The following is a 134793-nucleotide window of genomic DNA, read 5'->3' as shown; positions in this document are numbered from 1 at the left end:
GCTTGGTCCTGCTTTGAGCAGGGTGTTGGACTAGATGACCTCCTGAGGTCTCTTCCAACCCTAATCTTCTATGATTCTATATAAGAGGGTGAATTTCTGCAAGATAGATGGAACAGAAATGAAACAGCAGAACTTCCCTCTGGATTCGTGGTATATTAACCTTTACCTTTCTATGTTGTGCTGTTTTGTCTTTGACTAATAAAAATGAACTGAACCTGGGGTATCTGATGTCTCATAAATAACCTAAATCTAACCCTAACAACAGTCAGGAACTGAACACAGTGTGACAGACTATGGAGCCCCTATATCCATCCCCTTTACAAGACCATGGTAAATTTTGTACAAAGTATGCCTGGTGAGATATCATTTGAAAACTCATAATCTGCTGACCATTAGTGTCCTCATAACCGCAAACAGGGGACTTTGAGAAGGGGTTTGTAAGAGGGAGTTGTAATATAATTGCTATGGTTTGGAAAGGCCACATCGCCAGTGCCACCATTGCTCCTGTCTCCTCCACCAGCACCTTCACCAGACAGACAACCTGACCATGGATGCCTCTATGCAGAGCCTGGTGTGGATTTGCAGAGATTGTGGCCTGCATTTCCCACTCTCAGAAAGCAAGGCTGGGGGGTCCATGCTGGAGAAAGGTGCCTGTTGGTGTAATCTCTCAGGAAGCAGGTGGGAGAGCTAGAGGTGGAGATGGCTAGGCTGAGGAGCGTCCGTGCCCATGAGGAATTCATTGAGACGATTCATATGGATATGTCCAAGGCTGAGGAAGCTATGCCACTAGACAAAAGTTCTGTAACTCCACCGGGGGATGTAGGATTCATACAAGGTTTATGTGCTTGGCAACATTCAGGGCACACCCGGAGTGTTGTGCTGGACCTGTGCACACACAGCTCCTCTCAAGGGCATCAACCTTGGAATCTCGCCCAAATGACATGCACCGTGGGAAGCCTCCCAGGACAGGGCTCAAGGCCCGAGAGCAAGGAATGTGGTAGATAGAAATTGGTAAATAAGAATGTTAAACAAAGCCAGTGTATTCCTTTTATCCGTTGGAGAATGTAATGCACGGGGGGAGAGAAAGAATAAAAGGGGAAGGTGGTAAGCTGACAGGCAGAAGCCTGTTAGCAGACCAGCCGCTTGCTTGCTAAAAGCTGTGTTCTGTCTTGTCATTGAACCACCACAGGGGGAGGAGGATATGGCTCTGTCACAGGGAGGACACTGGCTGCTGGTTACTTCTGGCAGAAGGCAGTAGTCCACCCCTTCTCCCAACCCACCCATCTTAGTGATGAGGAACCGTTATGCTGCCCTGGCAATGAACGATGAAGAATCACACCCAAAGGTGGAGGAGAAGACATTTATTCCCTGTGCTGGGAGGATTGCAGCCACTACTTCCAGGAGAAACGTAGGGTAGTAGTGGTTTGTGACTCTCTTCTGAGGGCTCAGTCACCCTGACATGACATCCCAGAAGGTATACTCCCCGCCAGGGGCCTGTATCCAAGATGTTGTCAAGGATCATCTGGCCCTCTGACAACTACCCCATGCTTCTCATCCATGTGGGCACTAATGACACTACAAGGTCTGACCATGAACAGGTCTGAAGAGACTACAGGGCTCTGAGAGTAAGGGTGAAGGAGTTGGGCTCACAGGTTGTGTTCTCGTCAATCCTTCCAGGCAAGCGACCAGGCAGAGACAGATGCATCCTAAAGGTCAATGCCTGGCTGCAAGGATGATGTCACCAGGAGGGCTTTGGCTGGCAGCCCATCAGGTGGGCAGTTAGGGAGGGAATAGCCTAGGAAGCTTACCAAACTGGGGAGTGGGGCAGCTGCGAGATCTGGACAGACTGGGGATGGGCAGCCCAAGGTGCTAGCCACCCAACAGCTGGCAACTTGGGGATTTCAGGGAACTTGAGGAACTGGGGAGCTCATAGAGCCAGAGATTCAGGGAGCTGGGGAGTTGGGGATCTTGCACAGCACAGGGACTGGCTAATAGGAGATCCCAGGGACACAAACGGCTCAGCAGCCCACCAGACAGGGAGCTGGGAGCTGGATGAGCTGAGCAGCCTACTTGCCCATCCATCAACCAACCAACTGTCGAAGACAGCTGGATGAGCTGAGCAGCCTACTTGCCCATCCATCAACCAACCAGATGGTTGGCTCGTTTCCATCAAAGGTTTTGACAAGTTTGACACATTCCCACAAAACATTTAGATGCCAATGAATTAACTTTTTCCAGTGGAAAACTGCCTAAGGCTATAGAGGCAGAAAGAGAAAGAGGCTGGTGGCTCCTACGGAAGGGGAATTAGATCTAATCTCTATGCATGGGTTGTGTCTGTGCAGAAAGACAGTGAGTAGGACATGGTTGAGGCCTCAAGTTGTACAACTAGCAGCACAACTGCTATACAAGAATTCACAGATTTTTAAGGACAGAAGGAGCCATTATGACCATGTAGTCTGACATTCTGTATTGCATAGGCCAGAGAATTTTCTAAAGACTAAGGATGCCTATTTTGAGTTCAGTGGAGTTACTCCTCGTTTACACTGGAGTGAGTAAAAAGATTACTAGCCACATTGACTTACTCCTGTTTATGTGGACTTAAAGGAGAGGAGAATCAGGTGCTCTGACTTGAGTGGAGTTACTACTGATTTGCAGTGAGGTGAGTGGGAAGGACCCATCCCCAGCGGTTCAGTGAGCAGGGGTCTGTTGGATTATTTTCCATCCCGTCAGTTACTTTTTAGGGGGTCTTGAAGGAAACTCCCTCTCTTTAAAGTTACACTCACCAAATCCTACTCCCTATGTGAGGGCCCTATGGTGTGAGTCCAGGAGATGGGTATCAGACAAAGAGTCAAAGGAAGGTACTAGAAAAAATTATTAACACTAGTTTACGTGAAAGGAGAATCCATTGTCCTCAGTGCAGCTTTTCCTGATTAACACAGCAGTGAGCGTATGTATGTAGAATGAGCCCCGTTGACCTAAAAAACACTTACTCCTAATTTACATGGAGATGAGTATTCACTGAGATGCCTGATTTACAGAAAGGTGGGCGAGAGGAGAGTTAAAACCTTTAAATTTATTTTAACATGGTAAGCGAAAGCTAGTGCTGGAATGGAGCATCTGAAGAACAACACTGAAGACTGGTGCTTTTTCAGACAATACTTTGTAACCAAAATGTTCAGCTTCCAACTCCACCAAAGAGCTAAAGCCTGTGGGAAGACCCACTACAAGAGTTCTTGTATCTATAAGATAGATTGGGTCTTCTCAGTAATTCAGGGAGGGAATTGCAATGTGTTGCCCCCCCTCACTTCAGGGTGCCACCTGATGTACTGTGGGTACCACTGAGCCCGCCCGTTCCACCAGCCTGGTGGTGGATCAGGTGGGCTCCAAGGAGCTGGTGGCTGGTGGAATCAGCCTGGTTCCACCAGTCACCAGCTCCTTGGAGCTCAGACCAAGCATAGTATCTGTTTTTTATCAGTTTCATGACTGAATCACAGACATACACACTTTTTCCCTAAAAATTAGGTTCTGCACCATGGACCCCAGAACCCAGGAGGAAGGCCACTCTGCTCCAGGACAGACAGAGAAGACGATCACTCCTCTGCTGGCTTTGCAGAAATCCTCTGCCGCTACTGCTACTCCTGCATCTTCCACCTCTCTGAAAACTCAGTGGAAACCCATCTCGAAGACCACCCTCAACGCCTCTAGGAAGAGGTAACCATTTTCATGTTCTCTCCACAGGTACTAATGCGGAGAGTGGACCAGATGTTACGTCTGAGGGAAGGGAGCAGAAGGAGACTCCGCCGATTGGAAGGCATGGGATGCAGTGTCCTAGGGTTGGGTGTTCCACAACCACCGCTCCCAAGAGAAGGAGGCGGGTGGTGGTGGTCGGAGACTCTCTCCTCAGAGGGACTGAGTCATCTATCTGCCACCCCGACCGGGAAAACCAAGAAGTCTGCTGCTTGCCAGGAGCTAGGATTCGCGATGTGATGGAGAGACTGCCGAGACTCATCAAGCCCTCAGATCGCTACCACTTCCTGCTTCTTCACGTAGGCACCAATGATACTGCCAAGAATGACCTTGAGTGGATCACTGCAGACTACGTGGTTCTGGGAAGAAGGATAAAGGAGTTTGAGGCGCAAGTGGTGTTCTCGTCCATCCTCCCCGTGGAAGGAAAAGGCCTGGGTAGAGACCGTCGAATCGTGGAAGTCAACGAATGGCTACGCAGGTGGTGTCAGAGAGAAGGCTTTGGATTCTTTGACCATGGGATGGTGTTCCAAGAAGGAGGAGAGCTAGGCAGAGACGGGCTCCACCTAACGAAGAGAGGGAAGGGCATCTTCGCAAGCAGGCTGGCTAACCTAGTGAGGAGGGCTTTAAACTAGGTTCACCGGGGGAAGCAGACCAAAGCCCTGAGGTAAGTGGGGAAGTGGGATACCGGGAGGAGGAGGCACGAGCAGGAGCGCGTGAGAGGGGAGGGCTCCTGCCTCATACTGAGAAAGAGGGGTGATCAGCAAGTTACCTCAAGTGCCTATATACAAATGCACGAAGCCTGGGAAACAAGCAGGGAGAACTGGAGGTCCTGGCACAGTCAAGGAATTATGATGTGATTGGAATAACAGAGACTTGGTGGGATAACTCACATGACTGGAGTACTGTCATGGATGGATATAAGCTGTTCAGGAAGGACAGGAAGGGCAGAAAAGGTGGGGGAGTTGCACTGTATGTAAGGGAGCAGTATGACTGCTTAGAGCTCAAGTATGAAACTGCAGAAAAACCTGAGAGTCTCTGGATTAAGTTTAGAAGTCTGAGCAACAAGGGTGATGTCATGGTGGGAGTCTACTATAGACCACCAGTGCAGGGGGATGAGGTGGAAGAGGCTTTCTTCCGCCAACTCGCAGAAGTTACTAGATCGCAGGCCCTGGTTCTCATGGGCGACTTCAATCATCCTGATATCTGCTGGGAGAGCAATACAGCGGTGCACAGGCAATCCAGGAAGTTTTTGGAAAAATGTAGGGGACAATTTCCTGGTGCAAGTGCTGGAGGAACCAACTAGGAGCGGAGCTCTTCTTGACCTGCTGCTCACAAACCGGGAAGAATTAGTAGGGGAAGCAAAAGTGGATGGGAACCTGGGAGGCAGTGACCATGAAATGGTCAAGTTCAGGATCCTAACAAAAGGAAGAAAGGAGAGCAGTAGAATACAGACCCTGGACTTCAAAAAAGCAGACTTTGACTCCCTCAGGGAACTGATGGGCAGGATCCCCTGGGAGAATAACATGAGGAGGAAAGGAGTCCAGGAGAGCTGGCTGTATTTTAAAGAATCCTTATTGAGGTTACAGGGACAAACCATCCCAATGTGTAGAAAGAATAGTAAATATGGCAGGCGACCAGCTTGGCTTGCTGCTCTTATATACAAAAAAGAAGCTTACAAGAAGTGGAAGATTGGACAAATGACCAGGGATGAGTATAAAAATATTGCTCGGGCTTGCAGGAGTGAAATCAGGAAGGCAAAATCACACCTGGAGTTGCAGCTAGCGAGAGATGTTAAGAGTAACAAGAAGGGTTTCTTCAGGTATGTTAGCAACAAGAAGAAAGTCAAGGAAAATGTGGGCCCCTTACTGACTGAGGAAGGCAACCTAATGACAGAGGATGTGGAAAAAGCTAATGTACTCAATGCTTTTTTTGCCTCTGTCTTCATGAACAAAGTCAGCTCCCAGACTGCTGCACTGGGCAGCACAGCATGGGGAGGAGGTGACCAGCCCCCTGTGAAGAAAGAAGTGGTTTGGGACTATTTAGAAAAGCAAAAGCAAAAGTCCATGGGGCTGGATGCGTTACATCCGAGAGTGCAAAAGGAGCTGGCGGATGTGATTGCAGAACCATTATCCATTATCTTTGAAAACTCATGGCGATCGGGGGAGGTCCCAGATGACTGGAAAAAGGCTAATGTAGTGCCCATCTTTAAAAAAGGGAAGAAGGAGGATCCTGGGAACTACAGGCCAGTCAGCCTCACCTCAGTCCGTGGAAAAATCATGGAGCAGGTCCTCAAGGAATCAATTCTGAAGCACTTAGAGGAGAGGAAAGTGATCAGGAACAGTCAGCATGGTTTCACCAAGGGCAAGTCATGCCTGATTAATCTAATTGCCTTCTATGACGAGATAACTAGCTCTGTGGATGAAGGGAAAGCAGTGGACGTGTTGTTCCTTGACTTTAGCAAAGCTTTTCACACGGTCTCCCACAGTATTTTTGCCAGGAAGTTAAAGAAATATGGGCTGGATGGACTATAAGGTGGATAGAAAGCTGGCTAGATTGTCAGGCTCAACGGGTAGTGATCAATGGCTGCATGTCTAGTTGGCAGCCGGTATCAAGTGGCGTGTCCCAGAGGTCGGTCCTGGGGCCGGTTTTGTTCAATATCTTCATAAATGATCTGGAGGATGATGTGGATTGCACCCTCAGCAAGTTTGCAGATGACACTAAACTGGGAGGAGTGGTAGATACGCTGGAGGGTAGGGATAGGATACAGAGGGACCTAGACAAATTGGAGGATTGGGCCAAAGAAATCTGATGAGGTTCAACAAGGACAAGTTCAGAGTCCTGCACTTAGTATGGAAGAATCCCAAGCACCACACAGCCTAGGGACCGAATGTCTTGGCAGCAGTTCTGCCGAAAAGGACCTATGGGTTACAGTGGATGAGAAGCTGGATATGAGTCAACAGTGTGCCCTTATTGCCAACAAGGCCAATGGCATTTTGGGATGTATAAGTAGGGGCATTGCCAGCAAATCGAGGGACGAGATCGTTCCCCTCTATTCGACATTGGTGAGGCCTCCTCTGGAGTACTGTGTCCAGTTTTGGGCCCCACCCTACAAGAAGGATTTGGAAAAATTGGAAAGAGTCCAGCGGAGTGCAACAAAAATGATTAGGGGACTGGAACACATGACTTATGAGGCGAGGCTGAGGGAACTGGGGATGTTTAGTCTTCAGAAGAGAAGAATGAGGGGGATTTGACAGCTGCTTTCAACTACCTGAAAGGGGGTTCCAAAGAGGATGGCTCTAGACTGTTCTCAGTGGTAGCAGATTATAGAAAAAGGAGTAATGGTCTCCTGTTGCAGTGGGGGAGATTTAGGTTATATATTAGGAAAAACTTTTTCACTAGGAGGGTGGTGAAACACTGGAATGCTTTCACTAGGGAGGTGGTGGAATCTCCTTCCCTAGAAGTTTTTAAGGTCAGGCTTGACAAAGCCCTGGCTGGGATGATTTAGTCGGGGATCGGTCCTGCTTTGAACAGGGGGTTGGACAAGATGACCTCCTGAGGTCCCTTCCAACCCTGATAGTCTATGATTCTATGGTTCTATGACATGGACCAGCAGCAAGGATGAAAGAATCAGCACCTGACTGAAGAAAAGCCCTTGGGATACCTCTGCAGGGAGACCTGGCGCAACAAAGATGGCTCTTTGGGACCTCACAGCCTGGAGCAACATCTCACCAACTCTTCAGGAGGAGGACCCCAAGAGAACCTCTCCCACTACCCAAGACCAGGATGCTGATCGCTGCCCTGCTGTTCCAGAGAAGGCTGCTATCAGAGGAGCCCCCCCGATGACCCAGGACCAGGATTCGTATATCATTCATATATCCGACTTACGCCAGTTGCAAATCTAGCCCAACTGACTCTAGTGGTGCTATGGCTGATTTTGCACCAGATGGGGACTTGGCTTATTGATTCCAATTAACACTGACTGAGGAGATGGCCCTCTCTTCCTTTTATGTCTTTTAAAGCTCCAGGAACAATTTAAGCTTTGAGTATATCATAGTTATTAATATTATCTTATAATTAAATTATCACCAATTGTAATACTAATAATCATAATAATAATCCAAAAATCCAAATATCAGGGGCCAAAGGCCTGATCCCTTAAACATGTAGGAAAGGGGATCACTTTAGTCATGTGACTTCAGTGGAATGACTCATGTGAATAAAGGAAAGGACTGGATCCAAATGATGCACAAGCAATATGAACCGGGGTCTCCTGTGCTGTGCTCCCTGAATCCACTCAGTTATATGACCCCCACAGTATCGGAGCATCTCACAGGCTTCAATGCATTTATCCTCACAGCACTGATTCGGTGCAAGGAACAGCTATTGTTCTCATTTCACAAAGGACACTGAGGCACAGAGAGACTAAGGGACAGGTTTTCAAGATAAGTTAAGGCATGAGGTCCATATATGGTTGGGACCTTTAACTTAGGGTTTGTCTACACTTACTGGGGGATCGACGCGCGACAATCGATGCATAAGTGGTCGATTTAGCGGGTCTAGTGAAGACCTGCCAAATCGACCACAGATGGCTCTCCCATTGACTCCTGTACTCTACTAGAATGAGAAGAGTAAGGGGAGTCGATGGGAGAATGTATCCCACTGAACCCTGGTCTACACTAGGAGTTTAGGTCGAATTTAGCAGAGTTAAATTGATGTAACGCTGCACCCGTCCACACAATGAAGCCCTTCTTTTCGACTTAAAGGGCTCTTAAAATTGATTTCCTCAATCCACCTCTGACAAGTGGATTAGTGCTTAAATCGGCCTTGCCGGGTCGAATTTGGGGTACTGTGGACGCAATTAGAATCATAGAATCATAGAATATCAGGGTTGGAAGGGACCCCTGAAGGTCATCTAGTCCAACCCCCTGCTCGAAGCAGGACCAATTCCCAGTTAAATCATCCCAGCCAGGGCTTTGTCAAGCCTGACCTTAAAAACTTCCAAAGAAGGAGATTCCACCACCTCCCTAGGCAACGCATTCCAGTGTTTCACCACTGAATTAGATGGTATTGGCCTCCTGGAGCTATTCCAGAGTGCTTTATTGTGACCGCTCTAGACAGCACTCTCAACTGAGATGCACTGGCCAGGTAGACAAGAAAAGGCCCGTGAACTTTTGAATTTCAATTTCCTGTTTGCATGGTCACCTGCAGCTTGCCACACTGACCAGAGCTCATCAGCAGAGGTGACCACGATGGAGTCCCAGAATCGCAAAAGAGCTCCAGCATGGACCAAACGGGAGGTACGGGATCTGATCGCTGTATGGGGAGAGGAATCCATGCTATCAGAACTCAGTTCCCGTTTTCGAAATGCCAAAACATTTGTCAAAATCTCCCAGGGCATGAAGGACAGAGGCCATAACAGGGACCCGAAGCAATGCCACGTGAAACTTAAGGCCTACCAGAAAACCAGAGAGGCAAACAGCCGCTCCGGTTCAGAGCCCCAAACATGCCGCTTCTATGATGAGCTGCATGCCATTTTAGGGGGTTCAGCCACCACTACCCCAGCCGTGTTGTTTGACTCCTTCAATGGAGATGGAGGCAACACAGAAGCAGGTTTTGGGGATGAGGAAGATGATGATGATGAAGTTGTAGATAGCTCACAGCAAGCAAGCAGAGAAACCACTTTTCCCAACAGCCAGGAACTGTTTCTCACCCTGGACCTGGAGGCAGTCCCCCCCGGACCCACCCAAGGCTGCCTCCCGGACCTGCCAGGTAGAGAAGGGACCTCCGGTGAGTGTACCTTTTAAAATACTATACATGGTTTAAAAGCAAGCATGTTTAATGATTAATTTGCCCTGGCATTTGTGGCTCTCCTGGATGTACTCCCAAAGCCTTTGCAAAAGGTTTCTGGGAAGGGCAGCCTTATTCCACCCACCATGGTAGGACACTTTACCACACCAGGCCAGTAGCACGTACTCGGGAATCATTGTAGAACAAAGCATTTCAGTGTATGCTTGCTGGCATTCAAACAAGATCCATTCTTTATCTCTCTGTGTTATCCTCAGGAGAGTGATATCATTCATGGTCACCTGGTTGAAATAGGGTGCTTTTCTTAAGGGGACATTAAGAGGTGTCCGTTCCTGCTGGGCTGTTTGCCTATGGCTGAACAGAAATGTTCCCTGCTGTTAGCCATGGGGTGGGGGGTGGGGAGGCAAAATGTGACCTTGGAACGAAAGCACATGTGCTGTGTATGTAATGTTAACAGCAAGGTTTACCATGAAAGAGTGTAGCCATTGTTCTAGAAAATGTGTCTTTTTAAATACCACTGCCTCTTTTTTTTTCTCCACCAGCTGCATGTGTTTCAAGGATCACAGGATCTCCTCCTTCCCAGAGGCTAGTGAAGATTAGAAGGCGAAAAAAAATGCACTTGTGATGAAATGTTCTCTGAGCTCATGCTGTCCTCCCACACTGACATAGCACAGACGAATGCATGGAGGCAGACAATGTCAGAGTGCAGGAAAGCACAATATAACCGGGAGGAGAGGTGGTGGGCTGAAGAGAGGGCTGAAGCTCAAATGTGGCAGCAGCGTGATGAGAGGAGGCAGCATTCAATGCTGAGGCTGCGGGAGGATCAAACCAATATGCTCTGGTGTATGGTTGAGCTGCAGGAAAGGCAGGAGCACAGCCTGCCACTACAGCCCCTGTATAACCAACCACCCTCCTCCCCAAGTTCCATAGCCTCCTCACCCAGACGCCCAAGAACTCGGTGGGGGGGGCCTCCGGCCACCCGGCCACTCCACCCCAGAGGATTGCCCAAGCAACAGAAGGCTGGCATTCAATAAGTTTTAAAGTTTTAAACTTTTAAAGTGCTGTGTGGCCTTGCCCTTCCCTCCTCCACCACCTCTCCTGGTGCTTCTCTCCTCCACCACCCCTCCTGGGCTACCTTGGTAGTTATCCCCCTATTTGTATGATGAATGAATAAAGAATGCATGAATGTGAAGCAACAATGACTTTATTGCCTCTGCAAGCGGTGATCAAAGGCAGGAGGGGAGGGTGGTTAGCTTACAGGAAAGTAGAGTGAACCACAGGGTGGTGGGTTTCATCATGGAGAAACAAACAGAACTTTCACACCGTAGCCTGGCCAGTCATGAAACTGGTTTTCAAAGCTTCTCTGATGCGTACCGCACCCTCCTGTGCTCTTCTAACCACCCTGGTGTCTGGCTGTGTGAAACCAGCAGCCAGGCGATTTGCCTCAACCTCCCACCCCACCATAAATGTCTCCCCCTTACTCTCACAGATATTGTGGAGCACACAGCAAGCAGTAATAACAGTGGGACTATTGGTTTTGCTGAGGTCTAACCGAGTCAGTAAACTGCGCCAGTGCACTTTTAAACATCCAAATGCACATTCTACCACCATTCTGCACTTGCTCAGCCTGTAGTTGAACAGCTCCTGACTAGTGTCCAGGCTGCCTGTGTATGGCTTCATAAGCCATGGCATTAAGGGGTAGGCTGGGTCCCCAAGGATACATATAGGCATTTCAACGTCCCTCAACGGTTATTTTCTGGTCTGGGAATAAAGTCCCTTCTTGCAGCTTTTGAAACAGACCAGAGTTCCTGAAGATGCGAGCGTCATGTACCTTTCCCGGCCATCCCACGTTGATGTTGGTGAAACGTCCCTTGTGATCCACCAGAGCTTGCAGCACTATTGAAAAGTACCCCTTGCAGTTTATGTACTCGGCGGCTTGGTGCTCCGGTGCCAAGATAGGGATATGGATTCCATCTGTGGCCCCACCACAGTTAGGGAATCCCATTGCAGCAAAGCCCTCCACTATGACTTGTACATTTCCCAGGGTCACTACCCTCGATATCAGCAGATCTTTGATTGAGTTGGCTACTTGCATCACAGCAGCCCCCACAGTAGATTTGCACACTCCAAATTGATTCCCGACTGACCGGTAGCTGTCTGGCATTGCAAGCTTCCACAGGGCTATCGCCACTTGCTTCTCAACTGTGCAGACTGCTCTCATCTTTGTATTCTTGCACCTCAGGGCAGGGGAAAGCAAGTCACAAAGTTCCATGAAGGTGCCCTTACGCATGCGAAAGTTTCGCAACCACTGGGAATCATCCCTGACCTGCAACACTATGCGGTCCCACCAGGCTGTGCTTGTTTCCCGAGCCCAGAATCAGCGTTCCACAGCATGAACCTGCCCCATTAGCACCATGATGCCCACATTGCCAGGGTCCGTGCTTTGAGAGAAGTCTGTGTCCATGTCCTCATCACTCACGTCACCGCGCTGACGTCGCCTACTCACCCGGCATCGCTTTGCCAGGTTCCGGTGCTGCATATACTGCTGGATAATGTGCGTGGTGTTTAATGAGCTCCTAATTGCCAAAGTGATTTGAGCGGGCTCCATGCTTGCCGTGGTATGGCTTCTGCACAGAAAAAAGGCGCGGAACGATTGTCTGCTGTTGCCCTGATGGAGGGAGGGGCAACTGACGATATGGCTTACAGGGTTGGCTTACAGGGAATTAAAATCAACAAAGGAGGTGGCTTTGCGAGAAACTGAATGGCCCCCTCAAGGATAGAACTCAAAACCTCAAGGATAGAATTCAAAACTGGGTTTGGCAGGCCGTTGATTTCACAGAGGGAAGGAGGAGAAAATGAATACAAAACAAATCTGGTCTATTTCTTGTTTTGAGCCACTTCATCTACCTTTATACATCTTGCTGGCAGCAGACTGTGCAGTACGACCGCTAGCCGTCATCATCTCCTGGGTGCTCTGCAGAAGATGGTGCAGTATGACGACTAGCCATTATCTTCTGCTGGCTGGAGGTTAAAAGACAGTGCACTGCCGGTAGGACTCAATCGCCACGAGACGAAACTTAAAAGGGAAATGACCTGGCTGAGTCACCCCCATGTTTGCCCAGGAGCCCTATTAAAAGAGCATCCAGGACTACGTTGATGACAGCTACTAGTCATACTGCACTGTCTGCTGCCAAAAGGCAATTAACTGCTGCTGTGTAGCAATGCAATACCACGTCTGCCAGCACCCAGGAGACATACGGTGATGGTTAGCTGAGCGGGCTCCATGCTTGCCGTGGTATGGCATCTGCACAGGTAACTCAAGAAAAAAGGCGCAAAACAATTGTCTGCCCCTGCTTTCACGGAGGGAGGCAGGGAACAGGGGCCTGACGATATGTACCCAGAACCACCCGCGACAATGTTTTAGCCCCATCAGGCACTGGGATTTCTACAAAGAATTCAAATGGGCGGTGGAGACTGCGGGAACTGTGGGATAGCCACCCACAGTGCAATGCTCCAGAAGTCGACGGTTGCCTCGGTACTGTGGACACACTCTGCCGACTACATGCACTTAGAGCACTTGTGTGGGGACACACACAATCAACTGTATAAAACCGCTTTCTACAAAACCGACTTCTATAAATTCGACCTAATTTCGTAGTGTAGACATACCCTAAGTTCATACTCTCTGTAAGTTTAACAGGTATACCACAAGGAAAGAACCGAAATAACTGGGAGGACTAAAATAACAAACATGAGAACGATCTAATGACATTAATATGTATGTATATGTCATCAATATATACAAACATACCACCTTATGGAGTAAGTGTACCCCAACATTTCGGTGAGTGAGGAAACCAAGTTTGGACATAGAAAGAGGCCCTGAGTGATTAAGCTTTCTAAGAGGGGTGACCCACCATGCCAAAGAAGCTTCTAAGCTACTTAGAAACTGCTTGCCCTGTGTTATCAACGCTTCCTCCCTTCACTACAGCGCTGTCTACATGGGGAATTATGTCAGTATAACTACATCATTCAGGTGTGTTGATTACCGCTGAGCAACATAATTATACCGATATAGTTCTGTAGTGTAGACCTGTCCTGGTAAATTTACCAGACCTGAAGAAGAGCACTGTGAAGCTCTAAAGCTTGTCTCTCTCACCAACACAAGCTGGTTCAAGAAAAGATATTACCTCCCTCAACTTGTCTCTCTAACTTCCGCCGGGGCTGGAACTATGCACACCCCACCACACACATACCCGGTGGCTGTGGCTAGGGCTGTGTGCCCATGGCTGGGGTTGGAGTTGGGACTTGCGTGCCTCTGCCCTGCAGCTGCGGCCAGCTCCAAAGGTGCTCTGCATGCCTCCCCTCCCGTCCCCCCTGGAGCTGCTGGAGCCAGGGCTGTACCCCCACCATGGCAGTGGGGCTTGGCCTGTCAGTTCCCCACATGGGACTCTAGCTGTCATTTCTCTCCCCCACCCCCAGGTTATTTTTAGTAAAAGTCATGGACAGGTCTTGGGCTCCTGTGAATTTTTTATTGCCCGTGACCTGTCCGTGACTTTTACTAAAAATAATTGTGACAAAATCTTAACTTTAGTTGTCATTTTTTTGATGAAATGCCACATTCTCCAATGAAAATTTCTACAAAAATGATTATTTCCCCTGCTTTCATCCACATCTGTGACAGAGAAAAGCCCCATTTTCTGAGCACCTCTAGAGAAGACCTCTACGCCATTCCAGCTAAGTCCTGCAGTTACTGCTGTAGTTAACATTTAATGCTGCAGGGGAAATTCGAACATAATCCATCCTACTGAGAGCCTGACTGCCTCAGCTTCATTTTAAAAAACTTTTTGGGAATTCCCTGGGTGGTTTGTAAGTAATAATGGAAATCGGTACAAACGTTCCACTGATTTCCTTTCTAAGGACCCAGAATAAACCCATTACCATGTGTTTATTTTCAAAAGGTTTCTTCAGCCCCAGAGCGAAGATCTCTTAGAGATACATAGCAGCTGACTGTGAGCTCCCACCCCTCTGTGAGCCATGGGAGCTAATACCATAGGGATCAGGAGTCATGTGACACTGAAGGAAGATATCATGTCCCTGCCCAATCCGCACACAGATCCTCTGGTGTCTGCACAGAAAGGGGATGTGCTATAGATGTAAGGCCCTGCTTTGTTTTACTGTAACTTGGGGGGGGGGGCGGGCAAAAAGGACAGGTAGGTGCTCAAACACCATTGAAAGGCCAATGAGTCGGGTGCCTAATTTTCACCTGTGACCTCAAGATCTCACTAATAATGAGGAAGGGAGCTCGGGCAGGGCAAGAAGGCAATTGAGCTGGGGGGATGACTGATTTTTAAGTTCACCGGCAGTTCAAAAATTTTCCCCCAAAATTTCAGTTCGGGTCCAACCGAATCCAAAAATTGCAACAACAAAAAATTGGAGAATCAAAAAACACAAACATTTGGGGGTTGAATAAACCCTGCTTTCCTCAATCCAAAGTAGAATTTGGGTCATTTGTACAGAGATAGATGCACAAAATCAAAGGGGTGGGAAAGGTCTCTTGATAACTTTTAGCCCACTGGTTCAGTGATCAGCTGGGATAAGAAACACCAGATTCAATTGCCCTTTGTGCTTGATAGGAAACAGGATTTGAACGGGGGTTCTCCCATATTATAGCAAACTGCCCTTAACCACTGAGCTATGGGGTAACCCAAAGGAAAGCTCTTTTAATATTTCCTGTTGAAGCTGTTTCCTGGTGTATCACTAATTGAAGTGCCTGTCACAGGCTTCAGCTTGCATCTTGCACCCATCAGGTCAGTTATTTATTGGCAAGACAGCGGAGTCATTCTCATGCTTCTCCAATGATTGCTCATTGTCATAATGACAATTGATTGCCAGCTGTGAGAGATGGGGCAATTTCCTGCACTATCTTTGGAAAATCGTACTACGTTCAGTTCATGTATCATTGTGGGCTGGGGTCTGTCTGTAATTCGATGCAGTAGGAGGACCACAGCTCTCCAGGAACTAAGAACGGTGTGGGGTGATTAGGCAAATTTTCTCCAGACGCCAACAGACAAAGAAAAGACTTTTGGATAAAAAGCCTGAGTTTAAACTGACTAGGGACCTTCCTCCTGATCCAGCAACCTGACATCATCTTCTGTCCAACGGGGGACCCCAAGCCCTCCTGGGGGTGGGGGCGGGATAGGAAGGACTTTATCAGCTCTCTAAGACTGTAAGTTTTTAGTGTGTAGAAAGGAATGTGAACAATTTTTAATATATTTTCTCTGCAAAGCTTTCCTCTTAGGAATAAATGTGCTCCTTCAAACAGAATGCAAAGCACAGACGCTGGCCAGCTGAGGCAGTCTGACTGGCTGGAGAGATCACAGTGTAGGCAGGGAACTGTGCAGCCTGGAAAAACCCCACTCGGGCAGGAGTGAGATGTGACTCATTGCCCCAGAGAAGGGATGGCTCCAGAGCCTGGAGTGGGTGCCCTCAAGGGATTGTGGATGTAGAATAAATGCAGTTGCTCTGATTTGTGACACCAGCTAATGCATCATAAAGCTTCATCTCGCCCTTGATCACTAGGGTTTTAAAATGTTGCAGCTGTCACATTTTCAAGAGTCACCTTTTGTTCCCGGTGCAGAGGTACCTGGAGAGAGAGAACATGGGTGTGTCTGAGCGACAGAGAAAGTGGCTTTGTCCAGCTTGGATTGAAGGGCGGATGTCAGTAGCAAATCTACTCTAGATAGAGCACACTGCCTTTAACATGTGTTACCTGGTGGAGGTGAACTCCCAGCACCCCTCATAGAGATGCACATTTGGGACAGAGTAGGTGAGTGAGTTTTTATGTTTGTACAGGTGCAGCATTAGGGAGAGCGAGAGGACAGCTGCGTGTGAGAGAGAAGTCATGAGTGACCTGCAGATGTTTTTTGGGATGTGTCCAGAGAAAGGGGATAGTGCAGGGCTTCTCAAACTTTTGTATTGGTGACCCCTATCACATAGCAAGCCTCTGAGTGTGACCCTCTTATAAATTAAAAACACATTTTTATATATTTAACACCTTATAAATGCTGGAGGTAAAGCAGGGTTTGGGCTGGAGGCTGACATTTCGCAAACCCCCCCGTAATGACCTCATGACCCCCTGAGGGGTCCCGATCCCCAGTTTGAGAACCGCTGGGGTAGTGTATAGGTATTGAGTGCTAACCCTTTAAATAGCTGTGACATATCAAGTAGTACTCACACGGGATGTTACCTATTTCCATACATGTAAGCATGGAAGGATTTGATTATATTGGTAAATGTCGATTTCATCAAGCACACACTAAGAAAATATTTCCATCGTCGATAATCAGCATTTATAGCTTGGCAAAATAAAAACAATGGGGCTTGGGAACTCATTAGCATTTTATTTGAATAGCGTTGAATAGAATTTGGGCACCTAACTCCCTTGGGCTCCTTTGCAAATTGAAGCCTCTTTTTGCTTTCTCTGTTTCTCCATGAAATAAATGTTGTAGATTTCTATGAAGCAGAAAGCAGAAATACAAACTTTTGAAATATTTTGACAAATAAATTCTAAGCACCTTACAGGTTTGATTCATTCTTCCAGATAGAGGGGCTGTTCCACCCTTCTTCATGTCATTGTAGCACCTAGTCCCTCCATTCATGGACCAGCACCCCATTGCGTGAGGCACTATACAAAACAAAGAGACTCTCCAAAGAATTACAGTCCTGGACAGTGGTACTCAAGAAGGGGGAGCAGCCCGGAGGAACAGCCCGGAGATTCAGTGGAGGGCACTCTCCCCCCACAATCAGTACCAAATAACCCTTTATTTTAGGGTTGGGGTTTTTTTTTAAAAAAAGAGCAAACCAAAAAAGAACACAAATAAAGTCTCTAGGAAAGAGGTTCAGTTTCAAAGAGCTGGTTTCAGAAAGAAAGGTGATGTCCCTACAGCAAAATTAGGAAGGGATATTTTCGATCACATGTGAAAAACAATTAAAAGTGACCAACTCATGGACGACTCTTGGGCAAAAGAAGTTGCCCATTCAGATTGTTTGTCAAAGGATCCAGAAAAATCAGGGATGAGTTCAGAAATAACTCAAGGGCACAAAGCAAGGCCAACATTTACAGCACATGTTGACTGACTCTAATGAGCACTAGTGACATGTGTCATGTCCTTTTCAAGAGATCAGGAACTACTCCCTACATTTCTGAACCGTGTCCTTTGTGAATAGTATAATTTTTTTATTGATTGTACAACGTTATATTACAATACACTAGCAGCAGCATTTGTGTTATTTAGCCTTTCATCAGCACTATCATCAATCTATCTATCTATCTACATCACCATCTTGAATGCCATTGATTTCTCAGTCTACCGACCCATTCACCTACCAACCTATCTTGAGTTTTATACCCTATCTTTGCTGTGGGCTCTGTTGTGATGAAGGGTTCGCCTTATTCCCATGGGTGGGGTCCCTCTGTGGTTGGTCGCCGTGGGGCCGAGCCTCCGTATCTTGCGGACAGAACGGAGGACAACCTGCCTCAGGAGGACATTGTTTTCCCGAGGAAAGGGAGCATGGGGATAGGCATCAGGAACCAGGTGGGGATTCTCAGGGCCTGTTGAATGGGATTTTCTCCTTACATGGGGAAGATGATAACATCACAGTCTTGCAATACAGTGTCTGAACCCTTTACTACACTGTCTGAATGGAAATCTTATTCACCCTCTGCCATCTATGTGAGTTTGGCTCTGTGATTCCCTTTTTGCCATTCCAAGCTGTCTTGAAGCAGTTTCTCAGAAACTAGTACAGGAACTTTCCAGCCCTTCTCTTCCGTTCCACTTCTAACTTTAACACCCTGTTTCCTATATATTCTTCCGATCTTCTTTCCTCATTCCCAAAACATCTCGGCCTGGATCCCCTCAGTTTTTTCTATAGCTGGTGCCACCTTCACCCTTCCCTTACTTCTTTCGTTCCGAACATGGTCCCTCCTTGTAACTCCAAGCATCCATCTTCACATGATCATTTCCACGGCATTCAATATTTTCTCCTATCTCTTCCTCAGGGCCTAGCTTTTGGAGCCCTGTGAAAATGTAGGCCCAATTGCCACCTGATAGAGCTACCTTTTTAATGCAATAAGCTTACTGAACTCCAATGCTCATATAAATATGCTGATAGTGTCCATCCCTGCAAATGGTTGGGTCCAGTGAATAGGTCGAACACATGAATAATCCCAGTGCAATTAAATGTGAGTCCAGCACCCGCATGACAGTGAATCTGTCTGCAGGATCGGGACCATACCCCAAGTCTGCAGGTGGTCTAAAAGTGGAAGTGGCCTGTTAGCTGCCGTTGGAGTTCTGCATATAGACCAGCTATATGTCCATTTAGTCTAACCATTCCAGTGCATGCAGTAGCATGGCTATAGAGAAGAGAAGCACAAAAACATAATAGAGCAATGAAAAAAGTGCTTTAAGCCGAGACCTCTTCTCGTTGTCCTAGGATCTGCATAAGATGAGGGTGGTGGTTTTGTGCATCGCTGTTGGAAGGGTGTTCTACGCTTGTGCAGATGTCATGGAGAAGACACATAATTAGATTGCGGAACTCATTGCCACAGGGAGACACTGAGACCAAAAATGTAGCAAGAGACAGATAAGGATTGGATAAGAAGCGTATCCAGGGTTATAGTTAATTATGATAACATTTTTGGAAGGGATATTAAACATCGTTCAGGGCTTAAGCCAATCTCTAATTATTGGAGACTACTGTGGGGCAGCTTATCCCACATCTCTCTGCTGTGAACCTTCCTCTGAACATTCAGGTCTGATCACTGTCAGAGACTGGATGCTGGACTTGATATGGCACTCAGGTTGGATTGAGTGTGGCATATCTGATGTTCCCTTGACACAGACAAGGGCAGTACAAGAACTGAGCAGTTTTCTTCAGCAGCATCGTGACCCCAAAGATTTCAAAGTACTTTGTAAAAAGAACAAGGAGTACTTGTGGCACCTTAGAGACTAAAATGTGTATTTGAGTATACGCTTTCGTGGGCCAGTTCATCAGATGCTCAAATAAATGTTAGTCTCTAAGGTGCCACAAGTACTTCTCGATCTTTTTAGTGATACAGACTAACACGGCTACCACTCTGAAAGTACTTTGTGTGAATCATGCTGTATTCATTTAGATGGCATACCACGGAGCCCTGTTTATCCAATCTAACTGGGACCAGGGCCAGCTCGGATAATCAAAAAGTCAGATAAACCGAAAACGGGGAAGTGCGAGGCTGCAGTGCCATCTAGTGCCTGCAGCTGGATGTGTGGGGCTTTAGCACCATCTAGCGGCCACAGGAGAGATTGCCCACTTCTGGCCCTGGAGTCCTGGTTGTTCAGTTAATGCAGGGAGCCAGATAACGGAGGAGCCGATAAACAGGGTTCTACTTTGCATGGGCCCAAAGAGTCAACGTAACCCAGTCACCAGCTGATATAAAACGGTGTCAAACAAGGCTCAGAGTTTGGTATGCAGAGACCGCTGCCTGCCCAGTCCCAAGGCAAACATGCCATTAAAACTACTTCATTAACCTTCCATTAAAGATACAGAAAAGAAGGCTGAAGAGTGGAAGTGTTTGAAATGTGAAGTATTAAATCAAGCTTTCAGTTGAACAACACCCCTTGCTCCCTGGCCCTGTAGGTGGAGAGAGTTTTTAGAAAGAAAAGCCCCCTGTCTCTTGGATGCTATCAAAGATGGTGATAACCGTCCTTTGCAGGGAAAGAGAAGATGTTTGTGGAGACGGGCTGGAGTTGTGGTTGCTCTTGTTAAAGTCGGATCTTATTCCTAGAAGACAAATCAAGACACAAGCACAAAAAGGGGAGAAGAAAGAACAGCAAAGAGTGAAAATGCAGTTTCTGACTCTCTCTTCCAAGCCAACTGGATCTGGATGGAACTGTCACAAAGACACTCCGGTGCTGAGATCTCTTGTCTGATGCCCACTCTAGGGCCATCAGACCCTGCCGTCTAGCTTCCCTAGACCTGGATGCTGCCTTTTGAGCACTATAGTCACTCATCCGCCCTTCCTCAGAGCTTTGCCTTTTCTCTGGATCTCTACTTTAATTCCTGTGAAGTCAGCAAGGAACTTAGTGATGCTGAGCAGCATTCCTCCCAGCCAGTCTCCCGTGCAACCTTGTGTGGAGATGCCCCCTGCCCATTCCCCCCACACAGTAGGACCCAGCTCTTAACTAGGGCCCTATCTCTGTGCAAAGGGCTCATGCTCAGGGTGTCCCTAAACTTCTGACTGGCAGAAGCTGGGACTGGCTGATCACTCAATAAATTGCCCTGTTCGCTTCATTCCCATTACAGCACCTGGTCTAGAACAACATAAGAACAGACATACTGGGTCAGACCAAAGCTCCATCTAGCCCAGTATCCTGTCTTCCAACAGTGGCCAATGCCAGCTGCTTCAGAGGAAATGAACAGAACAGGTAATCATCAAGTGATCCATCCCCTGTTGCCCATTCCCAGCTTCTGGCAAAGAAGAGACCCTGCGCTAGAGGGACCATTGGTCTGATCCAGTATAGCCATTGGTATGACACTCAGTACAAAGGGTGAAGTTCATCCCAATTTGTCATGCTGGTCTTCCCCTCCTTTTAGAGGCCATGGTCATAGAATCATAGAATATCAGGGTTGGAAGGGACCTCAGGAGGTCATCTAGTCCAACCCCCTGCTCAAAGCAGGACCAATCCCCAACTAAATCATCCCAGCCAGGGCTTTGTCAAGCCTGACCTTAAAAACTTCTAAGGAAGGAGATTCTACCACCTCCCTAGGTAACGCATTCCAGCGTTTCACCACCCTCCTAGTGAAAAAGTTTTTCCTAATATCCAACCTAAACCTCCCCCACTGCAACTTGAGACCATTACTCCTTGTCCTGTCCTCTTCTACCACTGAGAATAGTCTAGAACCATCCTCTCTGGAACCCCCTTTCAGGTAGTTGAAAGCAGCTATCAAATCCCCCCTCATTCTTCTCTTCTGCAGACTAAACAATCCCAGTTCCCTCAGCCTCTCCTCATAAGTCATGTGTTCCAGATCCCTAATCATTTTTGTTGCCCTGCGCTGGACTCTCTCCAATTTATCCACATCCTTCTTGTAGTGTGAGGCCCAAAACTGGACACAGTACTCCAGATGAGGCCTCACCAATGTCAAATAGAGGGGGATGATCACGTCCCTCGATCTGCTCGCTATGCCCCTACTTATACATGGTCCATGATTATCTGGAGGGGGGCTGCAGGAGGAGACACTGAATGCTGATGGCCCCGGCTGGAGTCTGGATGGCTTTCAGCGACGGTCAGTCAGCACGGTGTCCTGGCAGGGCAGCTGGCCGGAAAGTAGCACAAAAGACAGTGCAGTCCGGAATAGGCTGCCCTCTGTGCCCACCCTTCATCACAGGCACCGCGCATAGGCCCTAGAGTCACCAGCCCTCCAGGTTCACCCTGGAGATGCCAGGTATGAAAGATTCATCTTTAATGAACACTCATATCATGGGCTGAAACCTCCCGGAATCTGTCCCACCCAACCTGGCAGCCCTTATAGGCCCCAATCTGCACCTGTGCTTAGGCTCCTGCACCCCAGACTTGGGCTACAGGAGCGGGTCCCATCTAAACTCTGGCTGGAGGAGCAGGTGGTGTGTCATAACCATAAGGGTAGCCTAAAATGCCTCCTTATCTGTAAGGGGTTAAGAAGCTCAAGTAACCTGGTTGGTGCCTGACCAAACTAACTAATACTTTCAAATCTGGGGTTGGGAGAGGCTTTGTTTTTGGTTCTTTGTTTCTGTGGCCGTTTGCTCTTGGGACATCAATCCATGTTCTCCAAATCTTTCTAAACAAGTGTCTTTTATTTCAAACTTGTAAGTAACAGCCAGGCAAGGCGTATTAGTTTATCTTTGTTTTCTCAACTTGTGAATTTTCCCTTTGCTAGAGGGAGGTTTATCCCTGTTTTGTTGTAACTTTGAAATGAAGGCTAGAGGGGGTTCCTCTGTGCTCTTTGAATTTACTGTTACTCTGTAAGGTTAACTACTAGCCTAAGTTTACAGAGATGATTCTTTTACCTTTTTCTCTTTAAATAAAATCCTTCTTTTTAAGAACCTGACTGATTTTTCCACTGTTCTAAGACCCAGGGTTTGGGTCTGTAGTCCCTTCATAACCTATTGGTGAGGATATATGCTGAAGCCTTCCCCAGGAAAGGGGGTGTAGGCTTGGGGGAATATTCTGGGGGAATAGGACTCCAAGTGGTCCTTTCCCTGATTGTCTGTTAAATCACTTGGTGGTGGCAGCGATCCCAAGGCAAGAAAGGAATCTGTGCCTTGGGAAAGTTTTAACCTAAGCTGGTAAGAATAAGCTTAGGGGGTCTTTCATGCGGGTCCGCATATCTGTACCCCAGAGTTCAGTGGGGAAGGAACCCTGACATGGTGTCACTTAACTCAGTGGTCAGGGCTCTCTAAGTCTCTTCTGCTGAAGCTGTTCCAGTGGGGATGAATAATGACCCACTGGAGCAGGAGAATTAGACCCGGGGTCTCCCCTAGCCCGTGTGAGGGCCAGGCTCACCAGGATACAGAGTCACGCTCACTCCAGGCCCAAGACCCTTTCATTATTTATCCACACCGGAGCAACTTGGACAGGAGAGACTGAAGGGACCCATGCATCAGGGCAGGCACATAAAAGGGTCACCGGGCTGGGTGGATCATTGATTTGGCCTCGTCTGTAGAAAGGATCTGGGGCTAGAGCAGTGGTCCCCAAAAATTTTCAATCATGTCCCCCCTTATCTAGTCCTCAATCCCCCCAGGAGCCAGGGTGGGAGGGCAGGGGGTGGCTGGGAAAAGGTCGGAGAGGGAGAGTCGCGCTTGGGGCAGGACAGGGGAGCTGCCAGTACCTCTTTTGCCGGAGCCATCCCAGAATGCTCCTCCAGGCTTCCTGCCCCTGAGTGGCAAAGGCTGTTTACTGCAGGTAACCACACTTTTAGTGTCCGGTCAGCAATGCTGTCTGGACACAAGCAGGTCCCCTTTCCGACTGGACTTTCCAGTCGAAAACCGGACACCTGGCAACCCTTAGCCAGGGCCAGGGGCTGGGAGGGGAGCAGCAGCTGGGGCTGGGGATGGGGATGGAGTGGAGCTGGGCGCAGAGCAGGGCTCTGTAGCGCTCGCTCCCCGCCCCACAGCAGGCTGGCCCAGGCTTGCTGTGCCCCACCCCAAATGTTCCTCCACACCCCCATAGAGGGGCACACCCCACAGTTTGGAGATCACTGGACTAGAGGGACAATATAAGTCCCCTCACCTGCATGTCCAGTAGGGAAAATGTTTAAAAAGAAGAAGACGAAGGGGGGATGGGGACCAAAATAATCCAAAAAAAATTTTTTTTTTTTAGATATTTGACAACAGAATCAAGACATGAATTGAGATTGGAAAACAATGAAAATGTTCATTGCAGTGTGCTTTTTCCTATCCAGAAAACTCCTTCAGAGCGCCCTGCTTTTTGTGAAATATTTTGATTTACATGAAATTATAACCATCTTCTCCTACCAGCATGCCTCCTTCCTCATAGTTGCAGCTGGATCAACAAGATGCTGTGCCCTTCCCTGAGCCAGGCCCACAGGACTGAAACGGCCAGGAGATTGTAACAGGAAATTATACAGCCTCCCAGAAACAAGCTGGACATTCCCTCAGCTGTTGGCAAATGGAGAATCCCCACTAGTGGGCAGCTGTACTGGGCTGATGACACACAACTGAGTGATGGGGGGCAGCAGGATGTGTCTCAGCTCATCTTTCTTTCGCATCCCCTGGCCCAGTCAGTCCTCTCTGCTGGAGCTGTGAATGCCAGGAATGCTCTGGAGAATCTCCATTAACTGTAAGCAGTATAGGGCCGGGGACATGCAGCCGAGCGGTTCCGAATCTAACCAATGCGCGAGCACACATGTGCACATGTTCCATGCCCGATGCTGCCCGGCCCCACAGCTGTTCTTTGGCTGCCAGGCAAGCAGTACCCAGGTCCTGTGGCCTGTCCCAGGGCAGCACAGTTCTCAGTTCAGGGGCAGCCTGGTGCCCCGGAAGGTGATAAGGTACTCAGGGTAGGTGAGGTCGTCGAAGAAGGTGACAAAAATGCTGGGGCGGGAGACCATGTTTACCACGCTGTCGTAACGGCCACCCCCGTCCGGCTTCTCCGGGGGCAGCACCATGTCCTCCTTGCCCTGGGTGAACTGCCCTGTCAGCACCCGCACCTGGAACATAAAGCGGTGCCCATGGGCGTCGGGCTTAGCGTAGTCCGCCAACCGTGCAGCCTCCGCCGCGAAGTACAGGCCCTGGCCATAGATGCCCACTGTGAGAAATGAGAGAACAGAACAGACACCCCCAGACACTGAGAGATGGGACACGGTGCCGTTGTCCTTCGAGGGAGTGCCAGCCTTGACCCGCTGCAGGCTGAAACTGGCTGGCTTAAGGGGGCAGGGAATGGGACATAGGGGGTCTTTCATGCAGGTCCCCACATCTGTACCCCAGAATTCAGAGTGGGGAAGGGATCTTGACAGACCCTAAGCTTATTTCTACCAGCTTAGGTTAAAAACTTTCCCAAGGCACAAACTTTGCCTTGTCCTTGAACCGTATGCTGCCACCACCAAGCGCTTTAACAAAGAACCAGGGAAAAGGACCACTTGGAGTTCCTCTTCCCCCAGCAATCTCCCCAAGCCCTTACATCCCCTTTCCTGGGGAGGCTTGAGAATAAACAAGTTGAGCAAAGACCAGCTTGGGTTTCTTAGGACCCTCAAAACCCAATCATATTCTTAAAAAACCAGAACTTTACTAGAAGAACAAAACAAAGATAAAAGAAACACTCTGTATGATTAGAATGGAAGATAATCTCACAGGCAGTCAAATTCAAAACATAGAGAATCCCTCTAACCTTAAGTTACAAAAAGATACAAAAACAGGAATACACATTCCCTCCAGCACAGTGAATTTACAAGCCAAAACAAAGAAAACCTAACGCATTTCTAGCTAGATTACTTACTAACTTTACAGGAGTTGAAGGGCTTGTATCCTTGATCTGTTCCCAGCAAAAGTATCACACAGACAGACGAAAGCCTTTCCCCCGCCCCCTCCAGATTTGAAAGTATCTTGTCCCCTCATTGGTCATTTTGGTGCCAGCGAGGTTACCTGAGCTTCTTAACCCTTTACAGATGAAAGGATTTTGCCTCTGGCCAGGAGGGATTTTATAGCACTGTATACAGAAAGGTGGTTACCCTTCCCTTTATATTTATGACAGGGCCCTTCTCCTAGGGCGGGCACCGGCCCCGAACCGGCCCCAGGGCAGGGGACTGGCTGGTGCTGGGGGGTGAGGAATGGGACACAGAGCCTTTCCCCTCAAGTGGGGAGGAAACATGGGGCCTTTCCCCTCTAGGGGGCCCCAGTTCCCATCTGGGCCCAGGGCAGGTCTGGGTGGCCCTGGGGGCGGGGACAGCATACAGTCCTGGTGCCCCCAGCCCAGAGGTCCCCCGGGGGCCCAGACCCACCTTTGTGACAGGTGATCCTGAGGCCGATCTCCTGGATGGAGTGCCTGTTCTCTGGCTGCGTGCCGTGGTACCGGAGACGCTTGTTGAGCTCGCCCGGCTGGTTCTTCTCCTCCATCCAATGGTGCTGCCAGCAATAGGAGACCCACAGGACCCGGTTCTGCACCCTCTGGATCTTCGGAGGCAGGGCAGGGACCGTGGGCATGGCCAGGAGCTGCCAAGGGCACCGCCATGTGGGATGGGGGGGGCACCCAGCCTTTCGAGGTCTTCCCATCCTGCCTTGGCCTGAGCTTCAGTCCCAGGTCCCCAATCTCCTGCAGCTCCGTTAGAGGACACCCCCCAATGGCCGTGGCCATCTGGCCTTTCTGCCCCCACAGACAGCCCTCCAAAGACCTCTGTCCCATCCCCCACAACCAGGCAGGGCCAGGGCAGCCCCCCCTCACTGAACTCCCCCTGACTGGGCTCTGGGACCCACATGGGGTGTCTCTCAGCCCCAGCCCCAGAGCCCCCCAGCCCCTCACACTCACGTGGAGGATGCAGTAGCCCGGGGCCATCCGCTTAAACCCCTCAGCCATCTCCCGGTACTCCTCCGAGCCCTCTGCTAGCTCCACCAGCCTCACCAGGCTCTTGCCCATGGGCTCCCAGTGCGGGGCAAGGCATCTGTCTGCAATGAGAGATGGGGTCTGTCAGTGGGGAGCCGCCCCAGGCCCAGTCCCTGCCCTGGGGCTGGATGGGAGCTGGCACCCCCAGGAGGGGAAAGGCCCCGTGCCCCATTCCCTGCCCCATTCCCAGTCCCCTGAGGTTGGATGGGAGCTGGCACCCACTGGAGGGGAAAGGCGCCATGGCCTATTCCCTGCCCCCAAGGCAGCCAGTCCCACACCGGTGCCCCTCCAGCAGTGTCCAGCAGTGGGGCAGTGGGGGAGGTGTCTTTGGAAGGGGGATGGTTCCTCACCCAACAGGCAGATCTCCCGGCGGAGGTGGATGGGGGCCCCAGTGCCCAGCTCAACGCCCATTGCCTTGAGCAGGTCAATCTCCACCCGCTGCCCGTCCCACTCGATCTCTGCCCGTCCCACTCGATCTCTGCATACGCCGTCTCCAGCTGTTGGTTGGTGGCCACATTGAAGGGACGCCAGCCGGCCGGGGCCAGGTGCTGCCACTTCACCAGCCTGTACAGCACCTCAGCCTCCACCCGCTGGCGCTGGGCAGTCTGGATCCTGGCGTGGACAGTGGCCACGGCCTTGGCCACATCCTCCCAGGTGCCCCGCACCCGCAGCACATTGCCCGGCAGGCGCTGGAGGCTGACGGGTAAGTGGTACAGTGAGGCCTGGCTGAGCTCCCGCAGGGCCTGGGTGCCTACGGCTACCAGCTCCACATTGCAGATGCTTTCGTCGTGGAACTGGGCCATGAAGCCGGCCATGGCTGCCTTCACCTGGCCCACATCAGGCCCTCGGCCCACCACGCGGAGCTCCAGCCCCTCGGGGGCCCCTGGGAACGCAGAGAGGGGTCCTGAATAAGTGGGTCAGCACCAGTGGGGCTCGGTTAGCAGGGGCAGCGGGTCAGGAGTGAGGGGTACTGGCAGAGCTGGAGGGGGCCCAGGGCTAGGTTAGCAGGGGGCTATGGACTGGGAGTGCGGCCCAGCGCTCCAAGTCCCTGTGTTGCTCTTACCTGCCTGCACCTTCTGGGGCTTCCTTGGGGCATTGGGAGCCTGCAGAGCTCTGCCCTGCGGAGAAGGACAGAGCCAGGTGAAGCAGGCACAGTGGGCACTGGCTCCTCCATGCAGCCCATGGCCGTGCTGCTCCCCCAAACCCCTGCCCCAAGCCTCAGGTGCCCTGCCTTGCCATGGGAACACAGACACCTGGCCGGGCAGGATGGCCACTCGCCAGGTTCGCAGACCCAGAAACTGAGGCACAAAGAAGGGGAGGGAGGCAGGAAGTCAGGGGCAAAGCAGAGAATAGAACCCACACACCGCCCCAGCTCCCACTCTAAACACTAAACCCCCCTCCCCTCCCAAAGCCAGCAGAGAACCCAGGAGTCCTAGCTCCCAGCCCCCCTGCTCCATGCACTAGACCCCACTGCCCTCTCAGACCTGAAATGGGCCCCAGGCGTCCAGTCCTCTCAGCCCAGACAGCCCCCTTCCCAGTTCTTGTAGCACCAGCTCCCATGTCTCTGACGCTGACAAACCCAGCGACCCTGGGCGGCCTGTCCGCCCCCAGGCTGCCCCCTACCGCTCTCACCTGCCCACAGGTGCTGGATGGGCCATTTGTAGGGGGGTCTCCTCGCAGGCTCACCACGCAGCAGAGCTGCTGGGCCAGGTCCTGCAGGAGGGTCACCTCCTCCCCACAGAGGTACTTGCCCAAGGCCTGGCCCTGATGGGCAGTGTGCCCAGCACCAGGGACTCCAGGTCAGCCTTGATGGCCCTGCTGGCCAACTGCAGGTGGTGCAGGAGGCCTCGCAGCCCCAGGGACAGCACCTGAGGGTTGGGGTGCAGCTGGACGGTGACCTGGAGGTGCTCCCAGTCCATAAGGCGCAGCAGCTGCACCCCGGTTTCTGCCAGCTCCGGCCGGGGGACGTCCAGTTGCTCCTCGGCCAGTGAGTTACTCTGCAAATACTCCCGGACGGCTGCCTCCGCCTGGGCCACATAGGGCTGGAAGCCCACCACCACCAGCTGCTCCTGGCTTGCGGCACAGTGCAGGGACACGTCCTGCCAGGCGCCCAGCCCGGCCAGCAGCTCGGCCCACTCCTGACCCTGCGTGACCCAGTGCACGCCCTCCTCAATCAGCACTGTCCGGCAGCCCACCAGGCCCTGCAGCAGCTCCGCTGCATGCTGCAGCTTCTCCTGCTCCAGCCCAGCCACTGAGATGCCCTCAGAGGGTGCCGGCCCAGCGGGGAGGTCCCAGGCCGGCTCAGTCCCTGAGTCACCGGCGGGGATCTCTAGGATGGTGGCAATGTCCCAGTCCAGGAAGAAGCTGGGGGTGAAGACATCCTCCCGGTGCTCCTGGATGAAGCGCGCCTGGAGAGGCAAGATGGGCACCGACAGGACCTGGAACGCCCTGAGCAGCTGCTGGCATCGGCTCTCTGCCTCGGCCACCTGCCGGCGGGGTCCCTGGAAGGTGATGATAGCTGGCGTGCCCTGTCGAAGCTCCATTCTGACATGGGGGTCAGGAAGCTCCTTCTCCACCATGTCCTTGATGATGACCCACCTAGGCAGTGGCTCGGCCAGGTACTCCTGGCTCACCAGCTGCCTCTGGAAGGCCCTAACAGTCAGGCGCTGGAGGAATGGTGCCATCTCCCCAACCAAGCCGACAAAGTCCTCCCCGTCATAGACCCGGATGGACCCGAACGCCTTTACCAGGGACGGCTCGGTGGCCAGGGCCTCCAGCAGGTCCTCCCAGCCCTCACGATGCACCACGTAATGCTGGCTCACCGAGCAAAACACCGCTTCCCAGCCATGCAGCTCCGCAGGGCTGGCCACTGCTGGGAAGGTCAGGATTCCCCACTGGGGACAGGCCCGGAATCCATAGCCGGCCTCCTCCAGTCGTCCCTTGAACTCCCGCCGCACAGCTGCGCTCTTGTCCACATAGCGGAGGAAGGGGGGGTGCTCTGGCCAGCAGAACCCCAAGGCCTCTGCGGGGAGAGAGAAGAACGGCTGGGACCCATCAGGGAGCCGGGAGGGGCCTGGACCTGGGAGGTCAGGCATCCGACTGCCCTGGATTGTACAATGGGAGGAGGAATCAAGCTACATGGGGGGGTTAGATACCCTTGAGTCCTTCTGAGATACCTCAAATGGCACTGGAGGGCTCAGCTCTCCCCCCAGCTTGCAGGGCTGGCTCCAGGGCGGCGCTAGGGGTGCTGTGCTACAGGGAGCGGGGTGGAGGCTCAGCAGGGGGCACTCTCCCCCAGCAGTCAGTGCTGGTCCCATTGTTTCGCTAGGGGGCGCTGTGTTGCCGGGAGCAGCGTGGAACTCAGCACTTTCCCCTGGCAGGCAGGGTTGGCCCCATGGCAACACTAGGGGGCGCTGTGCTGCAGGGAGCAGGACTTCAGCAGGGGGCGCTCTACCCCCAGCAGTCAGGGCTGTGGTGGCAATGCAGCATTTCAATATGGCTGGTCTGGTGATTTGGGGAACTGGGGACATGCCTCCCTTCGGCAACTGCAGCAAGAGGCTGGCAGCTGCTGCCTTTGACGACTCCCAGCTGCCTGAGTCATGCTGCTGGTGCATGGCACCCACCCACCTGCCTTCTACCTAAGGTGGTGGGAGGCCAAGAGGGCTGCGAGTGTGGGGGTACACAGCAGCAGGGATTGCTGCTGGTCCTGACAGGGGAGAGGCACAAGGAGCCATTGGATTGGAGCTCCAGGACCAGCCCAGGAGGGCGGGCTCTGACCTCCAGCCCAGAGAATGCTTCCGGGCGGTGGGGAAACTGAGGCAGGGCTGTGCATATTACTGTGGGTATGGCTCTAAGTCGTACTGGAGTTGGGGGCCCATCAACTATCACGGGCCCCTGACCGTAACCCTCAGTGCCCCATGGCTGGAGAGACTTGGGGGTTGGCCCTGCTCCTGGGGGCCCCATTTCTGAGAAGCACCAGGGAGCGGGGCCTGCGCCGGAGAAGCCAAGCGAAGAGACAGCCTGGGGTGCAAGCCTCAAACCTAGCCACCGCGGCAGCTCTACCAGGGGGTGCTCTGCCACAGGCCCTGGAACGCAGGAAACGGCAAGGGGTCACCGGTATCACGCTCAGCTTACCAGCCCGGGTGCTGGGATCTTCAGCCACCTGCCAAGGAACGCAAGAAAGGGGTCAGTTTATTTATGAGACATGCCCCTCCCAGAGCTGGGGATAGAACCCGGGAGTCCTGACTCCCAGCCTGCCCCCCCAGAGCTCTAACCCTTAGATCCCACTCTCCCCCTCCAAAGCCAGGGATGGAACCCAGGAGTCATGCCCTGCACCTCCCGCCCCCACGCCCGGCTGGTGACCTGCCCCATTTACCAGGCGAGGAGCTGGCAGCCCCAGCGGGTGGACAATTTGCACCAGTTTCATCCAGATGTTGGGCTGGTGCTCCAGGAAGCAGCTGATTTCCTCCAGCATGGCCGGCAGGGTCTGACTAGCCCCCAGCAGTGGGAAGGACATGGACTCCAGGAACGTGCCGTACATGGAACAGAGGCAGCATCGCACCATCTGGTGCATGACCTGCGGGGACCGAGAACAACGGGGGGATATATTATGGGAATAAGTAAGAAGATTCTCCTATCTATCTATCTATCTATCTATCTATCTATCAGAGAGGTAAGCCGATATTCCTTCAGCAAGGCCTCCAGTTCTGGAAGTGGGAACTCGAGGAGAGAGGAGACAGACGGGCGATGTCTGTCCATTATCGGCACCTAGCCGGCGACAGAGGCTGAGAAACACAAGGTATTTAGGATTCTCAGCTATCTTAGTTTTGAGGATGACCTAACACCATTTTTCCCCCGGCTTGGTTAACCCGTAAGAACTCCCGGGCTTTTCTCCCCTGGAAGTCTCTATGGATGCCAGGGAAACCAGGAGTCCACTGGCAAGTTCTTTTGGTTTTCAAGACATATTTTTGCTTTTCGGAAACTGCCCATGGCAACAGCTTCAGTAAAAAGTTTCATTTTTGGCAGGGAAAAATTAGTTTTCAGAAACTGCTTCCAGCAAACCAGCTGCTTTTCAGTGACATCTCTGGGGGCTTAGCACAAACGTTCAGTTTACAAAACCTGCTGATGCTAAAACAAAATGGTAAAACAATGGCTATTAGCCAGGATGGGCAGAGACAGGGTCCCTAGCCTCTGTTTGCCAGAAGCTGGGAATCGGCGACAGGGGATGGATCACCTGATGATGGCCTGTTCTGTTCATTCCCTCTGGGGCACCTGGCATTGGCCACTGTTGGAAGACAGGATACTGGGCTGGATGGACCTTTGATCTGACCCAGTATGGCCGTTCTTATGTTCTTGTGTTCAGGTTTTGGCCAAAATTTTCAGTTTGGGGGGAAAAATCCATTTTGGGGGAAGAAAGACTTTCTGATTTTCTTAGGACTTAGAGAAAAGATTCTGAATTTCCCTAACAAACCAGATACGGTGGATGGAAAATGTTTGCCACAACTTTACAGTTTATGGGCTTTTCTATGAAAACTGAAATTCATCAATTTCTCCAGGACGCTGTTTGGTTACTCCATGTTCCATTCTATGCATCTGATGAAGTGAGCTGTAGCCCACAAAAGCTTATGCTCTAATAAATTGTTTAGTCTCTAAGGTGCCACAAGTCCTCCTTTTCTTTTTGCTCTAGTGAGTGATATTCGTAAAGGTCCGGTGTACCAAGGGGTTTAGGAGCCTAAAGATAAAGTGGCGCCTCATCGGCTCTTTAGATGTGCTAAGGCCTGTCTAGGCACCTAAACTCCTTGGTACGTCCTGTCCCAGGCATCTAGTGGGGCTGCGTAGCAGAGGGAGAGGGGAGATCTAGGGGCTGCAGCAGGGATCTGTGGGGTATGGGGTGCCCCCCCCTTTTACCTCAGGTGCCCCCTGCTGCTGCAGTGCCTCGCCATCCAGCTGCACAAGGTACAACACTTTGCAGTGGAGATCCGGGAGGGCCGTGCCCAGCACTGTCCGCACCTTCCCTGGCTGGAACTTCCCGCTGTGGCCTGCAGCTCCCAGCGCCCTCTCGGCCAGGGCCTGGACCTCCTGAGGGCACCATTCCAGCCCATCCGTCTCCAGCACCACCGGCAGCACCACCGCATCTGTCTGTCTCCAACACAGAGCCAAGGAGCATGAACAGACGCTCGGACCACCTCCTTGGGGGCTCACCGCTCCCACCTCTGGGCCTGGGGACAACAGCCCCGGGAGGCTCCAAACAAGATGAGCCCTAGAGAGACTGTCTTCCTACAGAGCAGCTGGGAGAGAAGGTGCTAGGGATAGAACCCAGGAGTCCTGGCTCCCAGCCCCCGCTCTAACCAAGGTACTGACCTTCTGGCTGGCGAGGGACCTGCTGACCACCTGGGTGCTGACTTTCTCCTGGGCCCGGAGGACATTCCCCAGCAGCTCCTGCCGGCTCTCGCCAGGCAGCCACCGCTTGGCACACGCCCCATGGAAGGTGGCCACCAGGGCCCCGTCGGCAGCCACCATGAAGACACTGCTCAGGGGGGCGGCGGGACAGCCTCGGGCAAAGGTGTCGATGGCCTCAGCCACAGCCTCCACCAGGCACACGCCTTCCAAGTCCATGCAGATGGCCACAGAGGCGACCTGCGCCCGGGCCACGGCCTCCAGGGTCAGCAGCACCGCCCCGGCTGCCAGTCCCATGGCCCCTGGCGGGGAGCAGACCTCCAGGCAGGTGTGAGGAGCCCCTCGCCGGCTCAGCACCCTCCGGGTCACCACACTGGCCCCACTGTCCGGGCCGGACTTGCCACCAAGCCTCTCCACAGCGCCGGCCCAGAGCCCGGTGCCGTCTCCCTCCCCGAGGAACAGGCTGAGCCCTGGGCATGGCCAGAAGAACCAGCCCATCGAGGGCACTGCCCTGCCCATCAGGATCAGCAGCTCACTGATGGCCACCTTGGCGGCCAGCACTGCCTCCTGGGGACCAGAGAGGGCCAGGTTGCCGGCATCCACCTGGCAGTGCCCTCTGGCCATCACATCCCCGAAAGCTGCTCCCACAGGTCCATCTCTGGCAGTGTGATGAACAAGGTCTCTGTGCATCGGTCTCCCAGGGGAGCTCCCCGTGGGTCCCGGTGGGGGGTTGGCTCCGTCCTCGCCACAGGCCCCTCAGGGCACAGCTTGGCCCCCTCCCGGGCCTTGGTGTCGCTGGTGGGGGGCTGGAGGCACCTCCCAACTCTGCCCCCGAGGACCACCGGTGCACCAAGCTTGCTTGAGAATCGTCCCCAGACGGCCAAGACAGGTCCCATTGTGGCTCGGAGTGCCCAACAGGTTGACAGAGCGGCCCGCAGCAGCGGAGAGGGGCCAGGAACAGCTCAGGGCCCACGCCTGGTCTTGGAGCTCAGCTAGAGACAGTGCCGGGTGGTGGATAGAGCGGGCACCAGCAGCCTGGACACCTGGGTTCTATTTTGGGCTCGGGAAGAGGAGTGGGGATCTAGTGGTTCAAGCAGGGGAGCTGCAATCCAGGACTCCTGGGTTCTATCCCTGATTCTGGGAGTGTAGTGGGTCTAGTGGTTAGAACAGGGGGAGTTGGGAGCCAGGACTCCTGGGTTCTGTCCCCGAGTGTGGGAGGGGAGTGGGGTCTAGTGGTTAGAGCCGGGGTGGGGGGGCTGGGAGCACGAGGAGAGATGTCCCCTCCACAGGGTGCTGGCAGCCAGTGCCGCCTCTGCCCTGGGCCTGAAATGGGTGGCCAGTGCCAACCCCAGCGCTGTGCCTGGCCCCTGGCTGTGCCAGCAGCCCCTAATGGATGCTCCTCTGCTCCATGGGTACCAATCCCCCTCCACCCCGGGCGCTCCCACGTACCTGCTGCACCAGCCTCTGCCCGCACGGCCCTCTCTGGGCTCGCACACCTCCCCGGCTGGGCAGAGGAGCTGCCAGGGCAGATTGAAACCTCCCTGGGTGCCCCGCTGGGGAGTGAAGGTTCCCCCACCTGGGTTTCACTTTCCATTCCTCCCCAGTGCTGGTGAGTTTCATTCTCATGGGTGGGGCGGGGAGGCCTTGGCCCCGGCTCTGGGAGAAGCCACACATCTGAGGTGGAGCTGGAGAGGCCAGGGGCTCCGGGAAGCCAAGTGGAGGGATCACCCGCCGGGCTGGGCACATCCAGAGCAAATCTGGACAATGGGCCAAAGGGTGTAGCTGAAATCTGTCTGCAGAGCGACTCACAAACACCAGCCAGATCTCCTTGTGCCCAGGACTGAATGCTGATCTCAGGCCTCCGGGGTCAAGCCAGAGTTACTCCCGACAGCAGTGGGACAGGGCTGGATTCTGCTCCCAGCCCTGTGGCCTCAATCCGGAGTCACGCCCTGCCTGCAATGGGGTCACTCCATTGGAGGCAATGGAGCCAGGTGCCCAGGTGGTGGATTGTGGCCAGTGCAGCATTTCAGCCAATAGGGTGATGCTGGTTTGTACCAACAGCTGGCCAGCCACGCATGCCGGGGGTGTTTGGGGGGGCATGCACGCTGGAGCAGGGGATGGAGAAGGAAGCTGGGGAAGTCAGCTGGGCAGTTGCAGGTGGATGGATGTGCCAGAGTTGGGCCGGATTTATTGCCCACAACCTGGGGGGGTGGGGGGAGGGAGGTGGGAGTCATCCTATCCCTGTGCAGTGTTATATGTGGCTGTTCCCCAAGTGCCCCATCCCAGAGCTGGCTGCATCTCAGGGGCAGGTGTTCCATCTTCTCTCCTGGGCTACATTTGCCATACCCACCACCCTCCACACCCAGCAGGCAGGGCCCAAGGGGGGAGCTATCAGCCAGGCTCAGAGGGGGAATTTTGGGCCATTGGTGTCACTCGGATCAGGGGCAGTCCTCTGGCACTGCCCCCTCCTGGTATTATGTGTGGACCCCAGCAGCTGGACCCCAATACCCCATAGGCCGTCAGCCAGTGCCAGGGATCCATGTGGTATTACTCTAATGCAGGAGAGGAGAGCCCGTAGGTGTTAGGGGGAAATCAGTCTGTGTGACTGTGGAACTCACTGCTACTCATGTCTGGGATGGTGGAGGGGCAGGGTGCAGACCGTGTGTGGAAAAGGGCTTCGCTGAGCAGGAATCACAGCCCACCAAGCCACCCTGAGTCCCCTGCGCTGTCCCTTTGCTTGGGATTCCTGCGTGAGGGTGGTTCACCCCATGCTGAAATGCAGCTAGCTCTGGGGTGGGGCAGCTGGGGAACAGCTGCACATAACACCACAGAGAGATTCCCGAGGTTGGGAATTGAAAGAGATGGTCTGGCTGGGCTCTGCCCACTAATTCACCTCCCCCTCCCGGCCAGCGGTCACATGGGGCATTTCAATTGCTTCCCAAAAGCTCTTTGAGCCCTGTCTGAACTGCCCGCTGGGTGCAGCTTACATCTCCCCGGAATAAATATTCACCAAGAGCCCTGGGCAGATCTCCACCCAGGGGCAGGTTTCAACTTGCAACCTCCGTGCCATGGCCCCCACCATGCCAGGAGCAATGCCCAAGTTTCCTCCTCAACTCCCAGCCCAGCAATGCTGGGAAAAGCTTGGGAATGTAAGAGAAGCTGGTTTTGGGGGGTGGGGCTGCAGTTCAGGCACCACCTGGGCAAATGGCCCCAATTGGGCTCATGCACCAGACCCAGTGCCCCCAAGATATGCGCCAAGGTTCCAGGCAATGGGGATTCGAAAGCTGCTCTGAAGCAGATCTGGCACCTGCCCCAGCCCCACAGGCAGAGATCTGGCTGGGTAGCCAACAACCCCTCCCTCCAGGGACCCCTACAGCTCAGCCCACAGGGAGGCAGATTGGGTCTTTCAGTCCGGCTGCCCTGGTCCCCAGGCTCAGCACCCCTCAGGCCCAGCACCGCCTTGGGTCCTGGATTCGGCCCGGGACACAGCTCTGGTTTCAGCGAAGCTGGTTTAGCAGGAGGCGCCAGTCTCCTGCGCCCATGGCTTGCCCAGCGCCAGTCCCTATGGGGGGAGGGAATTAGGTGGCTCAGTGACCCAGGGATGCCCTGAGTGGCTAGTACTCTCCCTGCCCCCAGGGATGGGCAACCCCCCGGCCCCGCTGCTACATAACCTGTGTCCCAGGCTCCTCTGCACTTCGTCCCCAAAATCCACTCTAGGCTTTGGGATCCAATGGAAGTTGAGGCTGGGCACCAAGACTCCTGGGTTCTATGCCAACTCTGGGAGGGGAGTGGGGTCTAGTGGTTAGAGCGGGGGGGAGGGCAGGGAGCCAGGACTCCTGGGTTCTATCCTGGCTCAGGGAGGAGAGTGAGGTGCGCTGGCTAGAGTGGGGGGCTGGGTGAGTTGGCATCTCCCTTCCAGCCCCTGTGCCGTGACTGAATCCCACCCCGAACCTGCAATGTGAAGAGGGGTGTCCTGGAAAGACACACCCTAACCCTAATAGGAAAGTGGCCAAGAACTATCACTCCCAGCATCCCTGCTGCTGGTGGACTACTCCTCCCAGCATGCCGTGGATGGGCTAGGCTGGCCATTAACCCTTTGTTCATCGCAGCCCAGAGGGGAATGGGTTGGACTATGGGAAGAACTGTGAGTAGCGACTTTCCTGCACTGCTGTCATCTCCGTGCACACACACCAGGCTCTCTGTAATCTGCATCTACACGTAGTTCAGGCTGCTTGGCAGCACATTGTCCCTTTGCAGAATGCTGAAGCATGCCAAACGAAACCTAGCCAAAGCAGGAAATGCACCGTTAAGGGTGCCTGCGTCACCTTAACTCTGCCCTCATTCTGTGACTCCCCATGAACACAGGTAGTGTAGTGCTCCGCCATGAGCCCCGTGGTGGCTGAGATGCACAAAGCTTTTCCCCTCCTTTCCCAGCCCCCTTGTGCCCTCAGGCGTCCTGGAACATGGTGAAGAGACCAAAAGCTTGCCCACCCCACCCTCCTTCCAGCCCCCTGGAGCAGGCTGTAGCAACGGGGGTTATGTGGCCGCAGTCCAGGCGGTGGGCAGCCTCACGCTAGCAGGTGGCAGCAGTTGTTGGTGAGATGAGGATGGTAAATTGCTGGAAAACCCAGCCTAGCATGGGGACTTCAGGGCCCTTCAACGGGCAGGCTGGGAGGAAAGGGCACTGGGGGAGGGGCCAGAAAGGGGTGAAGGGGGCCCCAAATCCCCACACACACAGGTCGGAGGGCAGGGAGAGGTGCTCCGTCCCACCTAGGGGCTGGACCCCTCAGATCTGGGAGCACACACAGGAGCGGAGAGCAAGTGGGACTGACAGTTGCCCCTGCTCTTGTTCTCCCCAGTGTCCCCCCACACACCTCCAACCCCAACCTCTCTCCCCTTCCCTGCCACCCAACCCCATTTATCTCCCTCCCCATAGCCCCCCTCTCCTCACTGCAGCCACAAATCCCTCTCCTCCTGTTCCCCACCCCCTGCTCCCAATGCCCCTCCCCTCCCAGGATCCACTCACAGGGAGATTTTTCCCCAAATACTTTGGGGAGTGCGGGAAGGGGGATGTTGGGGTACAGTGGCAGAGCTGGGGATACAGGGGTGGGGGGTCCATGAGAAGAGCTGGGGTGCACTTGCAGGGCTGGGATACAGAGTGGCTGGGGGTGCAGGGGCTGAGCTGTGAAGTAGGCTGGGGTGTAGCCAGGGGCAGGTCTGGGGGTGCATGGGGAGCGATGGGGGTACAGCGTCTGGGGGTGCACAGAGGGAGCTGGGGTGAAGAGGGACTGGATGCGCTGGTAGGATTGGGATACAGAGGGGCTGGGATGCAGGGGCAGAGCTGTGGGTGCAGGGTCTGGGGTTACCTGGGGATAGCTGGGGTGTACTGGCAGGGCTGCGATACTGAGGGGCTGGAGTGCACAGCAGAGCTGGGGGTATGGGATGGGGGGTGCACAGTTGGGGTGCACGGGGAGCTGGGGATACAGGGTTTGAGGGTGCACAGGGAGAGCTGGGGTGCACTCGCAGGTCTGGGGGTACAGGGCCATACACCCTCCCAGCACAGGGGCGGGGAGGCCCCGCGGTGCATGCCGGGAGCTGCAGGCCCGCGCGGGGCATGCCGGGAGTAGTAGTCCAGCCCGGGGACACTGGCTCTGAGCGGTGTCCGGGCGGAGCGCGGCGCCCCCTGCGGTAAGAGCTGAGCCGGGCCAGCGCTGTGGGGGCGGGGGCCGCTTCGGCTGCTGGGCTCGGAACCCAAGAGTCCGGCCCCCTCCCCCGCCAGCCACCAGACCCCGGGCTGGGCTCGGAACCCAAGAGTCCGGCCCCCTCCCCCGCCAGCCACCAGACCCCGGGCTGGGCTCGGAACCCAAGAGTCCGGCCCCCTCCCCCGCCAGCCACCAGACCCCGGGCTGGGCTCGGAACCCAAGAGTCCGGCCCCCTCCCCCGCCAGCCACCAGACCCCGGGCTGGGCTCGGAACCCAAGAGTCCGGCCCCCTCCCCCGCCAGCCACCAGACCCCGGGCTGGGCTCGGAACCCAAGAGTCCGGCCCCCTCCCCCGCCAGCCACCAGACCCCGGGCTGGGCTCGGAACCCAAGAGTCCGGCCCCCTCCCCCGCCAGCCACCAGTCCCCGGGCTGGGCTTGGAACCCAAGAGTCCGGCGCCCTCCCCCGCCAGCCACCAGACCCCAGGCTGGGCTCGGAACCCAAGAGTCCGGCCTCCTCCCCCGCCAGTCACCAGTCCCTGGGCTGGGCTCGGAACCCAAGAGTCCGGCCCCCTCCCCCGCCAGCCACCAGACCCCGGGCTGGGCTCGGAACCCAGGAGTCCGGCCCCCTCCCCCGCCAGCCACTAGACCCCCCTCCCCGGGCTGGGCGCAAAACACAGGAGGCTGAGCTCCCAGCCCCACAACGCCCCAAGCTACTAGTCCCCACTCCTCCCCCTTCCAGAGCTGGGATAGAACCCAGGAGTCCGGACTGCCAACTGGCCCACTCTACACCTAACTCCCCACCCCCGAGTGGTGACAGGCCGGCCTGGGGTGCTGTCCATCTCCCTGATGTTTCTCCTCCCGCAGGTGCTGGGACGTGGAGCAGGATGGCCCAGGGGACCCCTCCTGTGATGTTGACCCCAGCTGGGCTCGCGTCCCTGCGGCGGGGTGGAGCCAGTGCTCCCCAGCAGGAGGGGGACAGCGGGCACCAGGCTAGTGGAGACGTAGGGCCGGATGTGTGGCGGGAAGAGGCGCATGGAGACACGGGGACGCTCTCAGATCTGGGCAGCCGAAGGAAGGGGGACCACGGGAGCCAGGCCGTGGGGGAGGGGGAGCAGACGAGGGCCAGGGGACAGGCTGTCCCGGCGCGCCCCCGGCGTTACGGGTGCAGCGTGTGCGGCAAGGCCTTCTCGCAAAGCTCCACGCTGATCGTGCATCGGCGCTCGCACTCGGGTGAGCGCCCCTACGCCTGCGAGGAGTGTGGCCGGGCCTTCGCCCAGAGCTCGGGCCTGGCCAAGCACCGGCGGGTGCACACGGGCGAGCGCCCCCATCCCTGCCCCGAGTGTGGCCGGCGCTTTGGCAAACGCTCCAACCTGGCAGTGCACCGGCGGGCCCACACCGGTGAGCGCCCCTTCCCCTGCCCCTCCTGCCCCAAGGCCTTCGCCCGGCGCGCCGACCTGGCTGTGCATGGCCGCACCCACACCGGGGAGCGGCCCTACCGCTGCGCCGACTGCGGCAAGGGCTTCAGCACCGGCTCCAACCTGGCGCAGCACCGGCGCACGCACCAGCCCGATCGGCCTTACCGCTGTGCCCAGTGTGGGAAGGGCTTCCCTGGCAGCTCGGAGCTGCTGCGCCATTGGCGCTCCCACACCGGGGAGCGGCCTTACCGCTGCGGCGTCTGCGGCCTGGCCTTCGCCCACAGCACAGTGCACCGGCGCCACCAGCGGGCCCACCTGGAGGAGTCACCCTATCGCTGCGGAGACTGCGGGCGCAGCTTCGCCCAGCGCTCTGACCTGGTGGTGCACAGCCGCACACACACCGGCGAGCGGCCCTACCGCTGCCCCGACTGCCCCAAGGCCTTTGCCCAGAGCTCCCACCTGGCCACCCACCGGCGCAGCCACACCGGCGAGCGCCCCTACCGCTGCCCCGACTGCCCCAAGGCCTTTGCCCAGAGCTCGGCCCTCACTGTGCACCGGCGCACCCACACCGGCGAACAGCCCTATGCCTGCGCCGAATGCGGCCGACGTTTCCACCGCAGCTCCAATCTTATCCGTCACCAGCGCACCCATACGGCCGAGCGCCCCTTCGCCTGCCCGCAGTGCAGCCGACGCTTCCACCGCCGCTCCAACATGGTGGTGCACCAGCGCACCCACGCCCGGGCCAAGGGGCGCTGCCCGCCGGCCACCGGGGATGCTGCCCGCTGGGGGTCCTTGGAGACAGAGAGCCCTAGCCCTGTGCCCTCTGCCACAGGGACTACATAGCCCTGTCCTGGCCCTAGAGCTATGCTTGGACGCTGTGCTCTCCTCAGCCCGTGCCGGGCACAGCGCCCCCAAAAGGCCCTCAGTGAGGCAGGGCAGGCAGAAGGCTGGCACCAGCCTGGCAGGGAGAGTGCTTGGCACGGCCCCTTTGCCCAGCCACAAGGCCCAGCTGCAGTAGCAGCAGTGAGACGAAGTCGGCCGGGAGCTCAGGGGCCATGTTTGCACCTCGAGAGCAGTTAGCCGGGGAACTGCCCCCTCCATTGCTGGGTGCCGTTACAGCCAGACTGTGCTGGGAGCCAGGCGCTAGCTCCACCACCAGATAGGTGGTGGCCGCTGGGATCTTTGCCAGCTCCCGGCTCTGGAGTTCAGGGCCCAGCTACCGCCGGGACGAGGATGAGGATGGGCTGTGGGCTGCAGGCTGCATGTGGGGAGGAGGAGAAGCTGGGGCTGGGTTCAGATGGGCAGATGCTTCTGTTTTGAAATAAAGCATTTGTACCCTTTTGTGAGACAATCCCTGTTTCCTCAGGGGCCGGGAGCTTGGCCCCAGGGGCCTTCGTCCCACTGGGAAGCCACCCTCCCCAATGGTATGTGGAATCCTACCCACACCTGGGTCATGCCCAGCCTTAGAGCTCATGGGTGGGGAGGAGGGGCAGGACACATGGTCCCAGCATGCACTGTGAGCGTAATGCTCTCCCCTGGTCTGGAGCACCCAGGTGAGAGGAGGCAAGCTGAAAATCTGGGGGGAGAGGAAGAAAATAATCTGCATGGGGGGAGGAGCAGAAGGGCCCATAGTTGGGACACTGGGGGGCTGGTCTGTAGTGGCTTTATGGGCCAGCCTGAAATAGGCTGGATTAGCGAAACTGCCCGAGTCCTGGTCTGGATGAGTTATAATAACCAGACTGGGGCCATCTATACAGGATCTTGGGGAGGGTTCCAGTGATCTGAACTGGGCTACGAGTCCCTGTGGTCCATATGGGACTATATTGGCCCAGGCAGGGGGCTTCATAGATTCCAAGGCCATAAGGGACCATTGTGATCTTGACTGACCTAGTATCTCACAGGCCAGAGAACAGTCCCAAACAATTCCTGGAGCGGGTGTTTTGGGGAAACATCTGAGCAAGATTTAGAAATTGTCAGCGATGGCGAATCCACCCGGTTCCTGGGACATTGTTCCCGTGGTTAATTACTCTCCTCATGAAAAAGCTATGCCTGATCGCATGGACCAGATTGGATTGGGATATATGGCCTGGCATGTGTCTGTAGTGGGTGAGATGGCTTTATTCTGTAAGAGCCCACAAAGGGGTGCTGGTCAATATGGGATTATAAGGCCTGGGTGGAGGGAGGTCAGATGTAAAAGGGTTTGGAGGAGAATGCTCTGAATTGGGTTGTGAAACCATATAAGGGGTTGACGGAAGGGTCCGTATACAATTACCTCCTGGTCTGTACTGGAATATATGGCCTGGGGTAGAGCAATCCCAACTGACAAAGCTGTATTGCCCTGATGTAATTATCTGTTGCATCCAAAGGGGGAATAAGTGAAGGTCGCAAGGTCAATTGCTGAAAACATAGCCAGTGGCTCGATGCGGGCTGTATCACCCTACAGCCCTAAGAACAGGGTTGTGTGGTGTCCAGCACCCGGGCCCTGCCTTTTTTGGTTGCATGGAATAAGCAGCAGGTCAATATCTTGGGTCAATATCAGTCGGTGGGCAGCTCTGGGCTGTATTCACAGATCCGGATCTCACAGTAGTATCTGAGCCCATCACAACTGTCAGTGACTTTATCTTCCCCATGGCTCTGGGGGAATGGCAGGGGGGTTTATCCCATCTGACAGCTGGTTTGCATGAGTTTGTGGGGAGACTGCAGGGCCCATACAGGTCTATATGACCTATGGCAGGCAGCAAGGAGGGTGCAAGGCACATACAGGGTGGCTGTACAGAGGGTTCAGGATGTCCACCCGAGGGGAAGCAGGCTGAGTGGGGTTGGGGACCCCCTCAGGCCCATCGCACTGAACCACTGGCTGTTGGGAGGTTGCAGGGCCCATATAGCTCTGTATGGCCTTGGAGACGGGAGTATGAATTGGTCACCTTCTGAGCGGCAGCCCCTGCAGAGTTAGGGGCTATATAACGCTCCCTGATATTCTGAGTTTACAGGTGACGGTGAACGAGTGGAGCAACTTTCGGCATGAGCCATGGCGTATGCAAATCGCACCCCTTCCACGTCTGCACAGAAGAAGGGTCTAAAGAGGGTCTAAAGGGGAGCGCGAACTCCCAGCATGCACCACCCCCGCTATGCAAATGCCCGGGCTCCGCCCGCCGTTGAGTGTCGGCGATCGGGTGAGCTAGGTGTGTCTCCCATAATGCATTGCGCGCCAACCCGCTTGACTGCTTAGGGGGCGGGGCTCGGGCCCCTCCACGCCAGCGACCGCAGGGGCAGGGGACGGGGCTAATGCAAATGAGCGATATGCAAATGAGGGTGGGCTGCGCGAGAGTTCGGTTACCGGAACGTTTCCTGGAGCGCGCGCGGGTGGGAGCCGCCGCCGCGCCGCCAGGTGGGGGGAGGGGAACCCTAAGGGGGTGCAATGGGGCGGGTGAGCATTGGGGGAAGGGTGCAGGGAGAGGTTGCGGTGCAAGGGGGTGGGTTTGCAGTGAGGGAGGGGTGCTGAGGGACCTTACGGGGTGCCATGGAGCTGGGGTTGCAGTGGGGGAGGGTTGAGGGGGAATGCAGGGCGACCCTAGGGGGTGCAACAGGGCTGGGGTTGCAGTGGCGGCCTGGGGGCATGCCGTGGGGGAGGGGGTGCTCTGGGAGTCGGGGGGTGGGGTGTTCTGGGCGCAGGGAGTAAGGGTCCTGGGCAGATTGCACGGAGGGTTAGGATATTGCATTGGGGGTGGGGGACGCAGTGGGGTCCGGAGCTATTGCAGAGTTGCAGCAGGGGAGGGAACTGGTTCATGGATCGCTCCGTAGATTATGATGGTCCATATAGGGCTGTGTGATTGGCCAGGGGACGGGAGGGGACATGCTCATTCATACAGGGCTGGGTTTTGCTGGTATATACAGGGCTGTGTGGATCTCCATAGGCTGGTCTGTATAGGGTTAAATGGTGGGGGGGGCGCTGATCCACACAAAGCTGTATGGATTGCCGTAGCCTGGTCAATATAGGGTTATATTGCCAGAGGGGTGGGTAAGAGACTCTGTGGATTGCAATACAATGGCCCATCTGGGGCTCTAGGACCTGGGGGCGGGGGTTGTGCTGGTACATACAGGGCTATATGGATTTCGATAGGATGGTCTGTACAGGGCTATATGGCCTGGAAGGGGGGGTGGTCCACACATGGCTGTATGGATGGCAGTAGAATGGTCTGTATGGGGCTATATGACCTGGGATGTGTGTGTGCTGGTCCATACAGGCTGTATGGATTTCGGTAGGATAGTCTGTATAGGGCTATATGGCCTGGAGCGGTGCTGGTCCATACAGGGCTGTATGGATTGCAGTAGAATGGTCCATATGGGGCTATATGGCTTGGGGATCACAGTCTGTGGATCCCTGCCTCCCTTCTCTCTGCTCACCAGCCCTCCCTTGTCACTCCCAGGATGAGCCGGAAGCGGAGGGCAGCCGAGGCAGGAGACGTGGGCCTGGCACTGGAGCTGCGCTGGGAGTGGCAGGACCCTGGTGGCACCTGGCATTGCTTCGTGCCTGAGCAGAGCGAGGTACTGACACAGGCGGCCAGGTGAGTGCCCTGGCGGGGGCATGTCATGACCTGGGCTGTGGTGGGGGAGTCACAGGCCCTGAGCTGCTTCCATCTCCCCCAGGGCAGGGAAGCCCAGCGTGACTGTGGGCTCCTGTGTGGACCTGCGGCGGATGGTGCAGCAGAACGGACAGACGGGGCAGGACAGATGCGTGGCAGCAGCCATCCAGGACCAGGACTCCTGTGAGTGCCCAGGGACCCCTGGTGGGGGGAGCGGTGTTGTCCCGGACGCCTGGGTCCCATGCCCTGTCCTGATCACTCCCCCGAGTTATGGGGCCCCCTAGGGGTGAACACCCTGCTCTGCTATCCGGACACCTGGGTCCCATGCCCAGTCACGGTCACTGCCCCAGATGCTGGGAGCTGGGGGGCCCCCCGGGGTGAACACCCTGCACAGCCACCTAGACACCTGGGTTCAATGCCCCGTCACAGTCACTGCCCCAGAGGTTGGGAGCTGCAGGGCCCCCGAGGGGTTAGTGCCAGCAGGGAGCTAACAGGATGCCTGCGGCCCAGATTTCGTGTGGTGCTGGCAGGGGGACAAAGAGGGGCAGTGGCTGCCCTACCCTGCCGACACCTGCCTGGCACTGGAGGGTGCGCGGCGCGGCAACGGGGGGCCCAGCCTAGAGGTGACGTTCAGCCAGACCCGCTACACATTGGACACGGCCCAGATGACCCAGACCAACGTCAGAACCGGATACCAGCGCCGGATGGAACGGAGGGAGTCAGGTACGAAGGGAGCCAGGACTCCTGGGTTCTCTCCCTGGTTCTGGGAGGTGAGTGGGGCCTAGTGGGTAGAGCGGGCTCTGTGGGAAGCTGGGGGAAGGGGTTCAGGCTCCCAGGGCCCAGTTCCGGTTGGTGAGCAGGTCTCAGGTACCCGGAGTGGGGCAGGCCTCGCTATCAGAGCGTAAGCTCGTTAGTCGTTAATCATCCCCCAGGGAGCTGGCCGGAGAATCTGATGCTAGGCATAGCTGGGTCATAGCGACGACGCCCAGGGTGGCTCGCCTGGCACTGAGATGCGGCCAGCTCTGGGGTGTGGCACCCTCCCCTCCCCCTCTGACCTGTGGCCTCTCTCCACAGATGCTGTGGATGACGATGGGGCATCTGAGCCCAGCTCCATCCCTGGCTTCTCGTCCCCACAACGGCCCTCAGCACCAAAGAGACCCCGGGATGGTGGGGCCAGCCCCAACCCCGGAGCCGGGGGAGAGAGCACAGGTGAGGGGTGGCAAACTACAGCGCCCATGCTCTGTCAGCCTCTCTCTGCCAGCTGTTTGCTCCAGCCCTGGTTTTATGGCTCTTCCCCCTTCCAATAGTTTAGCATCTAAAATGTGTGCCCAGGAATCCCAGCTGTCCCCCACCACCTCACTGCTCCTGGAGGAGTCACTTCGCATTGGTCCATGCTCAGCCTCGTTCTGTGGTTCTGTGTAGCCGTCTTGGCGTCACTTCCCCCTCCACCAGCCGGCATCACCGACAAAAGTGTCCTGGCTACAACGGCGATGATGTGTGGGGATCTGTCAGTTAGCCAGTTTTTAATCCGTGTTTCGGGCACTTTGTCACTAGCCCGCAGCGCTTGGTTTTCAGTCAGGTCACACAGTGCCAAGTCGCACACCATATAAAGTTCCCTGTATCGACAAAACCCATAATGCCACTAATAGATGAGATCAGCTTTGTTTGTTTTTTGTGAAACCTGCCTGCCTTGTTGAGGTTCCTGTGCTTTTACCTGGATCGTGTGAATCCCGTGTCAGCTTTTGTGTTATTCTGCCCAGGCTTTTCGTCAGGCTAACCAGCCTAAAGTTACTCACTTGCGCTGCACCCGTCTGCTCTTTGGGAATGTCCCCGCTATCCCAGGATTGATTTCAAATGAATGCCAGCAGGTCAGAGATTATCTCGGCCAGCTCTTTTGCAACTCTTGGGTGCGAGTTAGGCAGCCAAGCTAATTTGGAAACGGGTGTGATTTATAAGCGCCTCCCTTATCCTGCGCTAGGAGTGCATGGTCTGGCCTTGTTCCAAATGTCGCGCAGACATCGGCCTTGTGGCTGCCTGGGAAGGGGCCGGTGGCATGGCTGGAGCTCCGTTGTTCCTCGTGCGCCAGGCCCTACCTTGGCTCAGGTCCCCAGGATCCCTGCACTGATATCTCTTAACCCCTCCCCCTTTCTGTTTGTCAACCCCAGAGGTCATCAAGACCCTGATTGTGAAGGGGAAGGCACCGGTGGATCCCGAGTGCTTGGCTAAACTGGGGAAGGTAACGCAAGACCTCCTGCCCTGGGGCTGTCCAGTCCCCACCCCCCTGAACCAGCCAATCCCTGACCTGGAGCGGGATCAGAGCCAACGCCCCCTAGAGAGGAAAAGCCCCACACCCCTGAGCCAGTCAATCCCCACTGGGGTGGGATAGGGGCCAGCGCCCCTTAGAAGGGACTGCCCCTCATCCCATCCCTTCTGAGGGTCAGTTGCAGCTCAGAAAGTGCCCATCTCTCCCCCAGGCCCATGTTTACTGCGAAGGGGACAATGTCTACGACGTGATGCTGAACCAGGTGAGTGCGGCACTGTGGCCCTGCTGGCCAGGGGCACCACCTGCCCAGGATCTGTGACAAGGAGGGCTGCTGCGGGCAGAGACGCCCCCAGCCCTGTCCCTGACGCTCAGCCCCCATGTCTGTCCGTCCGTCCCCCAGACCAACCTCCAGTTCAACAACAACAAGTTCTACATCCTACAGCTGCTGGAGGACGATGGGTCGCGGAGCTACAGTGTCTGGATGCGCTGGGGGCGCGGTGAGCGGGGCGGGGGCCATGGGGGGCTGGGTGAGTGTCGTGGGCACCAGGCATGTGGCACGGGGCTGGGGGTGTGTGGCCAGGGGCTGGGATGTGGCAGGGGTTGGGGTGGCGGGGCAGTGCCCCCCCATCACCACATCTGTCCTGTCCCTGCAGTGGGGCAGCCAGGCCAGCACATGCTGGTGTCCTGCGCTGGGGACCTCGCCCAGGCCAAGGAGATCTTCACTAAGAAGTAAGTCCCTATCTTCTCCCCCAAACCCCTTGGAGCTTGCCCCCTCCTCGCCCTCCTCTCTGGTCTCTCCCCAGGTTCCTCGACAAGACCAAAAACCACTGGGCCGAGCGGGGCAACTTCCAGAAAGTGCTGGGCAAGTACGACCTGCTGCACATGGACAGCCGACCCCCCGTGAGTGTGACCCCCCCACGGCCCCCCATAGCCCCGTTATGACCTGCACATGGACAGCCGACCCCCCGTGTGACCCTCCCTACGGCCCCAAGTTCCCCTACAGCCCCCCCCTGAGATCTGCACATGGACAGCCGACCCCCAGTGTGACCCCCTCCCACAGCCCCCCATCCCCCTTCATCTCCCAGTCCCCCTACAGGCCCCCCATGCAAGCTGCACATAGACAGCCGGCCCCCTGTGAGTGTGACCCCCCCCCCCCACAACCCCCTGCCCCATACGACCTGCACGTGGACCTGTGACCCCCATGCAGACCCCCCATCTGGCGTGGGGAAGTAGTAAGCCGTGTCCCACCTCCGTGGGAGTGTTGGGGGGTGACGGGAGGGGGGTGCTCCGGGCACTGCTGGGAGATGCAGTAACCACTCCCCTGCAGGCCACAGAGCTGAGCTGCGCGGGGGCCCCCCAGCCCCAGCTGGCCTCACAGCTAGACCCCCGAGTGCAGGCGCTGCTGGGGCTGGTCTGTGACCTGCAGGCCATGGAGGAGATGGTGCTGGAGATGAAGTATGACACCAAGAAGGCCCCTCTTGGTGAGCCCCCCATGGGCGTGGGGGAAGGGATGGGGGCGTAGGGGCTGGCAGTTCTGACCCACTTCCCCCCAGGGAAGCTGACAGCAGATCCAGGCTGGGGTTGGGGAGGTTCTGGGGGTCAGGGGATCTGCAGGGAGTTGGAGGACCCCCCCCATGGGCGCTGGTGGTTCTGACCTACTTCTGTCAGGGAAGCTGACAGCAGATCCGGGCTTGGTTGGGGAGGGCTCTGGGGGAAGTTCAGGGGCCCCTGGGGGGTGCCAGGTGCTGGTCGTTCTGACCCGCTCCCCCCAGGGAAGCTGACGGCAGAGCAGATCCGTGCTGGGTTCCAGTCACTGCAGAAGGTGGAGGCAGTTCTGCGAGCCGGGGACACCGGGCGGGCCCTGCTGGAGGCCTGCAACGAGTTCTACACCCGCGTGCCCCATGACTTTGGGTCAGTGCCCCCCCTCTACCCTCCCACAAGTGCTCCTGCCTTGCTCATGCCCCCTGGCACCCTTCCCAGCATGCCCCACCCTGCTGAGTGCCCCCTGCCTAGGGTTGGCAACTTTCTACTCCCAAAAAAACAAACACCCTTGCCCCGCATCCCCAGGCTCCGGACGCCCCCATTGATCCGGACACGGCAGGAGCTTCAGGAGAAGGTGCAGCTGCTGGAGGTGAGTTGGGAAGGGGGTGAGGATCTGTCCCTCCATCTCTCTGTCCATCCCCCTCTGACCCGCCAACTCGCCCCACCACCTAGGCCCTGGGTGAGATCCAGATTGCCATCAGGCTGGCACACTTGGAGCTGCACGGCCAGGAGCATCCCCTGGACCAGAGCTACCGCAAGCTGGGCTGCGAGCTCCGCCCCCTGGACCGGGACTCCGCCCACTTCCAGGTCAGGGGGCTGCGTGGGCTGGGAGGGCCCAGAAGTGGGGAAGCTGGGGGGCAGCTGCGGGGTTTCAGCAAAGGGGGCAGTGTGGGGCTGGTGAGGGGGCAGTGATCAGGGGCACCTGTTGAGGGGAGGTTGAAGATGTGGGGCTGAAGGGGGAAAGGCAGATAGGGAGGGGGGCAGGGCTGGGGTTGGCTCAGACCCCATGGCTCCCCCCAGGTGCTGGAGCGGTACCTGCTCTCCACCCATGCGCCCACCCACCGTGACTACTCTATGGAGCTGCTGGAGGCCTTCGCCCTGCGCCGGGCTGGCGAGCCCCCCTTCTGCACCAGCCTGCCCAACCGGTGAGGGGCTGGGGGGAGCGATCCAGGGGGCTGGGCTGGGGGGTGTCCTGGGGCCAGTAATCCAGGGGGCAGGAGCAGCTGGGGGGAGCACGGGGTGGGAAGAGGTAATTTGTCCTGGGCCTGGGGGGTTACGTCTGTCTGCCCTCCGAGCTGAGCGCTAGAGACAATTCATGCTTGGGTGCAGGAGGTGGGGCAGGGGTTGGATTCTAGCCAGCAAAGGGGCTGGGTGCGGGGAGGGGAGGGGAGGGGAGGGGCAGGAGGCTAGGCATGGGAGGGAAGGTTTTGGGGGCTGGGAATGGGGCTCACCCCCCCCATTGTTTCCCCCCAGGATGTTGCTGTGGCACGGCTCCAGGCTGGGCAACTGGGTGGGGATCCTGAGCCAGGGGCTGAGAGTGGCGCCCCCTGAGGCCCCTGTCACCGGATACATGGTGAGATTCTCCCTTGCCCCCAGCTATCTCCCCACCCCCCATTCAGTCCCCTCCCAGCTGCCTACCCTGCCACCTGCCTATCCCCCCCTCGGCCCTTTCCGAGCCCCCTCCCACTCAGATCCTGACTGCCCCCTGCCCCCCGCCCCAGTTCGGGAAGGGCATCTACTTTGCAGACATGTCGTCCAAGAGCGCCAACTACTGCTTCGCCTCACGCCAGCGCGACGTGGGCCTGCTGCTGCTGTGCGAGGTGAGCACCACCCCAGAGCCAGCTACATTGCGGGGAGCCTGCCTGGCTCTGGGAGGGGAGTGGGGTCCTGTGGTTAGAACAGGATGGGGCTGGGAGCCCGGCCTCCTGGGTTCTCTCCCCGCTCTGGACAGGGTGGACGGGCAGCTGTGGACTTGGTGCCCCTCTCCTGTTGCAGGTGGCCCTGGGCGAGTGCCAGGAGCTGCTGGAGGCAAATGCTGAAGCTAGGAAGCTGCCACCTGGGAAGCACAGTACCAAGGGGCTGGGGAAGCTAGCGCCCGCCCCCGCCAACAGCGTCATGCTGTGAGTACCGGGGCAGGGCTGGTACCCCATCGCGCTTGCCCTGAGTGATGGGGGCCCGGTAGGGACGGTATGAGGGGGGAAACTCTGCCCTGTGGCACGATGCTCCAGCCTGGATCACCTCCCTCTGCCTTGGCACAGTGCTAGAGGGGGGCACCGTCACCCCTGCTCGAGACTCGCTTGGCCCCAGGAGAGGCTGCTTTGGGGAGCTTTCCTGGGGCTCCTTGTTGCAGGGCCCCCCCAGTTTATTTTGTGCCCCCAGGCAAGCTGATGGGGACACTTAGAGCCAGCCTGGACCCCCCCCGGTTTGGTTCCAGGCCCAGAGGAGAAATTGCTGTGTCACATTTGAACAGCTCAGCCCCAGCCGGGGGCTGACCCAGCTGCCAGCTCAGGGCAGTGGGTGAAGGCTGGCGAGGGGAGAACCCAGCCTGCTGCAGTGGGTCAAGCGGAGCCAGGTGCCCTTCACAGCTGCTGCTTGGTGCCAGCCAGCAGAGGGCTCAGGGGAAAGAGCAGCAAACCCATACAGCCCAGGAGCCGTAGGGGAGAGAACTGGGCAGCTGGCGGGGTTGAGCTTCCCTTGCTGTAACCCCTGGCTCATCTGCCCCTAGGGATGGGGCTGCAGTGCCCCTGGGCCCAGCAGTGGAGACGGGCGTGACAAACCCCCATGGCTACACCCTCAACTACAACGAGTTTGTCGTCTACGACCCGGGCCAGGTGCGGATGCGCTACCTGCTCCAAGTGCGCTTCAGCTTCGTGGAGCTGTGGTAAGGGGCCCTGGGTGCCTCCTGGGGAAACGGCCCTCTGCCTTCCTACTGCAATAAATTTGGTACCCGTCCCTGATTGCGCCCTGCTGCATTTCTAGCTGCAGCCACTAGGGGGCAGTGTGCTGGAAAGGGGGGACAGGGCTAAGCCCAGCAGGAGGTGTTTCTCCCCCCAGTCAGGCATGGGGGCTTGAGATACAATGTTGCGATCCTCTTGCCCCCATTCAGCCCTATGGAAAGGCCAGAAGCAGTAACACAAGGGTGGGGGCCCGGGCCTGATAGTTACCAAGTTTCTCAAGGGACCCGGTGGGGGGGCGGGGAGAGACGGGTCTCTGGCCTCTTAGCCCCCCTTCGCTCTGGGGCCGGCGCTCGGACGGGACAGCTGAACAAAGGCCGCATTCTTTGGAGCTCAGTTGGTGGCTTTATTGTCATTGGTGCTCACACGGGTTGGGGTTCAGCCTTGTCACCCAGGGGGGCCAGGCCCTGGCCAACTTCCTCGTCCCCCCGCAGACAGGCCCACTCCAGGAAATAGACGTTGCCCAGGATGTCGCCCACAGCCAAGAGCAGCTGGGAGGCTGGACCAGGCCGGGGTTGTAGGCAGGACACAGGAGCAGCGCAACGGAACTGCCCCAGCTGCAGAGAGAGAACTGTGGTCAGACAGAGTCTGGGGCTGTGGGTTGGGAGTGAGGGGCACCAGCAGAGCTGGGGGGATCCCAGGGCTGGGCTATCAGGGGCTGCAGGATGGGACTGAGGGGCACTGGCAGGGCTGGGCTGCGGGGTGGGAGTGAGGGGGCACCTGCATTGTTGGGGGGACGGGGGCAGGGCTGTGCCAGCAGGGGGCTGCGGATCAGGAGTGAGGAACATCATCATTTCATGCCACCTACCAGTCTCCCCGTGGCGCGCTCCCAGATCTTGACGTCTCCATCCAGCGCTGCCGTCACTAGCATGTCCCCACAGCTGTGCAGCGCCGTGACCTTGGCCCTGTGAATCTGAGGGGCACAGGCCATGAAAGGGTTAACGTGTAGAAGGCCCCTGCCCCAGCCCAAAGGGGTCGTGCCATCAGCTGCCCTGAGGGTTTATCCCAGACTTGCCGCTTCCAGGGAAGAGAACGAACCCTCCAGCCCCCACAAGCTGACCTGAGGCTGCAGCTGGCCTGCACCGGGTTCAGCAGTGGCCAGACAGGAACGGCTCTGGTTCTAGGCCCAGCCCCTCGCAAGGATGGGGATAACTCTCTTGTCATTGGCTGTGCTGGGAGTTAACCCTGGACCCTACTGACTACACCGCTGACCCGCAAGGAGGGAAACATCTGCTGGGCTGACAACGGCCGCAGAGGGAAGACACACACACTGCCGAGCAGAGCGGGCTGTTGTCAGCAGGGAAGGAGGGATGGGCCCCCAATGCAGATAGGCTCACCCGCTGTTGCTGCCACCCCTCGCTGCTCCAGGACTCGGCTGCATCATCCTCCTTGCTCCACAGAGCTCGAGTCCAGAGCATCCCGTCGGAGCTGGTGAGGAGCAGGGATGAGTCTGCAAGGGAACAGAGCTGAAACTTCCGACTGCCCCTCATGCCTAATCTAAAGCCCTGCTGGCCCTGCCCTCCCGACCCGCAACCCACTACTAGCCCAGTCCTGCCCCATCCCCCAGCCCTGCTGGTGCCCCTCGCTCCTGAGCTCTGAGCCGGGACTCACCAGGGCTGAGCCAGGCACTGCTGAACCAGCTGGAGTCAGCATCTGTGTCCCGATCCCAGAGGCGGATCTTGGCCTCCCAGGATTTCTCCAGTTCCTCTGACTCCCCGACCCTCTATAGAGCAAACAACACTGGTGTGGGCACCTGGACTCCTGGGTTCTCTGCCAGCTCTGGGAGGGGAGTGGGGGCCTAGTGCGCTGGGGGGGGGACTGGGCACCTGGACTCATGGGTTCTCTGCTACGGGGGCTAGTGTGTTGGTGGGAAGCAGGGAGGGGGGCGGGGTTGGGCACTGGGACACCTAGGTTCTCTGCTGACTCTGGGAGGAAAGTGGGGCCTGGTGCATGGGGGGGGGGGGGGGAGAGGAGAACGGGACAGGGCTGGGCACCTGGGTTCTCTCCCCAGTCACTCACCAGTTCGTACAGGGTGGGTTCTCTCACCCCCTTCCACAGAAGAAGCTGCCCATCTGGGGTCACAGCCACGTCAAACAGGTACTCGGGGGGGTCCAGAACCCAGGCATCCGGGCTGACTAAGCTACCAGGGGCAGAGACGAGGGTCAGACCCAGGAGCAGAAAAGACTGCTCCCCTCTTGAACTCCCCATTCACCAAAGGAGCTGCAGGCCCCCCCCCCCGACTCACTCACTCACCAGAGGGGCTTCAGCGCTGTCCAGTGGTTTCTGAACAGCAGCACCTCCCCATTCGCCAGCCCCAGGACCAGGGAGCCAGGGGCCCCGGCCGGCCCCATGCAGGTAACGGGAGCTGCCCCGTCCCACAGGGGGTGCTCACGCTCCAGGCTGAGAGAGAGAGAGGCGATAAGTGCATGGCCCAGGCCAGCTGCAGAGACTGGTATAGGAAACGGGGATTGGTAGGGCATGGCCCGGCCCTTCCCCTCCCCACCCCCCAGGGAGAGATAGGGCCAGGAAGGGACCCAGGCATCCAGCTCGGCCCCACTCCCCCAACCCCCTGCAGCTCACCTGAGGGCCCCGGGACGGGGGTCGCCGTGCAGGCCCCACAACCAGATGCTCCCGGTCGCCGATGCCACCAGAAGGCTACAGGAGGAGGCAAAGCCGAGAGCACAGACACCACGCAAGCCTGCCTGTGTAGGAGGGGGGTAAGCGGGGGCTGGACTGAGGCCCCCCTCTCACCTTCCCCCTGCCACCCTGACAACCTTCCTCCTGCCCCCATCCTGCCCACTCCATCCGCCTTCCCCCCTCCCCTCATCAGCCTCCCACTGCCCCCTCACCCCTGCTGTCTCCCCAGCCCCCCTTCCAACCTACCTGCACTGCAGCCAGGGCCTTCGCCTTCCCCCACGCAATCAGCTCCCCACACTCCCCACCCGACACTGCCAGCGTCCCGTCGGGAGACCAGGCCAGGGCAGAGACGGCCCCACGGTGCCAGCCAGGCCCCTCGGCGCCTCCTGCTAGGAGAGAGAGAGGCTGGGAGCCAAGACTCCTGGGTTCTCTCCCCAGCTCTGGGGGTGGAGTGGGATCTGGTAGGTTAGAGCAGGGGAGGGCTGGAAGCCAGGACTCCTAGGTTCTCTCCCTGGCTCTAGGAGGGGTGGGGTGTCCGGGGAAGGAGTCTCTTACCCGCTTGCCATGGTGCTGCCCACATGTGCACGGAACCATCCCCCGACACCGTCAGGACACGGGCAGCAGCCAGGCTCACGGCAGCGCCACACACCGGGGCACTGTGCCCCACCAATGCCCGCGGGCGGCCGAACTGCAGGCAGGAGAGAGAAGTTAGCGGGAGGTGGGGGTGGGGGGCAGCCAGTGCCCTGGAGCAGGGTCCCCATGGGGGGGAAAACAACTCCCGGGTCCCATCTCACCTCAAAGGGGCTCCAGAGCTGCACCCGCCCGTCACACCCAGCCGTGGCCACCATGAAATTGTCATCTGCAGGAGAAGAAAGACACGGAGAGACGGGCACTGGGGGAGGGCAGGGGGCACTGGAGGTCAGACCCGCACCGGGGGGGGGGCAGTGCCCGATCCCCAGCCGCTCACCTGCTCCCACAAAGCTGGCACCCTGGTTCACCAGCCCGGGGTGTGCCAGGAAGCAGGTCAGCTCCATGCCCAGCATGTCCCACGCTGCCAGAGTCCCGTCGCGGCCCACCGCTAGCACACGCCCGGCCTGCACCGAGAGAGGGGATGAGGGATGGGGCCTGTGCCCAGGAGAACGGACAGGGTGCCCCCCATGCCTGGCACCGTGCCCCCGCTCCCACCCCCCGGGTCCATACCGTGGCCAGGACGGTGCTGACAGGGCCGCAGTGGGGCAGGAACTCACGGAGCCGCTGGCCAGTTGCCGGGTCCCAGAGCCGCACGGTGCCATCGCTGGAGCAGGACAGCTGTGGGGGCAGAGGAAGGGCAGGGGTCAGGCAGAGACAGAGGGAGGCCTGCCCCACTCATCCCCCTCCCAGCTACACCCCCCCGCCCCCCACTCACCAGCAGGGGCCCAACCCAGATACAGCCGCTGAGCCAGTCACGGTGGCAGAACGGGAGCGAGCGCCAGAGGGCAGGGGCTCCCAGCACAGGGCCTCCCACATCCCAGCACAACAGGGTCTGCAGGGACACGGGCTGGTTAGACAGACATAGATACAGCACATCCGCTCCCCCACGCCTCCCAGTGCCCATCTCACAACATGCCTGCCCCACAACGCCCCCTACTGCCCATCTCGCAGCACGAACACTGCACAACTGCCCCACCCCATCCCCTAGTGCCCATCACACAGCACTGCCGCCTCACAGTGCCCCCTAGTGCCCATCTCACAGCACGGCTGCCCCATGCCACCCCCGAGTGCCCATCTCACAGCACAGCCACCCCAAGCCTGCCCCACACTGCCCCCTAGTGCCCATCTCACAGCACGGCCGCCCCCTACTGCCCATCTCGCAGCACGGACGCTGCACAACTGCCCCACCCCATCCCCTAGTGCCCATGACACAGCACTGCCGCCTCACAGTGCCCCCTAGTGCCCATCTCACAGCACGGACACCACACAGCTGCCCCACACCGCCCCCTAGTGCCCATCTCACAGCATGGCTGCCCCACGGCTGCCCCATGCCACCCCCTAGTGCCCATCTCACAGCACGGACGCTGCACAATTGCCCCACCCCATTCCCTAGTGCCCATCACACAGCACTGCCGCCTCACAGTGCCCCCTAGTGCCCATCTCACAGCATGGACACCACACAGCTGCCCCACACCGCCCCCTAGTGCCCATCTCACAGCACGGACACCACACAGCTGCCCCACACCGCCCCCTAGTGCCCATCTCACAGCACGGACACTGCACAGCTGCCCCACACCGCCCCCTAGTGCCCATCTCACAGCACGGACACTGCACAGCTGCCCCACACCGCCCCCTAGTGCCCATCTCACAGCACGGACACTGCACAGCTGCCCCACACCGCCCCCTAGTGCCCATCTCACAGCACGGACACTGCACAGCTGCCCCACACCGCCCCCTAGTGCCCATCTCACAGCACGGCTGCCCCAAGCCTGCCCCACACTGCCCCCTAGTGCCTTTCTCACAGCACGGCCGCCCCATGCCACCCCCTGATGCCCATCTCACAGCACGGCCGCCCCACGCCTGCCCCACAGGGCCCCTAGTGCCCATCTCACAGCACAGCTGCCCCACACCGCCCCCTAGTGCCCATCTCACAGCACTGCCGCCTCACACTGCCCCCTAGTGCCCATCTCACAGCACGGACACTGCACAGCTGCCCCACACCGCCCCCTAGTGCCCATCTCACAGCACGGCTGCCCCACGGCTGCCCCATGCCACCCCCGAGTGCCCATCTCACAGCACAGCCGCCCCAAGCCTGCCCCACACTGCCCCCTAGTGCCTTTCTCACAGCACGGCTGCCCCATGCCACCCCCTAGTGCCCATCTCAGAGCACAGCTGCCCCACGCCGCCCCCTAGTGCCCATCTCAGAGCACAGCTGCCCCACGCCGCCCCCTAGTGCCCATCTCAGAGCATGCACGCCCCTCACCTTGTCCCTGCCCCCTGTGGCAAGGTGCTGGCCGTCGGGGCTGAAGGCACAGCAGGTGACAGCGGCCGCATGGCCCCTCAGGATGGCCAGGGGGGCTGGCGGAGGGTCCAGGAGGGCCTGTCTCAGTGTGTCAGCCAGCCACAGGCAGATGGTGAAATCCTCTGGGGGGGAGGTGGGAAGGGTCAGACTCTGGGCCCCAATGCCCCACCCCTGCCCTCCCCATACTGCCCCCCACCCTATAGTCCCTGGGCTCTCCCAGCCCCGCCAATGACCGCCGAATCTCCCCCACACTGCTCTGGAAACACCCTGCCCCCAGCCCCTCCCCACATCCGCCCCATCTGCCCCCAGCCTTACCCGAGGCAGATGCCAGCAGCTGGGGCGAGGCGGCCAGGCCCAGCACAGCCCCCTCGTGCCCCCGCAGCTCCCACAGGGGGCGGGCTGGGCCGCTTTCCAACACCCAGCCATGCAGGGTCCCATCCCCGCTGCCTCCGGCCAGCACGGCATCCCCAAGCCAGACCAGGCTGGGCACCGCCACCCCCCCCCGCCGGGCAGTGCCGCCCGGCCGAGCCTGCGGGGAGAGGGGAGAGTGAGGGGGGCTGACACCACAGGGAACCCAGGAGTCCTGGCTCCCACCCCCCACCCCACCGCAGAACCCAGGAATCTTGGCTCCCAGCCCCCACCCAACCACAGAACCCAGAAGTCCTGGCTCCCAGCACCCCCCCCCACCACTAGACCTCATCCCCCCCGAGCTGGGACAGAGCCCAGGCATCTGGGCGCTTACCCCAGGGGGTGCTGTAGACCCAAACATCATCTGAATGGTGCCCCACGGCGAGCAGGGTGCCGGCGGGGTTGGGGGCTACGCAGAGGGCTGGAGAAAGCGGCCCCAAGCCCAGAGTGCCCCAGGCACAGCCCAGGTGCCCCGGCCAGAGCTGGACCTAGGCCACAGATCAGAAGTTAGTGCTGTGCCCCCCAGTCATGTTATGGACTTCAACTGGGACCATATAGAACATGCTTGCAACCAAGGTCCTGTAGTGGCACCAAATCTTGTATAAAGGGGGTCAAATAAGGTGTCTAAGACAAGGTTATGGTTTGCTGGTTAGGATTATGCCGTCTATATGCATGTATCATTTTTGTATTTAAAGTTATAAGTATTGGCTCTATACCGTCTGTAGTTCAAACTTATGGTATGCTTCTGGGTGACACCCCAGACAAGTTGGTGTCAGCTCTGCCTAGCCTGCTTGATGGCCCATTAAGGACCACCAGCTATACAAGTGACCCATTGGGAGAAGGCAGACACGCCTGGGGACTCAGCAAGGTGTGCAGGGACCTGCCTATGGAGAGAACTCTGAGGTGTTTCCAGGCCATGTGAGGGACAGCTTGTCTTTGGGAGAAAGAAAGAGAGACCACATGGCAAGAGACTATAAAAAGCTGCTGCAGCTCCTCCATCTGGTCTTCTATCCTGCTTCATACCTCTGGAGGGACTTTGTGACACTGAAGCTTTGAACGAAGGACTGAATGACCCATCCCAGCGGTGGATGTGCTCCAGAGACTTGATTTGAACCTGCAGTTTATTCCATCACTACTGCAAGCCTGAACCAAGAACTTTGCCATGACTGTATGTAATTGTTTCCATTTAACCAATTCTAGCTCTCATCTATAGCTTTTCCTTTTATGAATAAACCTTTAGGTTTTAGATTCTAAAGGATTGGCAGCAGCGTGATTTGTGGGTAAGATCTGATTTGTATATTGACCTGGGTCTGGGACTTGGTCCTCTGGGATTGGGAGAACCTTTTTTCTTTCCCTGCGGTATTAGTTTTCATAACCATCTGTCCCCATAACGAGGGGCACTGGTGGGGATACTGGGAAACTGAAGTGTCTAGGGAATTGCTTGTGCGACTTGTGGTTAGCCGGGCGGGTAAAACCAAAGTCTTCTCTGTTTGGCTGGTTTGGTTTGCCTTGGTGTGCACAGAAAGCCCAGCCTTGGGCTATAACTGCCCTGCTTTGAGCAATTTGTCCTGAATTGGCACTCTCAGTTGAGTCCTGCCAGAACCAGCATCGTTACATGCCCCCCCCCCAACTACCAGCTCTGCTGGTGCCCCTCACTCCCAACCCGCAGCCCCTGCTAGCCCAACCCTGCCCCCTCCCCCAGCTCTGCCAGCGCCCCTACTCCCGACCCAGACCCCCTGCTAGCCCAGCCCTGCCGATGACCATCACTCCCGATCCGCAGCCCCTTGCTAGCCGACCCATGCCCCCGCCCAGCTCTGCCGGTCCCAACCCGCAGCACCTTTGTGTCCTCGCCCGCCGTGAGGAGGACCTGACCCCCGGAGAGGAACTTGACCTCGGAGACGAAGCCCCGGTGTGCCGGGAACGTGGCCAGGCTCACGGCCTCCCGCCAGGACCAAAGACGCACCGTCCCGGCCAGGCAGCCGGATGCCAGCACGGTGCCTGCAGGGGAGAAGGACACGGCACGGACGGAAGCATCGTGGCCTGAGAGAACCTGCAGGGGGAGCCAGAGTCACAGCCCAGCCCGCCCCGCTGGTGCCCCTCACTCCCGACCCACAGCCCCTGCCAGTCCAGCCCTGGGGCCCCAGACCCGCCGGTGCCCCTCACTCCCAACCCGCAGCCCCTCCTTGCCCAGCCTCCCCACCCCCAGCCCTGCTGGTGCCCCTTACTCCCAATCCGCCGCCCCTGCTAGTCCAGCCCTGGGCTCCCAGCCCTGCCACTACCCCTCACTCCCAACCCACCGCCCCGCTCCTCTGTGCCCCATACCAAGCTCACGCTCCGGTTCTGCAGGCCCAAGATGGTCACGGCACCATCCCAGCCCCCGGTGGCCACCAGCTGCCCATCAGGGTGGAAGGCGGCACAGTTCAAGGGGCAGGAGAGATCCAGCTCCCAGGTCAGGTGCCCCTGGGCAGAGTCCCACAGCTGGCAGAGACAGGAACAGCGGGTCAGAACCAGGGCTGGGTGCCCGGATTCTCTCCTGGCTGGGGGAAGGGAGTGGGGGCTATTGGTTAGAACAGGGAGGGCAGGGGGGGTGACTGTAGCTGGTACCTTCAGGTGCCCGTCCAGGGAGACGCTGGCCAGCTGTCTGCGATCAGGGCTGACACAACAGCCCGTGACCTGGCCCTGGTGAGCATCAGTAGCCAGGAGCCTGGAAAGGAGAGAGATTCATGTGATGTCTCCGCCATCATCCCCCAAATCAGCTTCCCCACTATGCCCTGGGCCGTAACATGGCCGGCGCCCCCTGGAGGGGCAGCCCTTCCCCCCACACCCTGATAGTACCTGCTGCCCTCACGCAGGGCCCAGGTCTCCAGCCCCCCGGCGAAGGTGCCCAGGCAGAGGGTCCTGTCGGCCAGGAAGACGCAGGCTGAGATCCCAGTGCTGCCGCTCAGCAGGGTCTTCAGCTCCTGGGAGCAAGGGGGGGTGGTGTGAACCTGCAGAGCCCCCTGCCTGCCCCCCCGGCTTCCCCTGACCCCAGCCTATCCCCAACTCCCCAGCCTGCCCCTTGGCCTTTCCCCAGCTCCCCTGCCTCTCAGCCTGCCCCCCCAGCTTCCCCTCCTGCTCCCTAGCCCCCCCTCCCTTCCTGCCCCCCCCAGCTCCTTCTGCCCCTGCCTCCAAACCAACCAGCCCCAGTGTCTTCCCATGGCCAGAGATCCCCTGAATCTGCCCTGCACCCCACCCCCGGTACCTGGCCGCTCTGCACGTCCAGCAGGTGCAGGGTCCCATCGGTGCTGCCCACGGCAGCCTGGCGCCCGCAGTGGGAGACGGCCACACAGGTGGGGGACGTAGGCAGGGCCAGGGCGATGCTGGGGATGTGGGGGGGAGATCAGGGGGGGAACAAGGCCCCGGAATGGCCGGGCACCCAGCACTGCCCAGCCCCCGAGCTTGGAGACAGGCAGCCCCCCCACCCAGGACATCATGCCCCCCAGGGACCCCTCCCCTCCCCCAATGGAGCTCCCTAACCCCACAGGGACCCAGCCCTAAGGCAGAGATGTGCAGCCCGCACAAGCCAGGCTCCCAGCCCTGCAGCGCTCCCCAGTCCATGTGACCTGCATACCTCATCCCCCCAGGTCACAGAAGGGTCCCTCCAACCCAGCACAGGTACCCCAGGCCATGGAGCAACTCAGCCAGGAGTAGGGCCGGCGCCCTGGGGGGGAGCAGGGCCAGAGCCCATAGGAGGGGCAGGTGGGCGCTGGGGAGGGGAATGGGGCGTGGGGGGAAAAGGGGGCGCCCAGACACTGTGGTGAGGGGCAGGCGGGTGCCCGGGGGGAGGGGCAGGCATCCAGAGATAGGGGGAGGGGCAGGGGCCCTCCCACCCATGGTGGCCCCGTTACCTGTCGGGGTGGGGGGTGTCCTGGGCCTTGTTATGCCAGAGCAGCAGTCGCCCTCCAGGGGGGGCCAGGGCCTGGGCCTGGGCACCCAGTGAGGAGCCGTCGGGAGCATTGGCTGCCAGCTGGGGCAGGAGTGCCGGGTTCTGGGAGAGCAGGGCCGCGCCCGCCTGCACCATCGCACGGAATGCGCCCACCTCGCCCGGGGGCTGGGCACTGCCCGCTGCAGGGGAGACGTCTGTGTTGGGGGATACGACAGCCCCCAGCACCCTGGGAGCCCCCTGGCAGCCCCATTTCAGCCCCTGGTAGCCCCCTCCACCCCCCATCCCCCCCGCCGGCAGCCCCCCCATGACTCCCACTCCCCCCAGCCCTCCGGCAGCCCCCTCATACATCCCATTCCCCCCACGGCAGCCCCCAACCTCCCCATTTCAGCCCCCTGCAGCCCCCCCATGCCTCCCATTCCCCCCCTGCAGCTCCAGCCCCCTAGAACCCCACAGCAGCCCCCCCACAATTACACCAAGGCACCTCCCCGTGCCCCTGTGGACAGCCCCCCCTCCGCACAGGGCTGGCTCCTGACTAGCAGCCCCCGGAGGTGCCCCCCACTCCTTGCTCACCGTGCAGAGCGTAGGCACGGCCCAGCGCGGGCAGCAGCCCCAGCCGGACGTGGGCTGCCACAAAGTGCAGGTTGGTCAGGAGGGAGCCCAGGAGGTCGGGGCGTCCAGCGCAGACCTGCCGGGACAGCGGGGTCACCCAGGGGTTCTGCCCACCCAGCCCACCCTCGCCAAGCCCCAGCCCCTGCCACACTGAGCCCCATCCCCTGCCTCCCACCCTCCCCTCCTGCCCCACCCCAGCTCCTGCCCAGCCACTCCCGAGTTCCCCACCTCACCCCATCTGCCCAATCCTGCCCCCCCACCCAGCCCCCACCCTGCCCACTGCCGAGGCCCCCCCAGTGCCCCATACCTACCAGGTGGTAGGGCAGAGCCACCAGGGGCCCGGCCTCGCTGCCCTGGAAGCTCCGGGGCGCGTACGGGTCGCAGAGTTTCCAGAGATGAGCTGGGGGTGGGGGAGAGACTGTCACCCAGAATGCTCAGCACCCCCCGGCCCGGGGGAGGGGGGTGTCACAGGCCCGGCCCACACACCCCCCCTGGGGCCTCCCCCGGCTCTGAACCCCACAGGGCGACTCCCTGACCTGCTATCAGAGCATGGGCCGCTCGCTCCAGGCCCGGTTCCTTCAGGTAGCGCCGTTCCACCGCCGTCCGCAGGGGGGCACCACAGAGGTGGAGCCGCGAGCCAGGGGCCTCCGAGGGGGCCCCACACACCCCCGCCAGCCTGGGGGGGACAGACAGGGGACAGAGAACACTGGTTCCTGGCCATCAACGGACTGCAACAGAACTCAGGGCCAGGTCCCAGGGCCCTGCCAGAGCCAGAGAGAACCCAGGCATGCGGGATCCCAGCCCCCCAACTCCCACTCCCCTCTCAGAGCTGTAGAGAGCCCAGGAGTCCGGGCTCCCAGTCCCCCCCTGCTCTAACCACTAGCCCCCACTCCACTCCCAGAGCCGGAAAGAACCCAGGCGTCTGGGCTCCCAGCCTCACCCACCCAACTGTAACCATTAGACCCCACTCCCCTCACAGAACCAGGAGAGAACCCAGGAATCCTGGCCTCCACTCACCCCCTCAGGCTCCTCATCAGGGAATAGATCGGGGCTTTGGGGATGGTCGCCGCGTGGCCCCCAGCAGCCATGCCTCCCTCCCAGGTGATGGGTGTCCCGCCCAGCTCCTTCCACGTGGTGAGCACGGCGAGGAGATCGCGCTCCAGCAGGCCTGTGGGGGACAGAGGAGCAAGGGTCAGGGATGCATCTCCAGGGACTCCTACTCCAGGGATGGCTCACCCAGTGCTGAGATGCAGCCAGCTCTGGGGTGGGGCAGGGCGGCTCAGTGACAGCTGCATATAACGGCAAACGGACAGCTTGCCCGGTGCTGAAATGCAACCAGCTTTGGGGCAGGGCAGCTGGGGAACCAGCCACATAGAATACTTCAAAAAAACAGGCGCTGAGATGCAACCAGCTCTGGAGCGCAGTACCTGGTAGCAGCACCCATTAACGCCGCCTAGCACCCCCAGCTGTCTCTTACCGTCCTTGCTGGCCCAGAGGGCAGTGACGGCCATGGCCACCGGCTCGGCCCCATGCTCCTGCTCCAGGCAGCCCAGCATGTGCTGGAGCAGGGCGGGCAGTGCTGGGGGCAGTGTCTGGATCCTCTCTGAGACCTGGAGGGAGGGACACGGATGATACTAAACTGGGAGGAGTGGTAGATACGCTGGAGGGGAGAGGTAGGATACAGAAGGACCTAGACAAATTGGAGGATTGGGCCAAAAGAAATCTGATGAGGTTCAATAAGGATAAGTGCAGGGTCCTGCACTTAGGATGGAAGAATCCAATGCACCGCTACAGACTAGGGACCGAATGGCTAGGCAGCAGTTCTGCGGAAAAGGACCTAGGGGTGACAGTGGACGAGAAGCTGGATATGAGTCAGCAGTGTGCCCTTGTTGCCAAGAAGACCAATGGCATTCTGGGATGTATAAGTAGGGGCATAGCGAGCAGATCGAGGGACGTGATCGTCCCCCTCTATTCGACATTGGTGAGGCCTCATCTGGAGTACTGTGTCCAGTTTTGGGCCCCACACTACAAGAAGGATGTGGATAAATTGGAGAGAGTCCAGCGAAGGGCAACAAAAATGATTAGGGGTCTAGAACACATGACTTACGAGGAGAGGCTGAGGGAGCTGGGATTGTTTAGCCTGCAGAAGAGAAGAATGAGGGGGGATTTGATAGCTGCTTTCAACTACCTGAAACGGGGTTCCAAAGAGGACGGCTCTAGACTGTTCTCAATGGTAGCAGATGACAGAACGAGGAGTAATGGTCTCAAGTTGCAGTGGGGGAGGTTTAGATTGGATATTAGGAAAAACTTTTTCACTAAGAGGGTGGTGAAACACTGGAATGCGTTACCTAGGGAGGTGGTAGAATCTCCTTCCTTAGAGGTTTTTAAGGTCAGGCTTGACAAAGCCCTGGCTGGGATGATTTAACTGGGAATTGGTCCTGCTTCGAGCAGGGGGTTGGACTAGATGACCTTCAGGGGTCCCTTCCAACCCTGATATTCTATGATTCTATGACACAGGACCCTGAGGGGATCGGAGAGCCCTGTGCTGCCGGCCCAGATGCCTGGGTCCCCTTCTGTCCCCATCCCTCCCCTGGGGTCCCTAGACGGGAGAGTCCTGCACTGCCAGCCTGGACGCCTGGGTCCCCTTCCATCCTGGCACCTCCCTGGGGTCCCTAGAGGGTAAAAACCCATGCCGGTGGCCCAGATGCCTGGATCCCCTTCCATCCTGACCTCTCCCTTAGGGTCCCTCGCGGGAACAGATCCGTGTCACAAACCTGGATCCCCCTCTGTCCCAGCCCCTCCCCTAGGGTCCCTAGAAGGGGGAGCCCTGCGCCACCAGCCCAGAAGCCTGGGTCCCCCTGCGGGGCTAAGGCACCTTTTCATAGAGGGTGAAGGCTCGCAGGTCCTGGGTGAGCAGAGCCAGGTAGAGGGGCTGCCGGGCACCGCGCTTCAGTAGCACCAACCGCATCTGGAGAGAGACAGACGGGGTCACAGCAGGCAGGGAGCCCCTGAGCGACAGCCAGTGCCCCCACCCTACCCAGCCAGAGCTGGAGAGAACCCAGGAGTCCAACTCCCAACCCACCCCTGCTCCAACCACTGGACCTCACTCCCCTCCCAGTGCTGGGATAGAACCCAGGAGTCCTGGCTCCCAGCCTCTCCCCCACTCTAACCACTAGACCCCACGCCCCTGCCACAGGACCCAGGCACCTCCCCACCTGGTTGTTGAACGTGGTCTCCTCCAGCTTCTTGCCATACAGGGCAAGGTCCCGGCGGACCAGCCCAGCCCGGTCGCAGGGGTCCAGGGATCCCAGGGGGATGACGACTGAATCTGCCCGTTGCTGTACGGAACCCAGGAGTCCGGAGTCCTTGTCGATGCTCAGAACCAGGCTCACACGCTGCGGGGAGAAGAGAGGGGCTGAGCAGATGGTGAGGTGAGCGGGATTGGGAGGGGTCCCCATGGGCGGGGGTGCTGGACTTACCGGGGGTAGCCGCGCCGGGAGCCAGTCGGAGACGGGCTGCCCACTGTCCCCGTGGATCTGGTCAGCCCCGTCGAGCAGCACGGCCAGGCGCTGAGCTCCCCGGAGTGACCCGGCTACTGCGGGCAAGAGGGACTCCAGACAGCATACCAGTCCCCTGCAAGGGACAGGCATGGATGGGACCCAGGCATCCCAGCCCCCAGCTTTAACCCCTAGATACCACTTCCCTCCAGAGCCGGGGAGAGAATCCAGGAGTCCTGGGTCCCAGCCCCGCTGCTCTAACCACTCGACCCCACTCCCACCCAGTACCAAGAGTCTGGCTCCCAGACCCACCTCCCCTTCCCCCGCTCTGGTAACCATTAGATCCCACTCCCACCCAGGGCCAGGAGGGAACCCAGGCGTCCTGACCTGTAGCTGGCAGGGGGTGGGGCCGGCTGGCCCAGCAGGCGGCTCAGGCGGGCACACAGCTGGCTCAGCATCACCCTGGCACTGGCCTGGTCTGGCCGGGCCCCGGTGAAGTGAGAGACGACCAGGCAGCGGGTGGGGGAGGTGTCCTGGGCCGGGGGATGGGTACTCAGCTCCCGCGCCAGCGCCGCCTGGGGAATGGACAGTGGGTCAGCTGGGGGTGGGGCCTCTCCAGGCCTCTCCCACCACAACCCAGCACAGCCAGATCCCATCCCCTCCAGGCCTTCAAGCTCCTCCCCCCTCCTCCAGGCCCCTCCCACCAGGCTTTATGAAGCAGACCCAGACCCTGCCCCCTGCAGGCCCTGCCTACAATCCATCACCAAGCCCCTCAACTTTCTGCCCCCAGACTCCTCCCCCCATTGCCCATTGGATGCCCCAAGGCTCCCCCCCCAGCCTCACCATGAAGACAGTCTTGCCATCGCCAGGCTCGCCTGTCACCACGTAGAGCCTGCCCCCTGCCCCACGGCGGGGGGGCTGACCCTTACGCACCCACCCGGTCACGGTGCCCAGCAGCTTTCCCCGGGCACAGAACTGGCGCTGCTGGAAGTCCTGGAAGGCGTCTTGCAGCTCCTGCCCCTCCTCCTCCTCACCCCCGGGGGGCTCCGACTCAGCCTGGGGGGGCGGGGGCAGACACAGGTATCAGTGTGAACCCAGGAGTCCGGGCTCCCAGCACCCTCCACTCTAACCACTAGGCCCCACCCCCTCCCCGCCAGAGACAGCAAGTCGCATTACCTGAAGGAACTGGCGTTGGAGGGCGCCCCACAGATCCTGCAGCACCCGGGCCCCAAACTCCTCCAGCCCCTTGACATACGGCCGGCCCTGGGCCACGCCACCCCACTGGCAGGAGTACCTAGGGGGAGAGAGCAAGGCCATGAGGGAGACACTGTGGGGCCCAGCAATCCCACCACACCCACCAATCTCCTGGCCTGTTACCTGCTGACAGACGCCACCCCCAGGTGCTGGCCCAGACGCCCCTTCAGATCCTCCATTCGGTGACGAGCATCCTCTGACTCTGCCACGAAATCCGCCCTCCAGGCTTCTGGCACGGACCTGCCCCACCACAGACAGGTCAGGGGCCTCACGTCCTGTTCCTGCCCCCTGAGCCAGCCAGCCCCCCCGCCATGGGGCTGGATCAGCACCCCCTAGAGAGGAAAGGCCCCATGTCCCGTTTCCCAGCCCCCTGAGCCAACCAGTACCCCACCCTGGGGCTGGATCGGCACCCCCTAGAGGGGAAAGGCCCTGTTCCCCATCCCCCAAGCCAGGCAGCCCCCCACCATGGGGCCGGATCGGTGTCCCCTAGAGGGGAAAGGCCCCATGTCCCATTCCCTCCCTCCCCCACAAGCCAGCCAGTCCTTGCTATGGGGCCGGATAGGAGGGGAACAGGTGCACAATTACCCAAGGAAATCTGGCTCGCGGAAGTAGAAGAATGCTTGGGCAGCAGAACCGGAGTCGCGCTGGCTGCTGAGGAACTGCATGACCTCTAGCTCGGTGATGGAGCGGCCCCGAGGGTACGACTTCACCTGCAGCGATGGCACATGGGACTCCATCGTCAGCCCCCACGTCGTGGGATCGATCCTGTTACCCAGAGGGATCCCACCACTCCCACCAATTGAGCCACAAAGCAAAGGCCAGCCACGCCAGCCCACAGGCAGAACGCCTCTCAGGCAGGGTTAGACTAACAGGCATCATGGGGAAGAAACACACCTGGGCCGCTGTGAAGTGGGATGCCTGGCTTCCCCCAACTGGTCTCCACCATGGGTCCCTGCGTCTGTGAGCTCCATGCTGTGTGGACACGGCCAGCAGGCCTAGGCCAGCGCCAGCCACAAAGAGCTTTGTGCTGAGATGAGCCTGGATCCCACCTCACCCACCAACCTCAGCAGAACTGGGGGCTTCCCATCGTCCTTGGCCACCTCAGAGGCTCCTGTCCTGGACGCAAAACTTCTGGAGCATGAAGCTAGGCAGCATGTTTACAGGCCTGCACCAGAGCCCCTCTTCTGTGCTTCACCCCATCACCAGAAGGAATCCCACCACTCCTACCAACACTATTCTGAGACACCCAAGTTCTGCCTCTACCCCTGGGGTACAGGACACCCTGGCAGGCTCCAACACGCTATGAAGCCAGGCGTGGGCTGACAGAATAACCCCTCCAGTGACTTTACACTGTCCTAGTGGGAGCGATGCCACTGCTACACCAATTTCACCAACTACTGGAACCCTCCGGCACAGGGAGCACTGCCCACTCCCTGGCGTAATGAGAGCAGCACATCATCTGGCCATGGAAAAGACAACACCTCAAAGACAACACAACTGTGCCTCGTGCCCAGTATCGCAAGCCACTTCCCAGGCTGCCCAATCCTGAGAGGGGTGACTCATCACAGGGACGTGGGTGGGGTGGCAGAATGCCAATGCCAGTAGGTACCAGAGGCCACTGTGCAGGGTGCCCCGTCCCGCAGGCTGGGTGAGGGAGGCCACAGCACTACACTCGACTGTCCAGAGTCAAATAAAGCAAAATCCCACTGTTTCCACCAACTGTGAGGGAAGGCTCAGAGGCCAGGTTCCCGCAGGCAAGGGGGCTGCAGGGCGGTGTCAGCCACCAGCTGGGTGCGAGGGGCACCGTCTTCTTGTCCCCTGCACCCCGATACAACTGACGGGGTGCTGGCAATGCTCACCCACTCGTACTGGGGGGCGTCCAGCAGGGCGTATTCGCGGGGCACGTAGCCGTAACGGTCTCCCAAAATGCCCACGAAGAGCTGGCTCCGGGCCACCTCCGAGAGGCACAGTTCCAGTTGCCTGTGTGGGTAGAGAGACCAGGGTCAGCACCAAGGGGGCCCCCCACCGAGCCCCGCACCCCGGCATGGCACCACCCAGCTCCCTGACTCCCCTCAGCACAGCACCCCCTGCCCCACTCTCTGCAGCACAGTGCCCCCTCCCGCCCCGAACCTTCCGCCCGCAGGGTGAGCACCTACCGCTCCTGCCGCGCCTCCTGCTCGGTGATGCCCCAGCGCAGGTCGATCTCCTGCAGTGCCAAGTGGTGGGGAGCGGCACGGGCGCGCAGGGCAGGCAGCACGGCCCGGAGCAGCACGTCCCGCTCGCCCTGCATGTCCCGCACTGGCGACGAGATGAACACGCGGACGCTGCGCCACCTGGGGAGGGACCCATCAGACCCCGGCTGGGGGAGCCCGGCCGGGCCCTAGCCACCCACCGGCCCCTGCCCCCCCGATGGGCCCCTCTGTCCCCTAACAAGTCCCTACTCCCCTCCTGGACCGGCCCCAGCCCCCGCCGGTCCCTGCCCCCCTGATGGGCCCCTCTGTCACCACCCCACTGGCCCCTGCCCCATGATGGGTCCCTCTGTTGCCCCCCACCAGTACCTGTATCCCCCAATAGGCCCCTCTTCCCCTCCCCGGCCCCTGCCCCCCCAGTAGGCCCCATTGTCCTCCAAGCCCGGTGGCCCCTCCCAGACCAGAGCCAGACCCACCAACCCAGTCCCTCCCCACCAGATGGGCCCCACTGTCTCCCGCCTCGCCTGGACCAGTCCCAGACCACCCAACCTGATCCCTCCCTCTCCAGCTCAGCCCTAGGCCCCCCCCCCCAACAACTCCCTCCCACACCCCAGAGAATCAGTCCCCTGCCTGCTCTCTTCCCAGCACCCTGACTGCCCGCAGGCCCAGCTGACCTCTCACCTGCTCCGGGGGGCGGGGGAGACGGGAGGAAGCTCTGGGTGCCCACAGGGCGCCCCCGGCTGGGGGGGCAGCCCGTGGATCTCATCCATCCTGCCCACGTGCTCCAGCAGACGGGAGGCGCTGCGCACGGCCAGGAACCTGCGTTGGGGGTGGCGGGGGCAGTTACACACCTGGCTCACGTGACCCCCCCCACCCGCCACCTCGTAAGGCTGAGACTCACCTGAGCACCTGCTCACTGAACCCAGCCAGCTCCACCTCATCCACGGGGCTCCCCTGGAGCCTGCAACGACATTGGAGGGGCCGCCTCAGCCGTGGGGCACCCCAAGGAACTCTCCCGACCCTCCCGGAGCCACAGGGAGCCCCGCCCCCTCCCCAAGCCACAGGGAACCCCTGCCCACAGGGAATGCTCCCTCCCCTCCCCACAGAGAGGCCCCTGGCCCCAGCCCCTTGGAGTCCCAGGGATCCCCCCTCCCCTCCCCTCCTGGAAACCCCCAGGGCATAGCCTGGGCAAGGCCCTAGAACCCTCTACCCCGCCGGCTACAGGCAGGGAACAAGGGGGTGTCCTCACCCCCAAGGGGATACAGCGGGGTGTGGGGGAGGGGGAGGGGCGGGGTCATACCCCCAGGGAACTAGGCAGAGGTTCACAAAGAGGCAGTGGGGGGCAACACGATCCCGCATCAGCCGCAGGGCAGGGCCGGCCAGGGGGGCCTCAGAGCTGGGGCTCAGCACGAGCAGGGTGTCCACCTGTGGGGGGGAGGGGATACTGTCAGTCTGCGCCCAGCCGTGGGCCCCCACCCTCAACATTGCCCCTCACTGCTGACCCGCAGCCCTTCGCCAGCCCAGCCCAAAGCCCCTCCAGCTCTGCCAGTGCCCCTCACTCCCAATGCGCAGCCCCTGCTAACCCAGCCCTGCCCCCCCAGCTCTGCCAGTGCCTGACTCTAGATCCACAGCCCAGACTCACCGGCTCCCCACGAGCCACCAGGTCCCAGAGGACGTCACTGACGGTGCTAGAGCTGCTGCTCGGCTGCGTTGTGGCCTGGGAAAGAGATGGGGTGAGATGTGGTGCAGGCTGGGCCAGGCGGGGGACTCCCCGCGGGCACGGGGAAGAGCTAGGGGACAGGCGGGGAAGAGGGACGGGGGGCTCCCACCTGGACCTGCTGGAGCAGGCTCTGGACGTTCTCCAGCAGCGACCCGGCCAGCGCTGGCACCTCCTCCCAGTGGCCACGGCCGTACAGCACCAGGCGCGCCTGCTCTGCCACAGCCCGGCCCATGAGGCCCAGCAGCAGAGCCACCTCCAGCACCTAGGCGAGATGGGGGGCTGTGAGCCAGGCACGGCCCCACCCACAGGGCACTGCAGGGAGGCAAGCACAGCACCCTGCCCTGCCCCCGCCCCCCCAGGCACTGCCAGGGGGCGAGCGCAACGCCCCGCACCTCCACAGGGCACTGCCAGCAGGTGAGTGCAGCACCCGGCCCCCCACTCCCACAGGGCACTGCCAGGGAGTGAGCGCAGCTCTCCCCTCCCCCCCCGACTCACAGTCATGGGCTCTGGGCGGGCACCACGCAGCTTCCGGGCCCGGTGGTAGGGCGTCGCCATGGCCCTGGAGGCACAGCAGAGAATGAGAGTGCGGCCGGGCAGGGGGGGCAGGTTGTGCCGGGCGGAGATGCGGATGGCGGCATCCAGGGCCCAGCGATAGCGGAGCAGGAGGGCAGGGTCCGGGCGCAGCTCCCTGGGGGACAGAAGCCGCTGCTGAGCCCCTGCCCAACCCCCCGCCCTGCAGCCTGGAACCCCCTGCAACCTGGCACCCCACCTACCTCCTCACAGCCTGGCATCCCCTGACCCCCTCCCTACAGCCTGCCTAGCCCCCCCGCAACGTGGCACCCCACCTGCCCTCCCCACAGCCTGGCATCACCTGCCCAGCTCCCCCTTTCTGCCCCCTGCCTAGCTCCCCCTGCAACCTGGCACCCGACCTGACCAGCCCCCCCCCCCACCCCTTCCCAGCCTCCCCCTCCCTGCTGCCCCCCTGTGGCCATGCCCAGGAGCCCAGCATGGGGCCCTCACCTGGCCTTCCGCAGCCGCTGCTTTTCGCTCTTCACAGCGCGGAAAAGGATTGGGATGGACAAGGCCGCGCGCAGCTCCCGGCGTGTCCAGGGCGGCCGCCCCCGCACCCCAGGCAGGCCCCCCGGCTGCTTCTTCCCACGCCTCAGCAGCGCCCGCAGCAGCTCCACGTTAGAGGGGAGGGGGCTGTCTGGAGGTGTGAGCGGTAGAGACACAGTGCCCATCACTCCTGACCCGCAGCCCCTACTAGCCCAGCCCCGAGCTCCCCACAGCTCTGCCAGTGCCTCTTGCCCAGGGGTGGGCAAACTACGGCCCAGGGGCCGCATCTGGCCCTTCAGACGTTTTAATCTGGCCCTTGAGTTCCCGCCAGGAAGCGGGATCCAGGTCTTGCCCCGTTCCCGTGCTCTAGCTGCGGAGCGGGGTTTGGGGCTTGCCCCCCCATGGGCCAATCTGTGCGTGCTATGGCTCCGCGCAGCTCCCAGAAGCAGCGGCATGTCCCCCCTCTAGCTCCTATGCATAGGACGCAGCCAGATGGCTCCGCATGCCGCCCCCACCCCAAGCGCTGCCCTCACAGCCAATGGGAGGTGCGGAGGTAGTGCCTGTGGACGGGGCAGCATGCAGAGCTGCTTGGCCGCATCTCCGCATAGGAGCCAGAGAGGGGACATACCGCTGCTTCCGGGAGCTGCTCAAGGTAAGCGCCGCCCGGAGTCTGCACCCCTGCCCCCTTCCAGCACCCCAACCCCTGCCCCAGCCCTGATCCCCCTCCTGCCCTCCGAACCCTTCGGTCTCAGCCTGGATCACCCTCCTGCACCCCCAACCCCACATCCCCACCCCAGTGCCCGTACCCCCAGCCGGAGCCCTCACACACACACCTGCATCACTACTCCCTGCCCCAGCTCAGAGCCCCTTCCCACACCCTGAACTCCTCATGTCTGGCCCCACTCCAGACCCCGCACCCTCAGCTGGAGCCCGCACCCCCTCACGCACCCCAACCCCCAGTTTCATGAGCATTCATGGACACCCATACAATTTCCATACCCAGATGTGAGCCTCAGGCCAAAAAGTTTGCCCACCCCTGCTCTTGCCCCTGGTTGTTCGGGGTCTCAGTGCTGTCAATGAATCACAGTTAACTAGCGCGATTAACTCAAAACAAATTAACTGGATTAACAAAATTAATTGGTTTCAGAGTAGCAGCCGTGTTAGCAAATGTGTTAGTCTCTAAGGTGCCACAAGTACTCCTTTTCTTTTTGACAAAATTAATTGTAATTCATCGCAGTTTTAATCGCACCGTTAAACAACAGTAGAGTAGCAACTGAAATGTATCAAAGATTTCTGGCTGCTTTTCTACATTTTCAAATTATCAATTTCAATTACCACATGGAAAATACAAAGTGATGATTATTTTCTATTACAAATATTTCCATTCACCTCATACAAGTGCTGTCAGGCGATCTCTGAACGAATGGAGAATAATAACTGCGCTCAGAAACCAACCAATGTAAAAACTTTAAAACCTGAGTCTGCTCAGTCCTACTTCTCGTTCAGCTGATCGCTCAAACAGGGGTGTTACATTTGCAGGAAATAATGCTGTGCATTTATTTACACTGTCACCTGAAAGTGAGAACAGGTATTCTCATGGCATGGCAAGGTATTTATGTGCCAGATACACTAAACATCTGTATGCCCCTTCATGCTGAGACACGTAGCTTTTTCTACAGTGCAAATATTTGTAATCCAAACTAATAATCTCACATGAGCCCCGGACACTTCGTCTTCTGCATTGTCAGTGCAATCGCTAGATTTGTAAAAGGAGAAAAACAGCTGAAGATATTTAGGGTATGTTTCAGTTGCTATTCGATAGGGTAACGGTGCGATTCGACCAGCCATGAAAGGCGACTTTTTTTTTTAATCTCGCGATTCATTTGTGTCACCGCTTGGCAGCCCCGTTCTCACCTTTCTTCCTCAGCTCCTCCTCCATGTCCTGGATGACTTTATTTGCCGCCAGGAACCGGAAGGGGAACTGCCGGCTGTGGACGACCGACGCCTGGAAATTGGGGCGGAGGGGTGTCAGGGTGAGGATCCCAGCAACCCCCCACCCCACTCCAGCCATCCCATCTTGGGGGGATGGGATTTTGGGGCTGTGTCTCACTCTAGAGATCCAAGGCGGGGGGAATTCAGGGCCATACCTCACTCTGGTGACCTGTGAGGGGGGAATTCGGGGTCCCCGGGGCCGTATCTTGCTCTGGGGACTCGGAATGGGGGAATCAGGGTCCCCAGGGCCATACCTTGTTCTGCAACCGGCTGAGCACTCGCTGGTGGTGCCGCTCGCTCACCCCAGCCCGGATGATGTTCTGCAGGTTCCTGAGCATGGCCATAAATGGCAGCTTCCCTGAATCTGTGAGGCAGAGCCCAATGCAGGGTTAGGAGACAACCCCACCCACAGGCAGGGGGCGCTGTGTCCACAAGGGTGCAGTGCTGGCTGCTGCTCCCAGGGGGCGCTGGGACCCACCAGCCACATTCATATGAGTGCTGGGCTGGTTGCAGACCCCAGGGGGCGCTGGGAGACCTGTGGCTACCAGGGGGGCCCATATCCCCAAGTCAGCCCCCCATTGCCGAGGGGGGCAGAGGCCAGCTCCTCATGGAGTCTCTTTGTGCCACAGCTGTGCCCAGCCAGCCCATGGGCCAATTAGAGACCGGTGCCATGCCTCCCACTCTGCCCCAAGGCTAGACTCTCCTTGGGTGTGTTAGAGCACCGAGCAAACCCTGCTCCAGGTAGTCCAGCCACCTGCCCCACGGAGAGCCCACCTGGTCCCACACATGCCCTGTCTCCTTGCACTCAACACTAGCTCGCACCCTCTGGGAAAAGAACTAACAGTGCCCCCTGGTGACACCTAGACACACTCAGGGCACCACTGGGGGCAAGCGCAGCCCCCTATGAAGACCCTCCTTACCGATCAGCTCCTCCCAGACCACAGCCTTGTTCCCGCGCTGGCTGAGCTGCCGGTCCCAGGTCTGGGGCTGCGGAAGTTTCATTCGGGTCCCAGCACGGGCGGGGTCCCAGGGCCCTGGCAGGTGGCTCCGGGAGAAGGAGCTCAGGTCCGAGGGATACCTGAGGGGGGGCAGCAGAGACAGGGTGGGTCCCAGCAGGGCCTACAAGGGGTTCTGTGCCAGCTCTCAGGTCTAGGGGATAGAGTGGGGGAGGGGCTGGGACCCATGACATCTGGGTCCCTCCCCAGGGCTCTCACCTGCAGCCCAGCAGACTCATGACATGCTGGGCCGGCTTGGAGATATGCAGCCATCGGATCAGTGCCTTCAGGGAGATGAGCTTCGTCTCGCGCGGTTCCTGGGATGGCTGACCACTTTCAAACTGCAGGAGACATCAGCAGAGAACCCAGGAGTCCTGGTTTCCAGCCCTTCTGCTCTAACTCACTAGCCCCCACTCCCCTCAAAGAGCAGGGGACAGAACCCAGGAGTCCTGGCTTCCAGCCCCCCACTCTAACCGCTAGACCCCAGTCCTCTCACCTTTGTCTGAAGCTTGCCGAACGCCTTGCACAGCCGGAATCTCCTCGTCCAGGGCAGAGGTTTCTGTGGGGGGACTCCGGGAGGAAGAATAGGCTGGCAGGGCTGGGGCCTGAGAGAAGGACTCCTGGGTTCCCTCCCTAGCTGGCGGGGCCTTGGGCGTCCCCTGGCTTTGCCACGGCTCTTGCGCGAGTTGTACTTGGCCAGCTGGTAGGCATTGAATTGTTGGAACTTGTCCACCAGGCCGGTGCGGAGGCAGCGGGGCAGCGGGGCTAGGCGGCGCCCTGCGCCCGCCAGGCTCTGTGAGGGAGAGGGAGACAGGTCAGTGCTGGCCAGCAGGGGGTGGCACTGGCCAGCGGAACGACCCGCCACTGGGGTAAGCTGGGTACCTGGAAGAGCGTGACCACCTGGGTCCAGTCGGAGGGCAGCTGCAGGGTGGCACACACGTAGCGGCGCAGGTGGGGCCGGCAGGGTGGCAGCCGGGCCGCCAGTGCCAGCAGGAAGTTGGCCGTTCCCCGGATGTTCAGCTCCTGGCGTGTATACAGGGCAACCTGTGGGGAGAGAGGAGAAACTGAGGCCCGGAGAGAACCCAGGCGTCCAAGCACCCCGGCTCTAACTCACTAAAGCTCACTCCCCCTCCCCAAGCCCTGGCATAGGGCACTTGAGACCACCCCCCACCTACTCGGACTGCTTGTCCCTTACCGCCTAGGTAGGAGGATTGAACCCAGGTGTCCTGGCCAGCAGCCCCACCCCCCAGTACCTTAAGGATGAACTCAGGCTCCAGCTGGGCCAGCTCCTCACACAGCTCCACCAGGCACCTATGCATCGGGTCACTGGGGGCTCCCAAATCAGGCCCCTCCACAAGGGAGCAGCACGCCAGGTTCACCAGGGCCAGCTGGGGGGAACAGGGAACAGGGATGAACCCAGCAGTCCCAGCTCCCAGCCACTTCCCCACCCATCCACTAGACCCCCTCCCCTCCCAGAGTTGGGAGAGAACCCAGGAGTCCAGACCCCCCACCCCCATCTCTTACCTTGTGCTCTCTCAGGTGTTGCTGGGGACCCTTCCCAGGGGGCTGCTGGGCGCTAGGGTCCCTCTGCCTTGGGGGCTCCAGGCTCGGCTCAGATGGCAGCTCCATCAGGGTGTACTGGGGCAGCGAGCTGGAGGGGTCGGGGGCAGCGTCGGCCCACTGCAGGGAGAGCAGGGGGTGACCCACAGGGCTGGGGACCACACACAGTGCCCCCCACCCCAACTGTCCCATCTCAGTGACCCTCTGCCTCGACTGCCACCCCCTACAGCCCCCCCACAGCCCTCCTTGGCATCTCCCGTCTCAAACGCTACCACTACTTCGCCCCCTCCCTCTGAGTGCTCCCAGCGTCCCTCCCCCGGGATCGCAGGTTGGGAATTGCAGGCCGCTGTGCGTCGCAGCTACCACGAGTTGGTGCCCAGTCTCAGCCCATCTTACCCAGGGCGGCTCCAGCTCCTCGCTGCGGGCCGGGGTCCCATCCTCACCTCCAGGGGCAAGGGGCGCCCGGCTGGGTGCAGAGATAGGGGCAGGCGCCAGCCAAGTTGTGGGAGTCAGGGAGCTCAGCCACGGGGCAGGGGGCGGGAGAGGGCGGAGAAGCCGGGCCCTGATCTCCTCTACCCATACTGGGAGGAGGGGGCTCTGGTCCCCCAGGAAAGGGTTCTCCAGCCAGCAGGAGGCAGGGCTTGGACGGGGGTCGGGACCTGGAGTTTTCATGGCTGCAACACCTGGACAGAGAAGAGTGAGATGAGAACCCAGGAGTTCAAGAGCCCAGTGAGGCCATGCTCCTGCTTGAAGACAGCAAGTGCCGCTCGCTGCTCAGAGCTGGGAGAGAACCCAGGAGTCCTGGCTCCCAACCCCCCTGCTCTGATCACCAGACCCCACGCCCCTCCCAGAGCTGGGAAAGAACCCAGGAGTCCTGGCTCCCAACCCCCCTGCTCTGATCACAGGACCCCACTCCCCTCCCAGAGCCGGGAGAGAACCCAGGAGTCCGGCCTCTCAGCCTCCAACGCACTCTGGGCGAAGGAGAACATTGTCCCCCTGGCCCCAGACCTGCCCCGGCTCCCCCAACACAGGGTCAGGAATAGGGAGGGGGCTTCGGAAGTGGATGGGGCTGTGTGTCACAGAGCAGGGCTGCCTGGCCCTGGGAGACTCCCAAGCCCTTCCCCTATGGAGCCCCCGAGACCAACCCCCTTTCTGCACTGCGCCTTCCCCCTGCATTCGCCCCCGCCCCACAGGCCCCCCGGCCACGCACCAGGAAGCACCGCAGTGACCGCACCCAGCCCGGCCGGTGCCCGGATCACTGGTGGGAGGTGCCTGCCTGACCCGCCCCCAGAGCCGGGCTCAGATTTCAGCCCGCCCCTGGGAGAACCCAGGAGTCCGAGTTCTCAACCGCCTGTGGTTCTGTCCGCGCGCGCGGCGGGTACCCTGCTCCCGGCCCCCCAAAGCGCCGCGTGGGGTCCGTGGCGGCCCCGCGAGTGGGGAATGACCAGACGGGGGCGGAGCCGAACCCTCTTTATTGACCCGACTCGCGCCCCAGGAGCCAGCGCCCACCGCCTGACCCCTCCCTCCTCAGGGGGCCGCGGGGGGTGTCCGAGGGAGGGTCCCAGGGAGAGGTGTCGGGTCCTTGTCAGAGAGGCTCCCCCACCCCATGTGGAGAAATCGGGCTCCCCTATACCGCTGAGGGGTGTTGGGGGCTGACCTGTTGCATAGGGGGGTCAGAGGGGTCCCCTGTTCTGTGGGGGGTCAGAGGGGGTCCCATCCCATGAGGATATCGGGGGAGGTTAGAGGGGGACCCTGTCCCATGGGGGACTCAGAGGGGTCCCCTGTTCGGTGGGGGGCAGGGTCCCCACCCTGTGCGGAGGTGCCAGGGGCTGGCCGGTCCCGTGGCGGGGCAGCAGGCGGGCCGGGTCCCCCCGCAGGGCAGGCGGCAGCAGCAGGACGCAGGCCTGCAGGTCAGCGCAGGCCTGGGGCAGGGTGCCCAGCGTAACCCAGTGCCCCCGTCCCGGCTGGTAGGCGTGCACCAGGTGGTTGTCCCGGTAGGTCTCCTGGCTGTAGCCCCCCAGCACATACAGCTCCCCCTGCAGGACGGCCGAGGCGCCCCCCACGTGGGCCTGGGGCAGCGGGCTCAGCCGGACCCAGGTGTCCGTACTGGGGCTGTAGACCTCGCAGGCCAGCTGGTCGGTGTAGCCCCCATCGTGCCAGCGCAAGCCCCCAGCCACGTAGAGTCGCCCCCCCAGCGCCTCCATGATGTGGCCGGCCCGTTCCTCCATCATGGGGGCCAGCTGGGCTGGGGGGCCCCCCGGGCCCAGCCGCAGCAGCCAGGCCCGGCCCTCATTGGCGTCGTCACAGCCTCCCGAGACGTAGATGCCGCCGTCCAAGGTGCAGGCGGCGTGGCCGCAAAGCGGGGCGGGCAGGGGGGAGCACGGCCTGGGGGGGGAAGCCGGGGAGGGGGCACAGAAAAGAAAGGAAAAGAGAAAAATCAGCCAATGAAATAGAGGAAAAAGCAGAAACAAACAGCCCCTCGTGGCCCCTACCACTGCCCATGGCAGCCCCCAGTGGCACCCCCACAGCCCCTCCATAGCACCCTCCTGGCCCCTACCACCCTGGTGCCAATGGGACCCCAGATGTCCAGGTTATGGGTACTTTGGCTCAGGCGTGCGGGGGTGGGGGCCCTGGAGGGAAAAGGGGACCCAGGGCTCCCAGAGCAGGAGCAGGCACTACCTCCAGGTGTCGGCAGGGGGATCGTAGCACTGCACCCCATCTGTGCAGTAGGTGTCCTCAGAGCTGCCCCCCAGGGCGTAAATCCGCCCGGCCACTCCCACGGCTGGGAAGGAGCTGCGGGCGCTGGGCATGTCAGCCAGGCGCTGCCAGGAGTCCTGCGCGGGATCGTACCTGCAATGGGATGGGGGTGGGCACTCCCCATATGGACCCCATTGCTTGCCCCAGGTCCCATTCCCTGCCCCCCTGGGCCAGCCAGCCCCCCCACCCACTCCGGATCCCTTCCCCCCACCCCACCAGCCAGCCCCCCGCCTGTTCCAGGTCCCATTCCCTGCCCCCTGGGCTGGCCAGCCCCCCACCAACCCCAGATCCCTTCCCCCCACCCTGCCAGCCAGCTCCCTGCCCACCCCAGGTCCCATTCCCTGCCCTCCTGGGCCGGCCAGCCCCACACACCCCAAATCACACTCCCTGCCCCACCCCTACCCCAGCCAGCCCCAGGTCCCATTCCCTGCCCCCTTGGGCTGGCCATCTCCCCGCCCATCACAGTTCCCTTCCCCTGACTCCAGCCAGTCAGACCCCCACCCTGGGGCTGGAGGGAGCCAGCACCCCCTGGACGGAAAAGGCCATGTGCCCCATTCCCCACCCCCCTTGGCCAGCCTCCCCCGTCAGGGCGGGATGGGAGCTGGCACCCCCTAGAGGCCAGCACCTGCCCCACTCACCGGAACGCCGTGGCTAGCGTGTCCCGCACCCCGTAGTAGTGCTTCCCGCCCAGCACGTAGAGCGCGTTGTCCAGCACAACGGCAGCGTGGCGGAACCGTGGCCCGTCTGGGAACTGGCCTAGCCGCCTCCACTCCACCTGCTTGACCAGCCCCACACCACTGTGGAACCGGTGGGCGAACAACAGCTCCCGGGCTGGGCGGCGGGTGGCTAGGCTGGGCGCCAGCCCGTCACCCCCGCAGATCACCAGGGCCCCGGCCGGGGTGCGCACACGGCAGGGCCCCTCGTCCGCCACTGCTGCCACCAGCAGCTGGTAGAGCCGGCCCGGCGGCGCCAGCAGGTCCGCGGCCCGCACCCGGCGCAGCTCCCGCGTGCCCATCAGGTAGAAGCGGACTCGGGCCAGGACGGCCTCAGCGTGGGGCAGGCGGCGGGTGCGGTCGGCGTCCAGCCAGCGCAGGGCAGCTTCAAAGGCGTCCACCTCGCTGGCCACGTAGAGCTCGTCCGAGCCCAGCAGGGCCAGCAGCTCGGCCAGCGGCAGAGCCGGGAAGCCAGGGCACCGCGCCACCCCGTCAAAGTTGGCCAGGGCGTAGGCCTGGGCAGCAGTGCCCAGCGGGCGCAGGTCGTAGGCGCGGGCGAAAGCCAGCAGATCCAGGCTGCGGGCTGGGCTCAGCTTCTGTTGTAGGGCCTCCAGGCACAGCGCCAGCAGCCCCGAGGCCTGGTACTGCAGGGCGGTCTCAGCCGCGCCCAGGAGCTCGGCCCAGCTGCCCACCACCGTCCCTGAGTAGGCGAAGGGCAGCAGCAGGCGCAGGTCGGCCGGGGCCATGAGTGTGGGCAGGGGGTCGGCCCCCTGGCGCGCCTCCCGCATCCCACTGCAGAACATGGCTCGGAAGTACTCGCAGCCGCAGCTCAGGGCAGCCTGGTGAGCTGTGGGGAGAGGGGGAGTTCAGGCACAGAGATCCCAAAGGCAGCCCCAAGCTGTCCAGCCCTGCCCCCAGTGCCGGCCACCCCAGCCCTGGGCTCCTCTTTGCCCAGGGCTGCCAGTGCCCCTCACTGCCGACCTGCAGCCCCCTGCTCACCCAGCCCTGGGCTCCCCTGCATCACTGGCAGTGCCCCTCACTCCCGACCCACAGCCCCCTGCACCCAAGCCCTGCCCCCAGTGCTGGCCATCCCAACCCTGCGCTCCCCCAGCTCTGCCAGTGCCCCTCACTACCAACCTGCATCCCCCTGATAGCCCAGCCCTGCCCCCTCCCCAGCTCTGCCGGTGCTCCTCACTCCCGACCTGCAGCCCCCATTCACCTTGGAAGGTCTCTCCTTCAGTGGTCAGCACCAGGTCGCAGCCCACCCCGGCTCGGTACAGCTCCTCCATGCTCCGCAGCGTCTCCCACTGCTCCTCGTCTAGGCTCCTGCCCTCCAGCCCGTCCCCCATCCTCCGGCAGATCTCCACCACCCGAGGCACACCCAGGGCCTGAGCTGCAGCCACCACCTCCCCGGCCGTGCCCGGCATGGCCGCAAAGGCCCCGGTATAGGCGAAATCCAGCATGGCCTCCCAGCCGCACGGTGTGGCCAGTGGGCTCACGTCCACTTCCCCGGTGGCCCTGCACGCCAGCCGCTGGCAGAAGAAGGAGCTGATGGCAGCCAGCACCACGCCATGGGCCTGGTACCTCCGGGCGCCAGCTGTCACTGTCATGTCCGTCAGCTGGCCCTGCCCGCGCAGCTCCAACGCTGCCTTGAAGAACTGCCGGGCGTGGCACTCGCTCCGCAGCTCCCAGCGCAGCTCAGGCACATCGCCCTCCTCACCTGGCTCCTCAGCCAGCTCCGACCCCTTGCCTGGCCACATCGCCCTGGGGGTGCCTGCCGGGAAAGGATGTGAAAGGCCCTGGCCCCTGAGCCAGTCAGCCCCCGGCCCTGGGGCCAGATGAGAGCCAGCGCCCCTTAGAGGGGCAGGTCCTGTGCACCATTTCCCACCCCCCTGAGCCAGCCAGTCCCCACCCTGGGGCCAGATGGGAGTTGGTGGCCCTTAGAGGGGACAAGCCCCATGCCCCATTTTCTTTATGCCATTCAACAGCTACTCAAGTGTTTGTGTGTGTGTGTGTGTGTGTGTGTGTGTGTAACTGGGGGGGGTGTTTGTGGCATGTGTGCATGATTGCAATGTGGTGTTTGTGTAACAGGGTTTGGGAGTTGTGAGCTGTGGGTGTTGAGGTGCGTATTTGAGGGATTTTATGACGTGTGTCTTGTGCACTATGTTGGGGGCGTCTCTGTGCTCCTGAGTGCTGGGTGGGAGTATCTGTGGTGTCTCCATGTGTAATTGTGAAGTGTGGGGGTGTCTGATGTATGGCTGTGTGGTGTCATTAACTTTCTGGTGTGTGCAGTGTGTGTTGGTGTGTGTGGGTACGGTATTTGCATGTGCCTGTGTTCACTTTGTGGGTGTGTGTTTGCTGTGAGTAGTTGCTGTGGGGAGTGAGAGGGGTGGTTGTGGTGTGTGTGTGTAGTTCCTGTCTGTGTGTGTAGTTGCCAGGGTGTGTGTGTCTTGCAGGCTGTGTGTGTGTGTGTAGTTGCTGTGGGGGAGTTGCAGGGTGTGTGTGTAGTTGCTGGGGGGGGGTTGCAGTGTGTGTGTAGTTGCTGCCTGTGTTGTGTGTGTAGTTGCTGTGTGGGGGTTGTGGTGTGTGTGTATGTAGTTGTTGTAGGGGGTGTTTGTGGTTGGTGTATGGTTGTTATCTATGTTGTGTGTGTGTGTGTGTGCTTGTGTGTGGTTACTGTTGGGGGTTGTGGTGTGTGTGTGTAGTTCCTGTCTGTGTCGAGTGTGTTTGTGTAGTTGCTGCAGGGGTTGCGGTGTGTATGTAGTTCCTGTCTGTAGTGTGCGTGTGTGTGGTTGCTGTGGGGGGGTTGCAGTGTGTGTGCACTTATTGTGTGTGTGTAGTTACTGTATCTGTGTCTGCATTTGCTGTGGGGTGTATGGGCTTGACACAGACCCTTGCCCCTCCTTCTCCCCCATCCAGGACCAGAGTTCCTGTCCCACAGCCTCCCGCACCCCCCTACCCCAGCCCAGCCCTGCCCCCTACCTGCTGGGGCCTGCTGTGGGGTGGGCTGTGGGATGACCCTTCCCGAGGCCTGGAGATGGGGCAGCTGCGGGGGAGCGTTGGCCCCAATCCCAGGGGTTAATTATAGCCAGGTCTGGGCAGGCCGGGCTCCCCGCCAGCCCCCTGCATGTCCTGGCCCCGTACTGCCCTCCCCTTGGCCTGCGGCCCTGTGGCCTGGAAGCTTCTGGCCAGGAGCCCTAAGCCTGGAGGCCCCTGGCTGTGGGGTGTGGGTGGGATTCCTGGGGGCAGGGAGAGATGTCCTAGCCCCTCTACTGCCCCCACCCCCCTGAGGGGATTCACCAGTGGGGAAGGATAGAAGTTCCCAGGAGCTGGTGTCTAGGAGTCCAAAGTACAGGGGACTTCAGGGGGTAGATGGGGAGTGGGGTCTAGTGGTTGGGGGGGGGCTGGGCACCAGGACTCCTGGGTTCTATCCTCGGCTCTGGGAGGGGAGTGGGGCCTAGTGGTTAGATCCTCATTAGAGAGTCTGACCCCACCCCACCCCTGCCAGGGGATTAAAGGCACTTTTCCCAGCTGGGGTCGGAAAAGTTTGTTCAAATTAGTTTTTCCATCGGAGTGTAAAGAGCCGGAATAGAACAAAAGGGGGTGGGGAGGGGGAGTTCAGAATGACAGACAGGTGGAAGTGGATGGGGGGAAGGACAGTTGTGGGGGTGTGTGTAAGGTGAAATGGAGTGGGTAAGGGGGTACAGGATGGGTGGGGGGATGGCGGGATGGGGAGACGTGATGGCTGAGGATCGGGAGACTAGAGGGCTGGGTGGAGTATGGGATAGGGGGTACAGGATTGGTGGGGGATGGGATGGCTGGGTGGGGGATGTGGGTACAGGATGGGTGGGGGATGGGGTATATAGGGTGGGGGGTACAGGATGGCTGGGGGATGAGGGGATGAGCTGGCTGGGTGGGGAGATGTGGGGATGGGATTTGTGGGTGGGGTGCTCCTAATTTTCTGCCCCACCTGCTATCTCTGTGGGGGTTCCCCACCCTCGTGCGATCCCCTGGGGCTAGTGTCCAGCCGAGCACCTAGAGCCATTTTGGAGAGGGGGTAAGGATATTTGCGGGGGGACACAAACCTTCCTCATTGTCAAGGGTTCCCGTGGAGGCTATGAAGGCCTGGCACTCTGCTCGGCCTGCCCTCAGAGTAGCATGTACCGAGGAGAATCCCCCTCGGCAGTATGAGGCAGGGACGAACACACACCCCAAGCAGGGTGCATCCCCTCCATCAGGGGACACATGCACACACAAGCCCTGCTTGGCGGGTGTATTTGTGCTGACCCCCACACTGCCCCCTGCCCATTCCCTCATGGCTCCTGTCCCCCACACAGCTCCCTCCTCGTGGCAATTCCCTTGGGCCTCCAGACCAGCCCTCACTGCCCCCCACCATGCACCATACATGCAGGGGGGGTGTTGTCCCCTGGCCCCTCTGCCGTGCCCCTGCCCCACGCCCGGGCAGAGTGGGCCCCAGTGGAAAGAACGCGGGGCTGATAAGCAGAGCAAACAGGGTGGCCAGGGCTGATGGAAAGTCTCCGTGTTTGGAGAAGGGGGGGTGGGTTTGTTAGGGGCAGGGTGGTGGGGCCGGCCGGGGGCTGCCTGGGCCAGTTCTGGAAGGCCTGGCCCAGCCTCTCAGCCTGGGCCCTTTATAAGGCAAGGAGGGGCCAGGGAGAAGGGCACAGGATTGAACTCAGGGCCAGCAGACAGGCAGCAGGTACTGGGGGACAGAGGGGTGGGGGGTGGTTTGTCTGTCCATCTGCGTCTTCCACCACCCTGAGGACAGGGAACCCAGGAGTCCTGGCTTTCAACCCCCCAGCCCCCAGCTCTGGGAGGGAAGTGGGGTCTAGTGGTTAGAGCAAGGCGGTGGTGGGGGATTGGGAGCCAGGACTCCTGGGTTCTCTCCTTGCTCTGGTAGGGGAGTGGGGTCTAGTGGTTAGAGTGGGGGGGGGAAGGAGCTGAGAGTCAGGACTCCTGTGTTCTGTCCCCAGTTTCACAATCTTTAAAATGGAAAGAACAACTCAGAGAGAGAGAGTGCGTGTGTGTGCGCGCGTGTGTGTGACCCTGCTGCCCCCTGCTGGTGGGGACGGGGCCTGCTCAGGGGGTGGGGTGGGGTGAGTTTGACCCTTTCCTGCCCGGAGTACTGGATTCCCCCATTACCCCCAGGTGGACCCGGCACCCCCATGGACTCCCCAGCCTACAAGACGGTTCTGGCCTTGGGTCGGTTCAAGGTGCGGAAGCTCCAGACGGGCCCTGCCCCGGACAAAGGCAAGGAGGGGGCAAGCTCCCCGCCGTGCCACTCAGACCCGTCCATGGAGGGCTCTGGCCAGGCGAATGAGGGTGGGTCCCTCTCGGCCCCCCCGGACTACGCAACCATGATGGACGTCAGCCCCTGCTATGAGTTCTACGCCCAGTCAGCCCCACCTGGGCGGGCCCGCAAGAGTCGCCCCTCGCTGGAGGTGCTGCGCAATGTGGTGAGAACTAAGGGGCACTGTGTGGAGTGGGGAGAGGGAAGCCCACTGGGGGATGCCATGCTGCAGGGAGTGGGGGGCTCAGCAGGGGCTGCAGGGCACGGGGGACTCAGCAGCGGCTGCTGTGCTGCAGGGGGCTCGGCTAGGGGTGCTGTGCTGCAGGGGGCTCAGAAGGGGGCGCTCTAACGCTGTTTCCCCATCCATGCAGGAGGATGGGCCCGGGTTCCCTGGCGCTCCTGACCCCAGCGAATCCAGGGCTAAGGAGGGGGATGAGGAGGATCCAGATGCAGCAAGCCCTGAAGCGGAACCAGTCCGGTTCGGCTGGGTGACTGGCGTGATGGTAAACTGCGACCCCTCGGCTCTGGGAGGGGGGTAAAGTCTAGTGGGTCAGCAGGGGGACAGGCTGGGAACTAGGACTCCTGGGTTCTCTCCCCAGCTCAGGGAGGGAAGCAGGGTCCAGTGGGTCCGCGGGGTTGGGGGGGGGGGCAGGCTGGGAGCCAGGACTCCTGGGTTCCACATCTCACCTGCCTCCCTTTTCTCTCCCCAGATCCGGTGCATGCTCAACATCTGGGGCGTGATCCTATATCTCCGGCTGCCTTGGATCACGGCCCAGGCTGGGATAGGTAATGGGGGGACAGGGGTGCCCCACAGCTAGGCCCTTCCAACACCACCAGCTGCTTGTGGGTAGGAGCAAGAAGCCGGCTGGGAGCTTGTGGTGGGTTCTTGGTGTTCCCCGATGGGAGCAGGAGGGTGCCCAGCATGGGGGAGGGTAAAGTGGGGGGCAGGGGGTGGGTCCAGCCCGCAGACCCCCATTCACCATCTTCCCCTCCTGCCCAGGGCTGACATGGCTCATCATCCTCATGTCGGCTGTGGTCACCACGATCACCGGCCTGTCCATCTCCGCCATCTCCACCAACGGCAAGGTGAAGGCAGGTGAGAGCCGGGGCCAGGCCCCACGTCCCGGGGGCGCTGTGGGGCTAGGGAGGCGGGTTCAAACCGGGGCTGCCACACAAGCAGGGCTTGGCCGTGGAAGCCAGAGAAGCGCTCCCCTTTGGCAGAAGTAGGCGGGCTGTTATCTCAACCTGGCCAGGGGGAAGATACAGACAACCCCCCCCCCCACACACACACAGTGCTACAGAACGAGACCCAAGTGCAGAAACACACAGGTGTGTGGACACAAAACTAGCCCCAGGCCCACACAGTTAGACTGAACCACGGCCATATGCTGCTAGAGTCAGGGAATCAGACACACAGCAGCGGACACACCTGCTGGTATGTACACAATGCTCCACACAGCTCAGCGTTACACACAGGAAATTCTACATCCCGGAGTCGCAAAATCACAGATAGGCAACTACACGCACAAAATCACACACACACTTAGCTACACATATGGACAGTTATACATGCAAAACTTCACACACACACAGTTACATACTTAAAATTATACACTGGTTGTGCGCACACACACTCAGCGCAGGGCTCGTCCCCTCCAGAAGGGGGTGTGGGAACACACACACACACACACACAAGGGCTCATCCCCAACGTCAGGGGGCAGCAGGGACACACACACACACACACACACAAGGGCTCATCCCCAACGTCAGGGGGCAGCAGGGACACACACACACACACACACACACAAGGGCTCATCCCCAACGTCAGGGGGCAGCAGGGACACACACACACACACACACACACACACACTCAGCGCAGGGCTCGTCCCCTCCAGAAGGGGGTGTGGGAACACACACACACACACACAAGGGCTCATCCCCAACGTCAGGGGGCAGCAGGGACACACACACACACACACACACACAAGGGCTCATCCCCAACGTCAGGGGGCAGCAGGGACACACACACACACACACACACACACACGGGCTCATCCCCAACGTCAGGGGGCAGCAGGGACACACACACACACACACACACACACAAGGGCTCATCCCCAACGTCAGGGGGCAGCAGGGACACACACACACACACACACACACACAAGGGCTCATCCCCAACGTCAGGGGGCAGCAGGGACACACACACACACACAAGGGCTCATCCCCAACGTCAGGGGGCAGCAGGGACACACACACACACACACACACGTACAGATGCGCACACACTCTCCCCAGGCTCTCCCAACAGTCCTGCCTGTTCCCAAGCCCCTAGAGTCCCGACTCCCCTGCTGACCCCGGGCTGTTCCTCTGTCTGTCTGGGCACAGGGGGCACCTACTTCTTGATCTCGCGCAGCCTGGGCCCCGAGCTGGGCGGATCCATCGGGCTGCTCTTCTCCTTCGCCAATGCTGTGGCTGTGGCTATGCATGTGGTGGGCTTCGCCGAGACTGTGCGTGACCTACTGCTGGTAGGTGGGGCCTGGCCTTGAACAATAACCCTTACCCAGTGGTGGGCAAACTTTTTGGCCCGACGGCCACGTCTGGGTGTGGAAATTGTCTGGTGGGCCATGAATGCTCATGAAATTGGGGGTTGGGGTGCAGGCTCTGGGGTGGGGCCAGAAATGAGGAGTTCAGTGTGTGGGAGGGGGCTCTGGGCTGGGGCAGGGTTGTGGGTGGTGGGGTGAGGGCTTGGTGGTGTGGGCTCTGGGGTGCAGGAGGGTGGGACCAAGGGATTTGGAGGGTAGGAGGGGGATCAGGGCTGGGGCAGGGGGTTGGGGTGGGGGGAGGTGGCTCGGGGTGCAGGCTCCGGGCGGTGCTTACCTCAAGCAGTTCCCAGAATCAGCAGCATGTCCCCCTTCTGGCTCCTAAGTGGAGGTGCAGCCAGGCAGCTCTGCGCGCTGCCCCATCCGTAGATGCCACCCCTGCAGCTCCCATTGGTTGTGGTTGCTGGCCAATGGGAGCTGTGGGGGCGGTGCTTGGGGTGGGGGCAGTGTGCAGAGCCCCCTTGCTGCCCCTATGCTTAGGAGACGGAGGAGGGACATGCTGTTGCTTCTGGGAGCCATAGCATGCGTGGAGCGGGGCAAGCCCCCGACCCCACTCCCCGACAGGAGCTCAAGGGCCAGATTAAAACATCTGAAGGGGAAGATTTGGCCCCTGGGCCGTAGTTTGCCCACCCCTGCCCTAACCCCTTAACCCTAAACCGAATGCTAACCCTAACCCCTAACCCCAAACCCTTAACCCCTAACTCTAACCCGCAACCCTAAGTCTAACCCTGACCCTAACCCTGAACGCTAACCCTAAACCCTAACCCTAACCCTAACCCCAACCCTAACCCCGAACACTAACCCTAACCCCTAACCCTAAACCCTCACCCTGAATGCTAACCCTAACCCCTAACCCTAAACTCTAATCCTAACCCACCCATACACCTAGATCTAACCCTAGAGCTAAGTCTACACCAAATCCTAAATCCTAACCCTCGATCTAACCCCTGCCCTAACCCTAGAACTACTAACCTAACCCTTGAGCTCAATCCCAACTCTAACCTTAATCCTAGCTTTAGCCCCATCCCTACCCCACCCCCCTCCATACCGGCCTGCCACACACCTGCACAAGTCCCTTTCCCAGCTCTACTGCCCCTCACCCTGCCACCCCCAAACCCACCTGTCTTCTGCGAGAAGGGTGACCTTATCTACAGCATGCACTACGAGCTGCTGGTACGTGGGCCCCATTGAGCCCCCAGCCCTGCCCCACCCAACCCCCGGGGTCCACAATCTGCTGTTGGTCTCTGTCTGCTCTCCCGCACCCCACGCTGGGCCCAGCTGTCCCACTTCCCATACTTGGGCCCCTCCACTACTTTCTCTGACTCCCTGCCCTGCCCTTTCCCCTCCTGGCCCCCACAAACTCGTCTCCATATACCTGCCCCCCAGGAGTTCGATGCGGTGATGACAGACCCCGTGAACGACATCCGGATCGTGGGCGTCATCACGGTGACAGTGTTGTTGGGCATCGCGCTGGCTGGCATGGAGTGGGAAGCCAAGGTACTGGGGGAGGGGCTGGGAGCCAGGACTCCTGGGTTCCATCCCCAGCTCTGAGCGGAGTGGGGTCTAGTGGGTTAGAGCGGGGGAGGGGCTGAGAGCCAGGACCCCTGGGTTCTCAGCCCTTCTCCCTGCCTTCTTGCAGGCCCAGGTTGTCTTTTTCTTCGTCATCATGGTCTCCTTCATCAACTACTTCGTGGGAACCCTGATTCCAGCCACGGAGGAGAAGATGTCCAAAGGCTACTTCAGTTACCGAGGTAGGGCTGGTGGAACTACCCACCACTGGAGGCCCTCTTGGGCAGCACAGCCCCTCTTAACCTTGCCCTCTCCCTTCCCACAGGGGACATCTTCCTGGAGAACATCGGGCCGGAGTGGCGGGGCGAATCAGGCAACTTCTTTGGCATGTTCTCCATCTTCTTCCCCTCAGCCACTGGTATCCTGGCTGGTGCCAACATCTCAGGCGACCTCAAGGTGAGCTTCTGGCCCCCCAGGCCCAACAGCTCCACCAGGGCCCCCCCCAAGTTACCACAATAATCATCCCATTATCCTCATTTGTAGGACCCCGCGGTAGCTATCCCCAAGGGCACCCTGCTGGCCATCTTCTGCACCACGCTCTCCTACCTGGCCATCTCAGCTACCATAGGTAACGGGGCAGGGAATTTGGGGCAGGGCTCTCTAGGGGGTGCCATGCTGCAGGGAGTGGACAGGGGCTCTACATCCTGGGGGAGGTCACTGTGGCGGTACTTGGTTGCCAGGGGAGTTGCTGAGGGGGACACTAGGTCCTGGGGAGGTGGTCATTCATTTGTCTCATCCCCACAGGGTCGTGCATGGTGCGTGATGCGTCCGGGAGTCTGAACGACACGCTGGGCTCCCCCAACGCCACGGATGGCTGCCTGGGCCTCGGGTGTGGCTACGGCTGGAACTTCACCGAGTGCGCCCAGGCCGGCACCTGCGAGTACGGCCTGGCCAACAACTATCAGGTAGCGGGGAGGAGCCAGCACTGAGGGGGTGGGACTGAGGGAGGAGCCAGCACTGACAGGGAGGCACTGGGAGAGGAGCCAGTATTGAGTGGGTGGGACTGGAGGAAGAGCCAGCACTGAGGGGGTGGGACTGGGGGAGGAGCATTGAGGGGGAGGAGCCAACACCGATGGGGATGGGGAGCATTTGGAGCATGGGATGGGAGCTATGGGTGATGGGAGAGGCAAGCCGGGGATGTCTCTTTCTGATTCCCCCCATCCTGGGGTCTGTCTCCCTCCCAGACCATGAGCATGGTGTCCGGCTTCAGTCCCCTCATCACGGCTGGGATCTTCGCTGCCACCCTCTCCTCTGCCCTGGCCTGCCTGGTCTCAGCCCCCAAGGTCTTCCAGGTGAGTCTGGGTGTCAGGGGAGGGGGCCCGACAACAGAACACCCCAGCTACAGCCTCAGTAACTGCAGCACCCCAACTGACACCCAAACATACCCCTTCCATCCATACCACACCCGCAACAGTGGCCCACCCAACACCACCCTCAATGACGTGCTCTGCAATGCTCCAAAATCACTGCCAGAGATACCCATACTTCTGAAAACCCCACCACCTTCAGTGACACACCCAAACCCCAAGAGCACCCCCACTATCCCTCCAAACAACTCTTTAGTCCTCACCTCTTATTCGGATCATCGCAGCCCAAATTCATCCCAACCCAGCCTCCCACTTCCCACCCTGGCCCTGTGCCCGTTCTGTGACCCGTAGCTCTGCTCCCACTGAACACCCCGCCTTACCTGTGCCTGTCCCCCGCAGTGCCTGTGCCAAGATAAGCTGTACCCCGTCATCGGCTTTTTCGCCAAGGGTTACGGCAAGAACAACGAGCCGCTCCGGGGCTACATGCTCACCTTTGTCCTGGCCATCGCCTTCATACTCATTGGTGAGTGGGGTCACTCTCCCCCTTGGGCCAAGTGGAAGGGGACCATCTCCTCCCTGCTGTGGGATGGGAATGCACCCCCATATTGACCCATCTCTCCATTGCACCCACAGCTGAGCTCAACACCATCGCCCCCATCATCTCCAACTTCTTCCTTTGCTCCTACGCCCTCATCAACTTCAGCTGCTTCCATGCCACAGTCACCAGCTCCCCAGGTACAGCAGGAGCCCCAGCAGCTGTAGGGGCAGGGGCACAGAGGGCTTGGGTGAGGTGTTCAGCTGAGGTTTGTCACGTCTGGCACCAGGGATCAACCCAAGCTCAGGCTGGCTGTCTGGCATGGGAATTCTTGAGCAGAGTAGGAGGGAGCAGGTTGAGTTGGATCAGATAGGTTGTTTGTGTTGAATTGGGAGGGTCGGTAGAGTGAGGTTGAATTGGATGGGTTATGTGTTGATTGGTGTTGAGTTGAAAGGGATATGTTTATTGACGTAGGGTAGAGATTGAGTAGGGCAGAATGGGTTGAGTTGGAGCTGGGTAGGGGAGAGCTGAGATTGGTTCTAAGGGTTGGTGTGAGAAGGGCAGAGTTCGGTTTGAAGGGTTGGGCCGAGTAGCGTAGAGGTGTGTAGGAGCTGGAAGGATTGAGCTGAGTTGAGTTGGAGGAGTTGCGCAGGAAGGAGAGTTGAGTTAGAGATGGGTAGAATACAGTTGGACTGAGTTGGAAGAGTGTTGGGTTGAGCAGAGAGTTGGAGGGCTGCATAGGGCCGAGCAGGTTGGGTTGGAGGAGTTGGGCAGCGTTGGGTTGGGTTGGAGGAGCTGGGCAGGGTAGGGTTGAGTTAGGCTGAAAGAGCCGGGTGGCATAGGGTCGAGTTGGAGGAGCTGGGCAGTGTAGGGTTGAAGTAGTTGGGCAGCGTAGGGTTGAGTTGGGTTGGAGGAGCCAGGCGGTGGAAGGTTGAGTTGGGTTGAAGGAGCCAGGCAGTGTAGGGTTGGGTTGGGTTGGAGGAGCTGGGTAGGGTAGGGTTGAGTTAGGTTGGAGGAGCCAGGCGGCGTAGGGTTGAGTTGGGTTGGAGGAGCCAGGCAGTGTAGGGTTGAGTTGGGTTGGAGGAGCCAGGCAGGGTAGGGTTGAGTTAGGTTGCAGGAGCCGGGTGGCGTAGGGTCAAGTTGGAGGAGTTGGGCAGCGTAGGGTTGAGTTGGGTTGGAGGAGCCAGGCGGCGGAGGGTTGAGTTGAGTTGAGTTGCAGGAGCCAGGCGGTGTAGGGCCGAGTGGTTTGAGCTGGACATGCTGAGCTGGGCAGGGTGGTTACTGTTGCCCTGACCATGTGGGGAGCTAGGCTGGGTTGGGGGGTCTGACATGTGGGGCTGGGCACAGCCTTTCACTCTCCCTCCCCCCAGGCTGGCGACCCTCTTTCCGCTACTTCAGCAAGTGGAGCGCCCTTTTCGGGGCTGTGGTCTCCGTGGTCATCATGTTCCTGCTGACCTGGTGGGCGGCCCTCATCGTAGTGGGCATTATCCTGGTCAGCTTGGCCTATGTCAGCTACAAGAAGCCAGGTAAGAGAGGTACTGGGGCGGTGGAAGGGGACAGGAAGACCTGGGTGTCAGCCAGACCGAACAAGCTTTCCTCTGCGTCTCTGCATCCTCTTGCTCCTCCCCACAGACGTCAACTGGGGCTCCTCCGTGCAGGCCGGAACCTACAGCATGGCCTTGTCCTACTCTGTCAGCCTCACTCAAGTGGAGGAGCATGTCAAGAACTTCCGGTAGGCCTGGATGGCTGAAAGCTGGGGGGCTGGGAGCCAGGACTCCTCAGTTCCATGCCTGGCTCTGGGAGCAGATTGGGGTCTAATGGTTAGAACAGGTGGTGCTAGGCTCTATAACAAATTCTGAGAATAATTCTTGGGCATTTCGGGCAGCAGTCTCTCTGTGGGGAGAGTGTCCCTCTCTGGAGTGTCCCAACTCTCCCTCTCTTCCAGCCCTCAGTGCCTGGTGCTCACGGGTCCCCCCAGCTTCCGGCCAGCTCTGGTGGATTTTGTCAGTGCCTTCACCAAGGGGGTCAGCCTCATGATCTGTGGGAACGTGGCTGGGGTGAGTATGGGGATGCTGGGGTGAGGGGGGCCTCAAGGAGGGGAGTTGCAGGCCCAGGATCCTGCCCCCTAACCCTCCCCTTGCCTCTCCCAGCCACAGGACACCCCGGGGGACAGCGACTCAGAGGAGCACGTCGAGTGGCTGAACAGGCGCAAGGTGCGATCCTTCTACACCCTCATCACCGCCCCGGACCTGCGCAGAGGAGCCCACAGCCTCATGCAGGTAGGTGGGGGTGTGTGTGTGTGTGTGTGTCCCTGTGCCCCCTGCTGGAGGGGCTGAGCCCTGCTGTGTGTGTGTGTCTCCCAGTGCCCGCTGCTGGAGGGGCTGAACCCTGCTCTGTGCATCTGTGTGTGTCCCAGTGCCCCCTGCTGGAGGGGCTGAGCCCTGCTCTGTGTGTGTGTGTGTGTCCCAGTGCCCGCTGCTGGAGGGGCTGAGCCCTGCTCTGTGCGTGTGTCTCCCAGTGCCCCCTGCTGGAGGGGGTGAGCCCTACTGGAGGGGACAGGCCCTGCTCTGTGCGCTGCCCCCTGCTGGAGCAGATGAGCGCTGTCCTGTGCATGCACCACACTGCCTCCTAGCGAGTGCAGCCTGCCCTGCTGCACTGTGTGTCATCCCCCCAGCACTGCCCCAGGCTCACCTGTGATTTTCCCCAGGTGTCCGGGCTGGGGCGTCTCAAACCCAACACGGTCGTGCTGGGCTACAAGCAGAATTGGCAGACGGACTCGCCCCACAACCTGGAGAACTATGTGGCCACCATCCAGTAAGGGGGCTGGGCTGGGCTGGGGGGTAGCAGTGGAGTGGGGGGCTGGGGTGGCTGCCCCAGAGTGGGGAGGACTCCCTGTGGGGGCAACACCCCCTTTCTGGCACCTCCCAGGTAGTAGCAGGGCTGAAGGCCCTTGAGGGGCCTGGGACCCCCAGCAACACCTCCTGACCCCACTCTGTGCCCACAGTGATGCGTTCGACGGCCAGGCCGGGGTGTGTGTGCTGAGGATGAAGGATGGGCTGGATGTGTCACAGACGGTGCGGGCCTATGGTGAGTATCAGGGGTGGGCTGGGGGAGGGCAGATGGACACAGACCCATGGATATGCCTGGGCAGGGCCCTGCCAGTAGGGGGAGGCAGTAACCTCCACCAGCACACTCTGCCTGCCCTGTTCCCCTGGGGGGGGCTGTGCGGCCGGGGGGGGCTGGGGACTGTGTGGCTCTCCTCAGCTGTCTAACCTCCTTCTCCCCAGTGAACCCCGCATTTGAGGACCCCGAGGCAGCGCTGCAGGGGGAGAAGCAGAGACAGGAGTTGGGCAATGCAGGTGAGGGGGGCAGTAGGTGAGGAGGCAATGGAGGGGGACAGGGATGAGGGGCAGAGGGGGCTGTGTAGGGGGGCAGGAACTGAAGCAGCTGGGGGCAGGGCAGTGAGGGAGGGCGCTGTGGGTAGCAGCCAGGGGCACTGGGCCCACGCCAGGCCAGGCGAGGCCCTGGGGCACCATCCTGACCCGAGCCTGTGGGTCGCCCTGCCCCACCTGCCCCATGTGCCTACAGGCAGCAGCGTGAAGGTGCTGGGTGCGGACGAGCTCACTGAGACCCACTTCCAGGCCCAGCAGAAGAAAAGATGTGTGGATGTCTACTGGCTCTTTGACGATGGGGGTGCGTGCCCCCCGCAGCTCCCTTACCAGCCCCCCAACCTCCTCCCTCCCCCAAACCCCCCAGCCCCTTCCCCTGGCAGCCCCCCTGCCCCCACCACCTCTGCCAGCCCCCCAACCCCCTCCCTCCATCGGACCCCCACCCCTGCCAGCCTCGTCCCCTTGTCAAGCCCCTTCTTCTGTCAGCCCTCTCTCCTACAGCCCCCCTCCCCTGCCATCTTTCCACCCCCCCCAGACCCCTAGCCTCTAACAGCCCCCGCCCATCCCTTGAAAGCCCCCCATCACTTCTTCAGCCCTCTCACCTCCTGGCAGCCCCCAGGCCCCAAGAGCCTGCCTCCAACCTGCCAGTCCCCCCGCCCTTCACCCCTGGCCTGCTCCCCCTGGCCGGCTGCCCCCTGACGCTGTCTCCCCCCAGGGCTCACCCTGCTGGTCCCCTACCTGCTGAGCCGCCGCAAGTGCTGGAGCCGCTGCCGGGTCCGGGTCTTCGTCAGCGGCCACCTGGGCAGCGCCGAGCAGCAGCGCCAGGAGTAAGGGAACCTGCCTCGGCCCCGCGGGCCCCCCGAATTCCTGCCCCCCTGCATTCCCTCCCCCCCCGTGGCCCCCCTCCCGCAGGCCCCCTGAATTCCCACCCCTCGCATTCCCTCCCCCCCGTGGCCCTCCTCCCACAGGCCCCCTGAATTCCCACCCCTCGCATTCCCTCCCCCCCGTGGCCCCCCTCCTGCAGGCCCCCTGAATTCCCACCTCCGACATTGGCCACCCGCATTTCCCCCGCTCCTCCCTCTCCTGGGAACCCCTGCATTCCCCTCCCCCCGCCCACAGGCCCATCGCTCCCCCTCTGCCTCACAGGATCCAGCTGCTGCTCAGCAAGTTCCGCCTGGGTTTCAGTGAGGTGCTGGTGCTGCCCCACGTGGCCTGGCAGCCGGAGGAGAGCAGGTGAGTCCCCCCACCGCGATTCCCCACCCCCCACTTCTCGGGGGGGGGGCCCCTCAGGCCTGCCCCCATTCCCTGGGCTCCCCACTGCCTGGGGGGGCAGGGGAAAGGCACCAGGCTTGCTCCCAGGGCCTAAGAGAACCCCTGAAATGCACTCCACCTCCCTGGCACCACCCCCAGTGAAGGATCCCTACAGCTCTCTGGGCGAGGAGAATAGAACCCAGGAATCCTGGCTCCCACCCCCCCTGCTCTAACCCACTAGACCCCAGTCCCCTCCCAGAGCCAGGAAGAGAACCCAAGAGTCCTGGCTCCCAGTCCCCACTCCCTACCCCAGAGAAGGCAGCCTCTGCCCAGCCCTCCAGGTGGGTCCAGCTGTCCCCAGCCCTGTGCTTTGCCCCCAGCCTGAAGGAGTTTGAGGACCTGGTGGCCCCATTCCGGCTCAATGAAGGGCAGCGCAGCCCCGAGGCAATGGAGGCCCTGCGGAGGGAGATGCCCTGGAAGGTGTCGGATGAGGATCTGCGGGTCTACAGAAAAAAGGTGAGACCGGATGCCTGGGTTCTAGCCCAGCTCTGGGAGGGAAATGGGGTCCAGTTGTTGGAGTGGGGATGGGTTGGGAGCCAGGACTCCCGGGTTCTGGCCTGGCTCAGGGGAGGCTGGGCACACCGCCACCCCCTCTCACTCTCCCCCCACAGTCGGAGCAGCAGGTCCGGCTCCACGAAATCCTGCAGGAGAATTCCCGGAACGCCGCCCTGATCGTCATGTGAGTGTTGGCTCCATCCCCATGTGGGACAGCGCCAAGTCGGTCTGCGTGATCCTGGCCCTGTCTCAGTGCAGAACCGGGGATGGGGGAGAGGCCCCCTGCAGGCAGCGGGTCATGGGGGTTAGCGGGTAGACCAGACGGCTAGTGGGGGAGCCGGCCTGCATGCACCAGGGCAGCAGAAGGAACAGACCATAGGAGAAGGGCTGTGCCCTGTTCCCTGGCTGGGGGGAGGGGAGGGGATGGGATGTGATCATTGCCCTGGGGGATTGCCCTATGGTCCTGCCTTGGGGGTGGGGGAATGGGAGCCCTCAGGGTTGTCCCCGTGCCCCCCCGTCACTGACCCCCATGCCTCCTTGCAGGAGCCTGCCTGTGGTGCGCAAGGGGGCCTGTCCCAGTGCCCTCTACATGGCCTGGCTGGAGACCCTGTCACGGGATCTGCGCCCGCCCCTTGCCTTCATCCGGGGAAACCAGCAAGATGCCCTGACCTTCTACTGCCAGTAGGGGGCGTCGTGGGCTGAGCCCAAGGGAGTAGCTGGGAAACCTGGGTTCTCTCCCCAGCAGTGGAGCAGCAGCCCCGGCCCTGCCCTGCTAGACGGACCATGCCCCGCGGTGCCAGTTGGGAGTGTGGCCCTGCTCCGGGCCAGGCGGGGGGCTGGTGCTGCCATCTCTGCATGCTCAACTGTCCCCTCCGACATTGCCACAGGGACTCAGACGCCTGGGTCCCATGCACAACCTGGGGTGGAGCCTGCTGTGCTCTGCCCCCGCCCGGGGGCGACCCCCACCGCGCCGCACTGTAAATATTAAATATTGTTATTTACACAACACCTGACACCCTGTCAATTGACACCCATCCCCCGCACCAGCCCTGCCGATGCTCTTCACTCCTGACCTGCCGGTGCCCCTCACTCCCAACCCGCAGTCTCTTGCTACCCCAGCCTTGTCCCCCACCCAGCTCTGCTGGTGCCCCTCACTCCCAACCTGCAGTCCCTTGCTACCCAGCCCTGTCCCGCCTCCCCAGCTCTGCAGGTGCCCCTCACTCCTGACCTGCAGCCCCTGGCCCCCCCACCCCCAGCTCTGCCAGCGCCCCTCACTCCCAACCCACAGCCCCTGCTAGCCCAGCTCCCCGCAGCTCTGCCAGTGCCTGAGTCCTGACCTGCAGCCCATGATAGCCGAACCCTGCCCCCACACCAGCTCTGCCGGTGCCCCTCACTCCCGACCCGCAGCCCCCTCCTAGCCCATCCCTGGGCTGCTCCGCTGGTACTCCTTACTCCTGACCTGCAGCCCATGCTAGCCCAGCCCGTGGTAGCTAGGAAGGCAGGCTGAATACCCCAACTCATTGCCCCGCTGGCAGGTTTCAGGCTGAGTGGGGCCCGCTGTGGTGCTGGGGCCAGGCCCAGAAGCCACTCCCTGCCCAGCCCCCAGGGTTCAGGAAAGGAATCCCAGTTACAAAAGCCGAAGTCTTTATTGTGTGTTAGGGCCGAGTTCCAGCTAGCGGGACCCTCCAGCCGCGGACGCCCTGCTCTGCGCAGGCCGGGCGCAGCAGCCGCTTTGGGGCCCATCCTCTGTGTGGGAGGGAAGGGGTTAATCGCGCCAGGTCACCTCCACTTCATCTGTTCGGTACCTGTGGGGAGGAGAGAGTGTCAGGGGGCTGCCCCACTGCTGAGGCCTCCTCCCCCCCCCCCCCCCGCACTCCCCCCTTCTCTACCTCTGCGTGATCCATGAATCCTCTAGCTGCGTCACCTGCCCCGTGCGGAACATCTCCCAGCCGGCCTGTGCAATCATGGCCCCATTGTCAATGCAGAACCTGGGGATGGGGGTGGGAGATGAGACCTCCTGCAGGCAGCGGGGCATGGGGGCTAGTGGTTAGAGCAGGGGGCTGGGAGCCAGGACCCCTGGGTTCTATCCCCAACTCTGGGAGGGGAGTAGGGTCTAGTGCAGGCCTGCACAACATGCGGCCCGTGTGGGCTCACTGTGCAGCTCATGGGGGGTGAGTAGGGGCAGCGAGTTATATACTCTAGCGGTGCCTGGGCTCCAGGAATATTCAGGGCTGGGAGCCCTGCTCCACCAATGTTTGGAGCTGCATCTCTCCACCGGCCCTGTCTGGAGCGTCCCAGGCCTCCGCCTGCCCTCGGAGCACCCCTGCCCGAGTGAAAGCAGCACGGCTCTCCCTCGCCTCCGTTGCTGGCAGCTACAGCACAGCACAAGAGCAAGGCCGGCAGCAGGCTGAGGCGGCTGCTGCTGCTGCTACCACACCTCAGGAGGGGGAGTGGGAGAACGACGGGGCACACATGCTTGGCAGCCCTCCCCTCCCCCAGCTCCAGACCCAGAGGGGGCTTCCAGCGGTGGGAGACATCTGGAGTGGATCTGTGACTCACCTGAGCAGCTGCTGGGGCTTCGGTGAGTGTTTGACCCTGTGATCCGCCCCCCCAGCCCCCACTCCTGCCCAACACTGGGGAAGGGGTAGCCTCATCCCCCACCCCCAGTGAGGCTACGGTGAGAGGCAGCAGGGGAGGAAGGAAGCCACATATGATGGCAGTCCTCCCCTGCCCCCAAACTCCCTCCCAGAGCCTGCATCCCTCCACCCATCCTGCACCCCACCCTGTGCCCCAGCCCGGAGCCTGCACCCAGCACCCAAACTCCATCCCAGAGCCTGCACCCCAGACTCCATCCCAGATCCCAACCTCTCAACCGTCCTACACCGCAATCCCCTGCCCCAATCCAGGCCCTGCACCCCAGACCTCCTCCCCCTACCCAAATTCCATGATTCATTAAAAAAAATTAAAATACTTTATTAAGAATTTTTCAATTAAATCAAACAGTTTTTTAAATTATCACCCCCCCTTCCTTTTCAGCCCACAGCTGTTTCGGCAGGGCAGCGCTGGGGGGTTCGGCCCTCAGCTGTTTTCTTTGGAGTAATATGGCCCTAGCCGCTTTACAAGTTGTGCAGGCCTGGTCTAGTGGTTAGAGACAGGAGGAGGGGGGTTGGGAGCCAGGACTCCTGGGTTCTCTCCTGACTCCGGGGTAGGGGTGCCAATGCCCTAAAGCACCATAGTCCAGAATCCTCATGGGGAATCCCAGAGCTCCTGTCTAAGGGGATAATTCCACCTCTCCCACCAAGCTAAGGCAGACTGAGGGGTTGCTGGGACCCTAGCTCTGCAGGGCGAGCTGACGGGCGGGGCAGTCAGTACCTCTCATCTGTAGCAAACAGCTTGGCTCCCCTCTCTGCACACATGATCTGCATCATCTCCTGCAGCCGCATGTTACCTGAGGAAGAGGCCAAGGTTAGAGCTGGGGGGGGAGGCAGAGGCTGGGGGGGGACACTGGGGGAGGGGGCAGGATTAGAGCTGGGAGGGCACACGCTGGGGTGGGGTGGGTGACACCTGGGGAGGGGGCAGGTTTCAAGCTGAGACCCCAGTCTCAGGTCACAAGTGACATAAGCTGCGATGGCCTCAGTTGAGCCTGGGGCACTAGCCCCAGGCTGCGCCTACCAGGACTGTGGGGGAGAGCCCAGAAAGCCCCTGCCCTAGGGCAGCGAACCCAGTGGGGGTTGGTGGGGAGGCTGGGTGCACTAGGATGGAGGCAGGGGGCAAGTGGGTGGGGTAGGTATGGGGACAGGGGGAAGTCAGGGTTCCCATGCAGTGATCCTTTCTGCATCACCCACGGTCCTGGCACGTACAGCCGACACCGCCCACGACGAGGGCCTCCTGTGAGCCGCAGTGCGCCATGGCCCGCTCTGTGATCTCCACCAGCATCGCGAAGAGCGTCTCCTGGGGGGAGAGGGGGGGGCGGCGCAGCTAGGACAGTGCTGCTCGCTCCCAACCCGCAGCCCCCCCCCCGCCTCACTGCTGCTCGCTCCCGACCCGCAGCCCCCCCCGCCTCAGTGCTGCTCGCTCCCGACCCGCAGCCCCCCCCCCGCCTCAGTGCTGCTCGCTCCCGACCCGCAGCCACCTCCCCCGCCTCAGTGCTGCTCGCTCCCGACCCGCAGCCCAGCCCCACAACTCCCATAGTGCTCCTCACTCCAGATTCTCAGCCCCCTTCCCCAGCTCCCATGGTGCTTCTCACTCCCAACCCATAGTCCCCACCTTCTGATATCCAGGAATGGTGCTCGTATCTCTCAACCTGCAGCCCCTGCTCTCCCGGCCCTGAACTGGGCTGTTTCTCACCTGGAGAGAGAAGCAGAGATCCTCTGGGGTGCATTCTCCTGATGCCAGCATCTTGTGAGCCACCTCCTACAGGGCAGAGAGAGGGTTCAGGGCTCCTGGGATCCCTTCCAGCTGAGGGAGGGGGGTGGTGGCTAGTGGGTAGAGCAAGGGCTGGGAGCCAGGACTCCTGGGTTCCTCACCTCTATGTGGGACAGGATCCCTGAGAAGGACACATCCATTCCCTTCACTGTGTAGGGCAGCTCCACCAACTTTTGTCCCCTGGGGGTGGAGGGTGGGGAGGGAGGGGAGGGAAGACTTTGTTAGACTCTCCCAGAGCCAGGGATATAACCCCGGAGTCCTGACTCCCAGCCCCCTCCCACTGCTCTAACTAGTAGATCCCACTGCCCTCAGAGCCAGGGATATAACCCCGGAGTCCTGCCTCCCAGCCCCACTCCAATTCCCTGGACCCCACTCCCCTCCCGGAGCTGGTCCTACTCACTTCTTTGCCATCTGTTCGATGTTATAGCCAGGGCTAGGGTCATTGGATATCTAGGAGGAGGAGACACCAAGGGGGGGGGGTAAGGCTGGATGTGGGGGTACCAGAAGGCCCCATCCCAACCTCTGAGCCCCCCAGACCCTACGGTGACCAACCCCTCCCTCCCCCAGCTTTGGTCCATTCGGGGGCGGGGGGGGGGGGGGCGTGTAACTTGAAGACACCAACTCCTTTCAGGCCAAAACCTTTCCTACAGCGGGGCTCAGGGTAGGGGGGTATTCGGGTGGGATTCTGGTCAAATCATTCCCCGCCGTTTTGAGCTACAGGGAGGGGAACAAAGCCTGGGGCCCCTTTGCCAAAGCTCTGTATAGATTTACTGCTAAATCTCACAATCATTTTCTACTTCACTTGCAAACAAAAAAGGAAATTCTCGGCCAAGAACCTTGGTTAGTGCTGAAGATTCCCACAGCCCACTCCTAGCTCTTAAAAGCAGAAAACTAAATGCCAAAAATCTTAGATTAAGGTTAAAATCCATGCAAAGCCTCCAACTAAGTGAGTGCAGATTATTTGACAAAAGTATTTAATTTTATACTAGCCTTAGTTGGAAATGTCTGACTATAAAGTTACCATTAACCTTAGATTTTGGCATTTAATTTCCCCAGTTTCAGGGAGAAGGAGAACAAAAGTTATGGTTTTCCTTAAAAAGCAAAGAAATTCCATGCCAGAAAATCTCATCTTCAGTTACTCCTGCCACAGGGAAGAAAAGGATTTTACAAGAAATACAGGAAATTGGATGTGAGGTTTTTAAAAAATGGAAGGATATAGAATGTTTGTGATAGAGATTGATTTCAAGTCCTATTTTCCATGAGAAAAAGCTAAAAATTGTTGAATTTTGTATAGTATTCTTGGATTATAAAGAGAATAAAATTGTGAGTTAGTTTGGTTGCTTTTTAAACAAAGAAAATTCTTGTTTGTTTTTAGAAAAAAAGCAAGGAAATTCCACTCCAAAAATCTTAGGTTAAGTTTCAAATCGCACTGAGTATTTTTTGACGAGCGTGTGCATAAAACCAACACTAATCTGAAATTTCCTTACATTTAAAAACAACAACTTCACCCTTAAACACACCAGAACTTGGAGTCATGTGACTCTTGAAGCAGTATTTCTCCAAAGTTGCTGTCGCTAAACATTGCTAGGGAAGGAACCAGGGGGATTGGGGAAGTTTTCTCTCAGGGCTGTCACCTTGTCTTTTTAAAAAGCGAGGAAATTAAATACCAAAAAACTGGTTAATGTTGAAGTGCCACAATCAGGCAACAGAGAAACTCTGGGTGATTCACTTAATGAGAACAGAACCCAGCTGTCCTGGCTCCCAGCCCCCTCTACTCTAATCACCAGACCCTCACTCCCCTCCCAGAGCCAGGGATAGAACCCAGGAGTCCTGACTCCCAGCCCTCTGGCTCCCCACTGCCCTCTCACCTTCAGCACACGGGCAAAGCGGTCCAGGCAGTTGCCCACGGCGATGTCGATGGTCTCCCCGAAGATGCGATACCGGCGCTCCGAGTATGCGATGACCTGGGTGAGAGGAGCAGAGCGGTGGGATGTGCAGGGCTGCTGGGATCTCCCGGGTGAGGGCCCAGTGTAGCGCTGGGTGGGGAGGGGGAGCGCCAGCCCTACCTGGGTGTTGCCCCCACTGACATACAGCACAGTGGGGTTCTGGGCGCCTGTGATCAGCCGGCCCATCTCAATGTGGCCCACACAGTGATTGACGCCCAGCAGGGGCTTGTTCCAGAGCTGGGCCAATGTCCGGGCCACCACGGCCACAGTCACCAGTGGGGCACCCATGCCGGGGCCTGCAGGGAGAGCACTGGGTCAGCACGGGGCCCTCGGGGAGCCACCCACACACACCCCCACTCACCCTGGGCATCCACCCACACCCGCACTCATCCTGGGCACAGGCCCTGCCCCCTCACCCTGGGAGTAGGCTCCGCCCCCTGCCCCACTCACACTCACCCTTGGTGTAGGCCACACAGTCCACATCTGCAGACTCCAGCCCTGCCTCCTGTAGAGCTTCCTGCAACAGGGCCAGCACGCAGCCCTGGTGGTGCCTCGCTGTCTGCCCCGGCAGGAACCCTGCCCCAGAGAGACAGCGTCAAGGGGTGAAGCTGTCAGGGACCAAATGGGGGAGGGCTAGATGGGGGGAATAAAAGGGATCAGATGGAGGGGCCTGGAGAAGAGAACCAGACTCATCCTGGCCCAGAGCAATGGGGAAGGGGGATATGGGGGGTCAGGAAGCCTGAATTTACCCTGGCCTGGAGTGGGGTGTCCGTCACGGGGAGGGGGTTGAATGGGAGGCCAGATTCAGGGAGGAGAGACAGCCCAGGGGGCAGGTTGGGGGGGTCCCGGGGTAGGGGGGTGGACGTTGGGAAGATGGGTAAGGAAAGGGAGGGGTCCCAGCGAGGCTCGGGATGGAGAAGCCCAGGTGGGGTGGGGATGGAGATGGAGGGGGAAATGAGTAAGGACGAAGGAGGTCCCAGCAGGGGTCCCGGGGAGGCTCGCGATGGGGAGGCCAGTGGGGGGTCCCAGGGCAGGGTAGGGGCACAGGGGGAATGGGATCGGGGCGGAGGTTGGGGGGTCCCGGGGTGGGGGGGTGGACAGTGGGTGGATGGGTAAGGATGGTGGGGGGTCCCAGTGAGAGTCCCAGAGCGGCTCAGGATTGGGAGGCTCAGGCAGGGTCCTGGGGAGGCGGATGGAGGAAGAAATGAGTAAGGATGGGGGGGGGGTCCCAGCGGAAGTCCTGGGGAGGCCCGGGATGGGGAGGCCCCGGGGAGGGGGAGGGGCACAGGAGGGATGGGGATCAGGGGAGAGGTTGGGGGTCCTGGAGCGGGGCGGACGGAGGGAGGGAGGATGAGTAAAGGACGGGGGGTCCCAGCAGGGGGTCCCGGGGAGGCTCACAACGGGGAGCTCCTGGGGGAGGCCCGGGGTGTGTGTGTATCGGGGCTGTGGGGCGGACAGAAGGGCGATGGGGATGGGTAAGGACAGGGAGGCCCCGGGGGGGGGGGGGGGGGAGGGTCGGGTCGCAGGGTAGGACTGGTAAGGACGGGGCGCGTCTCGGGGTGGGGCGCAGGGGGGATAGGGGGCAGACGGAGGGAGGATGGGGAGGCCCGTGGGGGGGTGTGGGGTGTCCCGGAGCAGGGTAGGGGCACAGGAGAGATGGGGAGCGGATGGGTAAGGACAGGGAGGCCCGGGCTGGGTGTGTGTGTGTGTCTGTGTATGGGGGCTGGGGGGCAGACGAAGGGAAGATGGGGATGGGAAAGGACGGGGAGGCCGGGGGGGGGGGGGGAGAAGGGTCCCGGGGGGGGGGATGGGTAAGGACGGGGGGGCCCGGGGGGGGATGGGTAAGGACGGGGGGGCCCGGGGGGGAGGGGCGCAGGGGGGATGGGTAAGGACAGGGGGCGCGGGGGGAAGGGGCGCGGATGGGTAAGGACGGGGGGGCCCGGGGGGGATGGGTAAGGACGGGGAGGCCCGGGGAAGGGGAGGGCGCAGGGGGGGATGGGTAAGGACAGGGGGACGTGGGGGGGAAGGGGCGCGGATGGGTAAGGACGGGGGGGATGGGTAAGGACGGGGGGGCCCGGGGAAGGGGAGGGGCGCATGGGGGGGATGGGTAAGGACAGGGGGACGCGGGGGGAAGGGGCACGGATGGGTAAGGACGGGGGGGGCCCGGGGGGATGGGTAAGGACGGGGAGGCCCGGGGAAGGGGAGGGGCGCAGGGGGGGATGGGTAAGGACAGGGGGACGTGGGGGGGAAGGGGCGCGGATGGGTAAGGACGGGGAGGCCCGGGGAAGGGGAGGGGCGCATGGGGGAATAGGTAAGGACAGGGGGGCGCGGGGGGGCAGGGGCGCGGATGGGTAAGGACGGGGGGGGGGGCCCGGGGGGGATGGGTAAGGACGGGGGGGCCCGGGGAAGGGGAGGGGCGCAGGGGGGGATGGGTAAGGACAGGGGGGCGCGGGGGGCCCGGGGGGGGATGGGTAAGGACAGGGGGGGCCCGGGGGGGGGATGGGTAAGGACGGGGAGGCCCCGGCTCACCCTGGCCCGGCGCGGGCACAAAGGTCCGGCGGGGGTTGCTCAGCACCTGCCCGTCCCGCACCAGCCCCGTCCCCACCTTGTTGGCGCTGCCTTCCAGCCCCAGCACCGTCACCGCGGGCATGGCGGGTCCGGCGCGGCGCCTGCAGCCCGACGTCCTCGCGCTGCTAAGTCACAACGCAGCCCCGCCCGTCTCACCCCACGTGACACCGGAGCGCGAGGACCACTCTCCTTCCCGCCCCGCGTGACACCGGAGTTCCTGGCCGCTCACGTGACACGGGAGTCCCGCCCACTGCCGTCCGCTCCCCACAGTCCGCCGCAGCCCCAGGGCTCCAGCACGTGACAGCGCGGCGCTCTAGCCCCGCCCTTTCCCCTGCACGTGACCGTGCCCGCACGTGTCCCGCTCGGAGCCTGCGGCGCTTTGTCCTCAGACGGGTTGTGCGGCGCGCGGGTGGCTCGGAGCGGGTCCTGAGTGGTCGGGAGCCGGACGGTGAGAGAGGGGGCGGGGTTCTTGCGCTGAAGGGCTGCGATTGGCCAGGGAGGTGGGTGTTTATTGGCCGGGGAGGTTGGTTGTTTATTGTGGCAGGAGCTCTGTGATTGTCCATGGAGGGGGTGGGTGTTTGTGTGGAAGAAGGGCTGCTATTGGCCAGAGAACAGGGAGTTTATTGTACGAGGAGCTTTGTGATTGGCCCGGGAGCGGGTGGGTGTGTATCATGCTAGGAGGGCTATGATTGGCCGGGGGGTGGGTGTTAATTGGCAGGGGAGATGGGTGTTTATTGTGCAAGAGGACTGCGATTGGGATTGGCCGGGGAGCAGGGGGTTTATTGTGCAAGGAGCTCTGTAATTGGCCAGGGATTGGGGAGACTATAACGCAAGAAGTTTGTGATTGGCTGGGGAGCAGGAATGGGCTTTTGGCCTGTCCTCCCTGGTTCTCTGGACTGCTGGGTCCATGGCCTGTGCCCCTGGTGCTGATTGCCTTGTGCCCATCCCTCTCCCCCCACAGGCTGCCTTCAGGATCCTGCGGCTCGCAGCTTGGCAGTGTCGGCTCCTCAGCACAGAGCCCCGCTGGTGGAGTGAGATGCCCAAACGGGGGAAGAAGGCAGAGGATGTGGACAGCACGGACGAGTTCGAGGCCACAGGTAACCGCGGCCCGCTCCCTGTGGCATGGAGACCCCTCCCTGCTCCCTGGTGCCCCCTTGTGCTCCCCACTGCACTCCTCACGGCACGGTGCCCCCTTCTGAGCCCCGCTCCAGTCTGTACGGAATGGCACTCCCCCATCATTCCTTGTGTATCATGCTAGGAGGGCTGGATGGACCTTTGGTCTGACCCACTAGGGCCATTCTTATGTCCTTATGTTCTTGGCACCCCCCCAGCTGCTCAGCACCACGTCCCAGCTTTCCTTCTCTCTCCTGCTCCCCAGAGCCCGACAAAGAGAGCAAGAAGGGGGCAGCGAAGGGCCCCAAGGAGAAGGTGGCGGAGGGCCCCATCCTGTACCAGGATCCGCCCGACAAGCTCACCTCCCCCGGTGGGCAGAAGTACACCCTGAAGGTCACATCGTGGAACGTGGATGGGCTCCGGGCCTGGGTCAAGAAGAAGGGCCTGGAGGTAGGAGCAGCTCTCTCAGGGCGCTGAGCTCTGCCAGTCCTCGCTGGGCTAGGCAGCTCCTCCCCAGTTTGGACCACCTGCGTTGGGGCCTAGTCTACACCTGGTAGTAACAAGGTGCCAGGGGCTAAGGCCACCCCTGTCCCTGCAGCAGAGCTGTCCCTAGACATTTTGGTGCCCTACGCAGCCCCCCCATGGGGGGGAGGGGCTGGCCCCAGGCTCCGCGGGGGGGAAGGAGCGGGCTTCGGGGGGCAGGGGGGAGACCGCCCCCCAGCATGAGCTGCGGAGTGGGGTTGCGGATGGCTCGCTCCACTTCCTGCTGCCCGGTGAGTGCAGGGAAGGACCGACCCCGCACTCCAGGAGCGGCGGGAAGTGGAGTGACCCAGCCCCAGCCCGCTCCGCTCTGCTCCCCTGGTTCCTAGCCTTGGGGACTTGAGGGGAAGGGGGAACTGCCCCCCAGAACACACAGCGATGCAGAGCGAGCTGTGGCCGGGTCGCTCCACTTCCTGCTACCCCATGAATGCAGGGCGTACCTGACCCTGCTGTAGTCCCCCGGGATGTTGCTCAGGGGAAGGGGTGGAGTTGGGGTGGTGCTGGTGCAGAGCAGGGGCGGGGGCCATGGGGAAGAGGCAGGGCAGGGGCAGCTTCCTGGCTGGCATGGGCTGCCACTGGAGCAGCACACAGCTGCGTAAGGCACCAGGAAATTTGCATATGGGTAAGGATGGCCCTGCCCTGCAGAGGCTGCAGTGTGGCCTTGTGATTACAGCTAGAGATCTTACAGCAGAGGGGGCTGGGAGCCAGGACTCCTGGGTTCTATCCCAGCTAGGTGAGGGGAGTGGAGTGGGATCTAGTGGGTCAGAGCAGTGGGGCTGGGAGCCAGGACTTCTGGGTTCTCTCCCTGGCTCTGCTATTGACCTGCCGGGTGACCTTGGGCTAGTCCCTTCCCCTTCCCATGCCTGTTTCCCCACCTATGCAGTGGGGATAAGGATCCTGACCTCCTTTGGAAGGGGCTTTGAGCTCTGCTGAGAAGTGCTCTAGCCGAGTTAGGGATTGGGATTTTTTCCCTGCCGAAAAAATCTTCCAGGTTGCGGGGGATTTCGCAGTGTATTTCATGGGTCAGATTTTCCACCTGGAGTTTGGATTCCCACATTCACTACTTCAGGATTTTTTTGCAAATCTAGAAATTTTGGATTTTTAGATTTATTCCATTTTCCTCTCCTGCTTTGTGCCTCCAAGTTGAGCGCAGTGAACAACGGCTGGGCTGTGGGAACGTTGGCTTGTGTTGGAAAAGTCGCCTAATGGCAGAGACGCACAGCTTCTTAGTGGACCTTCCCGCTCTGCTGCCCCGGACTCCTAGGTCCCTTGGGCACTCACTAACTCTTCTCCAAATTAGAGACTCTTGGAGACATCCTAGAATAGGGGAAAAACAGGCAATTTGAATCCTAGGCATCCTGCCTCTGTTACATTTCCTGGCTGGTAAATGGGGATTGGAGCATGGGGGTGTCCTAAATTTCCAAACATGTTTGCTTTTCCTAACCCAGAATGAAATTTTAACTCAAAATTGACATTCGTCATCCCCCAAATCCCGCTGGACAGGGGGAAAATGGTGCGGCTGTAAAAAACTGAAGCAGTTAACTTGGGTTCATGAATGGCTGATTCCCTCGAGCCTGGTCCACAACTGGATTTGTACCCAGTTTGGTTCCAGTGGGATCGTTCAAATGGGTCTGAAGTCTGAAAAAGATTTGGGGGTTGGGATGAGGGTGGATAAGCAGCTGGGTAGGAGCTCGTAGGGCATTGCTGGGGCCCGCTGGAGTCATACGACTCCGGGATGAAGAAACAGGCAAATCTGGAGTAGGTGCAGAGAGGTTATTTTACTTCTGGGAATTGAAGCTAGACAGATGCAGCCTGGAAATAAGGGGTACATTTTTGTACAAATAAGGGGTACAAATAAGGGTTACAATAATGAAGGTGACTAATTGGAACAATGTGCCAAGGGTCGTGGTGGATTCTCCATCCCTGGCAATTTTGAACACTCTGCGCTAGGAATTGTTGCGGGGCGGTTCGCCAGCCTGTGCTATCCAAGCAGTTGGACAAAATGATCCCACTGGTCCCTTCTGGCCTTGGATCTGTGACTGTCCGTAGCGTGGAAGTGGTTTTACTGGCCTGAAAGTGCTGTCGCTGGTCCGGCTGGTCCCCAGCAACCAGCACTGGAAATCCACGGCCAGGGGCAGGGAGGACACAGGTGCTCCGAGGGAGGGGATGAGCCGGAGGGAAGTGGGGTGGAGTTGTGGGGCAGGAAACCTGGGTTCTCTTCCTCATCCTATGAGGTTCCCAGAGAAAGGCTCCCAGCCCCGCTGACCCTGCTTTCCCCCTGCAGTGGGTGCATGAGGAGGACCCCGATGTACTGTGCCTGCAGGAGACCAAGTGTGCAGAGAAGCTGCTGCCCCCCGAGATGCGGGAGATGCCCGAGTATCCCCACAAGTACTGGGCCTGCGCCGGCACCAAGGAGGGCTACAGCGGGGTGGCTCTGCTCTGCAAGATAGAACCGCTCAGCATCACCTACGGCATTGGTAGGGACCTGCCCCACCCCCCCAGCCTCTGCCTGCTGAGCCCATGCTCCCTGCTCACCACACCCCCTACCAACCTCTGCCTGCAGACCCCTCTTTGCCCACTGCCAGGCCCTCTGCCTGCCAATCCCTCTCTGTGCCACCTACAGCCTCAGACAGGCCCTCTGGCCTTTCCCCTTGTCCCTTTCCCTTGACCCTTGCCATGCCCCCTATGCCCAGGGCCTCTCCCCTTTGGCCTCTGACGCAAGCCCCTTGTCTCCCGGCAGGTGAGGAGGAGCACGACCAGGAGGGCCGTGTGATCACGGCCGAGTTCCCCTCGCACTTCCTGGTGACGGCCTACGTGCCCAACGCGGGCCGGGGGCTGGTGAGGCTGGAGTACCGCCAGCGCTGGGATGCCGCCTTCCGGGCTTATCTGCGGGGGCTGGATGCTCGCAAGCCCCTGGTGCTCTGCGGGGATCTCAACGTGGCCCACGCCGAGATCGACCTGAAGAACCCCAAGGGCAACAAGAAGTCGGCAGGCTTCACGCCCGAGGAGCGCCAGGGCTTTGGGGAGCTGCTGGCAGCCGGCTTCACTGACACCTTCCGCCACCTCTATCCTGACACGCCCCACGCCTACACCTTCTGGACCTACATGATGAATGCCCGCGCCAAGAATGTGGGCTGGCGCCTCGACTACTTCCTGGTCTCAATGCGCCTGCTGGGGGCGCTGTGCGACAGCAAGATCCGCTCCCAGGCCATGGGCAGTGACCACTGCCCCGTCACCCTCTACATGGCCCTGTGAGCAGCCTGATATGGTCCCAACACCCCTGTATGGTCCTGGGAGCAGGGCGGGAGGGGGGTGGGCCATACAGCCTGCTATGGCTCTGACACCCCTGTATGGCCCTATGACGGGGGGGTTGGGGGCCATACAGCTAGATATGGGCTCAACACCCCCTCTATAGCTGTGGGAGTGGGCCCATACACCTTTCTATGGCCCTGTGTGAGGTGGGGGATCCATATGGCCGTATGTGGCCCTGCACCCTCTCTCTCTCTCTAGTCCTGTGAGCAGGGTGGCCCGTACACTTCTATGGCTTTGTGAGCAAGAAGGGATTGGACTCACATGCCCCAACATGCCCCTGTGAGGCCGGGTAGAGGAGAGGGAAAGCCCCCGCCCCCAAGATCAGGTGACTTCCCCCCAAAATGAGACCTGATTCAACCCCCCAACTTGTGGGCCCTGGTGCAGTAAATCCCAGAATATCAGCAGATCCCTCCCCATCTGAAAGACCATGAGCCTCCCAAATTCAGCCCTGAACCCCCAAACTCACCCAGTGACCCCCAGTCTGAGGCCAGGAGGCCCCTGAACTTGGAGGGCCATCCAAGCAACCCCCCTTTTACCTTTTCCCCCCATCCTAGCCTCCAGAGAATTCCTCACCCCAGGAACTGTTTTTTACCTGTAGAACTAAGCTGCTGCCTTGCCTTTAAACCAGCCTCCCATTCTTTGCGGTGGGGGGCACGGAGCTGTGAGGAGCATTGATTAAAGGCTTTGAAAGGAGGTGCTGTGTTTCATCTCGCCCTGGGGGGGAGTGAGGCAGAGCTGGGAGACAGTCACCCTCATGCTGCCCACTGGCCTTTCTAGCTGGGGTCCTGCAGAAGGCAGCTGCGAGTGAAGGGGGGCTTTGTGGGGAAGCAGAGTTGGACTGAAGGCCCTGCCTGGGACATCACAGCCTAGAACGGAGGGATCCCTACAGACACTCAGCTTCCAGTTACAGAAATAATGGCTGGGTAAGAGGGAGCTGCTCTGCGTGTGACTGATGCTGCCTGGGTCTGCCGACAGCCTGAGCCCATTGCTGGGTGATGGGGGAAGCAACCATGAGCATGACTGACATTGCCTGGTTCTGCCGAGAGCCTGAACCTATTGATGGGAGAGGGGGAACTGTTCCATACATCTCAATGGGGTGTTCCATCCCAGCCCCACTGCTCTGGGGGAACCAACTCGACGCCTGAAGGAGAGGTTTGGTGAGCAGAGCCCTCCTGCTCCTGGGGAGGGAGGAAGGCATGGACAGGGGGTGCCTTAATCCACCTGCAGCTGGTTCAGCCATACGTGGGCTGAGGAGGAGTTGGGGTCCTACAGAGGGACACCCTCAGGGGGCCCCCCCACGTCTCCAGCAAAGGGGTGGATCCAGCCCTGGCCTGGTGGAGACACCAGCCTGTCTACAGGACGCTTCTCTCCCAGGACTCTTGCTACACACCCTGCCGCTCCCACCCCCCGGAGCTGGAAGAGATCCCAGGAGTCCTGGCTCCCAGGCCCCTGCTGTAACTACTAGACCCCACTCCCCTCCCAGAAATCCCCATCCAAGCCAGGAGCAGGAGGCTCTAGGGGTTGCCAGCACTCAGGGGACTGAGCTCCAATCAGCGCCCTAAGTGGAAACCTCAGATACCTTCAACCACTGCCAACCTAGGGGGCGCTAGCCCCATGGCAGGGGACTGGCTGGCTCGGGGTGGGGAATGGGACATGGGGCCTTTCCCTTCTAGGGGGCGCCGGCCACGATCCAGCCCTGTGGCAGGGCAGTGGCTGGCTCAGGGGCAGGGAATGGGACACAGGGCCTTTCCCCTCTAGGGGGTACCAGCTCAGATCAGGCCCCACAGTGCGGGCTGGCTGGCTCAGAAGTATGGGGCCCCCCGCTCCAACCACAGTGGCTGTCCCTGGCTGTTGTTGCCCCTGTGGTGTAATGAGTTTGTGGGCTCTCAAGCTGGCAATGGGACCCCCAGACCTAGCCCCCCCCCCCCGGGGTCACCATGGGGCAGAGTGATGGAGCCAGGCAGGCAGGTGCCGTATGGAATCTCTTTATTTACACTGTGAGGGCATCCATCAGTTGGGCCAGCCCTCCCCCAGGACAGACACACCGGCTTAAAGTAGCACTGCACGGGGTGGGGGGCAGAGGGGAAATGGGGGAAGAAGCCTGGGGCTGGATTTAAATAGCTATGTACAGGGGAGTGGTCAGTATGTACAAGCCAGAGCAGCAGAGTCCTGGGAAAGGGGGTGAACCCTATTCCCAGCCCCCCAAAGATCCCTGAAGAACCGAGGCTGGAGACGTTCTGTTCTCCCTCCCCGAGGGGGAGGCCAGCACCAGGCTCCCCTCATCACCAACCCTCCAGGCAGATCACCCCCAGTCCTTTCCACCCCACTGCCCCATCCCCCTGGGGGTCCCCAACCCCCCACCAGGGGAAGCAGGGCCCAGCCAAGGGAGCTGGTGCTGGGCAGTGCGGGGAGGGGAGGAGTTAGGGGGCGGGAGAGGGGGCTGAGTTAGGATCACACCCCCCACATGCAGCAACAGGGGCAGCGCTCTGCTCCCCAGGCTGCAGTGATCAGCCCAGTCGGAGCAGGGGCTGGATGGGAAGGGGTGGCCCTGTGGTGGAGCTCAGAGGCATGCTGGGAAGGCTCAGGGCCCCCATGCGACAGGGGCATTACCCATTGGCTCCCCTTCAGGAATGTGCAAAGAACCAGAGCGGGGGGGGGGGAGGGGGAGAAAGAGAGCAAACCCAGAGCAGCTTCCCCCCAGGCATCGGGGGGGGTGGGGGGGGAGAAAGATCAGGGCAGGGGCTGCTCCCCTCCAGCTCTCCCACCGAAATAAAGGTTAGCTTTGGTCCCTAAACAGAGCTAGGGCACAGGCCTTTCCCTTCTAGGGGGTACCAGCTCCCATCTGGCCCCAGGGCAGGGACTGGCTGCTTCAGGGAGGAAGGGAATGGGACATGGGGTCTGTTCCCTCAAGAAAGCACCAGCTGTGATGTAGCCCCAGGGCAGAGGACTGGCTGGCTTGGGGGGCAGGCCTGACAGAGCACAGATCAGTGGGGTGAACAGTGGCCTAAGAGATGAACCCACCATGAAGCAGCAGTGAGCTGAATCCTACTCATCACCCCTGTCCCTGGTGTCAGCTCCCGTCCCCAGTAGGTCCCAGCCCCCCCAGAATGTACTCAATGCCCCCACAGCTGGGGGGCCCCCCTCCCGCCCCGCTTCCCTGCAGGCCAAGGGGGTGCTGGGTGTGGCAGTGTCCCCATCAGGATGGATATGGGACCCCCAGTGACTTGGCAGCTATGGGGGCTTCCTTCTTCCCTCTGGCCACCTCATCCTGGGCAGAGAGTCGCTGCTCTGTTACCCAGGGTGTCGGGGCTGGTAGGTGCCAGCTCCACCATCCAGTGTTCCTTGGGTGCACAGGGTCTCAAGGGTGGAGAGTCCCGTCTCCGTCATCCAGTGTCCCTTGGGTGCGCGGGGTCTCAAGGGTGGAGAGTCCCGTCTCCGTCATCCAGTGTCCCTTGGGTCTGTGAGGTCTCTGGGGTGATGGGTCCCAGCTCCGTCGCCCAGCGTCCGTCGGGTGGGGGTGGTGGGTCCCAGCTCCGTCGCCCAGCGTCCCTCGGGTGCGTGAAGTCTCCTGGGTGGTGGGTCCCAGCTCCATCGCTCAGTGTCCCTTGGGGGCGAAAGGGGTCCCATCTCCGTTGCCCAGTGTCTCTTGGCTGGGGGGTGGGTGTCAGGTCCCATCTCTGTCACTCAGCGTCCCTTGGCTGGGTAGGTCCCAGCTGAGTCACTGTAATCCAGCTCCCTCTTGGGTTGGTCCAGACAGAGCTACCATAGTCCAACTGCCCTCTTGGGCTGGTGGGGCCCCTTGCCCTTGATACCACCGCAGCTGCCTCCATTGGTCACGTCCTGTGGGGGTCTCCTGCTCAGGCGGGATGGGAGGGGAGCAGGACCAAGGCGAGGGGCACAGGAGCGGACCTGGGGGCTGGGCAGAAGCTGGCTGAGATGGGCGGGGCTCCCCAAGCAGGGGCCGGGGGCGGCTCAGGAGAAGTTCTGGACGGGGTGGCTGACTCGCATACAGGCCCAGTACATGGCCCGGCCCAGACACAGCACAGCCAGGAGAATGACCAGCGCCCAGGAAGCGTAGATCCCACTGTACCGCCGGGCATGCTTCCACGTGCCGAACTGCGCAGAGAGAGACAGCAGTGTCAGAACACCTGGGTTCCAGCCCGGCTCTGTGCGGGGAGGGGGGTCTAATGGTTGAGGGGGCAGGGGGGTTGGGATCAGGACTCCTGGGTTCTATGTCCAAAAGACCCTTCCCCACTCAATGCCCCCTTTCTCCCAGGGCAGCACGGTGACTTAGACCGTCCTAAGGCTACGTCAGCACGGCCCGCTCCCCTGCCCCGGTCACACACTCACCGCTAGGCCTGTGGCAGCTACCGCCACTAGCACACCTAGGAGGAGGCAGCAGATGCATCTCTTCCGGGGGTACCTGCGCCCGATGGAGGAGCTGCGGGGGAGAGAGTCAGAGTCAGACATGGACACCCAGGAGTCCTGGTCCCCTGCCCCCAGCCACCCTATTCCCCTCCCAGAGCCAGGGAGAGAACCCAGGAGTCCTGGCCCCCTCCCCTCCCACAGCCAGGGAGAGAAACCAGGAGTCCTGGCCCCCAGCCCCACTCGACCCCATACCCCTCCCCAGAGCTGGGGAGAGAACCCAGAAGGCCTGCCTCTGAGCTCAACCACTCCCCATGGCCTTAGACCCCACACTTCGGCCTCGCTTTCACAGCCCCTTCCACCCCTCAGCCTCCCCAGCCCACATGGGCCCAGCCCCACCCCCAGGACCAGGTCTCTCTCTGTCCTGTAGCTGTGGCCCGGGGCAATGGGTCTTGGGGCAAGAAACTTACACTTTGCGGCAGTGCGGGCAGCGGGCTAAGGTGCGGTCTGTGAACTCTGTCCACTGGAAGAATGAGAACCAGAAAGAAACACACATGAGACACCCAGCCTCCTGCTCTACCCACTATACCCCATGCCCCTCCCACAGCCAGAACCCAGGAATCCTGGCTCCCAGCCTCCTACTTTACCCACTAGACCCAACGCCCCTCCTACAGCCACGGTTAGAACCCAGGAGTCCTGTCTCCCACCCTCACCGTCTCCTGCTCTAACCACTAGACCCCACTCCCCTCCCAGAGCTGGAATAGAGTCCAGGAGTCCTGGCTCCCAGCCTTCCCTACTCTACCCACCAGACCCAATGCCCCTCCCACAGCCAGAACCCACGAGTCCTGGTTCCCAGCCCCCGTGCTGAACCCACTACACCCCGCACCCCTCCCAGAGCCAGGGACAGAACCCAGGAGTCCTGGCTGCCCCTGCTTACCAGGAAAGTATTCTTGCAGTGTCCACAGATGACCCGCACTCCCACAGGCTGGGGCTCAGGGCTCAGAGGCCCCGGGTGCACTGGGCCCAGGTTAATGATCCTTTTGCTGCAGCAGGCGAGAGAAAGCAACAGGGATGAAACCGGAGCCCTGCCCTGTCCTGGGGACCAAGCCAGGCTGTGACCTAGGGACCACTGGTGCCAACAGGTAGGGGGCACAGGGTGTGGCCAGGAGGTTACAGGGATCCCCAGGGTCAGATAGCTGCACACTAATTCACCACGTGAGACATTTGCATGGCTGAGAGCGAGAGGATTGCGTCTACACTGGAAGTTGCGTTCCTGAAGTTAAGGCCAGTTGGGCACAGACAGGTTTCCTCCCACTCAGGTACCCCGGGAAGCATCACCCAGGCCCAAAGTGCCCTCAGTGCCACCCCTCCCCGCTGCCCAGCACGGCTTGGGACCCCCCACCATGGCTCACCAGTAGGGCCGGGGACAGGCAATGCGCTGGGATGTCACCTTGCAGATCAGCAGGCAGTTGCAGGGACATCTCACATACTTCTTCCCCGGGGGGGCGTTCTTGATCGGCTGCAGCAGAAACAGAGAGGAGGCGTGAGCCTGGGGGGTGCTGGAGGCTAGGACTTCTGGGTTCCACCCCTGGCTCTGGAGGGGGCACAGCAATCTCAGGCCTTTTGCTCCACTTCCCCTGGTCCAAGCCTCGGGGTCTCCCAGCTCCAGCCAGATCCCAAGGGAGTCTTCAGAGCTGAGAATTGCCATTCCAGCTCTACAGAGAGACCATCCCCTGACACCTCGTGCCAGGGGCCGACAGACAACCCCCAAATCCCTCCCATTCCTGGGGGGCCCCTCAGGGACCCCTGCCGGGCTCACTGGAGAGACAGAGACAGGCATATGGTGGGGGAAGAGGGTAGTGGGACCTCACAGGGAGGTGAATGGGAGATCCAGCCCCCCACAGGAAGACTGTGAAATCAGTGTGGCCCAGCTCACCGTGGCCTCGTTGCAGACACTGCACTTCACCACATGCTGGTGCATCTTGCCCTCCACGTTGATGAGGCTCTGGCAGACGCGGCAGGTGATCATGGGGGTGCTGCCACTGTCGGGGCTGGCCATGGGTGAGTAGGGCGGGGGGTCTTCGCCATGCAGCACAGCTGGGTGCCCGTCCAGGAATGGTGGGAAGCCTGGGTGAGGGAACCACAGGCTACAGTCACCTGCAAGTCAGCCTGCCCTAGGCCCCTTAGCCCCACCCACCTCCCAAAGCTCCTCCCCCAGTCCCACCCTCCAGCCATTAGCTCCACCCAACAAACCACTTAGCTCCTCCCAGTTCCCTTAGCCCCGCCCACCAAGACCTCCCTGACAGCTGCAGCCCCCCACAGCCCCATCGATCAAGACCCCTAACCCCTCCCCAGAACTTGTAGCCCCCACAGCCCTGCCCACTCAGCCTTAGCCCCGCCCACACCGCCCCTCCCCCACGCCCATTAGCCTCTCCCCTGCAAGGTCGTGGGGGCGGGGCCGCTCACCATGGGGCGGGGCTGGCTTCTCTGCGGCGGGACCTCCGTAGGGCGGGAGCGGCGCGGAGGGCACGAGCCCGCCAGGCCCGGCCAGCACCCCGCCCGCCCCGGGAGTGCCCGGCTCGCCGAGCTCCGCGGGCAGCAACGGGGAGCGTTCGCCGTCCCCCGACATCGCCGCTTCCCGGCTGCCGTAGCGCCCGTCCCCGGCTCCCCACAGCGATGTCCTGAGTCACGTGAGAGGGAGACGGCCGCCTATTGGCCAAGAGGCGACCGGGTAGCAGTCATGTGACCCCAACATCACGTGAGCTCAAGCCGTTCTCTCGTTGACTGGCGGCTGCCAATTGCCAGCACGTGACATCAATGCTCCCCACCCATTGGCTGGATTCGTCACCCTTCTCATGTGACTCGAAATGGGCTCCCTGAATGGCTCGACTAACTGCGCCTTCCCCCATGTGATCCCGGGGGCGTCTCTTACTGGCTGGACCTTGGCAATCAGTCCCACATGATGAAAACTCTGATTGGCCAATCGCTCAGCCCGTTGTATCGTCAGCGCTTTCACGCCGTCTGATTGGCTGGAAGCAGCAACTACCCCTCGCACGACCCCTCCGGCCCCCGCCCATTGGCTACCGTCGAACTCGCCCGACCCACCAAGCCCCGCCCTCATTAGCTGCTCCACTCCCGCCTTCCAGGCGCAGTGCGCTTCGTTGGCTGTTTCCCCTGTCAGCTGAGTCGGGCCTCACCCCGTTGGCCATACCCACTCCCAGCCAGGGCCCCTCCCACTGCCTGTCAACGACCCTCCTTATAGCCCCGCCCTCCGCAATCTCCAGGCTCCTTGTCGGGGGAAGGGGGAACTCGGCCTATGGGGCGGGACTGAGCACGCCGGGGGAGGGGCCATCCCTGGCCCCACCCCCGGAGCCCTCAGCCTGGCCCCAGCCCCGCTGTAAAAGCCCGCCGTTTACTGCCTGGGAAGCCTGTGGCCCCGCCCCCGAGCCCCCCGGCCCCAGTGGGATGCGGGGGCGTTCTGCGGGGGGTCGCTCCAGCGCTGGGAGAGGGTGAACAATCGGGGGCGGCGGGTGTTACAGTTACATGTATAAGAGAAATCCCCGAATATCGGGAGGTCTGGTCTCTCCTCGACTCCGGGGGGCTGGGAATAGGGGGGCAGGAAAGGGGTGTGTCTCTGGCGCTGGGGGGCTGGGAATAGGGGGGCAGGAAAGGGGTGTGTCTCTGGCGCTGGGGGGCTGGATAGGGGGGTGTCTCTGGCACTGGGGGCTGGATTGGGGGGTGTCTCTGGTGCTGGGGGGCTAGGAATAGTGGGGCTGGATGGGGGAGTGTCTCTGGCACTGGGGGGCTGGGAATAGGGGGGCAGGAAAGGGGGGTGTCTCTGGCGCTGGGGGGCTGGATAGGGGGGTGTCTCAGGCACTGGGGGCTGGATTGGGGGGTGTCTCTGGTGCTGGGGGGCTAGGAATAGTGGGGCTGGAATGGAGGTATCTTTGGTGCTGGGGGGCTAGGAATGGGGGGCTGGAAAGGGGTGTTTCTGGTGCTGCGGGGATGGGAGTAGGGGGCCTGGAAAGGGGGGGTGTCTCTGGCGCCGGGGAGCTGGGAGTAGGGGGCTGGATTGTGGGCGGTGTCTGCTGCCGGCCAGCTGGGAGTAGTGGGGTTGGATTGCGGGGTGTCTCTGGCGTCGGGAGGCTGGGAATGGGGAGGGGCTAGAATTATGGGGTCTCCCCCGATGCTGGGGGGCTGGAATGGGGGGGTCTCCTCTGGGCACTGAGGGGCTAGGAATGGTGGGGCAGTATGGGGGGGCCTCCCCTGATGCTGGAGGGCTGGAAAGGGGGGTGTCTCTGGCGCTGAGGGGCTAGAATAGGGGATCTCCCCTGGGCGCTGGGAATGGGGGGCTAAAATGGGGGTCTCTCCCCGGTGCTGGGGGACTGGGTGGGGGGGGGTCTCCCCGGCTGCTGGCTGGCGGGCGGGGTGGGGGGCTCTGCCGGAGCGGGGCAGAGAGCGGGGCTGCGGCTGGCGGGGCCGGGCTGGGGGCGGGGCGAAGCAGGCGGAGTCACCCGGGCCCAGCCGCGCCCGGTTCAGCATCGCCCGGACCCGCCATGGAGCCGGCAGCGTCTGAGGAGCGCAGGTGTGCGCGGGGGGAGGGGCGGACTCCTGGGTCCTCTCCAGGAGGGCTGGAACTAGGACTCCTGGGTCCCATCCCCAGTGATGGGAGGGGAGTGCTGTCTAGTGGTTACAGCGGGGGGGGGCAGGTCGCCTGGGATCTCTGTCACTGATGCCCTGAGAGGGTGTCTAGGCGCTGTGGGGTGTGCGGGGCAGTCTGGGGGAGCCTTAATTAGCCCTGGCACTGACAGCGGCTGGCACTGGGGCCAGGACCCCAGGGAGGGTCTGAGGTGATCCTCTAGTGCAGGGGTTCTCAAACTGAGGGTCGGGACCCCTGAGGGGGTCGTGAGGTGATTATATCGGCAGTCGCCAGCTGTCAACCTCCACCCCAAACCCTGCTTTGCCTCCTGCATTTATAATGGTGTGAAATATATACAAAGGTGTTTTTAATTTATAAGGGGGGTCGCACTCAGAGGCTTCCTATGGGAAAGGGATCACCAGTAAAAAAGTTTGAGAACCACTGCTCTAGGGCAAATGGTCTGCCTGGGGAAAGAGCCCTCTGATGTGCCCCCTGCTGCACCCCCCCCCCAGCCCAGTGCCCCCTGCTGTGCCCTCACAGCCCAACACCCTCTGCTGTGCCCCCCCATTACCCAGCGTCCCTGCTGTACTCCCCTGGCTGCGCCCCCCCCAGCCCAGCACCCTTGTTGTGCCCCCTGCTATATCCCCCCGTTGCCCCCCTGCTGTACTCTCCCTGCAGCCCAGGGCCCCTAGCTGTGCGGAGCCCTGCACAGTGACGCCAGCCTGGTGCAGTAGGGCTAGTTCTGACCCACTCGTAATGGGTGAGGGGCCGTTTGCTCCTGCAGGGAATGTGAGACTCTCCCTGACCCCTTAATGCCCTGCTGGCGGCGGGGGGGTGGGGGGGGGGAATTGGCTGGCTCAGGGGGGCAGGGAATGGGGCATGGGGCTGTTCCAGTCCAGGGGGTGCTGGCTCTGATCCAGCCACTGGCAGCTGCAAGGAGAGTTTACTGGTGCCCCTCAGTCCCAACCCACGGCGCCCTGTTATTCCACCCCTTGCTAAGACCAGATTCTCATGTTTATGGCGCCTCCAGGCTCCCCCAGCACCCGGATGAGTCAAAGCCGCCTGACCCAAACAGTCAGCTTGGCACATTTCCCTCCAAAACCCAGTGTATGACTCAATTGTGGGGGAGTAGGAGGGGGACTGGCAGGAATCGGGGCAGAGACGTCTCTCTATTCCGGGAAACCACCGCCCAGATGGCAGCCTGCCAGCGCAGGGCCCTGCAGAATAATGGCTGAGGGGGGACCGGCAGGGATCGGGGCAGAGACGTCTCTCTTTTCTGGGAAACCACCGCCCAGGTGGTGCCCTGCTAGCGCCCGGTCCTGCGGAGTAATGGGCCCCTGGGGCAGCCACTTCCCCTTCAGTGGCCTGGGCTGACCCTGCTCCCCGCCCCTCCCCACATACCCCTTAGTTAACGATCAACAGGCCAGGGAGCAATCCCAGGCCAGCCTGCCTGACTGTGCAGGCTGCCTACCCCCAGCACCCTTCTCCACCCTCCAGTGACAGGAGATCAGGCCCTGGCTATCTCCCGGACTAGTGGGGGCTGCGGGTTTGAAGTGAGGGGCACCGGCAAAGCTGGGGTGGGGGGAGATTTCCACGCTAGCCCATGCAGGGTGGATGGTGCTGGTAAAGTGCCGTGTCGTGCCAGGCTGGGGCCCTTCTCCTAGGGACAAAGAGGAGGCAGGTCCCTGCAGGACCAGCTCAGGAGCCTGGCAGCTCAGAGGTCCCTGCCCTCGCCCTGGCCTCCCTGGGGTTGGTGCCTCGCCCATTCTCTGGCCCCGTCTCTTTCCCTTGCTCTGCAATTCCGTCCTGCCCTACCGTGGCCACTGCTCCCACCCTGGTGTTCTCCCTCTGGCCCAGCCCAGCTCCAGCCCCCTGTACCCCTGCAGCTCTGCACCGCGCTCCCGCCCCATGTCAGCCCCTGCCAGGCCGCTGAGATGGGCTGGGAGCTGGATGTGTGTGTGTGTGTGTCCCTGTGTCCTTGCGCCCCCTGCTGGAGGGGATGGGCCCTGCTGCGTGTGTATATATGTGTGAGTGAGTATGTGTGTGTCCCTGCACCCCTGCTGGAGGGGATCGGCCCTGGTGTGTGTGTGTGTGTGTGTCCCCTTCCTTGCGCCCCCTGCTGGAGGGATTCAGCCCTACTCTCTGTGTGTGTGGCTGCACCCTGCTGGAGGTGATCAACCCTGCTGTGTGTGTGTATATATGTGTGAGTGAGTGTGTGTGTGTCCCTGCACCCCCTGCTGGAGGGGATCGGACTTGCTCTGTGTGTGTGTGTGTGTATATATATATCCCTGCGCCCCCTGCTGGAGGGGATTGGCCCTGCAGTGTAAACACATGACTCGTTTTAACTCTCTTGCGTCTCTCTCCCCCAGCAGGTACACCTATGAGCAGCACAAGGAAACAGCCGAATGGCTGCTGGATCACACCAAGCACCGGCCTAGCTTGGCCATTATCTGTGGCTCTGGCCTTGGAGGCCTGGCTGACCTGGTGAAGGATCCAGTGGTTTTTAACTACACGGACATTCCCAACTTTCCCCAGAGCACAGGTACCCGGTGAGGGGCAGCTATATTGTACAATGGGCACAAGGGGCAGAAGAGGGTGCGGGAGGGGAAAGGGCTGCTATACTGTATAATGGGCAATATGGAGCGTGGGACAGGGGGTTGCAGAGGGCGAGTGGTGGGGGCGGGGGTGCAGCGGGCGAGGGGGTGCTGAGTGTGTGGGGCAGGGGGTGCAGAGGCGAGGCAGGACCTACACTGTGTAAGATGCCCTGGGGCCAGCATTTAACCCTTTCCCGTCTCTGGCAGTGGCAGGCCATGCTGGGAAGCTGGTGTTCGGGATGCTGGCGGGGGTAAGCTGCGTGGTAATGAAGGGCCGGTTCCACATGTATGAGGGGTACCCACTGTGGAAGGTGAGTGGCTCCTTGTGGGGAAGGTGGTGTGGGGGGAGCCCAGGGCTGGGCTAGCAGGGGGCTGTGGGTCGGTAGTGAGGGGCACAGGGGAATGGGGGTCTGTGGTTTGGGAGTCAGGGGGGAGGGGAGGGGGTTGCGATTTGGGAATGAGGGGCATGGTGGGAGGGGAGCTGCGAGTCGGCAGTGAGGGACACAGGGGGGCTGCGGTTCAGGAGTGAGGGGCATGGGGGGACGGGAGGGGGGCTGTGGTTCGGGATTGCGGGGCATGGGGGGAGGGGAGGGGAGGGGAGCTGAGCTGCGGTTCGGGAGTGAGGGCTGGCCTTTGACCAGGGCGATAAGGGCAGCTGCCCAAGGCGATGGTGCTGATGGGGGCGCATTTGATAGGTCCCTTGTGACTTTACCTGTGGCCAGCCAGCTGGGCTTAAGGAGGGGAAGCCCTACTGCCAGCCCAGCCAGGGTTGGTGGGGTGGGGGGAGAGAGAGAAAAACACACACATCCAAGCTGCAGCTTGAGGCACTCACTCACCCAGAGGAGCAGGAGCAGGGGTGGGTGCCCGGTGGGGTCCCCCCACTCTCCTGGCACAGGGGGCCCCATGTAGACACCATGGGCAGGCTGTGCTGGGTCCTGCCTGATGTCGGGGGTTGGGGGATGGTGTTGAAGGAGGAGTGTATGTGCAGCTTGTCTCTGTGTGTCCTGGCTGACTGGGGGCTTGCAGCAGTCCAGCTCTCTGGTTGTGCTTTAGTGTAGAGCAGGCCAGGGTCCACCCCCCCCCTTCTCTTCCCCTTCCCCACTAAGAGTCCCACTTGTCCAGGGAAGGGCTTGCTCTTTCCCCTGGCATTGCCCGCAAGACTGGAGCGCATATTTAGCTCCACACAGTGAGCACCACGAGGGGCGCTGCTGCAGCCTGCCTGCTCCCATCCCATCCCTTCCCTGCAGAGAGCTGACACATGGGGGGGCATGCGCTGGGTCATGTTACCCCTCCTCCCCAGTTTTCTTCCAGGATTTGTCTGCTGATCTCTCCCCCCTCCCTCCCCTGCTTGCTGGAGGCACCTGGGAGCAGTAGGGAGGAAGGGCTGCTGCTTCAGCTCTGCAGGGAGAGGTTAGGTATGGGAGGGAGGAGGGAACAGCTGCTTTCCCATAGGGGACCTGAGGGCAAGGGGGAAGGCTGGGCTGCCTGGGGAGGGCGCTGTATGACACTCCAGCTGATGGAGAGGGACCTTTAAATTGTGCCCTCTCCCCCCCCTCAGCAGCTGAAGGTCCTGTCCTCCCTGCTCCCCTGGTTCAGAGGCTTCACTTTCTTGGTCCCAGGGGGGCTGCTGCCTCCCCAGAGTCAGGCAGGGGGGTGCATAGGAGATAAATGAGTGTGACACTGAGATCAACGCCCCCATGTGCCTCCTCCCCTACCCCCAACCTGAACAGGAGTGGGTATGGGAATCACAGTGGGTGGTGTCTGCCTGCCTGCTGTGACCTCCTTGAAACCCATTTACCTTTCATTCAATCCCTGATTGCTTACCCATACCCTCAGGCTTTCTTTTTTCAACAGTTTCTGTTTCCACTACAAGTTGTACTTAACAGTATACTGAAATTCCTTGGGGCAGGGCCTGGTTTAAACTGTTGAGCACAATGCTGTGTACATTTCAATGCTGCATCAAGATTAAGAATAAGGAAACTCCTTTCTTTACTCCCATCTTAATCCCATATCCTGCAAACCTAATTCATCCTCTGGAAGTCATGGGTTCCTGCTGTTAGTGTGAGGATGGAACTGAGGATAATGTGTGATAGCCCACAAAAGCTTATGCCCAAATAAATTTGTTAGTCTCTAAAATGTCACAAGGACTCCTCCTTGTTTTTGCTGATACAGACTAACACGGCTACCACTCTGAAACCTGTGTGGGGGTTGTGATTTACAGTTTCAATCAGGCGCTTAAGCTGAGAGAGAACTCTAGTGGGGATAGGTTTCAGCGGGGTAGCCGTGTAAGGCTGTGTCTGCATTCCACTTTCAGTGCTAAAACTTTTGTCATTAAGGGGTGTGAAAAAACATTCAGGGGTGTGAAAAGTTTTAGCACTGAAAAGCGCCAGTATAGACAACACTTTATCACCGGGAGCCGCACTCCTGGTGATAAAGCTACCATCGCACTCCCGCGATAAAGCGTGTCTGTACTGCCCACGGCACAGCGTGGGGGCACTGCTGCGTAAAGTGGGAAGTGTAGACATACCCTTAGTCTGTATCAGCAAAAACGACGAGCATCCTTGTGGCACCTTAGAGACTAACAAATTTATTTGGGCATAAGCTTTTGTGGGCTAAAACCCACTTCATCAGATGCATGGAGTGGTAAATACAGTAAGCAGTTATAAATATACAGCATATGAAAAGATGGGAGTTACCTTACCAAGTGTGGGGGGTCAGTGCTAACGAGACCAATGCAATCAAGGTGGACGTCGCCCATTCCCAACAGTTGACAAGAAGGGGTGAGTATCAACAGAGGGAAATTATTTTTTGTAGTGACCCAGCCACTCCCAGTCTTTATTCAGGCCTAATTTGATGGTGTCAAGTTTGCAAATTAATTCCAGTTCTGCAGTTTCTCATTGAAGTCTGTTCTGGAAGTTTTTTTGTTGAAGAATGGCTACTTTTAAGTCTATTATTAAGCGTCCAGGAAGATTGAAGTGCTCTCCTACTGGGTTTTGAATGTTACAATTCTTGATGTCTGATTTGTATCCATTTATTCTTTTGCGTAGAGTCTGTCCGATCTGGCCAATGTACATGGCAGAGGGGCATTGCTGGCACATGATGGCATATATCACATTAGTAGATGTGCAGGTGAATGAGCCCCTGATAGTGTGGCTGATGTGGTTAGGTCCTATGATGGTCCCTTGAATAGATATGCGAACAGAGTTGGCAACGGGGTTTGTTGCACGGATTGGTTCCTGGGTTAGTGTTTCTGTTGTGTGGTGTGTAGTTGCTGGTGAGTATTTGCTTCAAGTTGGGGGGCTGTCTGTAAGCGAGGACTGGCCTGTCTACCAAGGTCTGTGAGAGTGAGGGATCGTCCTTCAGGATAGGTTGTAGATCCTTGATGATGCACTGGAGAGGTTTTATTTGTGGGCTGTAGGTGATGTCTAGTGGTGTTCTGTTATTTTCTTTATTGGGTCTGTCCTGTAGTAGGTGACCCTTCTGACTCTGTCAATCTATTTCCACACTTCCCCAGGTGGGTATTGTAGTTTTAAGAATGCGTGATAGAGATCCTGTAGGTGTTTGTCTCTGTCTGAGGGATTGGAGCAAATGCGGTTGTATCTTAGGGCTTGGCTGTAGACAATGGATATTGTGATGTGGTTTGGATGAAAGCTGGAGGCATGTAGGTAAGTACAGCGGTCAGTAGGTTTCCGGTATAGGGTGGTGGTTGTGTGACCATCGCTTATTTGTACTGTAGTGTCCAGAAAGTGGATCTCTTGTGTGGACTGGTCCAGGCTGAGGTTGATGGTGGGGTGGAAATTGTTGAAATCCTGGTGGAATTCCTCAAGGGCCTCCTTCCCGTGGGTCCATATGATGAAGATGTCATCAGTGTAGTGCAAATAGAGTAGGGGTGCTAGGGGACGAGAGCTGAGGAAGCGTTGTTCTAAGTCAGCCATAAAAATGTTGGCATATTGTGGGGCCATGCGGGTACCCACAGCAGTGCCGCTGACTTGAAGGTATAAATCATCCCCAAATCTGAAATGGTTCTGGGTGAGGACAAAGTCACAAAGCTCAGCCACCAGGTTTGCTGTGACATTATCGGGGATACTGTTCCTGACAGCTTGTAGACTGGGAGTGGCTGGATCACTACAAAAAATAATTTTCCCTCTGTTGATACTCACAGCTTCTTGTCAACTGTTGGGAATGGGTCACATCCACCCTAATTGAATTGGCCTCGTTAGCACTCACCCCGCATTTGGTAAGGCAACTCCCATCTTTTCATGTGCTGTATATTTATACCTGCCCACTGTATTTTTCACTCCATGCATCTGAGAAAGTGGGTTATAGCCCACGAAAGCTTATGCGCAAATAAATTTGTTAGTCCTTGTGGCACCTGAGAGACTAACAAATGTATTTGGGCATAAGCGTTTCCCATCCCCCCCCCCACACACACACACTTGAACTCTGCTGCTCTGGCTTATAAATAGGCTTGGTAGAATGCATTTTTTATTTTTTCATAACGTTGATGTGTAATATAAACTTTATTTTTAAGCTTTTTTGTCTTTTTATAGTTTGTAATTTTCACAGTTGTGGGAAATTATCGGGGGCAGGTCAGATAACTTTTTAATAACAGTAGAACTTGAGATTCAAAGAGTTCAGGCTTTAAAGCTGTTAAAACAGAGAGACAAGGTGGCTGAGGTAATATCTTTGTTTGGACCAACTTTGGTTGGTGAAAGAGAGAAGCCCTTTTGAGCTTCACAGACCTGGAGAAGAGCTCTGTGGGGTTTGAAATCTTGTCTCTTTCACCAGTTGAAGTCAGTCCAATTAAAGATATTACCTCACCCACCTTGTGGCTCTCATATCCAGGTGCCAACATGACTACAACAAAACAGCAAAACCCACTAAGTGTCAGTATCACATGTCAAAATATACAAAATAACTATCCGAAAACCAGAAAGGATTTGTTGATTTAACTATTCATTCACTAGTCCATTTGTAACAAGCCCAATTCAGAAGTTTAGATCACTGAATTTTGACTCTAACAAGTTTTCAAGCAGCATTTTTCTTGCTTTCCCTATTTGTAAATAAATTATTTATTACTGATGGAAATATTTGTGTGTGTACAGTGAAATCAACAGCTAATTTCTAAGTTATCCGCAAAAAAACCGTAGAGTTTTCACTACAGCCCCACCCCCCAACATGCTGTCGTAAAAGTACTACATCCTTAAACTCATGGGGCACCAAAATATAAATTCACCTAGGGTGCCATTTTCCTTACGGCCGACCCTGAGGGACACGGGGGGCTGCGGTTCAGAAGTGAGGGGCATGGGGGAAGGGAAAGGGAGCTGCAGTTCAGGAGTGAGGGACATGCCGGGGCTGTGGTTCAGGAGTGAGGGGAGCTGCGGCTTGGGAGTGAGGGGCATGGGAGGAGGGAAGGGGGGCTGCGATTCAGGAATGGGGGGCATGGGGAAAGGGGAGAGGAGGGGGGCTGCGGGTTGGGGGTGAGGGGCACCAGCAGAGCTGTATTGGGGTACCCAGGGCTGGGTAGCGTCTGGCATTGGATGCCCCTCCCCCCCTACAGGTGACGTTCCCGGTGCGGATCTTCCACCTGCTGGGCGCAGGGACCCTGATTGTCACCAACGCGGCTGGTGGCCTCAACCGCGGGTATCAGGTGGGTGACATCATGGTGATCCGGGACCACATCAACATGCCCGGCCTGGCAGGCACCAACCCGCTGAGCGGCCCCTGTGATGAGAGGTAGGAGCTGCCCCTCCCACCCCGCCCCGCCGGGCACCCTGCACATCCCGTCCCTGCCCCCCGTGCTGCTCTGCCCCTCCGCTGCCCTGCCCTGCCAGGCACCCGGCCCCCTCCTGCTGCCCTGGGCACCCAGTGCCCTCCCTCCCTGCTGCCCCCTACCCCCCAGTATTTTCCTACAGCTCCTCCCTTGCCATGGCCAGTAGTGGCAGCAGTGTAAAGCCCGGGAAATGGGTGGGCGCCCCTGGGTGGGGACAGGACCCTGAGTCCTGGCCAGAGCCCAGCACAAGGGACCCCAGGGCCATTCCCTGCTCTGGGAAGGGATGGGGGTGCGCCTCCGTCTCCTTCCCCCCCATGAGCTCTCTCCCCTCCCCTGCCTGCATAGGTTCGGGCCCCGCTTCCCGGCCATGTCGGATTCCTACGACGAGCAGCTACGGGGCCTGGCGCTGGCAGTGGGCAGGGAGCTAGGCTACGGCCCCAGCCTGCACGAGGGTGTCTACTGCACTGTGGGGGGGCCCAACTACGAAACCATCGCTGAGTGCCGTTTCCTGCAGCAGCTGGGCGCCGACGCCGTAGGTGAGCCGAGGGAGGGCAGTGGAGGGGAGGAGGGAATGGGGAGGGACAGGAAGGAAGGAACGGGGCAGAGGAGGGAACAGGGGGGAAGAGAAGGAAGGAACGGGGCAGAGGAGGGAACAGGGGGGAAGAGGAGGAGGGAACGGAAAGGGAGGGAGGGAGGGAAGGAACAGGGCAGAGGAGGGAACAGGGAGGGAGGGAAGGAAGGGAATGGGGCAGAGGAAGGAACGGGGAGGGAGGGACGGGAAGGAATGGGGCAGCATAGGGAACAGGGAGGGAGGGAAAGAAGGGAGGGAGGAAGGACGGGACAGAGGAGGGAACGGGGAGGGAGGTAGCAAAGGAAGGGATAGAAGGGAGGAGAGGGAGGGAAAGAGGCAAACAGAGCTTAGGAGGGAACGGGAAGGGCAAGCAGCTGCGGGCGGGGGCTGGGCATCGCCGGCTCTCTGTCGCCCTCTGCAGACTGACACAGGCTCTGCCCCCAGGGATGAGCACGGTGCCCGAGGTGCTTGTGGCCCGGCACTGCGGCCTGCGCGTCTTCGGCTTCTCTCTGATCACCAACAAGGCAGTGCTGGAGTACGGGACCCAGGAGAAGGCCAACCATGCCGAGGTGCTGGAGGCCGGGCGCCAGGCTGCTCTCAAGCTGGAGCACCTGGTCTCCATGCTGGTGGAGCGCATGAAGGGCAATGGCCTGGTGTAGCCGGCCGGGGGAGGGGCCCCTCCCCTGGCACCTGCCTCCACTGCAAACTGCTGCCCTGCCCGCTCCCCCACGGCTTGCTCTGCCAGCCTGCTCCCCACTCTTGATTTTTGTGGCCGCTGCTCCCGGCTCCCATGTACGCTGATCCCAGCCCAGAGCCCCCCTCAGGCAGCCCCTGACCCCATCCCTTCCCCCATGGCGGGGTGTCCGAGCCTGGTGTCCTGTGGTGCTCACAGTGTGGCTGCTGGAGTCCCGCATACCATGGGACGCCTGCCCAAGCCCATGTCTCAGCTCCAACCCCCACTAATGCCCCCCTCCAGGGATGCAGCCTGGGATGCTCCACCCGAAAGCACCTGCCTCAATTGCTGGTGCTACTGGGGAGTGTCACCTGGCTACAGACCCCACAAAAGACCCTGCATTTGGCCGCGTAGACTGAGATATGGCGAACGCCACTCTTAAATCCCCTGGGCGGTTCGCCTGAGCCTGTGCCGCCTGCTCACAGGCGGGGGAATGTCTCGGGGGTGTTATCCGAACCCCCTTTCTCACAGCTGGGAAGGGACCAACCCTCGGCTCAGCGCCGAGGAGGCGGGGATGGCTGCCCAACCCTGTCCAGGCGCCAGGCCATGTTTGGTGCAGGCGGGAGCCGGCCCCCTCTTCACATTCCCACGTTGGACCATTCTGGCTCTTCTGCAGTGATGTGTTTTGTTACCAGTGCTCAGTTTGCAGCTGGGATGATTGAGAGCTGCCACAGAAATGGGGAGCCCCCAGTGAACTGAGGGTTTGGCTCCCCTCCACACCAGGCGGCTCTGCCCCTCTCTGCCCTGCTGCATTTTATCATAGGACCATCCACGGCTGCGCCTTGCTAACAATACAGCAATGACAGAACAAGGGGGTCTCACGGCTCAGTTTCTTTGAAAGCATTTTGGGGCGGGCTAATGTGTTGTCTTGTAGGGGCAGGGCTTGACTTGTGAGGGGTGTGGTCTATTTCTGCATCCCTTCCTGTCTTTCCCCCACTCCACAGTGACCCTCCACCACTGTATACTGGAGGGAGGGGTTGAGTCTTTGGCTGGTTAGTGCCAGTTGCGAAAGTGCTGGGCCGCCTGCCCCCTTGGCTACTGTTGGGTGAAACCCTCTGAGTGGGGTCCTCCAGAATCCGGGCTGGCGGGGGGAAGGCCCTATCGCCAATCAGCTGTCACATGACATCCCCCATCTCTGTCCCCCAAGTTACCTGTCCATCCATCCCCATGTGAACCCCTTTAGCCCTCCCCTCTGAGTATCTGAACTCCTTGGGCCACTCCCAGTCTGGGCAGGAGTCATGGCTGGATTAATGGGAGCGTCGTGTGGCAGACAGGGTTGGACAAACCACCATCAGGACTGGTCTAGGGTCACTTGGCCCTGCCTCAGTGCAGGGGCTGGATTAGATACCGTGCGAGGTCCCTTCCAGCCCGCCGTGTCTGTGATTACAAGACCCCAGCCAGCCCCCTCTGAGAGTATCTGAACCCCTCTCATCTCCTCTGACCCACCCCGTGCACATCCTCTCTCGGCGCATGGACCCAGCAGCTCCTGCCACTGAGTGGGTGGACCCAGCTCTCTCCAGCTCAGCAGAGCACCCCACGTCCTACGCCAGAAGGGCCTGACTGGAAACCCCAGGTGCTTTTGGTGCTCTTTGCCCAGTGGACCCACGTCATTTAGCTGCTGGGTCCTCAAATCCTGCCCTGCGGAGCCTGGCAGATCTGGTCCTGAACCCCTCACGGATTTTCCCTTGCCTTACTAAAGGAGTCCTGGACGGGAACCAAACCAGGCTGACCCAGGCCCCTTGGCCAGCCCCTTTCTGGCCAGGCCTGTCCCTGGGGTGGGAGTGGGGAGTGGCTATCCCCTGGGGTTGCATCCTGGCTCGGCACCCGGTCCTGGGGACAACGACCTTGGCCGAGTAGGTGGAAGAGAGACAGTCATGGGGAGAGGGCTGGCGGGCGCTGAGGAGAGCTTGGCATGATAAAGCGTCAGCCAAGGCCGGGTGTTTGGGTGCTTGGATGGGGCTGCCATGATGCAGCCAAGCCCATCGCGCTGGGGAACTGCCTGCCTGGATCGGTCCCCACGGCCCCTCTGGGAGAGTGCTAGCCAAGTCAGGGGAAGACACCAGCCCACTGCGGTAGCAGATGAGGGACAAGCTGTCCTCACAAGAGGCCTCCGGCTGGTCTCTCCAGTTCCTTATGGGCCTGGTTCGAGCTGTGCTCTGAAACCCCCGGCCCGAAGGGTCTCCAAAGGCAGTGGGGGCACCATGCCCAGCCCCCAGTGTCAGCAGAATTTCAGTCCCTTTCTCAGGCGACTGGGTTTGTTTCCCAGAACCGAGAGAGTCAAAGAGGCCCAGGAGCCACTGGCTGCTCCACTCCTCTCTGTGGCCCACTGTGACTGACCCCAGGCCCAGCCACCCTATGAGGGTGGCCCAACCTGGGACCGCGCCATGACTTGCTCCCTTGCTCCGCAGTGGAGCTGTGGGTCTGATACAGGTCCCTCACATATGTCTCAGGGGCCTCCAGGCAGAGGAAATCTTTCCTGGCGTTAATGACCTCTGGGAGGGCTTTAGGGTCCTGGTGGGAATGGGCCTGCCAATTAGCTCTGCCTCAGTGCCCATCAGGGGCTGATGAAGAAAGCGTGGTTCGTTCGTGTCTATCGGGGGGCAGAGGGAAGAAGAGAGCTCTTTAGCTCCACTAATAACCTCCCATGGGCATCAGCCTATTTGGAAAAATATTAGACTGACTGACACTGAGCCAAGATGGGGCAGAAGGAGCCAGTGCATAAGCCAGTGGGGCGATTGGCCCAGGAGCGTGGCAGTGGGGCAGCTGGGATGGGACTGGCAAGGGGCCTCTAAACCCCCGACTGCCAGGCTGCTCGGGGATCTCAGCCACGAGCCCTCCCCTGGAGTTTGGCGCTAGCTCAGCCTCAGCAGGCAGGGAGAGATGCCCCCTGGGTACCCAGTGGCTTGGGCACGCTATGGGGGCCATGTGAAACCTGGTTCCAGGGCTCTGGTTTAGAGCAGAGATGCTCAGGTGGGTTTCCCACCTCCCGGGATTACATAGGAGGCCGGCGTGATGGGGTGCGCTCCCCATGCTGGCTGTGAGAGCACAGAGGTGGGCCAGGCAATAAACTGGGACAATTCAGGGTGGAAGGAAAAGCCCTAATTAGGGGAAGGCACAGCTGAGCAGGGGTGGGCTGGGCTAGTCTAAACCCAGGGAGCTGGCAGCAGCAAAGGCTGCTAGGAGAAAGTTGGCATAGTAGAGAGGGCAGGAGGGAACGCTGGGAGAATGGGGGACCCTGGGGGTCTGGCCTGGAGGGAGGAAGAAGAGAGCTTGTGGGAAGCAGCAAGGTTGGGGACTGAGCAGACCTTGGCTGCGTGTTGCAGAGTACTTGGGCTGGAACCCCGAGTAGTGGGTGGGCCCAGGTTCCCCTACCGCTAGTGGGTAAGGGGCACTGGTGGAGCAGTGAGCGGGGTTGCTGCAGGAGTGACCGGGTCAAGGCACCAGGTGTGAGGCTGGCTGCCTGCCCCTCGCACAGAAGAGATTTGGAAGGATGCTGCATGGAAAATGGCAGTGCAGATGGACCGGGCTGGGGGGCCAAGGCACGGAGTGTCCACAGCGGTGAGATACGTGTGACCACAGGAAGGGGCATCAGCCTCACAGAGCTAATCCCTGGGATGGCTAGGAGGAGGCTCCGTTCCAGCGGTGAGCAGCACCAGCAAGAGCAGGCCGGGAGTTTGGAGGCTCCCCTGGGAGTTCTGGCTTCTCCTAGTACATTACTGATGCCGAGCAGAACAGATCCACAGGGACAGGCTGTGTGAGCGCGGCCCCAGGGGCTGGGATGGGCAGGGGGGAGGGGGAATTTGAGGGCTTTGGGGCAGCAGCCTCAGGACAGATGGCACAAGCCCCAAACTGATGGTAGGTCCTAGAACTCGATTTCACCAATCACGTGTGAACTCTTCATACCTTACCATGTGGAGAGCCCAGGCTGGTCCCTTGGGCGCCCCAGGGTATCCCGACACCCCTTTGCGAGAGCTGGTCCATTGTACCGAAGATCACACAAGATCCAGTGCCAGTCACTGATCTAAGGTCGAGTGCACCGCAGACCTCACCTCAAACCAGTACCTGCAGCTAACCCTGTAATTAACTAACTAAAGATTTATTAACGAGGGAAAGAGAACAAGCAAGTGATTTGCAGTTAAAGCAGGTAACAAGTACACACACACATGAGTTCGTCTGTGGGTCCAGACAGTAACAGGAGCAGCTGTAACGTCCTTTAGAGCTAACACTGGCTAAGCAGCCTGGAGATCCCTGGCCCTCTCCCAGCAGCAAAGTGATGACAATTTCTTCTTTAAAGGGAGTTTTACGCCCTTCCTGCAGAGCTTGAGCGTCTGTGCAGGTCCCTCTTCAAAGGGGTGGGGAAAACAATCAACCATGTCTTCCATCCACTGGTGTCCCACGATGGTTCGTCTGGAGTCTATGGGTCTTTTTTTGCTGGGCACAAGCTGATGCCTCTAGTGGTGAACTAGCAGCTCACTCTTGGTGTTCCTTCTCTCCTGTCTGGGGGGCTGTCCACTTTCCTAGCAGACACATCTGTAGTTACAGAGCGAACACTGGGGCATAACACAGGATGCAGCTGGTGTGCATGAGATGAATTCAGGCAGCAGCTCCCAAGCGTTTCATAAAGGCCAAACACTGAACGCAACCTTAGAAATATAGCATCTATTTTAACACGGCTAATGCCAATGAGCCAGCCTGGGTGCCAGCCATGCATTTGCCAGGGGTCAGTGGGGCCTTGGCATGAGCTGCCACCTGGTCTGCCAGCGTCACACACCTTGGCTCTTGCATTGATCTGCTAATCAAACCACCTAGCTGTCCCCAGATGCACCCGCTCGCTAGCTAATTTGCCCCACTCCTTTTCCCCCAAGTCTCAGCCCAAATGTAAAACAGGCTCCCAAGGCAGAAAATGGGTCCCCATTTAATGTCTGATGTATTTGTTGGCTGTTTAAGCATGCTGGAGCCCAGCTGGAGAGCGCTGGGACAATGACATCTTTCCACCAGGCAGCATGCTGGCTCATCTGCAGCTCCCAGCACCTGTAATTGTGATGGCTTCACCTTTCCCAGATTCATAAACCAGCCCAAGACCATTTCACTGTTCACTTTCAAATGGCAGCAGCGTTAGTGCCTGTCAAGGTTCCTTCCCCACTCTGAACTCTAGGGTACAGATGTGGGGACCTGCATGAAAACCTCCTAAGCTTACTTTTACCAGCTTAGGTTAAAACTTCCCCAAGGTACAAACTATTTTACCTTTTGCCCTTGTGCTTTATCATTGCCACCACCAAACGTCTAACACTGGTTACTGGGAAAAAGCCCATTTGGAAACGTCTTTCCCCCCAAAATCCTCCCAAATCTTACACCCCCTTTCCCGGGGAAGGTTTGATAAAAATCCTCACCAATTTGCATAGGTGAACACAGACCCAAACCCTTGGATCTTAAGAACAATGAAAAAAAGCATTCAGCTTCTTAAAAAGAATTTTAATAGAAAAAAAAGTAAAAAGAATCACCTTTGTAAAATCAGGATGGTAAATACCTTACAGGGTAATCAGATTCAAAACATAGAGAATCCCTCTAGGCAAAGCCTTAAGTTACAAAAAGACACAAAAACAGGAATCTACATTCCATTCAGCACAGCTTATTTTCTCAGCCATTTAAAGGAATCAGACTCTAATGCATATCTAGCTAGATTACTTACTAAGTTCTAAGACTCCATTCCTGTTCTGTCCCTGGCAAAAGCATCACACAGACCTTTGTTTCTCCCCCTCTCCAGCTTTTGAAAGTATCTTGTCTCCTCATTGGTCATTTTGGTCAAGTGCCAGCGAGGTTATCCTAGGGTATGTCTACGCTACAAAATTAG

The 134793-nt window shown here is 59.6% G+C and overlaps 9 protein-coding genes across 20 annotated transcripts; 5 read left to right on the top strand and 4 right to left on the bottom strand.

Annotated features, from left to right (window-relative positions):
• The first annotated feature begins 38706 nt into the window (after positions 1 to 38706).
• LOC144273413 (uncharacterized) lies at positions 38707 to 41497 on the top strand. The gene is made up of 2 exons (XM_077831982.1): positions 38707 to 38771; positions 39649 to 41497. Exon 2 carries the CDS (start codon positions 39669 to 39671, stop codon positions 41040 to 41042), a length of 1374 nt encoding a protein of 457 aa, XP_077688108.1. The 5' UTR covers positions 38707 to 38771; positions 39649 to 39668; the 3' UTR covers positions 41043 to 41497.
• Positions 41498 to 43457: 1960 nt separating this feature from the next.
• On the top strand, positions 43458 to 51539 carry PARP2 (poly(ADP-ribose) polymerase 2). Of its 7 annotated transcripts, none has more exons than XM_077832120.1 (19): positions 43458 to 43587; positions 44627 to 44764; positions 44847 to 44965; positions 45293 to 45505; positions 45857 to 45991; positions 46948 to 47018; positions 47257 to 47307; positions 47446 to 47542; positions 47699 to 47774; positions 47849 to 47945; positions 48373 to 48526; positions 48818 to 48956; positions 49113 to 49176; positions 49260 to 49394; positions 49608 to 49732; positions 50061 to 50160; positions 50309 to 50407; positions 50583 to 50707; positions 51313 to 51539. In XM_077832120.1, the coding sequence occupies exons 2-19, from the start codon at positions 44628 to 44630 to the stop codon at positions 51470 to 51472; spliced, it is 2097 nt and encodes a 698-aa protein (XP_077688246.1). In that variant the 5' UTR covers positions 43458 to 43587; position 44627; the 3' UTR covers positions 51473 to 51539. The 7 variants fall into 7 exon arrangements, with proteins under 7 accessions (XP_077688246.1, XP_077688253.1, XP_077688251.1 ...); XM_077832122.1 differs by having other exon boundaries at positions 43490 to 43511; XM_077832121.1 differs by having other exon boundaries at positions 43495 to 43562.
• A 335-nt stretch (positions 51540 to 51874) lies between these two features.
• Positions 51875 to 77601, bottom strand: TEP1 (telomerase associated protein 1). Its single transcript, XM_077832054.1, is given in 55 exon segments — positions 51875 to 52098; positions 52350 to 52454; positions 52879 to 52991; positions 53153 to 53264; positions 53561 to 53681; positions 53795 to 53941; positions 54122 to 54243; positions 54425 to 54564; positions 54734 to 54866; positions 54973 to 55037; positions 55146 to 55272; positions 55379 to 55486; positions 55584 to 55700; positions 57132 to 57292; positions 57486 to 57672; positions 57674 to 57699; positions 57913 to 58066; positions 59416 to 59628; positions 59901 to 60056; positions 60183 to 60282; positions 60414 to 60538; positions 60820 to 60937; positions 61466 to 61682; positions 62074 to 62188; positions 62424 to 62512; positions 62649 to 62788; positions 63130 to 63280; positions 63590 to 63722; positions 64988 to 65080; positions 65328 to 65507; positions 65592 to 65745; positions 65997 to 66184; positions 66453 to 66665; positions 66786 to 66903; positions 66987 to 67103; positions 67449 to 67573; positions 68723 to 68843; positions 69020 to 69196; positions 69734 to 69871; positions 69954 to 70013; positions 70353 to 70477; positions 70695 to 70769; positions 70882 to 71034; positions 71268 to 71460; positions 71793 to 71979; positions 73743 to 73833; positions 74075 to 74184; positions 74741 to 74898; positions 75035 to 75156; positions 75312 to 75608; positions 75698 to 75859; positions 76069 to 76203; positions 76340 to 76495; positions 76772 to 77058; positions 77586 to 77601. Coding segments are annotated over 54 exon segments (7614 nt in total). The 5' UTR covers positions 77048 to 77058; positions 77586 to 77601; the 3' UTR covers positions 51875 to 51903.
• Positions 77602 to 78114: 513 nt separating this feature from the next.
• On the bottom strand, positions 78115 to 81605 carry KLHL33 (kelch like family member 33). The gene is made up of 4 exons (XM_077831721.1): positions 81065 to 81605; positions 79771 to 80692; positions 79055 to 79225; positions 78115 to 78760 (listed from the first exon to the last, which is right to left on the bottom strand). The coding sequence occupies exons 1-4, from the start codon at positions 81603 to 81605 to the stop codon at positions 78115 to 78117; spliced, it is 2280 nt and encodes a 759-aa protein (XP_077687847.1).
• Positions 81606 to 85028: 3423 nt separating this feature from the next.
• On the top strand, positions 85029 to 97048 carry LOC144273182 (solute carrier family 12 member 3-like). Its single transcript, XM_077831720.1, has 26 exons — positions 85029 to 85319; positions 85525 to 85656; positions 85864 to 85939; positions 86154 to 86249; positions 87543 to 87682; positions 89144 to 89254; positions 89397 to 89508; positions 89592 to 89722; positions 89810 to 89894; positions 90071 to 90231; positions 90511 to 90618; positions 91033 to 91156; positions 91267 to 91368; positions 92539 to 92694; positions 92801 to 92900; positions 93114 to 93225; positions 93319 to 93447; positions 93876 to 93982; positions 94173 to 94255; positions 94456 to 94527; positions 94757 to 94861; positions 95273 to 95384; positions 95704 to 95790; positions 96189 to 96324; positions 96480 to 96547; positions 96907 to 97048. The coding sequence occupies exons 1-26, from the start codon at positions 85029 to 85031 to the stop codon at positions 97046 to 97048; spliced, it is 3078 nt and encodes a 1025-aa protein (XP_077687846.1).
• A 942-nt stretch (positions 97049 to 97990) lies between these two features.
• OSGEP (O-sialoglycoprotein endopeptidase) lies at positions 97991 to 105473 on the bottom strand. Of its 4 annotated transcripts, XM_077832340.1 has the most exons (11): positions 105264 to 105470; positions 103191 to 103310; positions 102855 to 103030; positions 102657 to 102752; positions 101189 to 101238; positions 100890 to 100968; positions 100711 to 100776; positions 100224 to 100314; positions 99736 to 99811; positions 98253 to 98351; positions 97991 to 98168 (listed from the first exon to the last, which is right to left on the bottom strand). In XM_077832340.1, the coding sequence occupies exons 1-11, from the start codon at positions 105382 to 105384 to the stop codon at positions 98129 to 98131; spliced, it is 1014 nt and encodes a 337-aa protein (XP_077688466.1). In that variant the 5' UTR covers positions 105385 to 105470; the 3' UTR covers positions 97991 to 98128. The 4 variants fall into 4 exon arrangements, with proteins under 4 accessions (XP_077688466.1, XP_077688467.1, XP_077688469.1 ...); XM_077832341.1 differs by lacking the exon at positions 98253 to 98351 and having other exon boundaries at positions 105264 to 105473; XM_077832343.1 differs by lacking the exon at positions 102855 to 103030 and having other exon boundaries at positions 103191 to 103367; positions 105340 to 105465.
• Positions 105474 to 105639: 166 nt separating this feature from the next.
• APEX1 (apurinic/apyrimidinic endodeoxyribonuclease 1) lies at positions 105640 to 110960 on the top strand. The gene is made up of 5 exons (XM_077832109.1): positions 105640 to 105750; positions 106264 to 106399; positions 106681 to 106865; positions 109240 to 109432; positions 109696 to 110960. The coding sequence occupies exons 2-5, from the start codon at positions 106339 to 106341 to the stop codon at positions 110208 to 110210; spliced, it is 954 nt and encodes a 317-aa protein (XP_077688235.1). The 5' UTR covers positions 105640 to 105750; positions 106264 to 106338; the 3' UTR covers positions 110211 to 110960.
• On the bottom strand, positions 107997 to 117305 carry PIP4P1 (phosphatidylinositol-4,5-bisphosphate 4-phosphatase 1). 2 transcript variants are annotated; one of them, XM_077832108.1, is made up of 7 exons: positions 117099 to 117305; positions 116569 to 116759; positions 116045 to 116151; positions 115570 to 115675; positions 115103 to 115155; positions 114618 to 114708; positions 107997 to 108272 (listed from the first exon to the last, which is right to left on the bottom strand). In XM_077832108.1, the coding sequence occupies exons 1-7, from the start codon at positions 117259 to 117261 to the stop codon at positions 108252 to 108254; spliced, it is 732 nt and encodes a 243-aa protein (XP_077688234.1). In that variant the 5' UTR covers positions 117262 to 117305; the 3' UTR covers positions 107997 to 108251. The 2 variants fall into 2 exon arrangements, with proteins under 2 accessions (XP_077688234.1, XP_077688233.1); XM_077832107.1 differs by lacking the exon at positions 107997 to 108272 and adding an exon at positions 112237 to 114383.
• Positions 117306 to 119088: 1783 nt separating this feature from the next.
• On the top strand, positions 119089 to 129753 carry PNP (purine nucleoside phosphorylase). Of its 2 annotated transcripts, none has more exons than XM_077832368.1 (6): positions 119089 to 119217; positions 121641 to 121813; positions 122073 to 122176; positions 127426 to 127601; positions 127984 to 128174; positions 128654 to 129753. In XM_077832368.1, exons 1-6 carry the CDS (start codon positions 119189 to 119191, stop codon positions 128866 to 128868), a joined length of 888 nt encoding a protein of 295 aa, XP_077688494.1. In that variant the 5' UTR covers positions 119089 to 119188; the 3' UTR covers positions 128869 to 129753. The 2 variants fall into 2 exon arrangements, with proteins under 2 accessions (XP_077688494.1, XP_077688495.1); XM_077832369.1 differs by having other exon boundaries at positions 119144 to 119217; positions 121644 to 121813.
• The last annotated feature ends 5040 nt before the right edge of the window (positions 129754 to 134793 follow it).

The sequence above is a fragment of the Eretmochelys imbricata genome, chromosome 13, assembly GCF_965152235.1.
Source record: "Eretmochelys imbricata isolate rEreImb1 chromosome 13, rEreImb1.hap1, whole genome shotgun sequence".
In the NCBI taxonomy this organism is placed as follows: Eukaryota; Metazoa; Chordata; order Testudines; family Cheloniidae; genus Eretmochelys; species Eretmochelys imbricata.
Note: the sequence above shows the minus strand (reverse complement) of the source record. Positions and strands in the feature narration are given on the sequence as shown.

Excerpts from the sequence above, each read along its gene's own strand:
- LOC144273413 (XM_077831982.1), top strand. The coding sequence starts at position 39,669 with ATGGCCCAGGGGACCCCTCCTGTGATGTTGACCCCAGCTGGGCTCGCG.
- PARP2 (XM_077832120.1), top strand. The coding sequence starts at position 44,628 with ATGAGCCGGAAGCGGAGGGCAGCCGAGGCAGGAGACGTGGGCCTGGCA. Across the intron at positions 47,775-47,848 it reads AAGGAGATCTTCACTAAGAA|GTTCCTCGACAAGACCAAAA; the intron begins GTAAGTCCCTAT and ends GTCTCTCCCCAG. Across the intron at positions 48,957-49,112 it reads CGCGTGCCCCATGACTTTGG|GCTCCGGACGCCCCCATTGA; the intron begins GTCAGTGCCCCC and ends CCGCATCCCCAG.
- KLHL33 (XM_077831721.1), bottom strand. The coding sequence starts at position 81,605 with ATGTGGCCAGGCAAGGGGTCGGAGCTGGCTGAGGAGCCAGGTGAGGAG. Across the intron at positions 79,226-79,770 it reads ACGCTAGCCACGGCGTTCCG|GTACGATCCCGCGCAGGACT; the intron begins GTGAGTGGGGCA and ends ATCCCATTGCAG. Across the intron at positions 78,761-79,054 it reads CCCCCTGCCGACACCTGGAG|GCCGTGCTCCCCCCTGCCCG; the intron begins GTAGTGCCTGCT and ends TTCCCCCCCCAG.
- LOC144273182 (XM_077831720.1), top strand. The coding sequence starts at position 85,029 with ATGGACTCCCCAGCCTACAAGACGGTTCTGGCCTTGGGTCGGTTCAAG. Across the intron at positions 90,232-90,510 it reads GCCTGGCCAACAACTATCAG|ACCATGAGCATGGTGTCCGG; the intron begins GTAGCGGGGAGG and ends TCTCCCTCCCAG. Across the intron at positions 90,619-91,032 it reads CAGCCCCCAAGGTCTTCCAG|TGCCTGTGCCAAGATAAGCT; the intron begins GTGAGTCTGGGT and ends TGTCCCCCGCAG.
- OSGEP (XM_077832340.1), bottom strand. The coding sequence starts at position 105,384 with ATGCCCGCGGTGACGGTGCTGGGGCTGGAAGGCAGCGCCAACAAGGTG. Across the intron at positions 103,031-103,190 it reads CTGTGTGGCCTACACCAAGG|GCCCCGGCATGGGTGCCCCA; the intron begins GTGAGTGTGAGT and ends CTCTCCCTGCAG. Across the intron at positions 100,315-100,710 it reads ATCTCTGCTTCTCTCTCCAG|GAGACGCTCTTCGCGATGCT; the intron begins GTGAGAAACAGC and ends CTCTCCCCCCAG.
- APEX1 (XM_077832109.1), top strand. The coding sequence starts at position 106,339 with ATGCCCAAACGGGGGAAGAAGGCAGAGGATGTGGACAGCACGGACGAG. Across the intron at positions 106,400-106,680 it reads GGACGAGTTCGAGGCCACAG|AGCCCGACAAAGAGAGCAAG; the intron begins GTAACCGCGGCC and ends CCTGCTCCCCAG. Across the intron at positions 109,433-109,695 it reads CAGCATCACCTACGGCATTG|GTGAGGAGGAGCACGACCAG; the intron begins GTAGGGACCTGC and ends GTCTCCCGGCAG.
- PIP4P1 (XM_077832107.1), bottom strand. The coding sequence starts at position 117,261 with ATGTCGGGGGACGGCGAACGCTCCCCGTTGCTGCCCGCGGAGCTCGGC. Across the intron at positions 116,760-117,098 it reads GAAGCCAGCCCCGCCCCATG|GCTTCCCACCATTCCTGGAC; the intron begins GTGAGCGGCCCC and ends TCCCTCACCCAG. Across the intron at positions 116,152-116,568 it reads GTGTCTGCAACGAGGCCACG|CCGATCAAGAACGCCCCCCC; the intron begins GTGAGCTGGGCC and ends TTTCTGCTGCAG.
- PNP (XM_077832368.1), top strand. The coding sequence starts at position 119,189 with ATGGAGCCGGCAGCGTCTGAGGAGCGCAG. Across the intron at positions 119,218-121,640 it reads GCAGCGTCTGAGGAGCGCAG|CAGGTACACCTATGAGCAGC; the intron begins GTGTGCGCGGGG and ends TCTCTCCCCCAG. Across the intron at positions 127,602-127,983 it reads AGCGGCCCCTGTGATGAGAG|GTTCGGGCCCCGCTTCCCGG; the intron begins GTAGGAGCTGCC and ends CTGCCTGCATAG.